Raw genomic sequence first — 144,179 nt, 5'->3', positions numbered from 1 at the left:
AGAAATTTTCACACCTAGAGCTATGCAGATTGGCATCACACTAATCTATTCCAGGTCACAACGAAGCACACAATATTCGTCCTACTTTAAAAATATCAAATTATCTCTTGCACAGTGCACACCTTTCCCGTATGGTGGCGCAGATCAAGTGATCCTATATAGAGCTATACTACTATTCCGCAATACAGAGCGGATCCGGCAACATCGCACGGAAGTCTGAAGACATTTTATTAGAAAAATATCAATGTAAAAGACATCTATAAAAGTTGCATTTCTCATCTACAAGGCCACTGACAATTTTTGGAAGTCGAATTCTGGAGGAAAATGGTTTTTTGTTATATGTTAAAGAAGATGTCTTCGAATCATTCCGATAGTCAATTTAAAAGCTGGAATATGTGTTCGTTATCACTTCTTATTAACTTCCTCGCCAAATGGAAATTGTTTTTTTTCAAGTTTTTGTTATCAAATTTTTACTGCCCACACTGTAAGGGATCTGCCCCAGGTTTTCAGTTGTCCATCTCCTTTGGTTAATAACGGGTCACCTAATCCTTAATTAGTGCGTACAGTATATTTACTTCAGACTTGGGTCACGATCCAGACTACTGGCAAGAAATAACAAACTATAATGAATAAAAGATAACATGAATCTGATCACTTAAATATCTACCCTCATCATTGACGCATTTATTTTTACCCTCATTTGACGCTTTATTACTATAGCATTTCATCATTGGACATTCCATCATTGTACAAAGTGCACGACATGTACAGTTGGTGTAATTAAGTAATAAAAATACTGAGTAATTAGATAAATATAATAAATGACCTATATTGAGTAATACAAGTGCCCTCATGGGGCTAAGTTCAAGGCAGGAACAAGTTCAGTTGGTGACCAACACTAAGGTTAGGTTAAGTAATGTTAGGTAAGTATAGGTTAGGCTGACTAGATTAAGTTAAGTTACACCTACAGTGCATGTACTTATACTTCAATATTCACTTTATGCAGTGATGAAATGTCCCAATGATTAATTGCTATAGTGATGAAATGTCCTTATGATGAAGTGCTATAGTGATGAAATGTCCTTATGATGAAGTGCTATAGTGATTAAATGTCCTTGTGATGAATTCCTATAGTGATGAAATGTCCCAATGATGAATTGCTATAGTGATGAAATGTCCCAATGATGAATTGCTATAGTGATGAAATGTGTCGATGACGAAATTGTGTGTCTGATGAGATGTCAGGGTACCTGCGTTTTTAATGAAGATATTGTGAATTTACTTAAAATTTTAAATAACGGCAAAGATAGGCTCATGCAGCATAGGCATTTCGTCACTCATTGAGATTACGTCGTTGTTGCCGCATATTAAATAATTCTCTCATTATTATTAACAGCCCTCACCGCGTATATACGGACGGCAAGAATTCTTTTTTTGTGATAATCTGAAATTTCTTCTACAAATGTTATCAGTTTTTTTCTAACAATGCAGGAAATTATGGCTTTACCTACGGACAATAAGATTCACATTAGAGCGTAAAAAATCACGGCATTTTCAATGGGACAGCAGGACTAAACTTGAGGTTATCTATAAAGTTAAATGCTGTAAACTAAGACCATCGCTCTGCGACTCAAGTATTTGGACTTCTCCAATAAGCCATGAAAGTTGTTTAAAAATTTAACGAAATGAATGAGGAACTGACAGAAACGGAGGTCTGCCCGGTCAGGAACTTGGACGGCGTTCTCACCCGCCTCGGTACAGGCTTATGGAACTACAAAATTTGGGGCATCTGCGCCACCAGTGAGAAAAGTTTGATATTAGTATTACATATTATAAGTTTTATTAGTATTATTACTATTAGTAATAGTAGTTACACCTACATCAACTCGTAATTATGTGCAAAAAGGATTGTATTTTCTGTTAAGTACTTCAGCATATGTGAGTGAGAGCAGCAGTAAGGAAACGCTCGTGTCAAAAATTGAAAGTACCGAATGTCAATAAATGATGTTTTGCAGATAGATAACTAACTAACTAAATTAAATGCCATAAAATGCTATAAAAATTTAAAATAATTCTTTGCATAATCGCGACTTAGATAATTAGCTATAAACGTTATGTGGTTAACTGAATTTTGTCTGCATTCCCCAGTTTACTGCCTTATGCCAGCAAACATGTTTTATGGAGCGTTCGTCGCGCCGGCGGTAAACCACACCTGCGCGCCCCCACCGGGTTGTGTTGCTGCCGACCAGTGCACGTATTATGCGTCTGGCACTAACGGTTCCACGCTGCCATGCACTCATTGGCTGTACGACAACTCAACATTTAAATTCACTCTTACCGAGCAGGTTATATTCGAAACTAGTTAAAATTTTTAGTTGCTGCAATTCGAAGAGATTTCTGGAATATTAAAAAGAAAAGCGCAATGTAGGGTGCAGAAGTATTTATCTGACGAAATTCCACTGGAAATAAAACAAACGTATCTACAAAAAACAATATTTGGTCTAAAAGTAGCAATCTAATTAAAAAATCATTTGTTAATCAGCATAACAATATCCCTCCTGCCTATAATATATTCAGTTAATGGTCTAAAAGGAATGGTCTAAAAGTAGCAATCTAATTAAATAATCATTTGTTAAACAGCATACCAATATCCCTGCTGCCTGTAATAGATTCAGTTAGCAGCAGGGCCCTGATGATGACCTCCCTCTGCGCAGTTGTTGTTGTTGTTGTAATTGCCCATCCTGGTAGTGGCGACTAGGGAGGGGGGGTGATAGGTCAGTTTTTCCGGGAACTCGGCACCACTGATAATTCTACGACCATCACTGGCTCGCTGACCCGCCAGAACCATTTGATTGCATTACACAACACCCTGGACAAGCCAGGTACTCATTTATCAACCAGAGTTGGATGAATGGCTGAGTTGACCATGAGCTGAGCTTCCCGGTAGAACTTGTCCTCAGTGGGACACGTGCTCAGTGTCCCCTCTGCGCAGTTCGACCTGGTCTGCGGCAGCGCCCACATGCGCGCCCTCGTCTCGTCCGTGTACATGATGGGGTCGGCGGCCGGCGCTCCCGTGGGCGGCCTCTTGTCCGACAAGTTTGTGACTGCAGAGTTGCGATCTTACGCTCATGATCATTTCGATTACATTTTATTTATGGTTCATTTTAATTATTGTGATATTATATATCAAAATAATTAAAATATATTGTGATTATTGAAGTTACACATTTCAAATCTGAAATCATCATTATTCATTTAAAAATGATGTTTCAACCCTTTAATAATTTATCATAATTTTTTGTATTTATAATATAATAATTCTTTTGTATGTACTATAATAACAAATTAGTCTAAACTGGCAAATTAAGATTTACTCCTAACTTTTCAACTAGAATTCAAAGGTAAATATATACCTAATTTCGATCTAAGTTGGCATTATTTATAAATATTAATTCTATTTGAGCAGTATTGATTGTATCCCGTATGACGGGACCCTAGAATGTCAGGGATTACCTATTCGGGGCAAGGCCGGGCTTGTCTGTCAGTCCTTTATACTCATCACCTTTACCTTCAAAATCATAGTTAGTTCCTGTAACAGGCGTGATTTCCTTAAATAACTCAATGCAGGCTGAGTTATGTATTTTCTTCGATAAAATCACGAACAGTCAAAAAATATATGGCAAAACTCTTTGAAAATGTCCTGATTTTGATTGTTTTACCTCGCTCATGACTCACTATATAATAGGATACATAGACATATCTATGCGCATAATAAAATTCAAAATATTAAATAGGTCCGGGAGGAAGAGAGTCGTACTGCTGTTGATGACAATGTTGTTGATGACAATGTTTCAGCAGGTTCGGGAGGAAGAGAGTCGTACTGCTGTTGATGACAATGTTGTTGATGACAATGTTGTTGATGACAATGTTGTTGATGACAATGTATCAACAGGTTCGGGAGGAAGAGAGTCGTACTGCTGTTGATGACAATGTTCTCTGTTGGGGACTTGACCATCAACTGGCTTCAGTCCCTGAACGTGATCATCCTCGTCCGGTTTTTGATGGGCTTCACCGCCCCAATATTACTATGCTCGTCTTACAACCTGTGTAAGCATTCAGTAAATTAGTATTTAAGTAAATTTAGTTCAATAAATTCACAATAAAATTCAATAATTCACTATGCTAGTAAATTTTGATCTCAGTCATTCATAATAATAATATTCGTAATATTACAACATTTATTATGCCCCATTTTAGACTGACAAAATCGTTAGTTCACAATAACAAATCTAAGTAGAGTATTCAGGCAATGATCGATTGTGTACTAACTGCATCTATTTGGGTCCATTGTAAATGCAGTTTTTGAAATGAAAACAAATAAAAAAATTTGCCATCAATATTCAGAATTTCCAGCTGATCGTTCACATGTAGTCGCAAAGTTCCTCTTTGTCAACAAAATTCTCTACCTGCTTTTAAACAAGAATTTTTCGTTGCGGTGAATACTCCCCCATCGAAAAGTATCAGTAGCTTGAGCTCTACATTGAATATATAGTATAATTTGTTACATACTACGGTTAAAAAATCATTGGTTACCGATCCTCAGTAAAAAGGTTCGTCGATAGCAGGGATTACTCTATTTTACTTTAATCAGCCACGCATAAAGAGTTTTTTCAGTGAAACATTTTCCCATGCAACTCCGAAAACATAAAGATTGATTGCTGCATGTTGGTCTGAAATAATTACATAAAATTGACAGTGATCTAATACATTCAAAACTTAACATTTGTTCAATTACTTAGCAATTACATTAGGTTCTTCAAATAATACCACACCTTATATCCGTCGGAACTCAGTCATAGAGTACCTACACAGTGAAAGCAGGTTGCCAGCTATACCTGCTGAGGCTCGCGCCTGAAATTGAAATAAATAGGCCTGGCGTTGGCCTATTCGTACAGGTTTTCACTGTGAACACTTACATTATTATCCTATGTTCATTTTTGTGGCAGGTTGGAGCAGGTTGCCTGCACGGGCAAACCTGCTTTCACTGTGTGGGTACCCTAACTTTGAATCTACAGGCATGGAGATCTGTGAGCTACGATACCGCTCCCTGTACGGCATCCTAAACGGATTGCCTTGGGGCCTGGCGACCGTCCTGTACGGCGCGGTTGCCTACTTCGTCAGGGATTGGCGGTGGCTGCAGTTTACCAACGCCCTGCTGTGTGTCCTGATCCTGCCCCTCATGTGGTAAGTTCTAGTTCGTTATTTATTTATTAATAAAACACAAAATATGATTTTAGCACTTGTTTCGATGAAGTATGTATGATTTTAGGAAGCGTTTTCTGGCTTAATTGTTGCGTGTAAAATTAATTTCAGGTAGTTGTACCAATTTGGTCAATGTATCCGAGATTGATTATATAATTACTAACGGGACATATCTTTCACCGAATCATGTCGCGGATAGAATAGATTCAGCAAATCGATAACAAATTAACAGTTTTTTTCGTTTTGCCGAGGAATAAATGCTGTTGTGGCTCTTCATTTAATAAATTCATGACATTTTTTCATGATTATTTGCTGTTGTTTGTGAAATTCATGTCAAGCAAGAGTTCGTAAAACCTGTCAGTTTTGCTAGTTTGCTAGGCATCTATAATAAATCTCCCGGTAATCTGAAAAATATTCTAAGATATCTGATTTACTTGCACGTCGTCTGCAGGGTTGCCAGATGTTTTTTTTTCGGAGAAATTCCGCGGTTTAGTTTTTTAAATTGCGTAGGCCAGCAAAAATTTTATGATTGAGGTACTTCCTTATTGCATTTCAAAATTTAAAAGTACAAATGAAGAAATTGAATTTTTGCACCGCAACCTACAAATTTACTATAGTAACTATTGAAATGTGGGCTTTTTCGGTATTTTTTTTGTCCGCTGACTTGGCCTTTTTTAGGATTAAGGCAACAGCTTATTATGGTCAGCTTAGAGTCAACAACATCACGAAATATTTAGTTTACGGAAAGCCCCAGACCGCATTTATATTTATTACAAAAATTGTCGCCGGAATAGCCGCTATTTGGTCACTTAACGTCAAATTATTTACGTCTATTTCTGATGAGATCCGCGTTTGCTTTCTGGAAGATTGTTATTAGCACATTTTCTCATTTATGAAAAAAATGTACTATTGTGCTCGCCATGTCCGTCTGTTCGTCCGTCTGTCTGTCCGTCCGTCACTTCATGTTTTCTTCGACGAGAATATGCGCTCTCTGTCACTCACTGCAGTGAGTACTGAGTTATATTTTCTTTTTCTGCAGGTGTCTGGACGAGTCTCCGCGCTGGCTTGCTGTTAACGGGCGCACAAAACAGGCGCTTGCAGTTATTCGATCAGCAGAACGTCTCAATATGAGCGCCTTGCCATCAGATGAGCATTTAATTTCTGTGCTCGTGAGCACACACGAGGTAGAAGTCATGCTTGAGCTCATAGTTTTCTAAATTAGAGTTTCTTGCGTTCAATCAAAAGTCTTACATCATTCATTATATCCATGAATTAATACAAGGAAATGTACTGAAGTGAAAATAATAATTTGATGAGCTTCCTTATTTGGTTCAGGTTTTGATTAGAATAGATATCAGATTCTATGATGTGAACAAAATTAAATAATTACCTAGGAATGTGGCATCTGAAGATCTTGAAGTATACATTTTACTGTCTTATGGCCTGGGAGATCCTTTAATAGGCTTAACCATCAGGTCAAAAACCTTTATCCTCTCAATAATTGGTGGAATTCAATGTTTATAATTAATTATGAGAACACCTTCGGGAGTCTTAATCCTGAACGAACTTATTCTTATTTGATACTTATTATACGAACTCATTAACTTAATCTTCAAACTTATTTGATATAGTATTTCAACAAATAGAGTTAACAGCGAGATAAGTGATCTATTTCACTGATCCAAATAACGAATCATATTCAGAGGTTTTGTCCCCTTGAATCATCAGCATTGTAACAAAAAAATGTCTGAGTACTCAGGTTTAATTGTTATTCCTCATGATAAGCGCTATTTTTCAGTCGTCTGTGGGTTTCGGCAAAACGGACAGAACTAATTTACAAGTACTGATTCTGGAAATTTCCACGTTATTTCAGTAAGTTTAGTAAAATTTCCTGAAATTGTCGGAATCTTGACGATTTTTGGGAATCTTTAAATGGCCTCACTAAACATCACCTGTGCTTTCACAAGGGCATGAATTTTTCGTATGAATGGACATATCCTAATTAATGATTAATTATTTCAACACCTGAACTACGATTAAATTTCGTATTTATTAGATATACACAATAATGCATCATTTATATGGTGACTCATATATAATGTCAGCATATAAATTATGGTAACTCATTATTTGGCATTACTTATATGGTGACTCATATTAATAAATGACTATTTCTCTAATTAATGATTGATTCAACACCTGAACTACGATAAAATCTCGTATTTATTAGCAATACACATTGATGCATTATTTATATGGTGACTCATATTAATGAGTCACTATATAAATTATGGTGACTCGTTAAATGGCATTATTTATATGGTGACGCATATTAATTGATGATTCGTTCTTTAATTAATGATTAATTAAACACCTGAACTACGATAAAATATCGTATTTATAAGTAATACACATCAATGCAATATTGATATGGTGACTCATACATTATATGGTGACTCAGCAAAGCAATTCGGGAGCGCGTGCTGATCATGTGGTTCATGTTCGTCGTGGCGACGATGATCTTCTACGGGCTGTCCATGGCACCCGTGTCCTACAGCGTCAACCCATTCGTCTACATGATGCTCACCGGACTCATGGAGATACCGGGGTGAGTGGGATGGGAGGGATTTTTAGGTAATATGCAACATTACATTTTAGGAAATGCTGTGCCTGCAATTTTACAAGATTTTATAGTTTGCGTTGCGTTGGTGCGCTGCTGAAATTGCCTAAATGTGCCTTTTGACTTCATGATCAATTAATATCTTCAATGGCTGTTCAGTTATACGCAGGATACTTGAATAAAATTTTTTACCGTTGTTTAGAGCTCATATGTTGCCCACTAATTTATGTCGCTTTATTTACTGATTAGAACCTTTCGGACTTATTGGGCAACCTGAAAATTAAGTCATTTCGACCTCCCGGTAATCTCAAAACCTTATATCTATATTGAGGTAATGAAAATTAATTTCCGTACGACAGTAATGTTTTTTTTTCTGACGGTATGGAGAACGGTAATCCGCGATACAGACTCCTTCGAGGTAGTCAGCTTTCTCCGGGTAAAAGATTTTTTCAATATAATGATGCTGCCTAAGATTTTAATCTCCATATAAATTTGTTATAACATTACTGAACCTGACCTAAAGTCAATTTGAAGTAAGGTGGGTGATCTTGACCTTTATTCAATTCATGATTACATCGATGCATGTACCTGTATTAACCCCTCTTAGTACAACGTGGATCTTTTATATGTAAATGAAACTAAATGATGACACCGTACCACAAATACGGTATCTTTAAAAAGTAATTATGGTTCATCAACCTATACCAATTACTCTATACCTTCAATATGACACAGCTGCACAAAAAATTACCTCCAGCCGAATATGTCTTAGGGTACGCACACAGTGAAAGCAGGTTTGCCCGCGCGGGTAACCTGCTCCAACCTGCCACAAGAATGAACATAGGATAATAATGTAAGTGTTCACAGTGAAAACCTGTACGAATAGGCCAGCGACAGGCCTATTCATTTTAATTTCAGGCGCCAGCCTGAGCAGGTAACCAGCACGCTGGCAACCTGCTTTCACTGTGTGCGTACCCATAGGGTACTCACACAGCGAAAGCAGGTTGCCTGCGTGCTGGTTACCTGCTTAGGCTGGCGCCTGAAACCATAGAATACAGAAGCCTATTCGTACAGGTTTTCACTGTGAACACTTACATTATTATCCTATGTTAATTCTTGTGGCAGTTTGGAGCAGGTTGCCCGCGCGGGCAAACCTGCTTTCACTGTATGCGTACCCTATCCCAGGTACACCTTCCCTGCCCCCATCATCGCACGCGCGGGGAGGCGCTGGCCCACGGCACTCAGCTACGCCACAAGCGGCGTCTCGCTCGGTCTTCTCGCGTGGACAGCCCCTGGTGGGATCACGCAGTTTGCCTTACTAACTAGAACGATTTTTTTCTTTTAAATTGCATAACATTTGAACATCCTGGAAATATAAAATAAACATCCTCCTCTACTTCTTCTTTCTATTGAATATAGTATTTGTTACGCCATTGAAAACAAGCAACCGTTCGATTATCTCTACAAGGGATTATACCCAGATTTTTGCATCACATTATCTCCACCACGTGAAGAAACTTATTTCTTCTGCCCAGAGATTGTGTGGCTGGTGATGACACTCGCTATGATAGGGAAGCTCTGCATCAGCATGGCGTTCCAGATCATTTACTTGTACGCCGTGGAGCTGCTGCCAACTGAAATTCGCTCCACCGGCATCGGCTCTATGGTGTTCGTGTCGAGATTTGGAGCTATCGTATCGCCTTTCATTATTGACACGTTGGTACGTTGACATTCAACCAAGTGGGAGGAATTTTGTTGGATACAACAAAACTGGGATTTTATTTTCGTCTTAGTTTGCGCCTCAAGTCAAATTTATTTTTCATTTAGATGCACGAGCATCATTAGGCTTTTGTAGAGACTAGGCACCCCAGACTATCGATAGCTTTCTTTTTCAATTTTATTTCAGGGGAGTTCGGTGCCTTGGGCGCCCTCCTTACTCTTCGGGATGCTCAGTCTCGTTGCGGTGCCGCTGTGTCTCAGGCTCCCTGAGACGCTCGGCCAGCCTGTCGTGGACACCATCACGGAGCTCACTCAAGATAAGGAACTGAAGTGAGAGGGGATAATTTTGCCTTGGGGAGAGAATAGCAGGCGATGGTTTTTGATAGATGACGATTAAATATTAACGGCAAGCAGACTTAAAACAAATTTTTATGAATTAATCGGTAAACTGAGCTCGAAAATTAAGTTAGCTGTACGACTACAGGTTTTCATTAAATGTCGTAAGATTGTTATCGCCATGGCCAATTCTATATTCATGAATGTCATTGACTGTTCATATTCGACTCCTGTTTGTTGTCTTAAAAATAATTTAATTAGACTTAGCATATACATTTACAATTTTTATTTAAAAGTTGTTAAAAAGATACTCTTTGATATGTAGTTGCTATCTTAATACTTCTTACCTCTGTTTTTCAGACGAGAAAAAGACGAAAACCTCCTGCGACGATGATGAACTCTTATTGTTCAACTATAGCTTTCTCCACTTTAATTTCATCATGTCTCGCGACAGTTCAGTTTCCCAAATAATACCTTCTGTTCAAATGAATGAGAAAAATTTTCCAAGAGGTCCGTTTCATTGCGTGGTCATCTTTTTTTACGTCACAGGATTGTAAAATCTTTGTTTCATCGACTGTTTCTGATGATTATTTTTGACCCGTTCCGAGTAAATAAGTAATGTGTACAGTTACATAATGTTCTTCTGAGTTGGCGTCCGAAATTTATTCAGAATGGTTAATAAAAAAGAAAATAGTTCTATGTATTTTTTTGGTGACCGTGAGTTTAAGGTAGGATGATTCATGAGTACTCGATTAGGTAGCTTTATGAGGAACATAATTTTTCATATATCCGAATATTTTGAAACCTGATCTTATTAATGCCACTAGATTGCTTTGTGAGACAACTTTGAGAGTGTACTCCCAGAATAGTGACATATTACAACGATATGAGGGAAGATTGTATAGGATTCACCCATTGAATAACCGAGCCGCGGCCAGAGTAGACTCTTCGAAAGAAATCACAGTCCGTGCCAGGACCAAGGCTCTTTAATGCCTTGCCAAAAGAGCTGAGAGGAGGGGAGTTCACTCTTCCACCTTTCAAGAGACGAATGGACAAGTGGTTGAGAAAGATCCCGGATTGTCCAGTAAGTGGAAACTTCCCTCAGCAAGTGACAAGCAACAGCATCTTGCATCAGCTGGCCCAAAGGAGGGCAAATAGACGGAACACGTCCAACGTTACATCCGGGACACGAGGACGAGGCGACCAGCCTAGCGACGACTCGGAGACGGAGGACGACGAAGGCGGCGCATCAGCTTGACCGGGGACTAGGAAGTCCCGAACTCATCATAAGGTCATGAGGTCTGTATTGCCGCTGTCTATTCGATGAAGAGATATAATGAAAAATCCTTCAATTACCTCAGATTAATCATCTTGCGGCAAACTCATTTCCTTTTCGGAAAAAATTAATGACCCTGTATAAGAGGAAATCCTGATAATGAAAATAAATAAATAAATGCGATAGGCGTTTTCCTGACTTTAATACATTTTTTAATATGCCATGGAGCATATATTCATTCTTATAGTTTTTGCTTCAAAATCTTCTAAATAATATTTTAGGACCAAAGCTTCCCAGCTCTCACGAATAATTCAATTTTTGAATTATTGTGCAATAAAGAATCTAAGAATTAGGATGATGGTTAATAAAACCCCTCGTAATTTATACGAAAAGAATTATTAACACAAGTCTGACCAGACTAATACATTTAACCAATTTTTTCGTGTGCCGAGAAACGAAACGCAATAAACAAACAAACAAACTAGCTAACAAAGAAAGCAGTACGTGCTTGTGCTGGCTCCAAATAATGATGACTTGATACCTATATGAGGAATGATAATTTTTTTCACTATAATTAGCACAGGCTCCTCAGAATTAATGACAACAGAGCTGAATTTCAAACTCCAATGTGGATCGACTGATTCGTGACAATGAGTGTAGGTATAGTGGAGGGAGTATATTTCAATGTCAACATCTTCCCCAAGTTTGTTTGCAATACGAAAATTAGAGCGGAAATAAAACCTCTGGCGGCAGTGTGCGACTATCGTTGAAGTTACGATAAGGGTACGCTTATCGTGAAAGTTGCGGTCAAGTTATGATCATTGTTAACGAAGTTAAAGTTACGCTTATTTACGCTCATTTAAAGTTACAATTTTTCTAGGATCATCGTTAAAATTACGATCTGTTTACGATCACTGTTAAAATTATGTCCTTGACTTTGTTGTTATGCTCAAATTACGATCGACGTTGATGTTACGGTCTGGCCGGTTGCAAATGTTCTTCGATAATTTCTTTATATATTGTCGCATAGGAAGTTTGTTCACAGGTCATTCGGTAAATTAAAACTTGTAGTTTTGATATTGAATGTGTTATAAATGGGGGAAAACAGCTAGACTCACAAATCTGTTAATCTATTATTTTCTTTAATAAAAATCATGGATGATAGCTATGGTTCCAGTCTCATTGAAATGCATTTATTCATCTTCAGTTGCTGTACAGTGTACCACCGAAAAGAAAAAATTCCGCACATCCTACCTGCGAGGAGGAAGAGGTACAGGCTCAGCTCCCTCATCTGCAATGGAAAGTACGATGTTTAAGTACACGTCAAAACAGACGACGTTTTTGTAATTATTCCAGCCAAAGTGTTATAGTATAACATTTCATTGCCTAAATGTATGAATTTCAAATAAAAAATTATTTTAAATTAAAATTTGTAGTAATTCTCTTGATGTACTATCTCGTTGTTATTTATGTTAGTTATCGCTATTTTTAGCGCATTTTCTCATTTATGGAAAAAATGCACTATTGTGCTCGCCATGTCCGTTTGTCCGTCTGTCTTTCTGTTTGTCCGTTCGTCCGTCCGTGACAGCGCTTTCGTCGACGAGAAAATGCGCTCTCTGTCACTCACTGCAGTGAGTACTGAGTTATATTTTTTATGAATAATTCTATGATTTGAACGTATGTCAAATATAATTACAATTTCGTATTTTCCGAGCCATAATTATAATCAATAAACAATTTTCAGCTCATTTTACCTTGTGACTTGCAACTATGTATTTCTCGTAACTTAATTGTTGATCTAAGTGTTGCTCTATCGTAGGAACTCGTTGCTTCCACTAATCTATGTGTGCATTTCTTTTAGAAAGAGTGGATGGCGAGCCGTGACTGAAAAGAAATTGAATCAGCTGTTTGCATTCTGATACTTTTATTGTCGACTTGTTGATAAGTAGCTGTCAAAAATTTTGATAAAAGAAAATACATCGTTGATATGACCCTGACTCTCCAGAAATACGGATATTATCGTTGAAATCTAACTTCAAAATATGAAAATTTCTGAAAAATGCAGCTAAAATAATCAATTGGAAGAAAACGGCAAAAAAATTAGCTTAAACCTTGCACATTTCACAAGGAATTTAAAAGCAAAGAAAACGCCAAGAAAATTCACCATATCGATATTGAAAACGTTTCGGAGTCCAGCTCCATCATCACTTCGACTAAACTAAAAATGAATAAAATCACTTTAAAAGTCAAAATTCAAAGACAGACATAAAACCTAAACAAGACGGTCTTGTTTAGGTTTTATGTCTGTCTTTGAATTTTGACTTTTAAAGTGATTTTATTCATTTTTAGTTTAGTCGAACTGATGATGGAGCTGGACTCCGAAACGTTTTCAATATCAATATGGTGAATTTTCTTGGCGTTTTCTTTGCTTTTAAATTCCTTGTGAACTTGCGATATAAGCAGACTAATGATATAAGTACTTGCACATTTCAATGATAAGGCAGCAAACCATGAGACGTTAGAAAAAAAAGCTCGTCTCTACTGAGACAATTGACCGCTTCAATACGTATAATTACCTCGCTACCAATTGGTCTTCGATGTTCACTCAGCGGTCAGGCAACGCGGTGAACCCCACACACCCTCGCGTGACGGCTGCCGAGCAGCAACTGGTGGAAATAAATACGAGTCGAATTCACCGGTGAGCGGATCACCTATTCATCGGCTTTAGAGAATAGGGCCTATACTTTCAAAAAAAGTTAAGAGATCGTAAGTTCATTAGCCAATCATTGGCGGTTTTTCAAACCAAATCCACCAATCACAGACAAGAAAATAGAGCGTAAGTACTTACGTTCACTTAGCGAGTTTTAAAACGCTAAGTGAACGTAAGTATACTTATGCTCTATGTTCTTGTCTATGATTTGTGGATTTTGCTTGAAATTCCGTCAATGATTGGCCGATGAACTTACGATCTCTTAACTTTTTTTGAAAGTATTGGCCCAGAAAATTCGGTGGTAAACGAGTGGATCCACTCACAACCAAGAAAACGGGTAGCGGACGCGGGGTTGTTGATCTCAGATGATTTGTATAATCACGGTGATGGAACTAGTACTTAAATTTCAAATATTAATTACTCACAAGATTTTGATCCCAAAAACCAGTACTCGAATTCTGTGATCAATTGAACCAGGTTATATTGATCTTATAAAATTCAACGATGACAGTTTCGTCTGACCATTGCCACTGTGCATTCCTCTTCCTATAACATATTACTTGTTACCATAAACCTTCCTTTTCTTCATCTTATTTTGAGCTTGTATAGATAGGTCCCCTTATTTTCATTTTAGTTTTTTACTACCTGCTTTGAAAATGTGTTGGGCCCCGTTGGTTTCCTGGGTATGTTGAGCTTTACTTTGCGCACATGATCCTCGTAATAGACTACTATGATCAGGCTATATCTACAGATAAAACAAATGTGAATGCATTTAATCCATTCGGATATCACGTTTAACGTTCACTTAACTCAACATGCGACGAATCTGATGACGCAACTATTGCGACTGAAACCTCATCTCGGTCTGTTTTTGTCATTTATTTCCTTTACCTAGATGCTATATTTACCCAACGAATTTTACCGATGAGATTTTGGAGGGATATTTGTGCATTATGTTTTTATCAGTGGTTTGTTACTTGGAGTTTCATATATTGAAATACAATGTACTTCAATTTACATTTGACTTACAAGCCACTGGATTCGTCAGAGCATTGAAATAATTTTTTCGAATAATTTCAAGTTTTAATTTTCGATCGGTATCCACTATACCCATTTTTGTATAAATCTCACTTCAAAATGAAAATTCAGAAGTTGCAAAATATTCACTTAGTTGAATGAATATTAAAATATTTGAAACGTCGTGTTCTAATAAAATGTCATTTAATAACCTGCTTTTTGAACTCCCAGCGCTAACAGGAAATTTGGTTTGCCTCATTGAAAAAACAAACATGAATATTTTTAATAAAACGCATTCTCTGGTCTTCAATCGAACTTGCACAAGGGAAGAACTTTTGCCTAACTACGCCAGTATGAATATACTTACATCAATATTTACTCGTGAAAATTCGCTGTTTCGCGACTATTATAAGTTTAAGTTTTCAAACATCTCTTAAATAAAGAAACTGTTATCAGGACCACAACCCTAATCAGTAGGATTCGGGTTATTGGCATAAAAAAGTTTTTTACGTCCCTAAATTATAACCTTACGAGAATGGCGTGAAAAAGCCCGCCATTCTCTTAAGAAAAAAGTTCATATTTCACATGTCGCACTTTTGTAAATAAACCAATTAAAGACAATTTACATGCCGTGGCAGAATTACACAAAAATCGTCGCGCTATTGACAGACTTATGGATACGTGAAACATTAAACGTGAAATATGATTGCAAGATAAATCATTTTAGTGAAAAATTCAAGTTTTCACTGGGATATGCTGCAACGTTCAGTTCTTACAAAGATTTCATTCTGTTGACAATCGTCAGAACTCTCACCATGCAGCTACATTGTTGGCTTGCATTCTCATTTTCATCCACTGATTTATCTGGTGGAATCTTCTGCGTATCTTTATCCCCCAAAAGACGGAACTGTTGCATATTCTTAATCTAAGCCCGGAGAGTTGGCATAGTTCGACATGTTAAAAAAAGTAAGTACCGTACCGATAATGGAGGCAGGTTGAAATACACCGGGGCTGAAAATTCCGTATCCATATTTACAAAGATCGTTCCGATATATTCGTTTGCAAGCCTCTAGCATGGATATAAAGAATGTTAAATAGAAAACAGAAATATATTATGAAATACCCATGGATTTCCTCTAAGTTAATGGGGATGCCTTCACCGAAGTACGTAAAGATCATAATCAATGAGAAACAATTTCATTTGTATTGTACGTTTTCCTTATGGTAAATAGAGTTGAATTTGGAATTTTTAATTTAGATACATATTAGATTTTTAAAGTCATGCAGGAGTAATTGAAGTATTGGTGACTATTACCGTGGACTAACAAGCGAAAAACAGATTTCCAAAATGAGCATGAGCAGGCAGGACGAGTCGCGTGCTGTGATACACTCAATTGCCATTCATGTCATTTTTTTATAAAATATTGATCATTATATAGCCGATATCACATTACGCTTCGGAACGCGAATAAACGAGTGACTGTTTATTTATAAGTCAGTCGTGCGTCAGCCAGTGACAGGTGGCAAGAGGTGAATTTTTAAGTTCGGTTCTGTACGTTCAGTTTTTATAACTAAAATTCTTGGTTAATTCGCGCAAGTTAAGCAAGAAAACGCGCTAAGAAAAAACTTGCAATTGTTAATTCCCCTGGCTATGAGTATATGTTTAGTTAGGGAGCTCAAGTTGTGGCCTTCGGAGAGCGGGTTGCCCGGTAGTGAGTCCAGCACTTAAACAAAGCGTGCACCATTGCAGCGGTCGGTGGTTGAAGCGGAGCGCAAAACAAGGTAGTGAGCATCATTATTTTAATGTCGATGATTAATTTCAATATAATTTTAGCATAGATGTACATATTTCCTAATTTGCTTGATGAAAAAGGAAGCATCTCCGAATTGTTGCTGTGTTATCTCAGTTGCCACCTCAGCGGTCGACTCGATTCAGACTAGGACATTCGATGCTGTGGCCGTATATTCAAAACGTATACGTATCTTTTTCTGACCACACATTCATTCCGGTTCACTTTCATATCCTTTATAACTCAGTTACATAACTTACCTTCAATAAATTGATTATGAAAAGGTTCATTGACAATATTAGCCACAACTATATTGCATTCATTACGGCGTAAAGATTCAGTAAAAAGTTTCAGAAATGATTTTACATTGAAAAAGTAAAAAAAGTTGATTTAAATAAATAAATAAATTTAAATAATAATAAATCTAACAGACACGATTTAATGAATTCATCATGAAGCAAAATATCCAACATGCTCCCTTTATAGTTATGCTAATTTCTGCCAGTGCATCCGCAACTGAACATTATGGATGATTATACATTGGATGAGCCGATGGAGTTTTCGGATCAGAACTGATTGAATTAATTTGTACGTTGTAGTGTCGGTCATATGGTAACTAATAATTTGCGAGTCAGAGTAGGGAACTAGTATTGAATAAGGAAAATTTGAAAAATTATCTATAGGTTTTTGATGATATATAATGGCGCATTTCCAAATGACTGCTTGATGCTTCGGAAATCTTGGTTGTTTTGTTTCCTGCATTCGCAATCTCTTCTGAGTCTTCTTCATTAATATTATAAATTACACATGGCCTCTTTAACCTTCTCTTTTCATTCGAAATTCCACATAGCGATAATTGAAGTTTTGGTGCATACTTCAATACAAGCAGCAGCTTTGAGTACCATAACAAGTGAAGTTCAGTGTACGTATGCTATTTTAAAAAAGAGATACGATTGTACAGAGCAAACACCGTTCAACGGGTCATTATTACGACATTTTGCATAATTAAATTATCCCATGAGTGGCGCACACAAGCATTACACTGTATTTCTCTAGAGATATCGAGACATCACAATTTAAAAGGTCGAAAAATTTTCACCCATTTTATTCATTAATGCAACGAAATTTATAAGAATTCTTATTGTAAATTTTATGACTACTATTCAGTCGAAAATTGTTTTTAGCTTGAACAAATTGTATTAATTTGTGGTCTAGTGTGCAAAAATAAGGCAATTAAAATGTCGGTAAAATTTTGTCAATGATTTCAAAAGGTTTAAGTTCCATTATTTTCTAACTACATTTTTTACAGCCGAATTAGAATTACTTTCATAGCAATAATCCTATGTTTTCACTCGTTTGTAGTGTTATCTGATGCAACCGGTTATCTTCACTTCCATGGAGTCCATCACCTTATAAAGGTGATGGACTTACCTCCTTTACCTTACTACACTCACCTTATAAACCGCAGGGAAAGCTCGACTTGAACATTAAAGTGAATTATTATATTATTTACGAAACAAATTCAGTAAAAGGAAATCAAATTCAGTAAAAGGAATCCAGACTTCGTTTTGCGAAGCCTCATGATTTCTCTGACATAATATTTTTGGTGGAGATGGAAGTGCGATCATATATCTCTTATTTATAAACGTTTCCAGACTTACAATGGATAGGCACAGAAGTAAATACACAAACAAACAAACTTTAGAAATATCTAGTAAATCATTTACCAAATCTCAAGATCGTGTTTGAATGGCCAACGAATGATATCACAATAAAATATTCCTAATTCTCGAGTAAGGCAATGACATCGTTTAACGTCGATTTATTCATTGTTCAAGTATTGATTAGATGAAATTTCTAATTTTAAGTGCAATTAAGTCAAATATTTCTTTAAGTATTTATTAAAGTCATAAATAAAACATTTTGTTTCCTAAATGTTGCCCTTAACAATAATGTTTGATATAATAAATGTCTTTCCGCAGATTATTTCATATGCACGTCCTCGATCACGTACTGGGCTCACCAAAGATTTGAACAATGTTTGCATGTCATCAGATCGTTTTTTAATTGTCTTTCTTTAGTCAACCGAATCCTCCACTGCCTAATAATTTTTTTCTATTTCCGCCCTTTCAATAGATCAAGATCTATTGAAATGGCGAAATCTCTCAAGATCTCATGAAATGGATTTCAAGAGATCAATATCCAAAATGTTATCCCTGATTCAGCTGTTTGGTGATGAATGAATCGAACCTCTTTGTTAAATTATTTAAATTTTTTTTACTGAATGATTGTGATTAGATAGAATAAATGCATTATGTACAACCCTGTTAAAACTTGGGAGGATGAATCGAAATTTAGTTCTAATTAACAACCTGCCAAGAGATGCTTCACGCGGAGAGCTTTTTTGGTCCGATATCTTATGGCCTTCATTCCTTAGCAAGAAGATTCCGTTGCACCAGAAATAATTAAGTTGAACCAAATCTTTATCTTACAACTATGGTGGTCTCTTTTTTGAGCCGATACGTTTATGGTGAATTTTTACTTATGGTTTAGTTAACTTCAAAAATAAAAGTTTTAAATAAGTTGTTCTTTTTATCAAATAATCATGAGGCCCTGACTGGTTATCTGCATTTCTCATCTGGAATTCGATATTAATTTCATCAATTAAATTAGTTGAATTAGCTTGCTTGCTTCATGTAGTAGGCTTATTGAACCCCCGAACCTATGAGAAGTACATTCAATTACGAAGAAAAATAATCTCATGCTGCTAGAAAGGAACTTGTTATTATTACCTCAAATCATACTATGTTGTTTCTCAAACTTGTTGGGTCGTGAAATTCACATAAATTTGTGCGAGATGAATTTTTCTTGTCTCACACGGAACGTTATGTAACGTTGACGACAAATTATTTCATTTGTCATCAATGCAATGTTGAAGAATTTTGCAATTTAGAAAAATTTTAATTCCCACTTTACTACAGCGGAACTGCCTTGTGTTAATTTTATGCATATTAATTTCCATCTCCATTTAGTTTTTATACACGTGAGCATAAGCGCAGTTTATGTATACCGTTCAGTCAATATTCGACGAGCCGATCAGTCAAGTCGTAGGAAGAAAATAAAACTAAGAATTCATTAACAACTGCATTCATTTTTTTTCATGCTTCAAATGTACAAATCTAATATTGAAAATGGAACTTAAGGAGGCCTTGCGCAATGCTTCCAGTTTCAATGCCCAATTTCGCAGCTTTTAACCGGCTTTTAAGTAGAAATGTAATGAAATAAGTTGGAGCAAAACACTAATTTCGACTCAAAAAATCGTATTTAGAGGATGCTTTATAAGATTAGAAATTATCTACCTGTAACCACGTGGTCACAAGAATGCTTTTGAACTTTTTATTGAGCAATATTATTTTTATATAACTATTACAGTAGCTTAACTAACGCGAAAGCCGTGCGATTGCGACTTTGAACATTTTAACACACACCATTATAATATTAACTATGATTTGGTGCATTCTTAGAGCACTCAGCCTGGTTACAGTTAAGGAAAACTTTATATTTGTACTGAACATTATTTGTAACCCGTCTCAGCGAAGCAGTATTTTCCATTTTTTTTGTGATAGAGTACCAAAAAGAGGCCCGTTAAATTAAAACACACAATTGCGTACTACCAATACCACATATAAGCAGCTACTATGAAAAGCATTAGTAGCTAATATGTGGTATTATCTGAATTTCATGTGACTTTATATTTTTACTAGATGAAAATTATGCGTACTGTTTGTATTTATTAGCGGGCAGCTGAATCAAGAAAATGGCAACTACGAAAATCATACCTTGAATGTTTTTTGTTGGGAAGTAAACATTATTGTGAAGTATAAAATTGGATACTGAAAATTATTTACGAAACCAGAAGTGCCGCCAACCACCTGAGTTAGAGGCAATCGCTTACATGTTACCCGTACTACAAATTTGGAACCACTGCATAAGAGAAAGTCAAGACAATAAATGGTTCAAGGCATTCAGAAAAATTAAAGACCCATTTTGTCAAAATATCGACTCACTTTTCTTCTCACAACACGAGCAGAGAGCTAACAGATACACCCTTTCGCCTAGGCAGAGTTGGTCAGTGTGACCGACAAAGGCATAAAACGTGCATCGGCATTGCAATGTATGTACATGCAAGCCACTACTAATCCAATTTAAAGTTCACGATACGATACATTTCCCGTAAATTGCCACCTATCAGATGCTCACTATTCGTCAGACAAAATAATCACATGCGGTAATTTAACTATTTTAGCTCATATCATATGCGGTAATTCAACTATTTTAACTCGTATCACATGCGGTAATTTAACTATTTTAACTCATATCACATGATGTAATTAAATTATTATAACTCATATTGCATGCGGTAAATAAACTATTATACCTCATAATCATTAAGTATGTATATTACAATGGGAAATTCACCCTGGTAGAAGACGAATTTTCCCGCATTGCAGGTACGCAAAAAATTTGGCCATTTCACTAAATTTCTAGCAGCATTTTTCAGCCGCCTGGCAGCGCAGACAGCAGCAAATGATGTGAAGATGGACACAAATATAAAATACGGTCATTCAATTATGGGTAAATGAGTAAGCATATACCAAGCAAAAAAAGGTTTTCATATTAAGTTTGAAGGAATACTAAGGTAGAATACGGTAATCGAATTATGGAGAAGTAAATCTAAAATTCGGGTACTAAATCATGGACGCTTTCACAATAAGGTAGTATACGGTTACTAAATCTTGGACAAGTGATACATAACAAAAATGCGGGATAAAATCTTGGATAAGAGAATACTGAATACAATTTGATCATATAATCAATAAGTGAATGTTGGGCTGAAATATTAAAGGGAGCGTCTGGGTCCAAAGGTCGAAATTTCAGCTTTTCCGGTTTTTAGGCTCATATTAAAGCTTACTTTCTGACGCATCGAACGGTACTAGAACCATCTCTGTACGTTGATTTATGCGTTCGCGACAGATCCCGTAAGGGGAGGACGTGTCCGGGGCCCCTTCAGTAAAGTTAAGGCGGAAATTACCCGGCCGGGCACCATAAAGGGGATCGGCTGATGTAAAGCGGCCAATTATGACATTCTCCGGTTCTTATATTCATCTTAAAGCTTATTTTCTGCTGCAACGAACGGTACTAGAATCATCTCTATACGTTGATTTTTGCGTTCACGACAGACCCCTTAAGGGAGGAAGGGGGTGGGGGGCCTTCAGTAATTCCAAAAGGGGAAAATAACTATAAAATGTTCTCTCCACTCGGCTAGAGCTCAGTAACCTCACAGACAGCACGCGGGACGGTGTTCATTTAGTGGCTCCATGCACCGATGACTGACTTTGAAGTGAGTTGATGCTTACTTTTTGTATCTAGGCTACTTTACGTGCCAACGCGGCGGTTTTTTGCCTCTACTGAAAAGTTGCCAAAGCTGAAAACCTCTCTCATGGCAATCCTATCTCCTCCTACAGTTTTGAAGCTACAGCAATGAGACATATACCATTCGATTTGGAAAGGAAAGATCTACAAACGTCACTTGGTCGTTCTTCCAATTTCGTTATAGTTCGGATTTTATTTTGCAAAAAGTGGGGAAGGGCGAGTGTAAAATCGAAAATTTCGAAATATATCGGAAAAATGAGAAATCCAAAATACCGCCACGTGACGTTTTTAGATATGGTCTTTACGTATCGAACGATATGTGTCTCGATGTTGCACCTTGAAAATCTTAGGAGGAGATAGATTTATACGGTCCACTTTTTTTAGCCGTTATCTAAGAATTTCACGTGTTTAGCGCATTTTCTCATTTATGGAAAAAATGCACTATTGTGCTCGCCATGTCCGTCTGTCTGTCTGTCTGTCCGTCCGTCCGTGACCTCAAGTTTTCGGCGACGAGAAAATGCGCTCTCTGTCACTCACTGCAGTGAGTACCGAGTTATATTTTTTTTATTTTTTTTTCGAAAAATTCACATGAACAAAAAAGTCTTAGATTTCTGTTTTACATATGTGTACCAAGTTTCAGAGTGATCAGGCTGTAAATAGCCGAGATAAATTTTACCCCAGACGCTCCCCCTAAGCTAAAATATAACCAAAAAAATTGACTGACAATTACTAAGTGGAAACATAGTCAAAAGCTATGAGTGGGTGGAGTATGAGCTCCGATACATAAATAAATCATTTGAAGAAGATACTACGTTGAACGAGGCTAAAAATATTATGCGTAGTTTAGTACTAAGCTAATATTTAGTCAACAAATCGCGAGGATGAAAATACTAAATAGAAATATGAGAAAATAAGTATAGGTGAATAATACGGTCGTCAAATCTAGAGTGCGGAAAATAATAAGCTGAAATACGGTCATCAAAAATGATGAGTTTATGAATGCTATGAATGCTACAGAAAAGCATCTATTTGGTGAACAAACCGTGGTTTGAGAAGTCAGTGCTGTCTTCACTCGGTAAATCTAGTCAGTGCAGCAATCTGTCGGTAAATCATCATTACTTTATATCCCATTATCCGCAAACGGGATAAGTCAGCGAATTTCAAGAAATTTCTTCTGCTGACACGAATCGTCAAAAATAACTGAACTGCTTTTAATTGTGAAGCTTCTACAGTAAAATACCATTTATATGAATCAATCCCGCGGTAGTGTTATAAACATTAAATTCCTCATTTTGGTGAGTATTCTTCAACACCAGTATTATTATTGTTAATAATGCATCAATATTTTGTAAGCATAATCCGCAATTGTCAGAGCTGTAGGCATCACTTTCATGGGACCTTATTCTATTAACGATGTAGTAATGATTAAATCTTGTCAATGTTGTTGCTGCTGCGACGTTTCGTAGTCTCCGTTGAAGACGCCATTTACGTAGCGAAGACTATAATTAGCAGCCCAAGAAGTGCAGCGGCAGCCGAGAGTTCTGAAAATGAGATATTACAGAGGAAACTTTTGGAGGGCTAAAAGATCTTTCTATCAATGGATGAGCTCAATATGTTGCCCATTCTATATATCTCGTGTTCAAGAATCATGATCTAACACATATGTTACGGGTTTACACCCTGTCAAAATTTTCGTGCCGATTAAGGTCGTTTTAGAGGAACTATATTCGGCTTAGGGGTGAATCAGGAGCACCCTGTCAAAATTTTCGTGCCGATTAAGGTCGTTTTAGAGGAACTATATTCGGCTTAGGGGTGAATCAGGAGCAAGTCGGCCACGTAGGGTGTTTTGCTTCTATTTACCAGCCTCTTTTGGAAGTCAATTGCCCGGTAGGCCAAATCTGCGTAATATGCNTGGTAGACTGCTCTGATCTTAAAACTGAGCGAGTAGTGCAATATAGACTGCATATATATATAACTTACAGAGATTGAAATGCCCCCTCCCTTCCCCCCATAAGGGGGGGAAGGGAGGGGGCATTTTTTTAAAGCATTTTTCATATTCGGCCGTGTCTGTCCCGAACGTATCAGGTACCAATTACGCACGCCCCACGATCGCCCCAAGCTCGATGAGTAGTTACACAAGATTCCATTTCGGCGCTTATTTTGCAACGGCAACCGGAACCTAAAGCGGACATAGAGCTTCTAATTTACCCTGTCATAAGAATTTGGGGCGTCCGTGTGCCAGCAGCTGACAGGTCTTCGAATTTCGATAGGGCAGTCACCATCAATATGGATCCAGTTGCAACTTATATGCCTGCTTAGTGAAATAATTTTCTTGCTTCATTTGAACAAAATTAAGGTTTTCATTTCACTCAACTTCAGAGTGTGCTGGAAGGTCCAAGCTATGACAATCATAAGATTGAAATTGAAATAACCAGTACCATACATCATAATTGTGGAGGAATAGTTTACTAAACAAGGCATTGAACCATGAAGTGGAGAGGGTACACGAAAATAATACGCCAGTATTCAGAGAAATAAGTGAGACATTTTACGAATTGCAATACGCTTTTTGCTCTTGTGTGGGCCAATATCGACCCAGATTGACCCTGCAAAGAAGCATTCTACAGTGAAATTTTTTTATTCTCTGCTGGTGCTACGGATAAGAAAGTTTCCCACTATATGGCCAATATTATCCATTCATTCTTCTGAGTTTCATGTATGGGTTTTATTCTAAATGTCCTTTCCGAAAACGTCAAATCCGGGGCCACCTGCTCCACTTCAGGTCTGAACTATACCGGCCTCATACTCCTGGCCTCAACTATACAGGCCTCATCCTCCTGGCCTCTCCGGCCTATACTGGCCTCATCTTTCAGGCCTCTACTATACTGGCCTACTCCTCTTGGCCTGTACTATATGGGCATCATCCTCCAGGCCTCTTCAATACTGGCTTAATCCTCTTGGGGGCAGGTTCTGAAGCCTGCAGTCTTGTCAGGGCCTCATTCACTGTTAAACCCACCTCATTTTAATCTCTAAAGTCAGGCAAGTACAACTGATGCATGGCATAGGTCTCACCTCGTCTGCAGGAGGCACCAATCTCATGGCCCCTCATGGCTTCCTCCAGAGCTGCCTTCTGTTCATCCCAAAGTTTCTCCCGGATGGCAGGGCTCATGGCCATCGCTGTCGTGGGAGGAAGACTGCGCAGCTGCGAGGGATCCATCCCCTATAATAACCAACATGAGTTATAGAGTAATTAAATGAGCACAGAACTGAAACCTGCAATTGGCAAACTTTTTACACAAAGAACACATAACTGTACATTACGTGTTTTAACATCCGGATACCCTGCAATAGGCGAGTGTTCCACTCGTAGCCTGCACCCCACAATTCGCGTGCCCCACTTACCTTGATGGCTTCGCTAGACATGGCGCGCATAGCGGCTGGCGTGACACCGGCGAAGGAGCTTGAGTCAAGAATTCTGATCTTCCTTGGTTCAATCCCAGCGAACACCACGCCCATCTCCCGCACCTGAGATGCGACGTCGTAAGTAACATACGACATCGAAACTAACGTAAGATTAAACTTAACTCTTAACTTAGAAACTCTTAATCTCTATCACCTGATATTCGGGGTCGTAAACTGGAACTGACTTTAACAGAACCTGGGTCCGGAGCAAAATTAATTTGAGGTAAATTCAAGCATGTGGTTCCCAAAATATCGATAGTGAAAGATCATTTATTGCTTGTTATGGCAAAAGGAAAATAATTTATCATTAAATGAAGCATACTCGAAAATAAAAAAAATTTGCCACTTATTGAACTGACGCAATTTAGCCCTTAATTTTGACACATATGATCAATTTTTAATTGTTGATTTGGTTTTGGTGTTACCACTATAAAAAAACTAGTTTTTCATTTGTGAACTTATAAAACATAAATAGGTAGATATTTCGAGGTTCTTCGAGCCTTATCCTCACAGACAGTATACGCAGATGCGTGAGAGGCAAACGTCTCATCCCTATAACACGTAACAATTATAATGACACATATTTTGTTTCATATATAAATTCGGATTACAATTTACCTATGTCTATGAAACCTTACACTAGTTTAAGATAAATAAGATATGTATTTGAATGGTCAGTTAAATAGTGCACCTTGCGTTATTAGTTGTTAGTAAATAAGCGGTGTTCGGGCACGAACAAGAAAAGGGCTATTGCAGAAAATAGGGCAATGCAATAAATTATGATATATAAAGCTCATAAATCAAATGTTATAAAAGCTGAATATATGCCTCATTCAAATAACAGTGTAACATATGTTGTCTAATTACAGAGCAATGCAAGTTAATGTTAGATATTTTGTACATGGAGTGAAACGACAACCGCGAAAGAAGTAAATTTACAGAAATCTAATTCAACTTCAATAATTAAAGAAAGATACTTTACACGAATTTCCCTGCAAAAAATATTCCGTCTGCCTTTGGCTGTTTATCAATCTAAAACGAATGATGGCAACAGAGCACGTCAATTATTGTAAGTTCTAGACGACCACTTTTTAGACCCAGACGACCCAAAACAAAATATTTGCCTTCTAGTTCTTCATAAATGTTAGATATTTTAGGAAATAAGTTATTGATGCCTTTCCATATTGATGCCTTTTCCGTAAATGGAAAATGATGTTGATGCCGTTTATTGATGCCTTTTTTCAGTTATTGATGCCTTTTCCATATGCCTTTTCCACATAGGCTACAGATGTCACGATGAGCGTATTTCACGGTTATTTTCTTGAGCGCTTAATTCTTAACAGGGACAAAAACTATTATTAATACGTCACCATATCTAAGTCTATATAACAAGCTGTGTTCTTAAGCAAGCTATACCTCCGCTCTAGACAACGGCCAGGTGTAGGAAGTGATCGCTTTCAAAGCAAGAGGCGCCAACACATCTTCTCTACTGCAGCCTTCCAGGGTGACGCCGAGGTAGGCAAGAGCGTACCTGGCGGAGGGAAGTGAGTAGAATATAGTACATGATCACGGTAGTGCAAGTTGAGATCGTATGGATCGATTTTGGATAGATGTAAACAATAGATGTTGACTGACATCAACTAACTCGTTAGCATTTGATTCAACAGAATAAAAATTAAATTGATTCTTAATTACTTATATTTTCTGAGATGGAAATTAATTACAAGACAAAGATAGACGGGCTTACCCGACACGCTCGTCACTGAGGGTGCTGATGGTGAATGGGTTGGTGGCGCACATCAGGCGGTTGAACATGGCGAGCTGAACGTCTGTCATGTTGGCCAGGGGCAGCCACGTCGTGAGCACCTTATCTGCATATGCTCGTAGCTGGCCAAGATCACGCAAGATTATGTAGGGTTTAAGTGATTAGTAGCAGAGCCGTAATAAAGTATAGTTCATTAGTTTCATATGTTTTGCAGACTCTGCGTAAAACATTCTACTTTCTTCTTTCTATTTAGTCAATTGTACTTTTGGGAAGGCATGCAGAATGATATCTAAACTTTCCTCATTAATATATTCACATTCAAATGAATAAAATTCATATAATAAAATTGCTTATAATATTATAATATAATAGCCCAGATTGATGGATATGGGAAATTATTATGGCACGTAATTTCAAAATCTCCAATAAATCAATAATCTAATCAGAAGGACGATAGGTTGTTAAAACGATGAAAATTAATTATTTAGATGAATTGAGTGCATTTGACTGATTATTTATTAATCTTCTAAGAATTTGCATGGGTCGAATAAAGTTGTATTTTGCCAATTTGCCAAAAAAGGGTAGAGAAGTTGACGGTACTAGGAATGTATTCTCAGCTTCTCACATTTTCATATATACTGACCATTCAATGATCATCGATATGAGTACACGAACTTCGGTAAGTTTTACTTAATGTCGGTGGCCAGATAATACCGTATATATATTAAGAAATGACATAATATACTTCAAGGTTGTTTAAAAATACATCTTAGGTTGTTGTAAACTTTCTCATTCGAAATGCTATATTATATAAATTCATCTCGCCTTCCTGTCGAATGGTTGCAAGCTATGGTTGATTGCAACGATCCAGTGTTGCTTATTAGAAGTTGAGGTTATTTGCCACTCATCATCTTTTATTTAATATTTGTTCGAATCGTTTGCCATATTTATTGGTTGCTTGTCCAATCATACATAGTCAAATACTCACCTGGTCATCGGTGAACTTCATCTTTTCGTTGCCCAAGACCGTGACTGTATCGTAGAAGGAGTTATTAGGTGACAGGGAGGGGAGATCACGAATTTCGTTGGCCGGGATGCCCTTCATGATGAAGTTCATATCACCCATGAGATCGTTCGTGAGGTTCGACCATGACCTCGTGCTCAGAGATTCTCGCACCTTGTTTGCCAGGATCTGTGGAGGTCGATCACAATTCTTGAGAATAAATAATTATAAAAAAAGTAAAAATTGTCGGGCGAGAGTAGATACGAGTTTGGGAGAGATCAGCAATCATTGGATAAGATTTGGGAAATAATAAGGGTGAGGATAAAAAAATGAACGGATAAAAGGCACTTTTTAAATAATATTGATATCTCACTATGTTGGGGGTCATCACAAACTGACGTCTCCCCGACACTTAGCACGTGATCGTTTTTCACTCAGCTTTTCTAGATCAAGGATTTTCAATGGATAAACAGTTGAAAGTAAATATAATTTACAATGAATAAATAGAAACAAACACAACAAACCTAACACCCTAATCCTAACCTAACCTAACAGTGCGTCTCATTCACTTCCAGTTATCTTCTCAGTTTTCAAGACCAAATATTGAGTTCAATTATTGAGGCCTCCACGGCAAGAACACTAGACACAATGATAGATAAAACGCAAAGCTGCTAGAGGTCACGGCTAAGGTGATTGAAAACTGAAAATGAAAAAACCAAAATCCTAAACCTAATACATAGCAACTTAAAAATCAGCAATAAATCTATTTCCTCTAAAACTATTGGATCAATTAATTTGTCCAATGAATTTGCCGGGAGGTTTATTTAAATTTGTCATAATATTGAATTATTTTCATTGTATCGTTCCAAAACCGACTTTACTTATTTTGTACTCTTTTAGGATAACGACGAAAAAACTATAATTTGCTGTGATTTTTTATAAAAACTTTAAAAAAGGTAAATGATGAGAAATAATTTCTGGTGATTCAACAACAAATCAAAGTAAAATTGAATAAATGCCCTAAAAAGAACAATGGAGACCGTTCCATTTTCATTGTTCTGTCGCCCTTGAGAAATTCATCTTTTCTGTAATATATTTAGTATCTTTTCCAGTCTAAAATATATGGCGTTTTGCTGTTTATCTAATTGAGTCAGGGTTTAGTCAGCGACGAGTGGACGAGACGTCCGGGTTTCATCTCCGCGGCATCGACGAAGTGTCCACTTTTTAAGCGCGTTCTATCGCCCTTGAGCAGCAAGCGGCCTCGGAATTTATCTTGGCTACGGCCAGACTAAAAGCGTTGACGCGGACACATGCCGACGCTTCAAGCAGAGCCTCCCATGAGGAAGCTTCTTTATCTCCACTCGAAATTTGTCCCTCCTCACTTTACACTTCTTCCTTGCTGATTCTTCCGAAAATGGGGAGCAAAAAAGAATCAATATATATAAATTTAATTTTGACTTAATTTTTTCATATATCTTGCAATGGGATCTTCGTATCGATCTTTGGTCTTACAATTCAGGATAAGAAAATCAACAGCTTCATCTATTGTTATAGAAACGTGCCAAGTTATTTGGAAGAAACTTCAACTTATATTTATGGGTTGAAGTTTCAGCATCCGACCTAGCCTACTCCGGCCTAGCCACTTCTGGCCTAACCCATTCACGCTGCACTGACTCACGACCTTCCTGCAGCCAATGACTAGCAATGGCAGTTCAGCATTCGACCTAACCTACTCTGACCTAGCCACTTCTGGCCTAACCCTCTCACGCTGCACTGACGTACGACCTTCCTGCAGCCAATGACTGACCCTAAATGCTCACTCGCCCCACCTTTCTAACTTCATGCAGCCACTGTGGTTAGGTTAGGTCCGCTCTGGTTTGTTTTGGGCGGAAAAATGGCAAAACGTGAGCATATTAGGATATAGGAGGTTAGGCCGAAGTAGGTTAGGTCAGGTGCAGTAGGAGCATTCTTAACTCGAGCATGGTTTTCCACCTGAATCTGGAAATATAGCGTTGTATGGCTTCAAGACCTTTTCTCCATAGGCTGCTATGCACTCCTAAGAGCTTACCCACGAAAACGTATATGAACTAAAGTGTGAAGTTGGGCAAAGATGGCCGCCGGCATTCACCCTAAGGAAGACCTGTTCTCTGGTAGATCAAATAAAGTAAATAACAGTGCAGAGTACAAAAAAAACTTGGGTTTTCATATTGGGACTGAATTGTTCTAAAAACTATTGCTACATTAAAGCTCAATCGGTGCCACCTGGGCTTTGGTGTTGTCCATATAGCGATCCCCAAGGGCAGCCAGGCACTGCATGATGTCTGCTGAGGACGCAGAGCTCAGCTCGTTGTTGCTGATGTCATCAGCGCCGCTCACCGCGGCGCGATTGCAGAGAGAGACGTCGCTCACAGCTGCACGAATATTACGACTAAGGCATGAAATAAAATATAACGACCCACTTTCCTTGAGAGGTTGGCGATAAAATATGATATTAATGTTGATATTTAAGAGCAATTGGGCAGAAAATGGAGTTATATTGACTATTGATCCAGTGAAGACATTTAGTTGTATTGTCTTCAACAAATCCGGTCGCTCGGCCGGATTTGTTTGCATGAGTGTGAAATTCTGAAATTCTCAGCATGAGTGTGAGATGCCTTGGCAATTTTCCATTATCACGAACGAATTGCGAAATGGCAGTCTACTCAATTTATCGTTTTTGCAAATGAAAATAGGTTCTTATGCTTCTTCACCTCTCTTCCTCCTTCCAGGAGGTTTGTAGCCGGGGATGGTGTAAGGGTCGAGGATGTCCAGCGCCGCCCAGGCCTGCACGCGCCGCACGTTGTCGCGCTGCCAGATCTCGACTTCGTAGTCCTCGCCGAGGTCGCTGCGGCACTCCACCTGAGGGAAGGACGTAAAATTACGAGTGGAAACGTTGTTGTGCGTCCGAGTAAAAGTAGTCCATTTCTCAAAGAAACGGCTTTCGTGTCCGAAAAAGTTAATAATGAGGCTTGGAAATTCATCAGTGAGATACCTGGCGGGCCTCGTCTTCGGGGGCGTATTGGATGATGTTAGCGATGGGGCACCGACAGGACATGAGGGCCCCGCGGGGGATGCGGCTCAGCGTCCCCGACGGCAGCGTGTACAGCAGGCAACACAGCCCCGACATATTCCGCCATGTCTGCGGGTCATCACTGGCGGAGAGAGGGAAAAAGATCAATTCCAAAGACGCATGTTAATTCGTTTTACTGAACTACGTAACTCCTGACATAAGGATTGAAGAATAATGGTAAGAGGTAATGTTCGTAGGTCATTTACCTGCATGATTAGTTATAATTTAAATATTTAACCAGAAAAGCGTTAGAAGACCATATCCCGAAATGTCTCACCATCGATGGCAATTCCTTACAAAATTCTCACAACTATGAAATAAAAGCATTCTAATCATGGGGGGTTATAGTAGATGAATTTACTTCACATTGACTGAAAAGAATAGTTCAGATATAGCAATTTATCTTTGAATTTCAACGTAAATGAAGCAATTCATCGTACTTAAATTACATAATAAATCAATTTGGTGAAATCCGTTTCTGCTCGCACAGAAATTCCTCCACTATTACGCTGTCACTTCCATCACAAAGGCATTGTGATAATTATAAAAATTAGTTGAGTTCCTTAATCATTTTGTTCATTTCCCAGAGCAGAAAAAAATTCTCGTGCAATTTCTTCCGGGTTTTCAATTTTTGACCCGACTTGCATCAATCGTCCATCAGTGATAGCCACTCACTCACCCTTTGTACTTGGTGATGAGGTTAGCGATGGCCGCTCGTCGTCCCCCGTCAAGACAAGGCATCAGGACGCTTGACGCCAGCGACTGGAAGTTTGCAGTAAAGGACACGATGAAAAAGTGGTCATCGTTTCGTCCATGAAGAAGAAAGTTTGGTACCCATAGTTATTTTCAAGGATTTAATCGTAATCTACCGGAATTAATAAAACTTAATTTTAAGCATCCGATGAAGTATGAAAATGTAAGAGCATCCATTCATTTCTCCGCCCTTATTCAAAACGATCAATTTTCCCCAGAACACGAAATTTCCCCAAATATCACATTTGCTCTCCACTTTCATTTTATTATTTTTCTTCTGTTCAAGCAATATCTTTCTTACCACAAGCTTCTTCATCGTATAATACAATAATTAAGAACTCATGTTAGGGTTTCATTCATAACCATAAATTAACAACTTCTTCTCTACCCAACTTCACATATTTTGCTCTTCCAACCCTGCAACGTCAAAGCAAATCTGATGATACGGGAGGTCAATAATCTTTGACAGGTTATATATGCGACTTCATTTCTTCCTCCTCATGAAAGATAACGAAAATCTATTGATGTCGGCCTCTTCATACAATTATTTTACCATTCACATTATTATTGGATGTCACACTTGTCACACTCTAGTGCCCGAAATAAGTATGTTCAACTTTGCATTACGTCCTTCGTTCTACAACATTTTCCTGAAAAATCCTCACATTGAAGAGACGCAGGGCGACTGGTGCGCCCTCAGTAGTTACGGCGTAGAGTAAGTCAGTTGGGAAGTACAGCAGAATTTCTCCGTACATGTTCACGTCCGCCCCTGTCAATACGCTCGGCCGTCCCTATTGAATCAATAAAAATCAGTGTACTAAATAGCATATAAATAGCATATCACTTTTCGGCATAATCTCATACGCAGATATGCATCGGCCTGTCATCCAGCTACGCTAAACTTCAGTCGCCATGCGAGTGTAATGATTACGTTGACATTATTCAACTAAATAATATTTGCATCTGATCAGATGCATTAATTATGAAATAACAATTTTATCTACAAACCTGATCTAAAATGCCAATGAGTGAAGTCGATATTTTAGATACCTTGTTATTCCTCCACACAAAGCCAGTAATGACTCAGGGCAAGTTTATTCAATAATAATACCCCGACAATCGCAAGCTGTGCTTATTTTGTAAAATAAAAATGTAATGCAAGATCGATCAGAATATAGCGCAAGCTCATGAGTCTGGCAACATCGCTACAAATTCTAATGCGGTAAAGTTGACTCCGTTGAAAAATGAACGTTGACTCCGCGCCGTAAAGATCTCCAAGTGTCCCTACATTAGTGCTGTATGAAGTCGTTACTGGGTATTGTATCTATACACTACTGCTTATATCTATTGAAATAGATATAAGGGGTAGTGCAATGTTGGGTAAGTTGTGTTATTAAAATAGATGTAAGTAGTAGTGGAATGTGCATTGAGTTAAATTCTCAATTGAGTATTGTGCCACTGTGTATTCGCGCTGTTGTGGGAGAGTGTAGACTGCATAAAATTTCAGTCGTCTTTGCACACCGATCCAGCCATAAAGGCTAGTCTAGGACTCACCCAACATGTCACTGTATTCATTGCATTTCTTCAATTTTATAACTTCAAGTTTGCTTATTTAGACAAGAATTGGCCGTTAATGGTTAATAATGTTGACCAGAATTAATCTTATCACTTTTAACTGAATAAATGTTATAATCGCCTATTCTTTTTGGAGGGAGGGGGCTCTGACATATATTAATTACGATCATGATTATTTACCTAAATGGAATTATTTACTCCTATTATTATCTACTCCTACGATTTCCATTTGCTCGTAGATTTCCATTTTCCTAATTTCCGCAGAATCTCTTGAAATATCTAAAAGTGCAGTAGTGAAGTTAGTCTCCGCCATTTATGAGATGCACATGAAGATAGCTCTGAACCCCATTATAATTAGTGTTTCCTGTTTAGTTGGGCCAACCTCAGTTATTTTAATTAGATCGTCATTGCCAAATCCCATTGTATAATCTTTGAGCTAAATATTTCTGCGTTCTTCAAGCAACATCTAATTTTTTGCAGCAATCGTCACCTTACATTTACCTCACCTAACCACAATCGTACCTTTATCATCTTTGACCGCACTATATCAAACCCACTGATCATTCTACTTCATACTAGGCTCATCAAAATGAATTTAATAGTTTCACCTAAATAATTATCATCCCATAATTATTTGGCCACTCATTAGATAGCTACCTGCCAAACGAGATATATTGCATACCTCTGCAACCTCCCGCATTGGTCATTTATTAGTTTAGGACGAAACAAGGCGAAACTTTTGAACCCAATGAATAAAACGACAGTTCTACAGATACAGAAAAGCTCAGTGAATAAAGATAATTATTATGCTCCACATTTTTGCCATCTACTAATGGCCCTAGAACTTTTTGACGATACTTTTAAATACACCTTCTACATCACGACTGCTGACAATCAGCGACAAATCAAATCTATACAGTATCAGAGCGTGTGTTATCTTTCTGCACATAATTGCGGCAGATCATCTAGATAAATGGCTCCTAAATTTTTGCAATCGAGTATCACTTATAGGTCTTGAACGGTCGTCGCATTGACCACGTACCCTCCGTGTTCTCTACCAATCAACACTTGATATAAGCCGCCGATAGAATGTTAAGGCTACTTGTGCATTTCCTATCACACTTTACCTTGGCAGTGAGCCCCTCATCTACGATAGTTTGCAGGGCCGCACGACTGATGGAGGTGTAGGCTAACACTTGTTGCCTGTTCGTGACAAGGCGATCCAGTAGGATTATCTTGCTGACGTCGTCCAGGCGTCGAAGTAGATTCGTGCTGTTAAAAATCCATGTTATTAATCCTTATATTCATTTTATAACTATATTTTAGAGCATGTTGATGGCGCGCATTTCAATTCCAAAATGAACACTTTAAATTTTATACGTTTAGCACGTTGTATCATTTCCAGTCGCTTGATAACGTAACCTATGCATTTATGATAGCAACGTGTTATCTATATTTATTTGTACCAAAGGGAAACCGAAATGATTATACTAACTGGGGATCTGATGTTATATTATCATTTCTGTCCATTACTCTCCGCCTTCCATTTCTCCTAGTCATCACACTCTTCCAACTTTAATGAGCAGCGAGTTTTAAGGATTCGTGTATGTGCATCTTCCACCAATTTGTACACATATTGTTGGGGACAACCATGTTCGAAATAACTGTTAGGCAGATAAAAGTCTTTTGTAGTTGAGAAAATATAAAAGTTACCACAGCGAAGAATTCATATCCACGATTAGTCACTTAAATGATTAGTCCACTTACGTTCCATTTGATAAATCTTAATCTTTTGTACCAGCGTAACAATCGTTCAGTGTAAAAATACAGAGGTCCCGACTTCTCTCATGTCTACTTTCATGAAGCTACTCTTGTCCGCTCGACCGCAAGGTTCTCAACAGTAAATTCTGCCGTATGTTATGTTAGCTCCTATTTCTAACGGCGCATGACGTATTAAAAGCATACTATTGGCTTTTTGGAAACGATTGATTTACTGCTTGATGCAAAATACACTGAAATGGGAATAAAATCTTGCTTAATAATCACCCGAAGGCCGCAATGATGCAAATTGGCATGCGCTCGATGGCGGAGGGCGTGAGGAGCTGGAAGACCTCCTCCTCACTCTGCGTCAGCATCTCCGTCTCCGAGTAGTTCACGTAGAGGTCCTTGAGAACGTAGCACTAAGGGACAAATGAGTATAAAATTCCTCTCGCTCCTTCATAGTTCGCGAAAGACTTTATTGCTTGTGTGTGAGACTAGTACTTGTGTAGCTTGTTTGCATTTGTGGGACTCATTCTTAGGTAGACTTTGCACTACACCAACATTCGAAACTTGTAGGTATCGAATTTTTACTCTCTTGGAAAATAAATTTATTCTAGTAGAAAATTATCTGATTTACCCAAGCCTATTTATTTTTTGCAATACTCGAGAAATATGTACCTTATCATTAGTATTAATATATACAAACTGATACGAATTAAAAAAAAAGTTTTCCGTTAAAGGCGAGCTGTATAATTACGAGATTCACATTCTTATTTCAGAAAGTAACTGTCGTAAATTCATCGAGTACACTTATTGGTATAAAGGTAAAGTTTTAAGCTTTTTCACTGAAAGAATTCCTTTTAGTTTTCAATATATAAAATTCATCTATATTTGTACGTACCCAGTCTAATTTTTCGTTCCATTAGGGGGCATCCCAGAGTACACATAGTCGGCTTAGGGGCGAATCTGGAGTTAATCAGCTGCACAAAATTAGCTACTAGACACCTTCATGTAGTCATGCCTGTTCTCGTTTCAACTACACGGGCAGTCGGCAACGTAAAATTGTCTGCATAAGCACGCCCCATTAAACGCCTGAGCTTGACTCTCTCTCGCCGTAAATCTTTGTGACATCTTTCTGAGTAATGTACACTGGAATTTATTAGCTAATTAACTGAGTAATGTACACTGGAATTTATTAGCTAGTTAACTACTGACCACCCTAATTCTTGATTTACCTCGTTCTGGCATTCATGAAGGTTAGGTTTGGCTAGGTTAGGTTAGGTCATTTAATCAAGTTTTGTTCATGATGAGTAAATATTCTGTTTTTATGTTTTCTATAGTCCAGTTATTTTGATTAACTACTTATACTATTTATTTTCCTACAGTTCTAATTTGTCTGCCCATGCTCCATAATTCCCTGGTTTTATTACGTTGTACATTACCTGAATCTTGCATTCTGATTATTAATATAATCTGCAATCTTCATTTATTATTATTCATGGCATTTACGCTTATAATTTAGTTGCCTGAGAGAAGCAAGTAGGTCTTTTAGGGTTGACCTCACCCGCAATTGTGCCGTCGACAACATGAGCTTAGAAACAATATGGTTTCATTTTAATGATTCAGGCAACCTCATCCTATGTGACCATGTTATTTTGGATTATAGAAATTAGGTTGCGCTTAGTTCTTTTTTTAGGGCATACGGTGAAATGATTGTAATATGATTTTGATGATTATCACTCGTGTTACTTTTGTAGACTGCGTGTGTTAACTCTTACATACTCTAGCCCAGTGGTTCCAAAAGTGGGCGATAGCGCCCCCCTAGGGGCGGTGGAAAAATTTTGGGGGGCGGTAAGGAAGAAGAGGGCGTTTGGGGCGCCCCCTATCGCCCCGCGATAGGGGGGCGGTAGTCCTATGTCGAAGTCAGAAGTTCGAACGTTTGTTTGGCGATTTGTACACAACACGTGCAGCACATCATGACACCCAGCGATGTTTTTTCACCCAGATCTGCTTTTTTAACAACTCTTGGGTTCACGTCTCGGACAAATTAACGGCCGGACTCGCGGCCAGCCGGCCAATTTCCAATTCAATGTTCAAGTAATATCTCTCAAACTAATGAACTCGATGAAACTTGGCACACGTATTCATTAGGACCTAACGGTAATGTTAAGCTCATGAATTTTTTTAAATTTTGCCTTCATTTGTTTTTGCCATAGTTATATGGCAATACGGGCCGAAATTCACATTACCGGGTAATCAAGAAATTTTTTTTCCAAACTATTGAGCAGATTCTAACGAAATTTTGAATTTACAGTCGTAACTACCGAACGTTAATGAAATGAAAAGGCTAATGAAAATTTATACGATTGTGCCTTTGTTCGCGAGTTTTTTTCCATTTCACCTTCATTCATGATTTAAACAGCAATACGTGCTTAAATTCGCAGTAATCAAGAAATTCCTTCCCCAATTACTGAATGGATTTGAACGAAACTTAGTATTTAAATACCTAACCTCAGCAAGGGTGATGTTTAGCTCGCTACAATTTTTTCCTTTTGCCTTCGTTTGCGAGTTATACGGCTATACGTATACGGATATACGTAAACGGCTCTTGGTTAAACTGGCCGGTAGAAAAGCCGGTCGTTCCTCCTATATCTGTATAACTCGCGAACGAAAGCAAAATAGAAAAATTGTCGCGAGCTAAACATCACCGTCGAAAGGTTAGGCATTTATATACAAAGTTTCGTTGAAATCTGTTCTGAATAGTTTAGAAGAAATTTCTTGATGGCCGCGAATTTAAGCGACAAATTATCCGGCGATACGGGTCGAATATAAGGAAGTGTGAAATCAAGAATGACTGTGAAATGAAAAAAAAAACTCGCAAACGAAGGTAAAATCGAAAATTTTGAAAGCCAAAAAAAAAAAAATCAACGCTTGGTAGTTATTAAAGTATATTCAAAATTTCGTTCAAATCTGTTCAGTAGTTTGGAAGAAATTCTTTGATCACTGCGAATTTCGGCCTTTATCGCAATATAACTCACGAATGAAAGTGAAATCTGAAAATTTTTACGAGCTAAAAATTCAACGTTAGCTTCCGATGAATATATGTTCCAAGTTTTCTTGAGCTGCGTTCATTAGTTTGGGAGATATTACTTGATAATTGAATTTGGAGATTGGTCGTGCGACTGGCCACGACACCCGGCCGTGAATTTGCCCGAGACGTCCTAGGTTTCTAGTGCTGAAACAGCTAAAAACAGCTTAAAAACATTTTGCTTCACAAAATGGGGTTCTATTTGTGAAATACACATTTGTGTTTAACATTTATCTATTAAAATTGTAGCGTACTAAATTTCAAGAAAGAGGCGTATGTTTTTATATGTGTCTGTGGGGGGCGCTAGAAGTTCACTAGGGAGCCATAGGGGGCGCCAGCCTGAAAAAGTTTGGGAACCACTGCTCTAGCCCCTCAATGTGCTAAGTCATCGTGTGGCCAGGCTACTGCAAAGCTGAGTCCTTGTTGGATAACTCTAGGGTTTGAAAAAAGAACGATAATGCCACTGAGTGCATAAGGATTGCTGCTGGGTTAAGCGCTCTTGTTTTTAATGAGCCCACGAGGGCTGGATAATTTTAGAATTTATGGTATTTCCGATAGATAATGTCAATGAGTTGAACGGGACATGTACGATCATCCCGCGATTGAGTTTAGTGACTCTAAGATGAGTCACCGTAAGGCTAGGTTTTGGAGGGATTAAGTCACAGTGAGGTAAGTTAGCTGATTTCTTTGCGTTTGGTGCCTGAGCGTTTAGATTTAGGCGGCTATTTTGTGGTGCCTCGTTAGTCCCATAACAGCTGTGTCACTGATAATTCTCATTAGTGTAACCCTCTAATCTCGGATGTGTTACCCCAATTTTGCATCGTTGGTGATTTCTATTATATTCTGAATGTTTATAAAAGGCTGGATCTGTGTCTCAAAAGCATTAAATAAGACGGTATAGAGCAAGATTGACTCATCGAAGCCAAATTACGGCAACAAATTAAGTTCTTGGCCCGACCCTTTTGAGCCCTCTAAAAGAGATATAATGGCCCTAAACCTGAGAGTTTCTTGCTTATTCATGTTTAGTTACCGCACGGCTTACACTCTGCTTAGAATTTTAACCGGGTAGAGAGTAAATCTATGTACATAATGTCAATGGTGAGGCTGGGATCTGTCGCAGTGAGATTAGGTGATCTTGGAACGTTAATAATATCGAACATATTTTTCATCGCAATCTGTTGTCTTTGGTCTTATGGAGCATTGTTTATAGGTCTTTATGAAATGTGTTTTTTTTTCTGGCTTTAGGCAACTCTGGATTTCAAGTCATGCCTTCAGTCTGCGGTGAAGTACTCCACTTACCGCCTGGCGTGTAGGGAAGCCGTTCTTCATGTACTCGAGCTGCTCGACGACGTTGGAGGTCGGGATGTTCCTGGCGTCCTCTGCCTGCAGGAACATCGCCCAGTTGGCGTCTTTTGTCATGTTCACTGCATTTATGAAAAGCCGGCTTGATATTCTCAGGCCCTGGTGGAGAAGTTATCTGTGTCAATCAATAACCTTAAGTAATGCAGCCACTAGTAATGAAAATATAATCCGTAGAAATCAGGCTAACGATTAGATAAATGTAAACTGATAAATTCCAAAAATGATATTATTCAAAAGTTTATTGTAAATTTATGTCAGAAATCTTGCTCACTTAATGAAACGACTCACAGCTGCGCTGATTTAGGCTGCTTAAAATCAAATAACAGATCAGGTAAGAATAATACTGTATTTCTACCAATAACACTGATTGCACAAGTTACCTAACCGCTGTTCTCAGTGTTCCTGGCAATTATGCTAGTATGAGCATATGGACTGCGTACCATCTTTGATGTAGGGGGCATGCCGTAGGCTGTCTCCTTAAAGTATTCGAAGTAATAGTCATAGAGATTCTTTATGGGGACTGCCTCCTTGGCGTTGCCAGAGATGTCCTTCACCCAATATGTCGAAAACTGTATAAAATATAATTTCACATTATTTAGTAAGCCTACTGTCTAATGATGTGAATTTGATTTAGAAGACATCGAATCGAAACTGTGGATCAGAGACTTAGGCCGCGCTCTTCGTTCAGTCGTTACCAAGAATTCCGGTGACAGGCAACCCATATCTGAAAACCGTCAACTGGCTGAAAATCGTCGTTCCATGTTCAGCTGGGTTTTGAGTTGGCGACCGCAAGCAGCGGTCGCAAGCGGATTGGATAAGGCAAGCGGAATTATTAATATTATATTATATATTATTTTATATTATTTATATTATTATATATTATTGGCAAGCGGAATTATTGGATCGAATATTGTTAGCCACTGAAATCACTGTTTATAGATTTATAAGAAGAAAAAAGTTAACGTTGGTTACGTAATATTCGTATCAAGTTTCCAGAATATTTGTGCATGTCAAGGTTTATAATTCCTAGGGATTGGTTCTTATGTACAGTTTTGCTGTGGTTGAGCGGAGCTGTTTCCAAGATAGCGTATGTTGTACTGGCTATAGGGTCTCAAGTAGCAAGTCTATCCCTGAATTTCACCACACTGAGCATTGGAAGACCACGAACCCTGTCTGGTGTTTTCGGCCACCAGTTGGATTAAAAAGCATTACCTTCTTTTATAAAATATGTTCTAGGACTTTTTTTCAGTGTCATTTTCCAAATTATTATTACTTGTTTGAAAAGATAATACATTGTTGTTGTTTCCCGAGAATTTGGAAAAGATAACTTTTGCACTAAGAAACGAACCCAAGGAAGCCAGAGCTTCAACTGATGACTGGATGCTTTTTTATACTTCAAGCTCCGTTTGTGGACTGTTCTCAAAGCTCCTGCTGTGTTTCCTTGTACTCGAATGATGTTCAGACAGATAATGATATCATTCATGTACTGGAATGATGGTTAACACTCTTTGCGATTGTCGCTCATGTATGATTATATCGGACTAATGGTAGAAAACTACTATGTAATGACATTACTTTGCTTTTATGTGTACTTGTGTTTCATGTTTATTATTTTTTCAAATTTGATTGATATTATTGCGTGTTTATTTAATACGAGTCAAACAAATTCATTTCACTAGGTGAACAAGTAAATTAATTTTATCTGTAACCCCACTTCCCAAAATAGTTGAATATTGATTGAGTTCTCACACACATTTTTTTCTCGTTTGGGGCACATGATACATTATGAAATATTGCGGTCAGATAATAAAAGTACCTAGACCAGGGTGCGCGATATGACCCATATGTTAGTTCAGCTATTAAAGTCACTTGTTTGCTTAGATCGCATGTTAACCAGCAATTTAGAAGCAAATGCATTACCCAAAAATTCACCATTTATTTATAAGAGAAAATGTTTTGGAGTCCAGGGCCTATACTTTCAAAAAAAGTTAAGAGATCGTAAGTTCATCAGCCAATCATTGACGGCCTTTCAAGCAAAATCCACCAATCACAGACAAGAAAATAGAGCGTAAGTACTTACGTTCATTGACGGCCTTTCAAGCAAAATCCACCAATCACAGACAAGAAAATAGAGCACAAGTACTTACGTTCACTTAGCGAGTTTTGAAAGTATGGCCCCAGCTCCAGTGCCAGTTCATAACACAAAGTTCAGTTCAGAAGAATTTCAGACCTAGAAACACAAATGCAATCAAGTAGTAAAGAAAATTAACTGTCAGGTATTAAGACGGAAACAAGTAAATGAGACATGAAATGAACGCTAGTAAACGGTCCTATCTATTCATTATACCAAGAGAAAAAAGCTACAAGCGGCATTCAGACTAGGCTTCTGTTTGAATATATACAGGGATTCTAAAATTTGTAGATCAGTAACACTGGATGTGGAAGTTAGAACTTTAAAATTACTATCAGATACATAGGTGCTGCACTTCTCGAAATGAACACGTACAGCAGAATGAGGAGGATGTGCAAGTAGCTTCACAGTTCCATAAATCCTCAGCCAGCCTAGTATAGAAATTGCGTGACGTCATTCCGCATACGCAGATGCGCACTACGCACAACTATATTTGTAAACTATCTGTATAATAAAGAATAACAGGAAGGGTATCCTTATAGCTGGAAAAAGAGCAATTCTAAATTTGTTAACCAACAACACATGAAGATTTACATCCGGAAGGTATTTTGCGAATAAAGCCTCTTATTCCCATGACATACTCTCAGATGCGGGGCCAAAGTAGGAAAAAACAGTAAACAACGTTCTTATTGTCACACTTGAGAACGACATCAGTGTATTGCTTGGACATAAACTTGTTAATTTGGGTAAACACCAGGTGCGATGGAAAGCCATTTTGCGAAAAATAATGTGCAAAAATTCAAATTTCTGAGAACATGGCTAGGAAAGTAGAGCAAATGCGGAAGCTACGGTTTATCAATGTTTGGATCCCATGCAATTTGAAACGAAATAAACACAAGCTAAAAAGGCTAGTGATTAAGCCAGTGAATGTCGATTTTTCTAAAAACTGAAGTTTGGAAACTGCCATCAGATTTGGTAACTTTGCAGTCAAGGAAAGACAAACTATTGTTTGATTCAAGCTCTATTGTAAATTCGATAGACTTATGTTGGAGATTAAGATAGTCAAAGAAGAGGCCAACATGAGAGGGATGCTTATAAATAAAAAAAGTATCATCAACATATCGGTAATAGAATGTTGGTTTAAAATCAAGATGACCTACTCCGAAAAGCTGCAAAGAGTTCTTTGGACATTAACCTTATAGTAAAATGCAAAGTTTTCGGTGCAATTTCTAAGTTTCTGAGGTGTTGACTTTACAAACGCTGCCTTCACACATCCTAATTTACAAGTCATGGTAGAGCAAGCTTCTTTCCAGGGAATTATCTTCTAAGAAGAAGGCCTTTAGAGATTTAACCGACTTGGTCACCGTAGGTGAAGCTTAAATTGGACATGTATTTTCCATTTTCGATGCATTTGCTATCCATCAACATCCCATACGTCTAACTAGAGCATTCAATAAAACTATCCGCCAGGCCCATCAGAAGAAACTTTATACCCTAGGTAGTCATAATGAAATTCATCCGTGTAACCCTAAAAAGTCGTTTTAAGTTATAATTCATACAGCCAGGAACCTCTAATCAAGTACTTGGACTTGATTTTTGTTTGCCTGCTTTTAAATTAGATTTTCATACTGTTAGTTTTTTTTGGCTTTTGAAATACTTGCTCTTAGCATAAAAATGTTTCCATTACAAACCATCATTAGTTTCCTGGCAATTGGTAAAGTTTTGCTTCCCGTCATTTTAACGGCTTAAAATTTTCTCATGTTTTTCAGGTGCTTGACATCCATTTATTGAGAGACTTAGCCAAAAATAAGGATTTTATCATTTGTAAGCCAGATAAGGGCAAATGAGTAGTATTAGTTATCGTAATCGTTATAACAGTAGCCTTACTAATCTTGTCACCGACCCTTCTAAATTTAAAGAAATTACTGAACCAATCGCTAAACTAGTTTTGAAGGTGGAGGGCAAAACTAATAATTTACTACGAAAACGTAAAGATTCCGCTGCACTATCATTTGAAACTTACTTTAAATTTCTTGTCTGTGGCTCAGGCCCCGGTATTTTGTATGGTTTGCTCAGAATTCATAAACCAGATTTCGATGTGAAATTTCGATTCCGCCCAATTTTTGTTGCTTATAATACTCCTAGTCTCAAAATTTCAAAAGTTTGATTCCGCTTATGAACTGTCATACGACCGACCAACATACTGTGGACAAGACTTACATGTTCGTAGATCGCCTGAAGAGTCTTTACAATGTCCAGGAATTGACTATATGGCTTCCTTTGATGTAGAAAATTTATTTACTGAAATACCTTTTGCTGAAACCATTGATATATGCGTCAATTCATTGTTTAAAGATGTCAATGACCTTGTCATGAGTTTTAACCGCAATTTTAACAAATCTATACTTGAATTATCTATGCTAAACTCAATTTTCATATTTGCTGGCAAGTTTTATACGGACAGATTGACGGTTTGGGCATGGGGCTTCCACTCGGCCCTACCTTTGTCAATATTTTCATGTGTTTTCACGAGGGTACTTGGTTGGCCGTTTGTCTTCTTATCCCGTAGATTTTAAACCAATTTTATATAACCGATATGTTGATGATACATTTTTTATTTATAAGCATCCCTCTCATGGGGGCATTTTCTTCGACTATTTTAATCTCAAACATAGTCTATCATATTCACCATGGAGCTTTAATCAAACAATAGTTTGTCTTTCCTTGATTGCAAAGTTATCAAATCTAATGGCCGTTTCCAAACGCTTTTTTAGAAAATCCACATTTACACGCATTAAGCCACAACTTTTTTAGATTTTGTTCTTTTCGTTTCAAAACAAATGGGATCCAAACATTGATAAACATTGGCTTCCGCATTTGACCTACTTTCCAAGCCTTGCGCTGCATTTTTTCACAAAATGGCATTCCATCGCACCTGGTGTTTATCCAAATTAAAAAGTTTATGTACAAGCAATATACTGATGTGGTTCCCATGTGTGACAATAGAAACGTTGTTTAATGTTTTTTCCCTACTGCCCTGTCAAAATTAAAAGCAGTATTAGCCGGACTGGCGCCCAACCAAGAGCATGATAGAAGAATGGGTATAGTAGAAAACTAGCAGGAACGTCTACCTATTAAGGGGTTCAAAATGGTCAGCGTAAGGCCTTATTTGGGCGCTGGCGCTCGGCTGCAACGAATCACTCCTGCCGGGCTCCGGCTCACTTACTGCCTCCACGCATCATACGCTGCCCAAAACCTGCTCTCTTCAGGCTCATTTTATTTTCTTTCAGGGATAACTAAAAAGTTCTGTCCACGCAATTAAACGTTTATTTGAATTTTTTTGGCACAATTACATAAGTTATACAAAAAAATGATTTGGCCGAAACACAGCTTAGAGTGTGATATATGCTACTGGCTTTATGCTCTATGCATCATCCATACTCTCAATAGTAAGCAATAACATATTTATGAACATTATTCTACATTCTAGTACAACTATTTCTCGCAAAAACTCATTAGCATGTTAAGACACTAAATATATATACATCAATAATGCATAGGGCAGAGCAAAGCGTAAAAATAGATGAACAACATGATGCAAAATTCTTAAATGAAAGTTATAATAGAATAGAATAGAATAGAATAGAAGTGTCGGCGTTGAAGACATAGGCCCATGGCCTGTTGCCGATTCTTGAACTTTTCGTGACTTGATTCACAAGGGATCCGGCCTTTGGAACCCGATCTTTCCATAACTGACGATTGATTGAGATAGCTGCTGGACTTATTGCCTGCTCTCTCTCTATCCAGCAGTTCACGAGTGCTCTCGTTGGCGAGATCAGAGATGACCTCTTTGCGGCCTTTACCTTCTGCGTTAGCGCTATTTTCTGTTTTGTGCAGCAGTGCAGGTTGTTGGCAGTCCTGACAGTACCAGTGTACTGACTTGTTTTTACGAATAACCGAGCAGTCAGTCTTGCTTAACTTTGCACAGTTGTTGCAGATGGTATCCCCGCAACGATCGCAGGCCACTGTAGTGTCATTGACGTTAAGCGATTCCAGCTTGCAAAATTTACAAATTTCTCCTCGCTCATTTTGCAATTTGATCTTCGAATTCGGTTTAACAGGACTGGAGGCCTTCTCATTTAATTTTTTCCTCTCTGACCAGCCATCATAAAATGCAAGAGCCAAAGAAAAAACACAATTTAAAACTGAAACAAGTTAAGTAAAAATTGTAAAGTTTCAAAGGGCTGGAAAAACTCAGTTACAGACTTGAGAATAAGCGGCTTGCAAATGCAAGAGCTAGATAAACACAAGTTTAAAACCGAAATCAAGTTGAGTAAAATTTGTACAAATTGTTAGATTGTTCAAAATTGTTAAAGACTTGAGAGCAAGCGGCTTTCAGAGAGCGGCGATCACAGCGGCTAGGAAGAGGTAGGCGCGAGAACAAAGGCTTATTGTCCCGCGTGGGTCAGGGCGTGGGCGTTACCCTCGCGCGGCAACCCTCACTGACTCCACAGGTCCGCGTTGTTTGAAAATGAAAACACTTTCACTTGTTTGGCTTGTTCATTCTATTTGCACTCACTTTTACAGACTTCACTGAACTGAACTGAAATTCGGTTATTCTCTGGCACGGATCATAAAAAAATGCGAAAAGAGTTCCGAAAACGGCACAGCAAAAAGTTAAAAATTTAGAAATTTGGGAACACGAGCACGAGCGTCCGCTCTCGACCACGGCTTAACGGAGACAATCATAATTCATATAAACGAGATTAAACAATGAGCCAGATCCTCCCTTAAGCACAAAATTCTCAAACACCGATTAACTAAAGTAGCCAAACTCATATAATTATATTTCGATGCATGAAAGGAATACTCTTCCATTTAAATCGAAAAGTGTGCGAAAAACTGATATCAACGCAAGTTCAGCATTACCTCAAATTTCCTACCTGTCAAGGTAATACGTCTGAACAGCTTCATATTAATTTCTGAATCTAGATATGAATAGGTTATGGCCGATTTTCATTTGACATTCTTAGCAATACATTAATTGCAAATCGAGAAATCATCATAAAAAATCAATTAATTAGGGCGTTGATTTAGAAAAGACATTTGTTAAAATAAATCCAAAAATGTTATCGTCAAATTCATAATCGATTTTTAATATAGTACCAAAGCATGAGCTATCACGTTTACTAGACACGACATTCAACAAACGAAAAAAACTGATGTAGGCCACTTCATCACGACATTGGAAAATTTTTAAAAGTACGAAATACAGGTACTGACAATAGATGAGCGCTACTTTTCCGATTTAAAATCTTTCATCATCTTGCACCACAAGCCAGCCATTCATAATTGATACCATTTAATTATTTTCGGCTTGGGGACGAGACGACACTTCTGAACAAAATATTTCACCCCATGCCAGCAATTCGTAATTAAATGCCATGCAATTTATGAAGAGATAATATTTCTGCCGTCACCGTATGCCAACTAGGCTCCGTAGTTTGTTACAATAAACCAATATCTTTTTACATGTTCTTCAAGGTACCGTCTATTCAAGGTAGCGATGATGCTGTCAGCGTTGTATGAGGCACCGGTTGTCAGCCCGCGCGCACAGAGGTGCCTCTGGTGGCAGACGTAGAAGACGCCGCAAGGAAGGGGTGGTAGGTGGTTGTTGAGTTGGACGCCAGATAGGTCGCCCCAGCGTGCACGGGGTTATCTCACAGAGAGGAGGAGGGCCGTTGGGGAGGAAAGGCAGGCGAAGATTATCCACGGTAGTCTGTCAAAGAGGAATGGGAGACAGAAATACTGATAAAAATAAGCAACAATATAACAGAGGGCATAAGATGAGTTAAAACCAGCGAATCTCCATAAACAAAAAATCGAAGATGTTGAACTAGTAAGGTAAAAGCAAATGAAACAATCTCTCTGAACACATTCCCTTCCTTTACATTTCACTTACATTGACAGAAAATTGGGATGAGATCTTGTCAGGGTTGGCAATGATTAAATCAAAATGATTAAATCACGTGATTAAATCATTTGATTTTTTTATAAAAAAATCAAGAATTTTTTTTAATTTTTTGATTATTTTATATATTTAAATATATTGAGTGGCAGTCTTTAATTTATTTTGAGGTATTGTTGTTCATGGTTTAGTATAAATGTACTATGACTGAAAAATTGGTATATAAACTTGTTGACTTTATTGTGTATTAGGTTCCAATAAATTGAATGTTTTTGGTACAGAGGTATCAAGTGTTGCTATACATTGTACACAGCTAGCAGCTTAGCTAATTTGTATAGGGCTATAGGTAGTCTTTAACTATTTGACTATTTGTTATATATTGATCACAATATACAATTTAAATGTGTTAACTAGCTCATACAGGGTGGGACAGAACCGATTGAGCAGTTTTGAGGCAAAATAAGAGTAATGGAGGTACATGAAGAAGAAAGTTTATTTGCATCAAGATTAGCATAACATACCATTTAAAATACTTATGTTTTGAAAACAATATCAGGACGATGGTGTCTGTTAGCTGCATTACACTGTTGGAGTCGTTCTCGGAAGTTTCCTACAGCACGTTCACACATAATCCGAGCGATGGCCATAACCTCTGCTGCAATAATCCGTCCCTTAGCTGTGGTAGGGTGTGAGGGCAACTTCTGAACACCCTTTCTTTTAGATGTCCCCAAGGAAAAAATCGCAAATGCTCAAATCAGGTGACCTCACAGGCCACTGTAAATCACCCCTCAGAGACTCCAGACCTCCGGGAAACATGAGTTTCAAAACATTGAGTGACATTCGGGCTGTGTGAGCTGTAGCCCCATCCTGCTGGAACCACATGTCTGCCAATGCTTAATTTTCGACAATGCTTTCCATCCTGGGCTGCAAAAAATATTGCAACATTGCAGCATAGCGATTGGAATTCACTGTCATGGTTACTCCATCCTCTGAGAATGACTCCAACAGTGTGTTGCAGCTAATGGCCCCCATCTTTCAGATATTATTTTCAATACATGAGCATTCTAAATGGTATGCTATGCTAACCTCTAGGAAAATAATCTTTCTACTTTATGTACCTCAATTACTCTTATTTTGCTTCAAAACTGCTCAATTGGTTCTACCCCACCCTGTATATTGAGAAGCTGAGATTGGATTGACCTTTTAGTCAATTAGAAAGATTTTCTACTCTAATACGAGTATTCTAATTAAAATATTCAATTTCAATCTTCAAAAATGTGAATTTATAACTAGAAACAAAACAATTACTATTATAAAACTATATATAAAATAATTAAATGCAGTGAAAGGAAATAAAATGCTTGAATTGTGCACGTGTTTATTTCAAACAGTGTTAGCTTTTCTCATAACATAAGTCTCATTTTAAGTCGTTTGAGGTTTGTTTGGTTATCGTTCAGTTTATGTTTAGTGGTGGTTTATTGGTCTGAATTAAATGGGAACAGTGCAGTCAGTCACTCAGTCACTACTAGTTGGTGTGTTTAGAGGGTAGAGTCTGGTAGATTTATAGGACAAAAAACTATTAGATCTATTGATAGTGTTGTGCACTGTGCTCTCAGCTACCTATCTGTTACTGTTATGTGACTCTTCAATGTTTAGAATATCTGCATTCCTGAAGTGTTTTTGTATATTGAAGCCAGTTAAATGGTCAATATTTAGCTCATTACCTTGCTCCATACAAACTTTACAAAGTTAAGGAATAGACTTATCTATAATTGTTTACCCAAAAATCCCAAAGTGATAAACACCACCTTGGCCATTATTAAAGGCAATAAGTGCCTTTTTTTGCCATCCATTATGATCCATATACTGTTATTGTTAGTAGGCTAATTGCAACATAAAAAATAACCTTTCAAAAAGACAAAAAAGCTAAAAAAAATAAAAAATTAAATAAATAAAAAAATAATGAAAAAATAAAGAAATCATTGATTTTTGATTTTTTTTATTATTTTTTTAAATCAAAAAATCAAAAAGTCCACAACCCTGGATCTTGTAAATTTCAATCTTGTTTTGATGCCATATTCTTCTTTATTGCTAAATAAAAAATATGTCAACTCATTGCATTGGTCACTTAGATGAAGTAAAATCAAACCTGACGACCAAGCAAATAATTATGAATGAATAGAATGGCTTTCAAACTTCATGAAAAACCCATTAATTATTACAACGTACTTACTCGCCTGGAGAACAGGTGACAATTATTCCACGATGGGTCGCTGCAGCCTCAATTCCAGGCTCAACGTTGGGGTGCTCCCAGCAGGTCATAACATCGCCTTCTGCCTTACACAGCTCTGAAATATCACCAAAAATTAAAGAAAAGAATGTGCTCATCACAAAAGCCATCAGTGCTTGGAAGTTCGAAACTATAGAAATATTCCATAGTAATTAATCAAACTCTATCACATAATATGAATTTTAATAAGTTGAAGCCAACAAGTTTCAGCACTTTACAGAGGCCAATTAACAAAATAAGTCAGGTGACAACAATTAAAAAAATGTCCTAAATTCTTACTGTAAGTTTTCTCTTAGTTATGATACCATTGATACTACCAGCGTTTCAAGTTTCATTATGCAAGCCTGTTCAGAATTTGCACTTTATAAAAATAAATATGCTTCAAATAGAATTTAAACCCACTGCAAATACAGAATCCATTCATCAAAGACCTTTCTTTGTAAATAGCTGTTTCAATATTTAATATGCAACAAACTATGAGAGTCTGCAAATAATATTGAATCACACTTCATTAAGATCATCAATCACCAATGTCATATCATGTTAAACTCAAAGCACAGCACATTGTATGATTTGAAACCAAGATATTGGATACTTTACCAATATTTTCAAATCCATTACACAATCATGATATTTTATTATCAAATACTTCTCTTACTATGTTGTATTACTGCAAAATTGTGAGATCAATTGTTACATTATGAGAGAAAATTGGTAAAAAGGCTTTCTAGTATAAAATTCATGCATCACCTTAGTACACAGGAATTCATTTTACAATTTAGCGAGGCCAGTCAGTAATATTGGCAGGAACTTGGCATTGCGCATCCTTGGACGCTTTCCCAACAGGCAGCTAAAAACTAGAAAATAGTTGAAATTTTAATATATTAGGTAAAGTAATACTGCAGATATTCTCATAATAATTAAAAGCATTAAATGTTCTCGGCACAAAAGTAAATCATGGATTCTAGTTGTAATTCCAGCCCAAATTCAATAGTTCTGCCGGCTGAACTTTAGGGAGCTAAGCAAACTATAGGCAGCTTTTACAATGTAAATTTCAGTCACTTCTAGTAGAAGCATTGTGACTGAGGGACTTTTTAGGAAAGTAAATTCAATCTATCTGAACACAAATAAAAATATAAACTGACAGCATTCTAATTTATTTATAAGCATATGCTTTTAAATGGCAGATGATTTTCAATATGAAACTTGTTATGAGTGCATATGATGGATTATTGGACTCTACATTTGTATTTTGGACTGGTGCTGTAGAGGTGAAAATTAACACTAACAGTAGGTAGTAATTCTCAAATGGTCTACAAGACATGAAAATGGTCCTTTCTTTTAAACCTGGCTGATATTGATAGTTTCGGATCAACAAGTGGCCTGTCTAGATTGATCGTAATTTTGAACAAATGAGCCATCACTACATATACATTCACATTTGATATATAAATGATTAAAAAATTGAATGAAATGCAATTTGCATTATTTTTACGTCAACAGAAGATAAACTGACATGCATTTCTAGTAAAACTACTAAGTTGTAGTCTTACCTTCACTAGACGATTGATTCAGAATTCAGATGCCATCGGTCCTACATTACAGCAATCAGCTTCAGATATTCGAACTAAGTTCGGCGGGCCAGCGCTCACAATACTTTCAAATTCAAGTAATAGACGTCATTGTCGATTCTTGCAGATAACATCACTTTTCTAAGCACCTTCCATGTAGCATGGTACGCATTGTGCTTGTTCCCATCGTAAACGATGAGCAACATTATGCACTTGGAATACACAGGCACTGCAACATGCCATGACGAAGAATGCCGTTTGTCATTCGGCTATTTTAAAGCATTTTCCCTTGACAGGGAAAAATGATGTTCCCCAAATTTCTAATGCAGTCTTTTGAAAATCCCTTCTTGAATTAAATAATTCATTAAAACACTGAAAAAAATATTTAACATCTTACCACACTTTGTAAATTTATTTAACTTTGGTCTGAACAAATTTTAATAATATACTCCCGCATTCTGAAATTTTTGGGTGGATTTCAATTTTTTCCCCAATTCTTTCTCAAATTACGACGATTTCAATTTTTTACCCCAATTCTTTCTCAAATTACTACTTGTGCCATAAATCGTTATTCTTTTGTTAATTAATTCGAAAATTTATGACGAATAATAATATTCAGAGCACTGTTTAATATATCAATTTGACTGACTTTATGGCAAAATATTTTTGATAAATATTTCTTATCAAAGTTTATAACCTGTTACGAATTGTTTGATTTATTTCAGGAAATCAAGCAGTTTTTCAGGAGGATGATTGTTCATTGCAAATGCAATATGGATTATATGCTAATCATTCTATTTGAAATACCTCTCATCACGTTACAATTCTTTTAAAAACTTATCTATTGCTTTTTCTATTCTTCGACAAGGAAGTTTTTAAAATAAATTTAGTCATCACCGTATAATATGACATGCAAATCGTAAGCCAAATAATATGCGCTTCGCCATTCTTATGACGTATAGTTGCGAAGCTATTTCAATAAACATAGTATACAAAACGTTTCAGTAAACGTTTTAGATGTCAACATAATAACTCATTCTCTCTCCCACTTCTTCTAAAACCCCTAATTCTTCCCTATTATATCCTGCTCTCAACCTGCCTCGAACCGGACACGGACGAGAAGCCGTTGCCTATACAGGGTCTGCCATATTAACCATGTCTTGTTAGTTAACAATTTTATTATTGGCTCGTTTTTCAGGTATAAGGATATCCTTCCTATTCTTATGTGATCGGCACTAGTTTAGATATAGTTGTGCGCAGTGCGCATCTGCGTACGTCGGTATGTCGTCACGCAATTTCTATACTAGGCTGGCTGACTATAAGGTCAGGAGTTATAGAACGGCCCTGTCAAAATTTTCGTGCCGATTAAGGTCGTTTTAGAGGAACTATATTCGGCTTAGGGGTGAATCAAGAGCAAGTCGGCCACGTAGGGTGTTTGGCTTCTATTTAACAGCCTCTTTTGGAAGTCAATTGCCCGGTAGGCCAAATCTGCGTAATATGATTAAAAAGAGCAGCTGGTCAAGCTTCGTCATGATGCCCCTGGTCAAACGCTGATGACGCTATCGCACGATGGGTGTTGAAAATGTGCCTTTATTCTTAAGATCTAAATATTCAGGTAGTCAGATTGGTCATAACTTAACAGCCTATTTTCCTTAACTTAAAGTTGACACCAAATAGTTTAAAACCAAATTCATTGATTTAATATGCAGTTGGGAATTTGGAGCCAGGTTCATACATTTCAATTAATGTTAGATTTATTAATCGCGACAACCCTGCTACCACTTAAACTATTCATTTCTAAATTGCTGCAAAGAACCATCTACCCGGCCACAACGTCACGAAAATACGTCAGCGTCTAATCAGTCAGTCTCCAGCTACAGATGGTGTGGTCAACAAGTGCCCCCATGCAGTCAACTCCGATTTTCACTTTCGACTCCTTTGCCACTAAACATCTTGGCCAGTCCCTATGAAGCTGTCTCTTATACACATCTAGATGTGTATAAGAGACAGATTTCGTTGTATCATCAGGCTTCATTATGGAGTTACATTCAAGTATAAGGATGAATTTGGTTATTTCTGAAGAACTACAAATTATACGAAGATAGATTCAGAAAATTTCCATCGAGCAATATTGAATTGGTATTAGACGATTGAATTCAGAAATGCTTCTATTCTCCATTTTTCAGCAGTTGCAAGCAGTATTTTCAGACCCGGTAAATTTTTTTGCTAGACGAATGGTTTCTTCAACCAAAGAACTGTTCAGCATTGGGCATATGTCTGCATGCTTGAGCTTATTGCTAAAGCAGAAGATAGCTTATTAACTATTTACTTTACAAGGAGCCTTTCTGTGAGCAACATATATGATTTGAGGATTTCCATAACTATCGTTTATTCCGCTATTTATTTGATTGTCTCTCCAGGAATTTAGAGTGCAGTTGATAACTTAGATCAGTGGTTCCCAAAGTGGGCGATATCGCCCCCCTATGGGCGATGGAAAGATTTTGGGGGGCGGTAAAGAAGAATAGGGTGATAGGGGGCGATAGGGGGGCGATAGAGGGGGCGGCAGTCCGAAGTCGAAGTCAGACGTTCGAACGTTTGTTTGACGATTTGTACACAACACGTGCAGCACATGACTCCAGCGATGGTTTTTTTCACCCAGATCTGTTTTAGCGTATTTTCTCATTTATGGAAAAAATTCACTATTGTGCTCGCGATGTCGGTCCGTCTGTCTGTCCGCCTGTCAGTCCGTCCGTGACTTCACGTTTTCGTCGACGAGAAAATGCGCTCTCTGTCACTCACTGCAGTGAGTACTGAGTTATATTTTTTTAACCTCTCCTGGGTTTACGTCTCCTACCAATTACCGGCCGGTCTCACGGCCAATTTCCAAATTCAATGATCAAGGAATATCTCTCAAACTAATGAACTTAACTCGATGAAACTTGGTACACGTATTCATTAGGACCTTACGGTAATTGAAAGCTCGTGAAATTTTTTTGAATTTTGCCTTCAATTGTTTTTGCCATAGTTATATGGCAATACGGGCCGAAATTCACATTGATCAAGGAATCTCTTCCAAACTACTGAACAGATTCGAACGAAATTTTGAATTTACAGTCCTAACTACCGAACGGCGATGTTTAGCTCGTGAAAATTTTTTCGATTGTGCCTTCGTTCGCGAGTTTCATTCGTGATTTAAACAGCAATTCGTGCTTAAATTCGCGCTAATCAAGAAATTTCTTCCAAACTACTGAACAGATTTGAACGAAATTTAGTATTTTAATACCAAACCTCAGCAACGGTGATGTTTAGCTCGTTACAATTTTTTCGTTTAGCCTTCGTTTGCGAGTTATACGGCTATACGTAAACGGCTCTTGGTTAAACCAGCCGGTAGAAAAGCCGGTCGTTCCTCCTGCCTATATCTGTTTAACTGGCGAACGAAAGCGAATAAGGAAGAGTGAAATCAAGAATAACGGTGAAATGAAATAAATCTCGAAAACGACGGTAAATCAAAAAATTATTTGAATCTAAAAAGCGCCATTTGGTAGTTATGAATGTATATTCAAAATTTCGTTCAAATCTGTTAGGTAATTTGGAAGAAATTCTTCGATCACTGCGAATTTCGGCCTGTATCGCAATATAAGTTTATAACTCACGAATGAAGGTGATATTTAAAAAATTTTCGCAAGCTAAACATCACCGTTAAGTTCTGATGAATACATGTTCCAAGTTTTATTGAGCTGCGTTCATTAGTTTTAGTGATATTACTTGATAATTGAATTTGGAGATTGGTCGTGAGACTGGCCACGAGTCCGGGCCGTAAATTTGCCCGAGACGTCCTAGGTTTCTAGTGCTGAAACAGTTAAAACAGCTGAAAAACATTGGTTCACTAAAATGGGTTCTATTTCTGAAATACACATTCGTGTTTAACCTATATCTTTTAAAATTGCAGCGTCCTAAATTTTATAGAAAGAGGCGCATGATTTTATATGTGTCTGTGGGGGGCGCTAGAAATTCACTAGGGAGCCAAAGGGGGCGCCAGCCTGAAAAAGTTTGGGAACCACTGACTTAGATGCTTGTAAAGAACTACATGTGAAAGTCAATGCCAACTGTCATTGCCGCAGCCGACGATGGATGCAGAAAGATCCTCACTTGCTATGAACTGTGAATAACTGTAAGCTGCAATCAAGTTAGTGCCGTATCTAGATTTTGTTAAGATTAACATGTGCTACTCCGTTCTATTGTGTGATCTTTCGTCAATAAACGCAGAAATTCGAGGCCCTTGCAGAACTGTTTGCTCTATAGAAATTTAATGTGACGAAAGTTACATGAAATGAAACGGCAAATATAATTCAACGATTATTTTAAAAACAACGTTGTTCGTTCAGTAGGATACATGGATTTAGTAGGAGAAATTGGCTTGACTTGCATTACCTCGAATCAGGGATACCTGTTGATGTATCGATTGAATTTTTTTATTTGCGATTATTGCCCTCATTTCTAACCACGCCATGTCATAAAATTTACTAGCTGCAAACGTCTTTGCATGAAATTGAGCCTCTGGTAGACTGCTCTGATCTTAAAACTGAGCGAGTAGTGCAATATAGACTGCATATATATATATATAACGTACAGAGATGGAAATGCCCCCTCCCTTCCCCTCATAAGGGGGGGGGGAAGGGAGGGGGCAGTTTTTTAAAGCATTTTTCATATTCGGCCGTGTCTGTCCCGAACGTATCAGGTACCAAATACGCGCGCCCCACGATCGCCCCAAGCTCGACGAGTAATTTCACAAGATTCCATTTCGGCGCTTATTTCGCTACGGCAACCGGAACCTAAAGCGGACATAGAGCTTCTAATTTACCACGCCATAAAAACTTGGGGCGTCCGTGTGCCAGCGGCTGACAGGTCTTCGAATTTCGATAGGGGGGGAACATACCTGCACATCCTGCTCATTCTGTTGTACGTGTTCATGCCGAGCAGTGCAACACCTCTGCATCTGATAGTGATTTCGAAGTTTTAACCCTTCTATTCAAACAGCCTTGTCTGAATGCCGCTTTTAGCTCCTTTCCTCTTTAAATAGTAAATATATGGGCCCGTTCACTAGCGTTCGTTTCATGTCTTATTTATTTGTTTTCTTTTTACAACCTGACAGTTGATTTTACTATATTAATTGATTGTGTTTGTATTTCTAGGACTAAACTTCTTCTGAACTGAAGTTTGTGTTATGAATAGACGATAGAGCTGGACTACGAAGCGTTTTCTGTTATAAAGAAATGGTGAATTTTTGTGGTATTGTCTTTGCTTTTAAATTCCTGGTCACTTCTGTTACATTTAGTGGTTTGCCGAGGGCACAAGAAGTGCAAAGCTGATGACACAACATATCAAAACTGTGGTTCCAAAAACCTGTTGAAAAGAGTGAGGCGGACACCATATGACTCTTACACCATATATCTCCATTTCAGGATACATAAACTGAATGGTTCATATTATCTTATTAGTTACACATATTCTGCCCGCAACATTGATACGCCCTTTTGTCGGACCAAACTAGGCTTGAATAACCCAGATATGAGTAAAAAGTAAATTGCATTTGTACAAAGCCTAAATTTTTTCTCTGAGTGTAGAATATGAAAGCCCCCTGAGGCGCCTACACGAACCGAATGTTGCTCGCGTGCAAAATTTTTGTGACCCATAAAAAGATTGCAAAATATTTTCCTTTGTTAATATTCATCTAATGAAAAAATCCTGACGGATTATTCTCATATTTTAATTTAGCATATATTGATTTATTGACGCTACTTACTGACAATTAAAGCCAAACTTATGTGTTTTTTCTGCTGGTGGTATTGATCAGTAATCAATTTAAATCCACTTTTGTAGCCAATCCTTATAAAAATGAACAGTTGTAAGAGTCTTGTAATGAAAAAGTAGGTTATGCGTCCTAGTACTACCACGGAGAAGTTGTAGTATAAAATATTTTCTGGCGGAAATAGTTACCGGATTCTAAAATGTATTGAATTTAGTTAAAAGTTTTTTTAATAAATATAGGGAATAACTCCTCTAACTCTCACTTACTTTTAAAGCAAGGGTAGCCAGCTGAGCCGTGTTGTAGGGGATATTTCTGTTAATGAAGGCGGTTGCGTGATCTATTGATGCCTTTTCATGATCCTTCACAGACCTGAGGCCTAGAAGCTCATCGGAGAAGCCCAGGTACTGCGAGTACCAGGAGTACCATGGAAGCGTTGAAACAAACGCTAACGCTTTCTTCTTAATCAGCATCGTCTGTAGGTGGCAATAAAATAATCCGTTCACTTTATGCAAATTATCTGTACAATACCATCATCTTTACACTATCACGTTACTATTGCATTGGAATCACAGTTCCAGTTAAATTTGAATAGAGAGCAATAACAATAAATAAGTAACAATAAATTATCATGCGATTACCAGCTCAAATAAGTATTTTCTCATAATCATACGCCTATTGCGTTATCATTATGTTACCATGATATGGTAATAACACTCCCTTAAATTACCAGTACCTACTGATGATTATCGTAATATTGCCATTATCTTCTCAGCAGTCAATCACGTTGAATCAACATCGAAACAACAAAATACACGATGTTGAAATAACGTTGAATATTGATTTATAATGAAAATTGAATCAACGTCATTTTTTTCAACGTCGTACATTTCGACGTTGTTTCAAAGTTGAAGTCGCGTAAAACTCTGACTTTAAAATTGCATATATATATACATATGTTTGCGATTTTGCTGTCAGATGTCAACGCGAATTCAACGTTGAAACAACTTCGAAATGCACAATGATGAAAAAATGACGTTGATTCAATTTTCATTCTAAACTAATATTCAACGTATATTCAACCTGGCATTGCCTGCTGGGTTAATTCTTTGTAGTCACTGGATCACGATCATATAGGAGCTTGAGGGAATATGAAGGACTGCCCAGAAAACTTTGTTTTATTAACTGACCGATCATTCCGAAATTTCATACACACATGCAAAACAACAATATAAGCAGCTTTTTTCGTATATATTTTTTGGGGAACTGAAAAAAACGAGATATATAAAGAAAATGGGAAAAATGGTATTTTCAAAAATCTCCTCTTTTTATTTACATGGTACAAAATCGACGGACATATCATTCGATTCACAATACAAATATTTAGCTACTCTAGATGCTTTTTTTCATTTTTAGAGTATTTTTCAGTTCTTCCTCCCTCGCCAATTCATGATCGAACACTAAATAAATCGGAAAATAGAGTAGCATAATATTCCATTTACGAATCAAATGATATGTTGCTCGATGTTTTAGCTCCAAAACGAAAGCAGAAGATAACTTTTTAAGACGGTGTGAACTAGAAATTTCAATTTTTCAGGAGAAGAAAATTACTAAAACGGGTTCAGAGTAAACTGAAGGCTAAAAAATTGTTTGATATTTATCTTCGGCTTTCCCATCACCTGCTAGTCATATTGAGGGTACCACATGTACGACTTAGTGTTGTAAATTTAACGCGGATAATAATTATGTGTATGGTATTTTTTCATTCAAAAAATTCGGATCTTGTTTAAAGAATAAGCACTCCATTATGACCTTGTAAAGAAAACTCACCCTAGTATATAATTTTTAATAAAACGCACCGCAGTATAAACTTTGGTGAATAACTTTTTTAATCTTCACTTTCAGGAACGCACCCCAGTATAAATCTTTGGGAATGACTTTTTTAATCCTCACTTTCAGGAACGCACCCCAGTATAAATCTTTGGGAATGACTTTTTTAGTCCTCACTTTCAGGAACGCGCCCCAGTATAAATCTTTGGGGAATGACTTTTTTAATCCTCACTTTCAGGAACGCACCCCAGTATAAATCTTTGTGGAATAACTCTTTTGATGCTTTTTGTGATCATATTGCGGCACATGAGTTTGACTGAGAGTCTGAGATGTTCAGCTTATTATTTGGGATTTAATGTTTTGCAACGTACTTTCTTACATTGAATTGTAATTCTTAAAAATGTTTAAATGGGCCTAATTTGTTTGTATTATTCATTCAATTAATCTGGTTAAGAATACGCACCTAAGTAATGTTTTTGTTAAGAATACGCACCCCAGTAACGTCTGGGGTGCTTATTCATAACAAGATCCGATATTTCTCTAACGATGTTCATTTTTAACCTGTTGAAACGACATAACGCACAAATTAGATCACGCACATACATACGGTCTGCTGTCTTAGGCGGGGTAACTTTAGAAACCTGGCTTAAGATTGACAGTTTCTCCCGCCTTCCCTTCCTCGGCACTTCAAACTCTGATAGCTATCGGCACTGGGATTTATCGCGAGCGTTTTCAAATCAATTATGTATCACATTAAAATCATTTATGAAAACGTCTTAACATTGAATTATCATCAAAATAATACGTTACGCACTTTTGCCCTAGCGGTGATGCCGGCCGTGTATTGGATGGTCCACGTGAAATCTCTGACTTCATTGAGATCATCGAGGTCCATGGAGTAGTTTGACAGTACACTTTTGAGCATCAGACCTGGTCCCAATGCTAGACGCTTCATTCCTGCAAGACAAGATAGGTAGCAATCGAAGGCTATATGTTGCGGGCAGTAAGTTCTCAGGATCCAATATATACTCGTCCTGCCTAATCGGTCAATATCACAACTGAAAAATAGCCGCAGTTGTACTTTTCGGTCCTGATTGTCATAAACACTCATTGCTGCGGTCAAACGCGCAAGTAACTTTGTTGCAGGGCTCTCAGTCTGACTGTACCCTAGCTGCCAATACACTGGTTTCTGCGTGTAGCCACGCTTTTGCGGCACTGGTCACTGAGGAGTATTCGATCACTGCGCATTCATCTTTCGGGTCGTTATCCAGAAGTTGTACTTAAATTTAGAACCAACAAAAGTATCTCATGTATCTCCTCTACTCATAAACTTGCATAATTTTTTTATTATAGCTCAATTCTGCAGAATAATTCGTGGATGAAATTGTTTGTCGGTTCTTAATTAATGGCATAAAAGGGCCGGTTAACCGTGCTTGTTTACAATTCGTCATACTGTATATGATACAATTCCCCGGAGGCTGATTCTTATTTACCTGGTATGTCGTAGATTAGATACTCATTGAATAAGTGGTATAAGTACTCACCAAGGTACTTGATTTGCTCAGTAGTGAAGGGCTGCGTATAGTTAAGAAAACTTTGCATGGCTGCCTCCAGCACCTAGGACGATAACGTATTTTCAGAAAATCGTTCCAAAGATTTAGACTCTTTCATGGAGTTTTATTTTCACGCTATGTTTTTTATTAAAAAATTTATTTTAAAGTTTTAAAAATTTGAATGTAAAATATTTACATTTTTATTCATTTCTAAGCTGTGAGGTTATCGCTTGAAACGATCAAGATTTAGATTGGCCTAAACAGGCGCTGAAATTAAGAGAGATATGCTACAGATCACGCAAAGACATACTGCGAGATAAACCGAAAACATGAAGCAAGAATCCTGCTACAAATGAAAAAAATGTCATGGAAATTGTAATCGTATTGAGATTAGAAACTCATGCTTCAGGACGCAAAAACAATCCTACCAGAGCATCGATAGATACAAATGGTAGTGCAGTTTTGATGAAGCCGTCGGTTTCGTTGCGGATGCGTCTGTTGTCGGCGTCGAGCACCTCATTGGGCAGGTCGGTGGCGTACACGAACTGCATGAGGCCTGCAGTGCGCAGTAGGTTGATCACGCTCTTGATCTGCCAGTTATAGAAGTATAAATCGTTATCACCTTATTAAAACATATCAGAACAAATGTCGGATCATCATCAGCCTATATGCAGGATACAGTTTGCACGACACCGATGAGGTAATTAATGCCTAAATTATTCAAACAAACAAATAAAAATTTCTGTTAATGATAGAAATACTTGAACGAAAGTAAAAATTCTTGCGTTACTCGCTGTTTTTTTAATTATAATGCAGTGCGTATGAAAGCCCATGATCCATACGAGGCAATAATGACATACCTTTTCCATTTCTGACCACGAGACAGGCGATGGTGAGGAGGCGTCGCTGCGCCGAACGTTCTCGGCCTCAAATAACTTCACGACGAAGTAGCGCCCCAACGCCGTCAGTTTGGACGGATTGCCGCTCAGCATCTGCGTTGATGCCATCCAATGTTACCAACTAAAAATATCAGTTCATATTCGTTGTATTTGTCCGATTTTGTTATAAATACCCTATCTCGTGTAACGTTGCTTTAAGCCGTGTTTTTGCATGATGAAAAGTGCAAAAATGTTTACATCACGGCATTATAGTATTTTTTCATGAAGGTGTAAAATTGGTTCTGTTGAAGTATACATAGGCTTGTCTCATGTCACTCATCCCAAACAAACACACAGTAAGGATCTCATCCTCGCGGGTCAAGAGGACGTCAGGACGCAGTCGCAGGAAGACAGCGTCGGGCAGGATGCTGAGGTTGGTCATCTTGGCGAAGGTGTCGCGGTCCCAGTTGCTGGGGTCGCCGTAGGTCTTCTCGATGAGCCACGCCCGCAGCGACAGCATGTACTGGGCGCGCGGTGTTGTCCCCTCGCCCCTAGACTCGGCCTGACTCGGGCACGAGGCTGACTTGTTGCTAGTGTTGTCCTTATTGTTGTTTTCCATGCAAAGAATCACTTCATTGAACCTGTGAGGCAAGATATTAGGGTTCATTTCTGGTGCCAGCTATGACAGCTACGAAACGTTAACGGGACAAGAATTTAAATTCTTTAAATTACAAAGGACTTGATTATCCATAATCCGCTCTAACGCTTCCACATAAGAAATTGATTAGCGACAGTATGAATGATGTTACTGTTCTCTTCCATACTTCGGCCCTGCATCCGAAACTAAGTCAATTAAGGGAGCTAAAACCTTTGTTCTCAAAGTACTTTCCATACCTTAATTAATCTTCTATTTTATTGGTGAACAATTTTAAAATCGGTTCTTTTTAGGTGCAAAAAAATCATCCCCCATTTATATGCGATCATCCCTTGTTTATAAATACAGCTGTGCATTATGTGCATCTGCGTACGTCGGGATGACGCCTCACAAGCTTTATTCCAGGGTCGCAGAACATAGGGGAGAAGTTGTAGAACTGGTCACTTACTATCGCTCCCGTATTCGGCTGTGCGCGCTCACGCCGAGCAGCGCGATTTTACAATTTTTTTATAGGGACTTCAAAGTTTTAGCTTCTACTTCTGGTGTTTTTGATTTGCGCATTTTAGAGTTATTGTATTTTTAAAAAGAGGCCAAGTTTAAATTCAGCTTTAGCTCTTACCCACTAGAAATTTCAAATAGATAAATTTAAATGTTTAGGTTTTTTGTAATCTTGATTGTACTAATTAATGATTTACTTGTGTTCTAGAATTTCCGAACTGACGATGGAGCTGGACTCCGAAACATTTTTTATAAAATAGAATGAATTTTGTGGAGTTTTCTTGGCTTATAAGATTTTAGTGAATATGCGATTCAAGTAAACGAGGGTTAACTTTCATTTTAACCTATTTAAATGAAATAAATCTCTTGCATGCTTTAATGTCACGAATCGACTCAACGATAAATACCACACCAAATGCTGCAGAAATTAGGAAATATTCAAAGCGATTCGGGAAAAACATCATGGAGCTGATATGCGAAACTTCTCTTATTGCTGCGTTAATGTGTTCGATAAAAGACAAATCATGGAAATTTTCAAGAAGGCTGTTTCAACGAATGAAAATAATATGGAATAAATTACTCTATGAATTTACCGGCATTATTTCATTACATTCAAATGACGGTTTTGGATGGAATCAAATCAAGATAAAACCTGTTCACTATTTTCAAACCAAATAAAATGATAAAGGAAACAAACAAGAACGTCGTTTCGCTTGAGCAATAACCTTTGATTTTATCGTCGAGAAATTGCGGGTAAGGCATAGCTCTCGTGTATTCATAAGGCAATGATATTGACTTCAAAAATCAGTATCATTAAAAATTGTATAATCAAATATTTTTGAATAGCAGCTGTAATCATTTATAAAATATAATTAAATTTCACTAAATCTATGCCGTTTAACTCTAAATTTGGTAATTTCCAACATTTCTAGACGATGGTAAATCCGGGGTTCGCACGTAGAGACCAGGGGCCATACTTTCAAAATTCGTTAAGTGAACGTAAGTACTTACGCTCTATTTTCTTGTATATGATTGGTGGATTTTGCTTGAAAGGCCGGCAATGATTGGCTGATGAACTTATAATCTCTTGACTTTTTTTTTGAAATTATGGGCCCTGGATCGAGATTTCAACTGGGATCTGGTAACATCGTATTGAAAGTATAATTGAGGATTTGTTTTCAAAGCACTCACAGCTTGGCAATGGCGCGCTTGTCTCGAAGATTGGTGAAGGTGGTCAGGGGCAGGTAAAAGAGGATGGGTTTTAGGCTTGTGATATTCTCCTCCATCCACTCCGAGGAATACCCCAGCCCATCCAAGAGTAGAACCACTTCCGTCCTCGACGCCTGGTCATGCAACGAATGATAATTTTCAGGCATAGGGAGTAAAACACAATGATTCCAGGAATAAATAAGTGAAACCATGCTTTTCGTTAGCCAGTTCGGCTGGAAGTGTGGAACTTTCCGGTTTATGTTAAACTGTGCAGCTTTTGAGATTCAGCCAATAAAATGAATGAAAAAGTTAAAAAGCTAGCAAAAAACTAATAATTAGGCCTTCGGTAGCAAAATATCGTAATTTTTCCTTAATCAGTTTTAGGTTGCCGCTAGCAGAGAGACGGTTGCACCGCATGAAAAACATGTTTTCATTTATAAACAGAACACGAATGGAAAATTACATGGGAATGATGTGTAAAAAAATATGTGAAACTTATACTTAATGTTGTACTTCTTATATGGAAAAAAAGATCTAGCCTGCATGAAATTCATTTAATTTTGGCAATGAATTCTGGTTACAGGGGTGCATTTTCATTATTTGTAATGTTCCATCCCGAATAAAGTCATAGTTAGCGACGAAATTATTCGTACACCCCTCTCTTTTGAATGTTTTCTTTGAAAACACGAAAATTATTGAATGTTAGAGCAAAGATTTAATTGAACTAAGCAGCATGTAATGGGGAAAATAACACTATATTTTCAGAACAAAATGTCATTTCAAAACGTTACAACATGCACAAATTCCCAAACACATTTAGACAGTTATTGGTACAGTTTTGAAATACTAACATAAATGCAATAAAAATAATCAATGGCATGTCCCTTCATATTGATAAACTCCAACCATCTTTGCTGTAGTTCTTGATAAAATTCGCAGTGGTATTCGGTTTGATATCATCACATTCTTCGATTGTGACTTGTTTCAATTCCTGGTAATTCTTGGGAGTCCAATTATTGCTTCTGAATTTCAAGTCTTGTCATAAATTCACAATCGGGTTCAAGTTGCAACCATTAGTTGGTCATGGAACACCAATCACCTTTGTTTTATTAAGCCAAGGGGTAGTAGCTTTCGCATCATTATCTTGCTGAAAGATCCATCGTCGTCCAAGACCCTAATTCCGAGCGGATGTTTGCGAGTCTTCATTCAAAATCGATACAAAAACATCTGAGTTCATTGTTCTATCAATTAGAACTAAATTCTCTCTGCCACTTGAGGAGTAACCACCCCGATACATCTTTGACCCACCCCCATAAAAAGGAAGCCTCCCTTTTTTGCGCCAGATCTTCTTCGTACTATTATGTCCATATTGCTAATTTTTTATTCGCCGCTCCATAATAATTGGTTCTAAAAGAATTTGTCTTTTCCACGTAAGATCTTGCGAATGCAAAACGAACATCAACATGACGTGTGTGAAGTGGGACTCGTCGAGGTCTGCGTCCATGCATGCCAGTCTTGTTGGGACAATGCTTCATGATACGCTGTACGGCACGCTTCATGGTATAACGCTGCATTGTACACTGTATGGTACGCTGCATTGTGCACTGTATGGTACGCTGACTCGCGCTGGTTCCCTCACTGGCTAATCTATTGGCAATGTCCTTCAACACAACTCTTGGATTCATGTTTACTGCACGATACAGCTTTTGAACTGATCGTTCCAATAGTTTTGGCTTCCGTCCTCGTCCAGGCAACGTTTGTGCAGTGCCAACCTCTACAAACTTCCTTACCACCGACTGAACTGAAGATCAATTGGAATATTCTGGCGTTGCGAGATACACCCAAATAACCACTGCCAGATTTGTGTAGGTCAAAAATTTTACTTCCCCACTGAAAAATACAAAAAAATCTCCACTGAGCTCCTTCGTCCTGCTCAACTTGAATTTTGTAGTCAAATGGCAGGAACCGACACCTCTTGAATGACGTAACCGATAATAATGTCAACTGGGATAGTAACAAACCGGATAAAACTGCGAATCTCATCAAGAACTGTGGAAAAAGACTGCTGAAGGTTATCAAGATGAAATGACAAGAAATTAATTATTGATATTGCAACTATGTTAGTATTTTTCAATTTTACGAATAATTGTGTCTGAAGGTATTGGGGAATTTTTGCATGTTAAAATGTTTCGAAATTAGATTTTGTTTAGCAAATGTATTTTTTCTTATAAATTTAAAAGCAGAAAAAATTCATCAAAAAGTTATCATATTTGAATAGAAAACGTTTCAGAGTCCAGCTCAAACGTCAGATCGAAGATACAAGAATGCATATAAAATCACAAGTCAGTAAAGTTGAAAGTCACGAAACCTAAATTAAAATCTGAATTTACAAATAAAAGACATGTACAAAGAAAACAGCAAAAGCTATCTATTCACAATCTCAAGGGGATATGGCTAAAAGCTGAATTCAACTGGGCCTATGTTTAAAAATATACAAGAATTCTAAAATGCGCAGATCTGAAATACCGGAAGTTGAAGCTAACCCCTTAAAGTCACTGTCAGATACAAGAACATTGCAATGCTTGGCGTGAGTGCACAGAGCTGAATGAGGGGGGTGCGATAGCAACTGTCCGGTCCTTCAACTTCAGCCCACATTATCTGCGACCCTTGAATAAAGATTGCGTGATGTCATTCCAACGTACGCAGATGCACATCGTGCACAACAATATTGATAAACTAGGGACGATTGCAGTTAAAATGGAAGCATGTCTTTGTATCTAAAGAAAGGATCGATTTCAAAATTTTTTACTAACTCAACTTCATAATTGGCATTTGGAAAGTATTTATTGAACAAAACTTTTAATTCTCTTGACATAGCTTCGTACGCAGGACCGAAGTATGGAAAAGAATAATAAACTACGTTCCTCCTATCGCGCTCGGGAGCAACCTCACTTTATCTCTTCGACATGAAAAAAAATATTTGCAAAGATTGGCCGGGTGATAAACCCATGTCTAAACCGTCAATGTGTCTGTAAAAGTTAAATTTTAGGCTCATACATTCATTTATTTTCGAGTTAATCGAGAAAACATGGAAAAGAAAGGAGTGTATGAATAATTTTGACGCTACCTGTAGGCGTCACCGCGAGCGTCACTAAAAATTGGAGCTCAATAACCATTCTCTAGTATTCAATTTATCACATCAAATCCATCATTTTAATCATCCAAATGAATTGCAATACTAATAAGTTAAATTGCTTACGTTAACGTCCACAAGCAAGCTCTTGAGCCTGTCGATGGCCTGGGCCTGGGTGACGTTGACTCTCCTCAGGACGTCCATCTCATCCCTGACGCGCTGCGACAAATATGGCATCACCAAGTCCCGTGTGTCATTCCTCAGCGTGAGTAGGGAAAACGCCTGTTTTGGAATAGTGTAATACTGAAATCATTCAAATAAGATAAATAAATTCAACAATGATTAATACACTAAAAGAAATAATAACGCTTAAGGACAACCCAATAAAATCGATATTTTAAATACATTTCAAGAGAAATTAGTAGAAAAGCAATCAACGTATTTTGTGAGCTATTTTGAAGTTTTTGCATTTACATGGAAGAGAGCGATATTTGTTGTTTCATGAAATGGTCGAGATAATATTGGCGTTACCATATAAATTGTTTTTTTAAGAGACGAGGGTCCCATAATTTATGTACGAGAAGGTTTCAAATAACATATATGACATGATTAAATCCCGATCAGTATGTCTATTGGTTTCTAAGTAGTTACTTCAGTCGTTTGATTTTACGACCGTTGAATTCAATTAATATGAACTTTTCGAATCAAACATTTTTTTGGTGCACTTCACTAATAGTCATATCTGGAAATCTAACAGGAAAATTATCAGCCATCCTCAGGAATTCAAAAGCAAAAACAAGACTACAAAAAAAAGATTTTTTTTTGGAATCCAGCTCCATCGTCAGTTCACAACACAAGTCCTAGAAACACAATTACAATCTATTAGTAAAACAAAATCCACTGTCAGGTATTAAAACGGAAACAAGAAAATGACGACATGAAGTGAAAGAGTAAATGATGGATGCAAAGAAAATGGTGAATTTCTGTGGTGTTATCTTTGCCATTAAATTCCTGGTTAATTTGCGACAGAAGCAAACACGTGATTTTAATAACAGCTATCACAGTATGGACGAGGTTCCATGTAAGCAACTCTTCTTGTTTTTTTCAAGTCAGTAAAGGTTTAGCACCTGTCAAGAAAATAATGAACAAAATTTTAGCTGAATGAATACAATGACTCCAGTCGTGGATCATAATTCGTCATGTCAATTTGGTAAAATTAAGGTGGATATTACGAAATCTGATATCACCGGAAAAATTGTTCACCTGGCTTCAAAAATTTTTCATGGTTCGTCGGAATTAGGAGATCGATGCGTGTTTGAAGAACTATGCTTCGAGTCAAGTGCAAAATGGTATGTCGAGGAGTCTCGTGACTTTTTTTTTCATTCAGGAAGCTCACAGTAAAAATAATATACGTTTAAAAATTAATTTTTAATGACAACACTTCTAAAGAATCCAGTGTCTCCAATGTTACATATGTACAATAAATTTCTAATTTTATTTTCAAATATTGAAAAATTACTGTTTCAATTTTTTTATTTATAATTTTTTTAGAAATTATTTATTCTGTCGATTGATTCATGTATTGCCTCCGACTTCACACAAGTATGCAAAATTTCAGATCAATTGGACAGGTAAAAGTGTGTCAAATATCAATTATAAGATTTGTAGCTGACAAAATTGTTTTTTCAATTTTTTAATATTGAAAAAAAAATTTGACTTATTAAAATTATTCATTTTAATAATTGATTCATGCGTTGTCTCCAACTTTGCGCAAGTGGGCGAAATTTTAGATCGATAGGATAATTAGGAGTGTGTTAAATTTTGATTACAAGATTTGTGGCTGACAAACATGCAACAAGAAGTGAAGTTAAAGAGAAGTGTTGTAAGAAGGAAATTTTGTACAGCATTATGGGTACACAAATTGCCTAAAAATGAATGCGTAGCCTATACTTTTGAATGCGTATGCGAATGCGTCCTGATCCCATCAAACTAAACGATGCGATACTGTTATGCGATGCTGTTCGAAATCGCGTGTAGTGAACGGTTTTGCCGATTAATCGATGGCTGCAGAGCGCCTTAATTTTAGACATTATAGTCAGTCTACACTCTAAGTGAGCATTCAACTTTGTGGTGGCCTATAGGCTATAATAATATAATACAAGATAATATAATATAATGTAATAAAGTATAATATAATATAATATAATATAGTATAATATAATATAATATAAATAATGTAATATAACATAATATATTAGATGTAGTTTTTGCGGGCAATGACTGGCACGGGTTATGACAACAATAAATTCTCTAGTGATTAGCTAACTTAATATATTGATGTTTAATTACTTCCGCCGATTGTAAATTTATTTCAATATCGTTGCATGATCGGGGTGATTTGTAATTCCACGAATTTGTGTGGAGTTAAATGAGAAAGTCTGCTTCAGTAACATGACAATATGTGTTTTAAAATGCGTTTTATCTGCCATTTGGTGGAAAAATGGCCAATAACATGACACATTTTTATTCTAATATGCCTTTGTGATTAGGAATACGACCGAGAGATTATTTTTAATAGCTGCGGATTTTTCTCTCCGTATTGGCGTTTGAGGCTGGCACATGAGCTAAAAAATGAAGATTAGAGAGGGAATTCAATTTAGTTGTAGCATCCGTTTCTGTCGTTAAGTTGCCGCGAATAAGCTTGCAACAATTTGAAATTTTTTTGTTGGCAATGGATCGCAATTCCAGTATCTCCTCGCAATTGAATTAATTATTTTAAGACTAATCACGAATCAGAGAAATGGCTGATTCGGCGATGATAGCCATACTTTGTATTCGACTCCAGTAATTAGTAATAATAAATGAGGTTTCCGTGGGTAAGCATTTGCTGTGTAATGATTGGATATTAAATGTAACATTTTGTGCGACTATCACTTTTGTGTCACGAATTTTCATATTATGGAAAAAGACACACTAATGAAAAATTTTGATTTTGCAGCACATTTCCATAAATTCTTCCCAGATTTATTATTTTTAATCCCACCCTTTTTGAGATTTTCTTAAAAAGCCTATGCAATTTTATTCAATAACTTTTAAATATATATTCGGCAGCGCCCTCGGCACTTTCTTAATATATAATGACCAACTGCCAGAAGTGTCTTGAATGACCGAACTATTATTCGAGACACACGTTCTATCGTTGTCTTCTAATATGAAATGCATTCCATTCAAGTGTCATAGTTGAACTGCCATGCTTTCTCTGCTGCCATGGAAACATAAGCTCGATCAAGTGAAGGCCTTGGATTTACTTAAGCCTTTCTTAAGCTAATGCATAGCTCAGACAGACGCACCTAGCAACCTGCTGTTGAGTTGCCCTATAGACGCCTTCGGTAGCAATCAATGGCAGTCCAGAATTACTGTTCGGCTCATAGCTTTCACGCTACACCTTCGCTACGCCCCAAACTCGTATCTACGCTTCACCCTCGCTACACGATCGCCTCTAGCGCACGCCTCACCCTCACCCAGCGCTCACCTTGAACTTGCGCCACAACATAGCCTCCTCTCACCCAACGTTCACCCAACGTTCACCCCGTACTTTCGTCACAGCATAGCATCTTTCTCACTCAAAACTTACCCCGTACTTGCGCCACAACATAGCCTCTCCCTCACCCAAAACTCACCCAGTATTTGCGCCACAACATAGCCTCTCTCTCACCCAAAACTCACCCCGTATTTGCGCCACAGGTTGGACGGCAGGGCTTTTGCTTCGTCCACGGACAGGGAGCTCAGGTCGCCGCTTGCCAGCAGGTCCTTGAAGGAGGCGTTGAAGGAGGCGTACGCATCCGTGTTAAAAAGGCGAGACATCCTGCACGTGAAGTGTGCGGTAGCTGTGATTGTTGTGATGTAATCGTTGTAAAAGTTGGCTGTTCACAGTGAATTTATATATGCGTTCATTTATTTGTGGTTTAAACATGCATAGGTAAAAAGTTCTTTGTACATATGATTAAAAAGTAAAACTCAAATGCATATTCGCTTGGTTTCGAAATTTACTTGTTGTTTTGGAATCGTAAAGTTTTCATGGCTGAACTATTTGTTATATTCTTTCTTGTGCATTGATTCATGTAGCTATTTGATTTAAAATTACGAATGATTTACTTGAAATTCGTTATTTTATTTCTGGCGCTGTCTCTAGAAATATTGCCTAAAATACGCTTTTTATGCCAAATTGATTACGAAATGTTTATTCTAAGTTATAAATTATTGTTTCAAGCACTTTTTTTGTACTTTATATCTGACCTCCAGTAAAACAAGCTACTTAGTCTTTTCCGATGAAAATCGTAGATTAAGCTTAACTTCAAATCGCCATCACACATCAATGTATTCGCTATGATATATATATAACACGTCTGTAATTCTACATGCCAGCGTTAAGGTCAGCGAGGCCGCGTGCCGCTGGCGCGTCCCAGACAACGGGCGAACTCCACATTCCGGTATCATGGATACGAAGGTCAGAAGCCAGGTCAGACGCTGCCCCGTGACCTGGGCTCTGGTTGTTGCTATGTAGTACAAAGGCTGCGCACTATTGACTTGGGGGCGTGGCTTAACTTTTAGGTCATTTTTTGATGATTTGATGATGTATGTGATACTATTCCTGAAACTAATATAGACTGTGAAATATATTATTTATATTTAAACGGTGATCTAAGTGCGTTCTTCCACTAACATGTGGTTAATACTTCTATTTCAAAATAATTTATTTGCAGATCTGGATTAATTAGTAGGGCTCGAATAAATTTAAATTTCTTCGCGGAATTTGCTTACTAGTATGCATCGCAGTAATAAATTAGGGGTCATATGAAAAATGAAAACGCTGCATGGAGCACAAATAATGCACTGATTATATATTATTTCGGTCGCAAGAAAACACTAGGGGAAACACGTATTTTATTTCTTTACTCAAGCAGCTATTTTCCATCTATTTATTCTCCGTATGAGAAAATTCTCCCCCTCTGTAATTCCACTGCCAAACTTTAGTCTATTCAATAGGGAGATTTGAAAGGTTAGCGCATTTCCTTTCTCATGGGGGTCAGTATTGCCATGTTATTTTTAAAACAAATTCATGGTATATAGAATACCTAATGATGCCTGATTGCGAACACATCAATAAGTTTCGGCGGAGTAACAGATAATAATATGCATTTAAAAATTTCTTTTTAAAGATAACACTTTCAAAGAATCTAGCATCTCCGATGTTACACATGTACAATGAATTTCTAATTTTATTTTTAAATATTAAAAAAATAATGTTTAAAGTTTTTAATATATATGAAAAAATTTATATTTTCAAAATTATTTATTCTGTCAGTTGATTAATGTATTGTCTCCGACTTTACACAAATGTGCCAAATTTCAGATCGTTTTGACAGGTTTTGTTCTTCAACAGTTTTGTTGAAGACAAAATTATTTTATACATTTTCTTAATATTAAAAATGTTGTTTAAAATTTTCGAAATTATTTATTCTGTCAATTGATTCATCCATTATCTTCAACTTTACACATGTGTTCAAAATTTCAGATCGATTGAAGAGGTGGAAGTGTGTTAAATATCGATTATAAGATTTGTAGCGGACAGACAAACAAGCAAACAAACAAGCAAACAATTAAGAAGTGAAGTTAGAGAGAAGTGTTGTTAAAAATACGTTGGTATCCAAGATACCACATTAACACCCGTACACACAGTTTTTTTTGTTCGTATCCATGCAGCGAGCGAATAAGGGCGGCCAATTATCGCGAATACGTGCTTAGAAATGCTGCCATAAAACTGAACAAAGCCTAAAGTTATTGGAACTTTGTGTTCGCCGTTTGATCGGTTTTGGCTGTGTAGGCATTTTGCGGGACCATTTTTGGTACACGAAAAGATATCGCAGATTATAAAACATGGATAATTAAAAGTGAACGATTCGACAATAGACGAATAAGTTCCTGGAAGAATGTGATCGTGCGAAACGTTCTCATCCATTCGGTGTGTCACAATTAGTATTGCATGTTTGCCTATCATTTCGACCAGCCGACGTGTTTTTTTAATGTGACGTTCGTCACTGCAACGTAGGTGGAAATATGTAACTCAAACCTAACATTTCCGAATTATGAGTGAACGGAGTATTTTCAGAACATTGGTACTCATTACCAATAATGAAGCACCTGAAACAACCAAATTATTCGGCTAGAAGAGAATTTTAACCTTGATAGTTGTCATAACAAATGAATCTGATAATTGTTCACAAGCGTCCACAAAACTCTGTTAAAATTAACGTGGCAACGCACCTTGGTGAAACATAGCGTTTTACGCTTAAGGCGAACTTTATTGAGACATGATAGCTCGCGAGGTTTAATGATTATTCAGTGAAATTTTCAAATCAAGTTATAAAAAATGCTGTTTGTTGGATAATAATTCAATTATATTTCCTTGCGAGGTAGAGCTCGGTCACTAACAGTCGTGGTTCTATTTCATTGATAGTCAATACCTATCAGTGGTTTAATTAACATTTAGAATTGTTAAAGAGCTGAGAATGAGATGCACTTTGCCTCTCACAGACAAGATTGATGCCAATGATGCTGTTATGACACGCTTATAACGAGCAACTTTGACGTTTGTGTATAGTAATTCATAACAAGCGATATCTATTGAGCTGCAACAAATCTTCGTGGTCTACACCGCTGCAACAAGAAGTTTTTACTCGGGAAGGGAACTACACTTCCATTTGTCATGTCTCATGTGAATTAGTCGACTAGACGAACTAAACTTTATAGATCAATGATGAATAAAAAATAATTTGTTCCGCGTAGAACCTGTGAACTCCAGAGGTGATATGGTGCAGATATTGGTAAACCTATGATAAAGATATTATAATATGCAGATAATGGTAGACCGATAATATTGGTAGATTCATATCTACAATCGATTAATACGCTCAAGGACCAGTCTTCCTATTTAAATCGGTCGTCGCTTTGAACCATCACTGCTGTGAAATTTGCACACGGGAAATAAATTATTGTAACTGTTTCCTATTAAATGCAAATTTGTCAGAAATCAATAATAATTATTTCATTGATTAAATTTAATTAATAGCCGTAAATTATATTACACTGGTCCCTAATTTTGTAATTACACTATATTTATGTGTGAAATTCAAACTAAAATAGAACTAGGATTAGATTGATAGGAATCTTCTAATCTAAAATGAAATAAAATGAATGTTAACAAAAGTTCCAGTGTCGATGTCTACTCACACCCGCTCCCGCACGCTTGTGGAGCTCTCCAGCTTCTGCAAGATGTCCAACTGGGCGCTGGTAGGGCCTGACACTCCTGAGGGGGAAGTGTGTTTCAATATTAGCATCTTCTCCAGTTTGTTTACTATACGAAAATTAGAGCAGAAATACAACGTCTGGCGACCAGTGTGCGTTTTGTTGAAGTGACGATCAGGCTACTATCGGCCAGGTTAAGATCATCGTTGATGTTAAGATTTTCAAATTTTTTTTACTAATTGTGGATTGCCTAAGAAAGTTTCCGCATAAATTGTTTTATATATTGAAAGCAAACACGGTTATGGAGAAGTTATGAATGAACTGTTATAATTTATGACAGAAAGTTTCAGGTCCAAAGCAATGCTCTTAGTGTTCTAGTTGGGGAAGTTTCCAAGCTGCTAGTGCATTAAGCAGACTTCATGTTTTTATAGAAATAGAGATGTGAGCTGTAAATTAATTGGCAAAATGTATTAAATGTTGAACATTTATATTCAACTGATATCTTAAAATTATAAAAAGTGATTGATTGATATATAAAATATTGACCGAGAAAGATTTATCGATAAATGGTTGTGCAGCTTCCAAGAATTAATGAGATAAGTAAGAGCTAAATGTTGAGAATTGCTTCAGAAATGCCAGGTGATTGCTTGTTTTGATTGGAGGACGTCTTTGCTGGATCAATCCCGTCGTAGAGGGATTATATTATAATTTATTGTGCCGGAAGTGGTGATAAAGTGGAGAATTGGATTGTTCTTCAAGCTATCATATTGGGAAGTAATGATAGAACTAATATAGAAATGACGATAGTTAGACCATAGCATAAAGAATTCGATGTAAGTAATAAAAAATGCATCCAAATTTAATTCATTCATCAATTTTTAAATTGTCCTTTTGTTATTTTTGCTGAAATTTGTTAAAGTGTGCACAGAAAATTATTTGCATGAGTTGAGTAATCTAGTAACTTAGATTTATTCAACTTTAATAGCTTTATGAAGCCAATAAGTGAAATTTTCTCGTAAAATTATATAACTATATCGTTCCTATTGCAATTATTTTGTTCATTACACTCAAAAATGGATGATCTCGCATCTCACCTGCTAGGATGAAGAAGTACAAGCTCAAGGCCCTCATCTGCAACAGAAAAATAAAAAATTTTGAAATCCGTCCGCGAATAAAATATAAATTTAATTCTTTTATATTTATATATCAGAACTAAAATGACAATAATTACTCTAAATGTCATTAACAACATCATGACTATTACATCGTTTCTCAGCTCCAATCTTAGGTAATACATAATTTTCCACTCATTATCATAGTCTCAAATGCATCTTTACGTGCACATTTATACAACTAAATGGTTATTAATATGCCATTGATCGCATGTTCCATCGACATGACACACTGATCCATATATAATATAATATAATATATATAACATAACATAATATAATATAATATAAAATAATAAATAATATAAACAACAAAAAGCGAGAATAGAGAATACAGTCGTGCTCTTAGTAAAATTTGAATTAGATGTTACCTCTGCCATCTGTTGACGGCCTAAGTGGATGCTCAACGTATAATAACTAAAAATTACTTGCTTTATGGCGTGTGTTTTCTAGATATATTCGGCCAAATTCGATATATATCTGAAATGTGATCGTTAACTTAAAAACACATCCACTAAATGCACATTAGAACCAATGAATAGGAAAGAATCACATGAAATTAGGCGTTCAATGATACCAATCTGTATATTGTTCAGTGAAAATGCCGAGAAGTATGTGACCTTGGCCAGAAAGCTCACCGGTACTTAGGTAGGTAGCCTCTTTCAATGTAACTACCTCGATACTAAATACTCTTTGATGTTCACTTAGTGACCAGGCGCTGCGATCGAACGCTCCCCACACAACCTCGCGCGACGACCGCCAGGCAGCAACTTGTGGCAATTTCTGCAGTCTGGCGCCCCGGGAACGAAACACACATTTAATTGAATCCGGCTATTGCAGGGCCTGCGTCAAACGAGTGCTTCCGAGTTAACAAAGCGGTTAACGCATGGAAAAGAGTAACGGCGTTTGAGCTTTTTGTACTTTTTTGTGAGCGACTTTGTTATTATGATAGCAATTTCAATTTATATAAACAAGTATGAACTCTTCGATGTCTTCTGTTATCTAATTTCAGATGCACCATTGTTGTCTTTCCGGCTATCATTCGGCTGAAGTTTGGTTTTCAACGTTTTTTCCTCGAAATATTTGACTCCATTCATTATTTTAAATTAAAAAAAGGTGAATAATAATAGGCTATTTATGACTCGTAATGCAATATATCACTCTAGTTACTCGTCAAAAACTTGCTACACTTATTAGATAACCAATAGTTGGTATAATAGTTTGAAAAAACTATTTTAGAACCAAGGCAAACCAGGGTTGCAGTGCTTCAAAACAAATCGAACTTTTCAAAATTTGGACTTCATCCGCGGTATATTTCGCACAGCGGAAATCATTCTTAAATCAGTAGAACGTATTCATCTCGTGTTAGTCCGTTTTTTTCTAGCGGCATTCTTCTCAAGTAAGCATGTATTATTCAAGAAATGCCTGTGCAACATTAGGCATCATTCATGTTGGATCGTAGCGCGCATGCCGTCGCAGAATCTCTGATAATTGAAAATAATTCATATTATTGTGAAATAATTTCATCCATGTTATGTGCCGGAGTTATTTACACATGAAGTTAAATAATGTAATAACTTATGAATTGATCTTTTTCAAGTTGACAATTTGTAATGGAAATATTGGTTTTGATACCCTCGCACTAATACTACGTTAAAACGTATCGCATGATTTCAATCGAAGCATTCAGTTGAGCCATCTCAACATTAAAAGGGATAATTAGAAAGTTCTTGCCGCCAACAAGTACTAATACAATAGTAGTAAATGATTCATCTTATAGCATGAATAATGGCAGGATTTATTCATGGGGAGTTCCTTCGTTGTTTCGCTGTATTCTGAATAATATTCAGTATATCCAGAAGTGCGTTACCAAACAAGATTGTGTCTGCGTAGAGGTTGAGACATGATATATTTAAAAAAATTCTTGGGAGAATATGATGGATCTCCCTGCAAATAATGAAATTTTCGCATCGCAATTTCATAAATTATTGCATAAAGTGCTTGCAACAAAATGCGCCTTATGAATTACCATTCACAATTTATGGCTGCATCCAATGCTGAAGAAATCGATTAATAATATAAAGGTATTTACAACTTTAGAATCGCAATTTCCCTTGAAACGACAACCCGATGCCGTCTTCATCAGTTTGGACCGTGGCCTGAATGTGCGGCAATAACGTAAGTCCGTGCAAGTCTGTGGAGGGGCTATTTTCGTATCTCTTGCAATGTTCTGAACTAACTGGCACTAAGGCAACTACTTAGTGAGAGTATATTTTTGGTTTTTGGTCCTACTCTGTAATATATTTTGTGGTGGTGGTACGGTGGCATTGAAAAATTATGGAAAAGATCAAGAGATTTCGCCAGAAAGAGCAAGGAGAAATGGAAATGGAAGTTGGAGATGAGTGAATGTACTGTATATGTGGAGGAAAAGTTGTACCGGTGCATTTAAAACTGGAAACATCTTAATCTTTTTCTTTTTAAAATTTAATACTGTATTGTAAACGACTGTAATGTAAATACGTAATCGTAAATACGACTGTAATGTAAATCGTTGATATCAAATTCAAGTGAGATCAACCGTGGTGGCTCAGGCCACCTGGTCTACTGATGACGGTGGTTATAAAACCATTGTGCTTCCGGCTCAAATGTAACTCAGTAAGTGAATGCTTGCATAACAGTCAACTATAATAGGAACTTAAATAAGAAACAAGACATATAATGAAACGTATAAGTATTTGGAAAACAACTACAATGAAAAAAATTTAGCATACCTTGCATATAAAAATAAACCTTGAAGATATATACATTATAGAGATCAATGCACACATTGGATAAAATATAGTGAATTTTTTAGTATTTTTTGTTTTCATGTTAATTAACTGTAATTTTGCTCCTGAAGTCTCTGTTACTCCGGCAGCCGGTTGGATGTTACATGTTAATGAGAGACTCGGCCAACGGGTGGAAATTAAGAGAGTAGACGACGGCGCTCTGGTTGATTGGACCTTTTGGAGACGAATGCACACAAAACTACAATGCTTCTTGAAATTTCTTGGCTTGACATCCCGACTGGAATGGCTTTTAATATAAAACGATACTTGGCCTATAATTTCCAAATGACTCGTAGAACAGATAAGTGAAGCGGAAATATAAACAATATGGTGACTGCGGACTCGATCGCAGAATATAACTAAATTTTCCTCTCCGATTAAAGATAACTTTTTCTCATCGAGAATTTTCTCATGTTTTAATTTTCGTTGAAGGAAGTAATTAAAATTTTTTTCAATCGTACTTTTCCATGCACATTTTAACACATTTGTTCAGGCTATCATTTCGGCCGAGTTTTAAATTTATGAGTTACAGAAATATGCGTTGCGAACAAGACATGAAATATGTTTTACAAAAATATGAGTTTATCTTATGACATTCAAATGAATTTCTCTACTAACCCACCCGACTAATCGGTAGAACTGGTTACAAATGATATCATCATGATTTATTTTTGTTTCTAGAATTAGCTTTACGTATGTATAACTGCTTATTGCGTAAGTGATGCCACTCAAAATTATGTTCACGTGATATTGATGCTGATTTATAGAAAAAAGGAATTCTCATCTTCTACATTTTGAATAGAAGGAGTCACCAAAAATGTGGTTAATGGCTGATAAATTTCACTTTTTGTAGAGAAAAACAAGAATCTGAGTCTTTTATCTTAAAATTATGCCCCAATTATAGGTGGCCTTGAGGCCTCGCTGAAGTAGAAGCCGGTATGAACAAAGGTATTGGAAATAACAAGAGTTCCTTTCTTCACACTATTTATTTCACTTCTACGGTCGAAATACACGAGATTCGGCAAAGAAGAACAAGATAGCGAAAAGATCATAAAAGAATTATCGCAGCTATGCCGAATATTTGTGCTTCAAATATCGACAAAACGTTTCAGCGAACTAAAATGTGAATAAAGACAAAAGGTTTATTTCGTTGAGCGATGATTAATGCAATATTCTGATTGTTGATGTAGAGTAATGGTGGGCATTTATAAGGCGTGAACTATTCTATTTCGATGGGCACGCGTGTTGTGAGTGACGTATTAGCATATTTAAACTTTTTGTTTCAACAATGTTAATTCCGCCGTGCGACTGAGACTAATTACACCGTCTGTATCTTCTGAATTAAACGCGTTAAACTCTAAACACGAGAGATTTTGAATCGATTTTTCTCTGAATGAATTCTGCAATAAATAAATACTTTATATAAATAAAGTTGCAATAAATAAATTGAAACATCACATAATTATTCGTAAGTTCTTAAAATACTCAAATAATATTAGTAATCAATAGAGGTGCAAAGAATACGTAGCAATTTCATTATTTTAATATTTTTATAATGCACGGAGACAAGATGTTTATTTCAAATCAGAGCCTCATGCCCGCCGTCAGACAATGATCCCAACCGCGAACGATTTCGAACTAGAAAGGATGATATGTCTGTTGATATATATTGCACTACACAGGAGCATGTGTTATTACTGTAATTAACTTTAACTGCAAATAATTATCTATACCACTTGAATACCACACTGAAATATTAAGTTCCACAATTAAATATTAGGTAAAAAAATATTAAGTAAATATTAAGTAAAACACTTTTTGAATTTGACCGCTTGTGGAATTCTATAAAATAATGCATTTAAATCAGAGGTTTTACAAAATTATGAATTGCACACAACTGATTAAGAACTGTGCTCCGAATAAGGATTAAATTTAAAATTTTTTTTTCTTAACAACGAAGTTCATTTTATTTTAAGTGTACGAAGGTCCGTCTTATCTACAATGCCTAATTGGAAAATTGTGATTCTTTAATCAACCAGGAAATTTGAATGAAATATGCCTCATTTCCAATTGAGCGAAAAACCTAGAATTAATTTACCTCAAATGTATAAAAATAATGACTCATCGAATGAATAGATTATTGTGAAACAATAGATTATTGTCGTCTATATGAATAGATTATTGTCGTGGTTAATTTCATCACCCTAATGGACTAACGAGACCAACTTCGAATAAATGTGTGATCAGTTGAACCGTAAGTGCAGCAAAAAAGGTACGTACAGAGAAAATACAAGATTTTACTTAGCCGTCACAAAATCTGTCAAAGCCTTTATTTCTCATTCATTCACTATACATCAGAAAGTTCGAACTATATGGCAAGTAATGTTTATTTGTACTGCTAGCGCAAAGTGGTCTCAACGTTTCACCGAAATGATTCAAAGGAAGCGACCCGACGGAAGGCCCAGCACTTGAATATTTGAATATTGAATATTTAAACCATATGAAAGTACTAATGCAAAATTACTATATGTTCTTTAGAGATAGTATTGGCAAACTTATATCACAAACTGAATAACATACCTGCTAAGCCCTGACTTCAGCAGGTTTCATAAATCGACGTTAGAGCAATAAAACGTAATGCGCGAATGATATAACTATATAGTCCCTCTAGACCACGAGGCACTGTCAGATGTAATAGTGAGACAATTTTAAATTTTCTCGGGCCCCAGAAAACTTAGACATCATTCTAGATGTATTACAGTCACACATCAGGAAAATTTCTGATCAACGACACGTTTGTTGCATGTATATAATTAACTACATTCTTTTAAGCAACTTCATGGAACATTAATACTTCCATCAGAGGTAAATTTAGAAAATTCCTGGTCCAGTTATATATACGCTTTGAAATAAGAGGTCCTATTTTAAACACAATCGATGCTACACTATAAGTAGCATTGGAGTCGTATATGACGGAAACGATTGGTACAAAAGAACAATATTTTATTCAGCTAAACAAAATCTCTGTTGCACCTTTACTTTAAAAAATTTCTAATATAAAGTTATGACACTTCAGTGATAATCTTTCACCACAACAACTATTAAAACGAAAATTGGTTGTCCAAGAATTACCTGGATGAATAACATATAACAAGGCAGCTTTATTGAGAGTTAAATAAATTTTACTTTCATACTTTAAAACCGAACTATATTACTACTTAAGTTCCCTGCTACCAACATACAACTTTTTTAAAATCATATTATTGTCATCACGTACAAGTCAGAATCGTGATCGTAGAAGATGCAAACTGAGAACTATGGCAAGTGCTGAATATAGTGGCTTCAAGAAGATTATGTTGTTTGAGTCGGTGAGCTGATGATGCCATTTACAAAGCCATGACAACAAGAAGAAGCGCCAGTAATGCAGCAGCATTTGACAATCCTGTGAACATAGAGTTGAAGTACACAGCGCCGTTTTATATTCTCATTCCTGAAATAACTAAAGGAATGGAAAGCTTGAAGGCAACTTCTAGCCCATAAGCAGCGAATGGTTACATATGTATGCTGTACAACCATCATAACGAAATACAAATATTCTCAATATTTATTCACATTCGGGTGTAATTCTAAATCCACCAGCCCATTTATTGAGTTATCTCACTACCGCTGATAAGCAAATAAAGTGCATTTCGAATTCTGCGAAAAATCTCTTTGTGCTGTAGCGATGACACCTTAATAAATATTATCCTGAAATACCCTTTTCCAACAAACTATCATCGTTCTACTCAAAGTGTAGTGCCATAAAGGGACTCGTGTCGCTTAGAGAGCAGTCAAATTTCGTCCTTTATTTTCGCCTTGCAATGCCATTGCAATGAGGCGCAGTTTCTGGAATTGTCGCACGAAGAGGGCAAAAAGGAACCCGCTCACTACGGGTGCTGGATTCCATGTTTTCATTCGAATACAGATAATTTTAAATCAAAAATTTTCAGTTTTCCCTCGCTGCAAATAATTTAAATTATAGTCCAGCTTAGTACTTATACTTACTTAGCTTAGTACAACTTACTAACGAAGCTGCACTAGCTCCTTTCGGTACTAACATTAGGGAGGTAAAATTGCAACCTCGAGGAGACCTTACCTCGCCTGGAGGCACCTCCAGTGCCTATCATGGCCTCAGCAAGAGCGGCCTTCTGTTCCTCAGACAGGCTGTCCCTGATAGCACCGTTCATAGCCATTGCTGTTGTGGCAGAGAGACTGCGCAGCTGCGAGGCACTCATTGCCTAAATAAATCCAACATAAATTGAGATAAATATTTGAACAATGAAGAGGAAAGATACTTATGGGCCCAGTCAACATAAGCGACTTTATGGGCAAACGACCATTTAATCCCGATCAAAACTGAATAATTTAGCCCCGATTGACCATGCACTCTCAATATTTTTAAACCACCGTCTTTTATAAAGTTTGGCAACAATTCATTACTAAAATATAACTCAGGACCTAACCTAGATCGAGTGTCCCACTCAATTAGGTTAGAAGATACTTCTTTGGAATATATAACTGATTTAAATTTTGGAAATACTTCCCAGAAGCTGGGTGCTTTTCTTTATTGATCAACACAAAACTATATGGTACTTAGTACGTTTCACTACGTACATATTTCACGAAACTCTGCAAAAGGCATATCGCAAGCAATGAAATCGATGTGTGAATGGAATTCATATAAATAATTCGTTTTAATATTCTGCTTTGGTAATATGTGATAGTTTTGAGACTAGTAAATTTAAAAACAGTTATTCGGTCTTCCACGCTTATATTAACTATCAGCAGGATTCTGATTCTTTTCCGTATAAATATCATCAAAAGTGAACAGAGTCTTCTACGCCTTGCTAAATGCTGTTAAACTTTGCAATGTCAAATAATCTTTTCGACTTGGTCTCAATTATTAAATACGACCCAGGTACCGTCATTCGATATAAAATGTAATTCATTTACTTTTGATTACGAAGCCTGTGGGAATGATTTCTGGGGTTGCGATGGGACGGCATGCATTTGCTGTAATTTATCTTAATCAATTTTACTTGATTAAGGAGACTATCGAACCTAATTATAAAAATCTTTATAGTACTCCATGCTCAATTATATCGTATGCATTCAGGTACCTGCGGCTCTTGAAGCTTATTCGGAGGGTTAGGTGGGTGCACCGGCCCTTTGCTCCTACAGTGCATGGGTGACTATACCGAGGCTACTGGATCTCTGAAGGACGATCGGCTGTGGCATTCGTCACACTTGATTTTGACGCGAAGCATGTCGGATACGTTCTAGTTCAATAAACTCTCATTCGACTAATCTGATTTTAACTCCTTGATTTGATTTTTCAAGACTCCAGGTTAAGTCCCGGGTTATTAGTAACCAATAGTTTCCAAGCTTCACCAACAACAGTGGTTTGAAAATATGCGGAGTGCATGGTAAATTGGGGTTGCATGATCAGGTTTCTATGGGGAAAAATGGTCGTTAACCCATTAAGTAGTTTATGCAGACTGCGTTCATATGCTCTCTTTCCTCTCTACTACGAAGAGTTACTCAAAATTATGAAGAATATTTGTCTCACAGAAGCGGTAACTCACGTATATTGCACTGAAATCAGGGTACTATTTTTTGCCACCCGCTCATCCTGTCTTCCACCTTTCATATTCACTCACGTACCCGGATGGCGTCGCCAGTCATAGCACGCATCGCGGTGGACGTGAGGCCGGTGAATGAGCTTGGATCGAGGCCTCCGATTTTGTCTGATTCAATCCCCGCAAACACCACGCCCATCTCCCGCACCTGAGAAACGACGTCGTGACAAACTTGCGAGGTCCTAAGTTGTATGGTTCAAAGTTTCATGTCAAATTTACAACCGTTTGGGCTAAAAGAAACGGTTATACCTGAGGATTTATTTTTGATAATCTGTCTACACCAAAATGCTGGCGAGATGCATTAATGATGATGCTAGGTCGTGAAATGATGGTAATGCAACATAAAATATCATTGACTTCAAGAAGAAAGCTTAAGTAAGCAACACCTGACCATTTGAAACTGAGCATAGACGCATTTATTCACCATAGTATGTCATTCTGGCAACATGTGTTTGCAGCTACGTGACATTACCTGAGCTCTAGACAATACGCTGGGGTAGTAAGTCCTCGCTTTTAGAGCAAGAGGCGCCAACACCTTCTCCCTGCTGCAACCTTCCAGGGTTACTCCGAGATAAGCCAACGCATTTCTACAAATATAAATGTAAATTACTAGTGCCTCAACTTTCTAGCAGTTGCTGACGATTGTCTTTGCATGGGATATCTTTCATTATACAAACTGTAAAATCCGTCGATTCTTTTCAACTACTTGAAGCTTTACCTAACATAAATGGAATTTAGCGTAAGTATTCTTTGGTAAAATCAAAGTTTGCCAGAATGAATGTCAATACAGCCAGAATAACAAGAATGATCAAGCACGTAGCTTACCCGACGCGTTTAACACTGAGGGTGTTAATGAGCGAGGCGTTGGTGGCGCACAGGAGGCGGTTGAACATGGCCAGTTGATTATCCGTCATGTCGGCAAGGGGCCGCCACGTCGTGAGCACCTTTTCCGCGTACGCCCGGAGCTGTCAATTTGAATGAAATTTTGTTAGCTGGGTTGTGATTTTTTCGCAATTACGCGTCTGGACATCAAGATTATTTCGTTGCGTCCTCCGGGATGAGAAATTTTTCTTCTGCCACTCTCCAAACAAAAGTAAATTCCTCGTACCGTAGAAGCGAATATAAATAAATAATGCGCTAATGATACAATTAAAAATTAATTGAAGCCTATTAAAATGAAGCCACGCAAAGAATTTGTAAAATTTATGACCATCCACTGGCTTGTAAGTAAAAAGTAAGTCCGAAATCTGGAAGTTAGAGGATTGGCTGCAATTCATGAGCAATTGCATTATTGTGAATTGTCTCTTCCAAAACCATAGTTACGTATCACAAATTCAATCCGTTTGTCACGCCTGTGGTCGTCGAAAAGGGCTCAGGCCGTTTGGCAAAGATTTCTGTAACTAATCGTAATATATATTTGTCGTTGTGTTAAAATTACGGGTCGAATCATACCTGTTCTTCGGAGAACATCATTTTCTCGTTGCCCAAGACAGCGACCGTGTCAGTGAAATCGCCGTAAGGTGAGAGGGAAGGGAGTTCATTTATTTCGTTGGCAGGAATGCCCTTCATGATGTACCTCATATAACGCATTTGACGGTTGGTGAGGGACGACCACGACCTCGAGGGTAGGGAATCTCGTACTTTGTTTGCTAGTAGCTGTCGAATACGCGACCATGAGAGAAAATTTGAAAACAATTGACGGTCGCGGGTGTGGGTTTAGAATACATGGAGGTAAATTTGAGAGGTTTGGGGAAGATTGAGTTTCCTTAGCACAGATTTTTGAAACAGCGGAGCGTTGGCGTTGATTCGAGTAGTATCGGGACCACTTGAAAAACTTTATAGAAATTAAATTATTATTATTTTGAAAAGTTTGTATACTAGAAATGAGAGCAGACAGCAGTCGATAATGCACTATTGAATGAAGGTTTTGGACTAAATTCTGTTCAGTTTGAATATTCAAATGTCATGGTACGAGCAAATTTTTTAAAAAAGTCTTTAGGAATTCATCTTAATATTTTTTTCACAACAAATATACTCATTAGTGTGTAAATGAAGCCATAAACGTAATTATCATGCGTCGTACTAGAAAAAAACGATTTGTAAAGATCTTCATAAAAACTTTTCACAGCATTGCCCATTCTCAATTAAGTCGCTACTTTTTCAAGTTCAAAAAATGCCTGCTTATTTACGTTCGTAAATTCAACAGTTGACAATAGAAGGCCAAGTTACTCATATATGAGAGAATTGAAGGTCATTTGTGGGCCTCATAACGTGTCAAACATGCTGACCACGATTGCAGGGCCCACATAAGTACTGTACCGAACTTAGGTTACTTAGAAATACGTTCACATAGGTCTAACTCAGGTGGCACGGTGGTATTAAAATATTACACTATATTATACGATATATTTTAGACGAAAATTTATCACCTGAGCTTTGGTGTCATCAAGCTGCCCAAGGCCGAGGCTGCGCAGGCACATTATGACGTCATCAGGGGAGGCGGCGCTAATATCACTGTTGCTGATGTCGTCAGCTCCGCTTACTGAAGCGCGATCACACAATGCGACGTCGCTCACAGCTGAACGGATAACCAATGGTACTTGTCAACAAAGTGGTGGACAAAAATACTGTAACGATAAGTTATGTTAGCGGAGGTGTGAAAGTTAGAAAGACAATATTAGTTATTTGTGATAAACTGCAAGTGGCTTGTTGACATAACACGAACTGCATGCGCCGAAAATTACAGAATGCGTTGTTCGATAATCTTATAGTAATTATGTACTATTCTCCAGCCGAATGCGAATCTCACATTCCTAATTTTTCTATATTTATTGAACTGTTGGGGCTGTTATCTCATTTACGCACATTCTAGAAATTGATTATATTAACACACATGATCATCACGTTTCCGCGATGTTTTTATCTGTGGGTATCGGATTTTCACGAAAGGACAGGAGGGAAATTTCACTGACAACGCGCCTGCAGCGGTTCATATCAGAAGTCCTTCAGAATAAAATCAAGGCGACAAGGTTGACAAAAGCATCAAATGTTCGAGTGTCGTTCACGTGTTAAACCAACTGCACACAATGTGTACAGAATTAGTCTGATTAGTCTCAGCCTGAATATTAATCTTATTTGCTGAAGTGTTTCAAATGTCCAAATGCTGAATTTGCTTTGGCTTTTTTGTATGCTGGCTTCTTTGATTCCTTACATTGTATGCATATTTGGTAATTATCTGCAAACATATTGACGTTATGGGTGATATGCCTGATGATAATGAAGACGCAAGAGAGGGATAGTCGCTCGAGATTCAGATGGTAAGTTTGCATGAGGTGTCGGTTTTGAGATAAAACTTTGAATTTCGCATCGTTTCTGCTGCCAGTCACTCTCGGTAAGCTCTGTCAGTACGCCAGAGTCGCCACCCTAACAAAATTTAGAGGCGGGTGCGACTCTGAAATAGGGAACGCCCAGGACTCGGCGAGCACGAAACTCAGCTCTTCTCAACTGAGAGGAATTTGACTTTTGTATCGAGGCACTCTAGTGTTTCAACGCCTCTACGACCGTGCCGAAAGCGAGACACTTGTGGCCGCCAAAGTAGTTCAGTGAAGTCCAAGTGTTTCCAAAGGTGAGATTTCGAGACATCTTGGTGTTTCGAGCGTACACTGAGAGAAAGAGGCCCCCCGTTTTGAAACACTTGGGTGTTTCAAAACCTCTCGAGCTTCACGCGCTTATATGTGTGCGGCAAGCGTCGCGCGGTCAGTGCGCCGAATGCTGTCTTAGGAGGTGGTTGTGTGGAGCCGCCGCTCATGAATGCCACGAATCTATACTGCTTACGGTTAATTGGCCCAACTCAATTCGGTTAATTGTTTCAACTCACTGCTTTAGTTGCCGTCTCCGTAGCCGAGTGGACTAAGGCGCCTGCTCGCGAGCGTTTGGTTGCAGTCTTGGCAGAGGTTCGAATCTCGGCGGGCGACTCACAGTTTCTTCAACCAGAGTTCGATAGAGGTGAGAGCAAAGAGTGTAGTTTCATGATGATTGAACATACCGATATAAATTGTGTGATAAATATGTGTATAAAAGAATGAATATGTGACTAATTTCGCTGTGAAGGAGAAAAGCGTTGAAATCAGATAGAGACGGAGAAATATAGTTTTCATAATTTTGGTATGGAGGAATCCATGGATTAAACTGGGATCGACCGGAGGAGTAGAATATGTTAAAATAATTTCATCAGGCGCTGGAAGCTGGACAAGGATATTGCATAAATTCTGAAAAGAAGGTTTCATTCTCCGTAGACTTCTTTCGGTGTTCTAACGTTGAAACACCTAGGTGTTTCAAAATCGCAAATTTTGAAACACCTGAACGTTTTTGAAACACACGGGTGTTTCGCTTTGGGCACGATCGCTCGAGGAGGATTTGAAACACCCAAGTGTTTCAAAACAGGGGGCCTTTTTCTCTCAGTGTACCAGCACGAAAAAATCTCTGGAGAATGAGATCTTCTTGTCACAATCTCTGCAGTATCCTTGTCCAGTTTCCAGAGCCTGATGAAATCATTCCAACATATTTTACACCTCTAGTCGATCTCAGCCTAATCCATAGCCGCCTCCATACCAAAATTATGAAAACGATTTTTCTCAGTCTCTTACCTGATTTCAACGCTTCTCTCCTTCATTGGTATTGTATTGGGATTGCTTGATTAAATTTTTGTTGTATCGGTGCATGAGATGCCTAGTACACTTTATGCGGTTTTGTATAATACAGATGTGTTCAGCGTTAACCCTTTATTGCATGCTTCGTATTGACTGAAAATGGCATGCCAGTGTTAGATAGCTCCTTTTCGTTTTAGCTTGACGTGTCGCATTTTGCTACGGTTATGTATGAGGTATGTTTCGGAGTTGGAATCTAGCTTGCGCTTCAGGGACGCAGATCAATTTATTCATTAACCAATCTTCCAGTTTGATTGCAAGAATATGATTTGGTCGCTGAGACTATTCTTGTATTAAATTAACTCGTTAAAAAGTAATAAAGTTTGTCGAAAATTAATGGACGTATGGTTCCTAAGACAGAGAACTATTTTTCTGTCGTACTGTGTTTGAAGTTTCGTCGTAAAAATTAATGTTCACAAATGACCTGACTTGCCGTTTTGATACCATTTGAGAGCTCGTCGATCGGGCACTTCAAAGACGCAGAAACGACGGGCTTATCTATATAACAATGCTACAATATAACCAACATTGAAATATATGTTTCATCAGGGTCGCCATTGCACTTATGATTAACTGGGTGATTTTACTTCGTACCGATACACGCCGTGTAGATGGACTGCTGTATAATTTTCTTGCGGAAATTTCATACGCGTAATTGACGCTGTAAAATCTGATTCACGAATTAAGTTTAAAGGTTTCGATATGTTTTCGGAGTTTCGTGATGGATGATAGAAATTAAAATAAAACTTTGTTTTATACATGCCTAAACCTAATTAAGTTCAAAATGCATTGATTCCATGACTCACTACAATTAAACGGCGACATTATTAGAGCGAAGGCGCGCGCTGTGAACTGCGGCTTTGTGCTGCTTGGACATTGACAGTTAAATGTTGCGCAGACGTACATTATGAGGGCGTATAATTGTATGTGATGCAAATATATGCGGATGTGTATCCCATTCACTTATTTCAGACTGTTTGTAACAGATGCGCCAATGTGATTTGTAAATACTCGTTTACACCCAAACATATTGCAAGTGAACGTTTTACGTGTGGCTAACTTGCGGAAGGCATATTATGATCCGTGAGGAGGCAGGCATTGCTGGCCCAGTCGAAATTCAGATTCCGTTTAGGAGCGCCGGATGCTCGTCATAGCCGACTTTGAGGCAAATCAGACGTGTATCAACCGCCTACTGTATTCGGCTACTAATTTGCAGCCGTTCTCGGAAGTCACTTGCCTTATGGGTCAAATCTGCATAAGACAACCGAAATAAGCGGCTGAACAGACTGCCCAATGCTCGCTCACCTCAGTGGATGGTGCGAGTTCTTAGTGCGAGCGTGACCAGCACCTGATTCAGAATCAAAGACGATTCAAGTGCAGGCGCACAAACTTCTACACTGAGAGAAATAGGCCCCCTATTTTGACACTTGGGTGTTTCAAATCCTCCCCGAGCGATCGTGCCAAAACCGAAACACCCAGGTGTTTCAAAAATGTTCAGGTGTTTCAAAATTTGCAATTTTGAAACACCTAGGTGTTTCAACGTTAGAACACTGAAAGTCTACGGAGAATGAATCCTTCTTTTCAGAATTTATGCAATATCCTTGTCCAGTTTCCAGCGCCTAATGAAATTAATTTAACATATTTTACTCCTCCGGTCGATCCCAGACTAATCCATGGCTGCCTAAATACCAAAATTAGGAAAACTATATTTCTCCGTCTCTATCTGATTTCAACGCTTGTCTTGTTCACAGCGAAATTAGTCTCATATTCATTCTTTTATTCACATTTATTACACAATTTATATCGGTATGTACAGTCATCATGAAACTACACTCTTTGCTCTCACCTCTATCGAACTCTGGTTGAAGAAACTATTAGTCGCCCGCCGAGATTCGAACCTCTGCCAAGACTGCAACCAAATGCTCGCGAGCAGGCACCATAGTGCACTCGGCTACGGAGACGGCAACTACATAGAGCTGCAGTGTTTGTTTTGTCTGCGCGGTACTACCGGTATAAATCTTCGATTTTATGATCAACTTCTAGTGTGATTGAATGGTATAGACGTCGCTCGTTAACATTACTATTGACAAAAGAACAGCAGTGAGTTGAAACAATTAACCGAATTGAGTTAGGCCAATTAACCGTAAGCAGTGTAGATTCGTGGCATTCATGAGCGGCGGTTCCACACAACCACCTTCTATGACAGCATTCGGCGCACTGACCACGTGACCCTAGCCGCACAAATAAAAGCGCGTCAAGCTTGAGAGGTTTTGAAACACCCAAGTGTTTCAAAACCGGGGACCTTTTTCTCTCAGTGTACACGCGTGTGTTTCAACACTAATGCATTGAGTGTACGTCAACGTGTGTGCGATAAGTTATCTACAATACGCTTGATGTGTGTTTTTTTTTCTAGCGCAAATGGCTTAAAAATTTGTAAGACAATTCAGGAGACAACAATTTTCAGGATCACGCCAGTGCGTGCTTCACGTGTGCAAATGAGCGTCCATCAACATGCGACCATTGCGCGTGTTTAGCTAACACACGTGCATTGGGTTATCTACGACACGCATACTTGCATTTATGTCAAGACCCTTGCCAAAAGTTTCCGTGAACGGGCTTGCGTTACTTGTAAGCCAAGATGTATGTATTGCGTGTGTTTAGCAAAACACCAACGTTTCAGAGTCCGGAGTACCAAAAAAATACATTATACTGCCTATTAAGGAGTGTGACGGTTATCAACTACACTGGCTTGAGACTAAGCTGGGCATCGAAAGAGTGTTTGGAGACGTTTATATATGACAGTGATATACCGATTTTTGCCCTGTTCGGACGTAAGTTGATTCACTCTTCTAATTCAAATTGTAATTTTATTGTGTATAATGAAATCTACTAGAAAAATTCTCAGTGTTAAAAATTGAATGTTTTCGTTATTGACATTTTCAGCCAACAAATTACTTAGTTTTTGCAGCCAGTGCTTTCAGTATTGAAGGTCGTTGCACATCATCATCATTATCGTCGTTGCAAGAATACCGCCTTCAGCAGCAGGCGCTGTTCATCATAAATACTCAACTGTTCTTTCAAAATTTTGAAGAGGTAGAAATTTTAAACTCTGTGTACATATTGGTACGAGCGGTACCAATATGGTATTCAAGCTGCTCGTGTTCAACTGCTTAAAGTTCCAATTTCTAAGTCAACACGTCAACTGGATCGATTTGTGTTCGATAAATCAAAAGTTTATCATTGGCAATGCTACAGTCGATTGCATGCCCCGGATTTGTCGGCAGTCTCACCACTGGTCGGCGTTTTATCATAATGTTTCATTAAGGAGTTACATCTAAATATAAGTATGAATTGGATTTTTTACGAAGAACTACAAATTATTTGAGGATATATTAATGAAATTTATATCGAGCGCAGCAGTATTGGAAAGGTCACTAATTCAAAATGAATCAGACGTTAGAAATGCTTCAATAATTCATTTTGCAGCAGTTGAAAGCAATATTTTCAGACCCCGGTAAAACAGTTTCCTAGACTAAGTGTTTCTCCAACAAAAGAACTGTTCAGCTCTGGGCATCTGTCTGCTTGAGCTTCCCAGTTAAAATTTAGGGCAGGGAATAGAGCAGGCCGTCGCCGGCTGCAGAGCCGACGTAGAGACGCGACAGAGCAGCGATTGAGCAGAAATGTCCGCTTTAGAGACGATATCGCCAGCCGCGTGTCAGCGCTAATTAGCCACTGAGTACCTGTCCAGTTGTGCTCTGTCCTGCCGTCACGCAGCCCTTACTGAGCACCGCCTGCTCAAACCTGCCCAACGCCTGCTCTGGGGCGGCTCTGGCAGTGTACGCGGCAGTTCCGTTTGTCAACAACGATTAAAAAAAATTGTTCCTCCTCTCTCCGAGATCACCTAAACTTCTCTCTTGCAATGACAGGTTGTATTGACATTGGTTACTGACATTCCCATCGTATTAACTTTAGCAACGTAATTTAGAATCTAACAAATTCAATTATCGAGGAAATATACACATCAAATTACTCACCGCTATGAACTATCTGCAAACGTCGACTGAAGCTCCGGGATTCGGACGCAGATTCTCCGCGTTGTACTCCACGCCTGTACCAGTTGACTGCGCGGACACCTTACCATGCTAGGCTCTATGAACTACTTAACTATAATACGGAAAAAATGACTCGCCATCATCTAGCAAATCGAGGAATAGCTATATTTGTGGTTGAACTTGATAGATATTATTCATAATGCACTAATTTAAAAGAATGAACAAAGTAGCCATTCGTATGATCCCGTCAGTTAGAAGTAAGTGAGTATTAGAGCTAAATTTGTTTAGTAATTTATCTTATTGCATTAGCTTCATGTCATTCGATAGTTTGATGGGAAAATTAACTACGTACGCAAATCATTAGTCTACTGAAATCGCAAGTTCTCCAAGAGTTTTCATGCAAAGAAAGCGCCAAATAAATTCACCATATCTTCAATGAAAACGTTTCGGAGACCAGAATCAGAGTTCCGTCCCTGCCGAGCTGCTAGACCCAGTCAAAATTAGAAGCAGTGCAGGAGCTGGGCCGGCGCCGGACCAAGAGCATGATAGAAGCATGAGGGAAGCAGGGAACTAGCAAGGATGTCCGCTTATTAAGGGGTTCAAAATGTTCTGCGTAAGGCCTTATTTGGGCGCTGGCGCTCGGCTGCAACTAATCAGTCCTGCCGGGCTCCGGCTCACTTACAGCCGACACGCCCTATACGCTGCCCTCTACCTGCTCTCTTCAGGCTTACTTTATTTTCTTTCGGGATAACTAAAGAATTCTGTCCACGCAATTAGACGTTATTTAAATTTTGTACACATTTACACAAACTATATACAAAAAAAGATGGATTGGCAGATCCGCAGCTTACAGTATGATATACTACTGGCTTTATGCTCTATTCATCATCTATACTCTCAATAGTCTGCAATAACACATTTATGAACATTATTCTATATTCTAGTACAACTATTTATGACAAAAACTCATTTACACGTTAAGACACTAAATATACAACATCAATAATACAAAGGGCAGAGCAAAGCGTAAAAATAGGATTAACATAATTAATGCAGGCGTCTTCAATCATATGTCATATAAACGAGATTAAACGATGGGTTATCTCCTTCCTTAACCACAAAATTCACAAACCCCCATTAACAGTTATATTTCTGTGCAAGAAAGGAAGATTCTTCCATTCAAATCGAAACGTATACGAGGAACTAATATCAACATAAGTTCAGCGTTACCTCAACCGTCCTATCTGCTAAGGTAATACGTTTCAACAGCTTCAAATTAATTTCTGAATCAAGATAAGAATGGGCTATGGCCGATTTTCATTTGGAATTTTTATCAACGCATTAATTGTAAATCGAGAAATCCTCATGAAAATCAATAAAGTAAGGCGTTGATTAAAAAACACATTTGATAAAATAAATAAAAAAATTTGATGGTCAAATTCATACTCGATTATTAATTTAATACCGAAGAATACAGCATGAGCTATCACGTTTACTAGACACCATTCAACAAACGAGAAGAACTGATGTAGATCACTTGATCTCGACATTGGAAATTTTTTTTAATACGAAATACAGGTATTAACAACAGCTGAGTGCTATTTCACCGATTTAAAATTTATCATTATCTTGCACCACATGCCAGCAATTCGTAATTGGATACCATTTAATTATTCCCGGCTTGGTGACGAGACGACACTTATGAACAATATATTTCACCCCATGCCAGCAATTTGTAATTGATTACCATGCAATTTATCAACATAACTACAATTCTGCAACACCGTATGCCTTTCAAAATAAACCAACATTTTTCATACATGTTCTTCAAGGTACCGTCTATTCAAGGTTGCGATAATGCTGTCAGTGTTGTACGAGGTTGTCACGCATGCACGCACAGCGGTGCCTCTGGTGGCAGACGTAGGAGAGTAGCCGCAAAGAAGGGGTGGTAGGTGGTGGATGAGTTGGACGCCAGATAGGTCGCCCCAGCTTCCACGGGGCTATCTCACCAAGAAGAGGAGGGACGTTGGGGAGGAAAGGCAGGCGAAGATTATCCACAGTAGTGCTGTCAAAGAGGCCTGCGAGACAGAAATATTGATAAAAATAAGCAACAACATAGCAAGGAGCATAAGATGAGTTGAAACCAGCGAAACTCCATAAACAAAAAAATGAAGTTGATGAACTACTAAGGTACAAGCAAATGAAACTTTCTGTCTTAACACATTTCCGTCCTTTACAATTCAAGTACACAGAAAAAAATTTAGGATGAAATCTTGTAAATTTCAATCTTGTTTTGATGCCATTTTCTTCTTTATTACTACATGTAAAATAAAAATTTTTTATTCATTGCATTTGTCAAATTATTAGAATTAAACCTGAAAATCATGCAAAAATTATGAATGAACAGAATGAATTTCAAACTTCAAGAAAGACCCATTAATTATTACAATGTACTTACTCGCCTGGATAACAGCTGACTATTCCACCGATGGGTTGCTGCAGCCTCCATTTCAGCTTCAACGTGGGGCTGCTCCCACCAGGTCATAACATGGCCTTCTGCCTCACACAGCTCTGAAATATCACCTAAAATTAACGACAAGAATAGGCTCAACACAAAAGCCATCAGTGCTTAGAAATTAGAAACTATAGAAACATTCAAAAGAAGTTCATTAAACTGAAGCACATAATATGAATTTTAATAAATTGATGCCAGCAAGTTTCAGCACTGCACAGAGGCCATTTAACAAAATAAGAGGAATAAGTCACGTGACAACAAATAAAAAATGTTACAAATTCTTACTGTAAGTTCTTTCTTAGTTATGTCATTGATACTACCAGGGTTTCAAGTGTCATTATGCAAGCCTGCACAGAATTTGCACTTTATTAAAATAAATATTCTTCAAATGGAATTTAGACCCACTGCCAAATACGGAATCCATTTGCCAAAAAACACTCTGTAAACAGCTTTGTCAATATTTAATAGGGTAACAAAACAAGAGAGTCAGCAAATAATATTGTATCACACTTCACAATGATCATGTTATATCACCATCAATCACCAATGTTATATCATGTCAAAGCTAAACACATTGCACAATTTGAAAACAGCATTTCCATATTGGATACCTGTACTTCACTAATATTTTTAAATCCACAACACAATCATGATATTTTCAAAACAAATTCTTCCATTACTGCGTTGTTTTACTGAAAAGTTGTGTGATCAGATTGCTACATTATGATAGGAAATTATTTAGAAGTTATTTTTTGTTTAAAATTCACGCTTTACCTTAGTACACAGCAATTCATTTGACTTTGTAGCGAGGCCTGGCTGGGATATCTACAGGAATTCTGCATTGCTGTGTTGAGATTCCTTGGACGCTTCCCCAACTGGCAGCCAGGAACTAGAAATTTAAAAAAAATTAGGTGAATTAATACTGCAGTAATTCTCATAATAATTTAAAAGCAACTACTGTGCTCAGCACAGAAATAAATCACAAATAATAGTTTAAATTTCAGTCCCAATTAATTAATACCTGCAGACTGCAGGCTGAACTTCAAGGAGCTCAGCAAACTATAGGTAGGTAGCTTTTCCAATGTCAGTCTCAGTCATTTTTAGTGGAAGCAATGTGACTGAGGGACTTTTTATTAAAATAGATTCAATTTACCTGAACACAAATAAAAATATAAACTGGCAGCATCTTATTTTATGTTCAAGCATTTGCTTCTGAATGGCTGAGATTTTCAATATGAAACTAAGTTAGGAGTGCAAATGATATGATTGGACAGGTGGTGTCACGATGGAAATTACCCTTTTACAGTACTAGCAAATTTTATGCGGTCCAGAAGAAAAAAAAGATCCTTTCTTTTAAAACTGGCTGATACTTCTAGTTTTAGATCAACAAGTGACCTTGCTGGATTGATTTTGAACAGAGGCAACCATCACTACATGCATCTTGGATATATGAATGATTAATGAATTTAACGGAATGCAATTTGCATTATTTATTCCATCAACAGAAGATCAACTGACATGCATTATTAGTAAAACTACATGCAGTCTTACCTTCACTAGACGGCTGATTCAGAACCCATCAGTCCCGCACTGCTGCAGCTCAACTTCAGACGTTCGAACTAAGTTCGGCGCATCGGCGGACCATCAACACTTAGGTACACAGTTACACTACAGTCACTACTAGACTATTGACATCATTGTCAATTCTTACTGATGACACATTCAGTTTCTTCTGTAGTATGGTAAGCATTGTGCTTGTTCCCATCGTCAGCGATGAACAACGTTCATGCAGTTTGAATCCAGAGGCAGACTACACGGCAGTACCCGCCAATATGACCATATGACGAACTCAGACAAAGAACGCCGTTCGGCAATAGACTATTTTGAAGCATTTTCGCCTTGACAGGGTAAAATGATAATAGCCAAATTTTTAGAACAGTCGTTCAAACAATGCTTTCTTGAACTGAATAATTCATTAAAACACTGAAAAAATTATTTGACGTCTGCCTACACTGTAAATTTAAGTTATTGTCCGAACAATTGCTCAGAATACACTCCCGCACTCTGAAATTTTAGGGTAAATTTTAAAATTTTCACTGCAATTCCTTCTTACAGTACGATTTGTGCCATAAATTGTTCTACTTTGGTTAATTGGAAAATTGTGGAGAAGAATAATAATATTCTGAGCACGGTTAAAAAAATAATTTTACTGACTGATTCGGAATATTTTTTATATATATTTCTGATCCATATATAAAGTTTATAACCTGTAACTAACTTTTTTATTTATTCCAGCATATCAGAATTTTTCAGGAGGAAGATTCATGTACAATATGGTATTATATGATAAACATCACATGTGAAAAACATCTCTATACGTTACAATTCCTCGTCTATTGCTTATCTATTCTTTGACAAGAAAGTTATTTAATACATTTAGTTGCCACCGTATAATATGACGTACAAATCGTGAGCAAGTTAGTATGTGCTTTGCCATTGTTATGACGTATAGTCAATATATATAGCATACAATATTTCATACTATTTCAATATATATAGCATACAAAACGTTTAAGTAAACCAGTTGTCAACATAGAGACCCATTCTCTCTCCCACTTCTTCCCAAACCCCCAATTCTCCCTTATTGAAGTCCTGCTCTCAACCTGCCTCGAAACGGACACGGACGGCAAGCCGTTGCCTATATATATGACGCCGTGAAATTCCTGCCAATTTGCGGCTGCTCCCTGTCTCGATTTTTAACAAGGGACAGTTTCCTGAGATTCCTGCTGCAATGCTGCAGCTAAACTGATCTTATGCCGTGAACGGCGCAGAATGCGTCTCCGAAATTTAACTGGGGTATTTTGTCTCTATATCAGCCATGGCGCAGCGTAGTTTCAGGGATAGATAGCCGGTTATAGTTTCACGGCTCCATCCTGCTAAAGCGCGACCAGCCCGGCTAAACCCGGCGCCGGTCTCGGCTCAAAATTTTAACTGGGTTATAACTCAAGCAGGAGATTGCTTATATATGAACGTTCTCGCTACCCCTAGCTGTCGTATTACTGTAAACTATCGTGTACAATAATTAAGGAGCCCATTTGTTATCAACGTATTTGATTTCATGATTCCTAATAACTAAAGCCCGTCATTTCTTCGGTTTTCACTCCAGGAATTTACATTGCAGTTGAAAATTTTAATACTCCAGAAGAACATAATTTTAGAACTCACTACTGCCATGCAGCTGCCGACGAAGTATGCAGAAAAATCCTCATTTGATATGAAGTTTGAATAAATGAAAGCTGCAATCAAGTTATTGCTGTGACTCGATTTTGTTGTCTTTTTCATCAATGGACGCAGAATTTTGAGGCCCTTGCAGAACAGTTTCCTCAATAGAAAATTAAGATGATGGAAGTTGCATGCCATCCCAGTTAAAATTTTGAGCCGAGACCGGCGTCGGGTTTAGCCGGGCTGGTCGCGCTTTAGCAGGATGGAGCCGCGAAACTATAACCGGCCATCTATCCCTAAAACTGCGCTGCGCCATGGCTGATAGAGAGAAAATTCTAGCAGCTCGGCAGGGCCGGAACTCTGCGCTGTTTTAGCGCTGGTACTTGGGATTGCCCGGCAGGGAGCTGTACAGAGCAGATACGCAGGCCGTGCATGGGGGGGTTTAGAGAGAGGGATGAAGGGTAGGGGTTGGAAACAGTGATAGGAGAATGAACTTCATCCTCCATCTAGTTCATTCGCATAGCACGATATTTTGTGCCAATTTCCGGTGCCATTTATGATATTTATTTCACGTCAGTATTTTAATACTTCGAATTACGTAAGAATTTTATATGCTCTTCCAGTTTTAACACTCTAAACAGAAACGTTGAAGCGAGATATCAATCAGTTTATCATGAGAAAGTTTTCTAACATGGATATACAGAAAACGCGTTTATAACAGTAAATGTTAGGGCAAAGAAAATACCGAGGAAACTCATCATATTTTCAATGAAAATGTGTAAACCAGCACCATCATCGGTTCATAAAATTGATCGACTTTCCCTACGTTTCGGTTCTGGTCTCCGAAACGTTTTCATTTAAGATTTGGTGAATTTATTTGGCGCTTTCTTTGCATGAAAACTCAGGATAACTTGCGATTTCAGTAGACTAATGATTTGCGTATGTTGTTAATTTTCCTATCAAACTATCGAATGACAAGAAGCCAATGCAATAAGATAAATTACTAAACAAATTTAGCTCTAATACTCACTTACATCTAACTGACGGGATCATACGAATGGCTACTTCGTTCATTTTTTAAAATTAGTGCATTATGAATAATATCTATCAAGTTAAACCACAAATATAGCTATTCCTCGATTTGCTAGATGATGGCGAGTCATTTGTTCTGTATTATAGTTAAGTAGTTCATAGAGCCTAGGCTGGTAAGGTGTCCGGGCGGTCAACTGGTACAGGCGTGGACTACGACGCGGAGAATCTGCGTTCGAATCCCGGAGCTTCAGTCGACGTTTGCAGATATTTCATAGCGGTGAGTAATTTGATGTGTATATTTCCTCGATAATTGAGTTTGTTCGATTCTAAATTACGTTGCTAAAGTCAATACGATGAGAATGTCAGTAACCAATGTCAATACAACCTGTCATTGCAAGAGAGAAGTCTAGATGATCTCAGAGAGAGAGAAGGAACAATTTTTTTTAAATCGTTGTTGACAAACGGTGACGCGTAACTGCCGCGTACGCTGCCAGAGCCGCCCCAGAGCAGGCGTTGGGCAGGTTTGAGCAGGCGGTGCTCAGTAAGGGCTGCGTGACGGCAGGACAGAGCACACCTGGGCTGGTACTCAGAAGCTAATTAGCGCTGATACGCGGCTGGCGATATCGTCTCTAAAGCGGACATTTCTGCTCTATCGCTGCTCTGTCGCGTCTCTACGTCGACTCTGCAGCCGGCGACGGCCTGCTCTATTCCCTGCCCTAAATTTTAACTGGGATGATACGGAAAATAATTCAACAAATTATCTTGAGCGCAACATTGTTCAGTCAGAAGGATAAATGCATTGAATATGTTAAATTAGCGTGAATTAGATTTTTATCGCACTTTTCAGATTCGGCCGTGCCTGTCCCGAAAGTATCAGGTGCCAAATACTGTGCCGCTCACTGCCGCTGTTGTCGAGACGTAGCTCGGCTGAGGCATCGGTTCAGCGCATACGAACTGCCGCAATAAGGAGGCTCAAGTGGTTTTTCTTGCACTGCCGCTGCAGTGCTGTCGCATTTACAAGAATGTAGATGTGCATGCGGCCGTGTGCATTGCTGGTGTTAATTTTTAATTGGCACAGACAATAATTTTTTAAGGATCGCTATATTGGCCGCCGGATATAAAACGAGACTCTTGGAGCTGTCTTTTTTTTTATCAGAGAGTAGACCCTATAGTGGGCATAGAGCGGCTGATTCTGGTGCTTCCCAAGTACCTAGCACCTGTGGTAAAACAGATTCTCCAAATTGTATGTGGTTTCACCTTCTTTGAAAAGAAAATGCATACTTCACGATCATAAAAACAACTATGACTAATATTCGTATATTTTTGTGTATTTACAAAATTTCATGATGATTTCAAATTTAAATGAAGTTTTCTGACTAGTGTTGATTTACGTTAGAATTTTGGATGAAATTTCGCACAAGCATCCATAACTTTCATGAGCTTGGTAAAAAAATTAAGCATTTGTAAGCTCCGAAAACCCTGAAGACTGTCTTCATAGCATGGAGTCGGAAAGTCCATGATTTTTTATCGCATATTTTAAATTGATTGCAGCAACTACTCACCTCTCTTCTTCCTCCCGCTGGGGTTGTAGCCGGGGATGGTGTAAGGGTCGAGTATGTCAAGCGTAGCCCAGATCTGCACGCGCCGCACGTTGTCGCGTTGCCAGAGTTCGTCGTCGTAGTCCTCGCCGAGGTTGTTGCGGCATTCCATCTGTTGAGTGACATATTCTTCCATTGTGTTAGGACTCATCTTACGTTAGGATTTGAAAAAAATAACTGTTCAATATTATTATTAAGTGGTAATATGCGAAACAAAACTGATATTTTAATATTTTGTTCAATAACACGAAGTACGCGACAGACTAGCAACGATTCCGACAATAAAATATATATATGCCTATTGTTCATTATTAAGGGTGATTTATAATGTAATTGCAGGAAGAGAACCTTGCAAAATTAAACTCCTTGGCTTAAGATATAGTCTGGCTAGTGAAACTGGCTAGTGTGGAAGAACTGGATTGACACATCACACAAAAAGTCTCGCACTGTAGTTGGTGACCTGAGTGAAGACAATGCCTGTCGCATAAATTGAATTAATACGCCCTAAATTAAATTAATGATGTATTGCCTTACAGGGACTAGGCACGCAGCAGATTACTGAGATGCGGCCAGGAAAAGGTGCAGTGCATTCGTTTACGCATTATGTTAATAATTTTTTTAGAGTTCCTGGGCTACAATGGAACAAATTTTCAAATCATTACACTCCAACTTTCTCTAGTTTCAACTTATTCATTTCGGAATTGATGACAGCAGCAAACAGGACAAACTTGTTACGCCGGTCAATACAGAATACAGTTAAACAGATTGAGAAAGTGAAATATGTTTTCCTACATAAGTTGTTGGCAGAGACATTTATTAGGCATTCAGTTTCTTGTATATTTTATTCTTTTTCAATTCATACTCAAATAGATACGCATTTATTTAATCGGGTCCATCATTTAGAATAACACTGTACTAAAGACATAAAGCACTCCTTTGATTGACGAGAAAGAATAATTTTTTAGCTCTGACATTCATCAGATTATAAACAACATAAGTTTTTTGAAGGCGATTCGATATTTACCACGATCGAGCATCCAACAGTCGTCAGCCACAATGATCTCATCTCATAATTCCCTGATAGCTCCTCTTCACCATTTGCGATATCATATGAGCTCTTTCCAAGTTTAAATTTTTAATGTTATACAAAAAATTATATTTTGAAATGAATCATTAAACCATTGAAATTCGTTTTAATGCTCGGGCGATAGTTACCATGAAAGTTCTTGCAGAGCTTCACTTGGGAATCCCGGAACTTCTTTTATCAGGATTAAGTAATTGTTCCGAATTTCCGTCTTGAACACTCGCAATATAAAATCGGGAGGAAATTATGGCAGCTATTTTTCAATTAAAATCCGACAGTATAGAACAACAACCAAGTCAGCGTGAAGAGATGTAAAAATTTCTGTAGGGCACCATATAACAAACATTGTCTAAAAAAGACCCAGCAGGCATCTGACGTTGAAACAATGTTGATTATTAGTTGATTTCAGGTTGAAATGTTGAAAAACCCAAGTTGAACGTCATATCAACGTCGAAATCTGACCGACACTAGAAGGGACGTTAAACAATATTATTTCAAAGTTGAAATAACGTCGATTTTGGTACGTTGAATGTTTACTAATATTTAAACGTTGAATCAATGTTAATTTCAGGTTGAAATGCTGAACAGCCAAAATTAAAAAAAACAATCGACGTCGAAATCTGACCAAACTAGAACCGACGTAAAACAATCTTATTTCAACGTTGAAACAACGTCGATATTGGTACGTTGAATATTTATTTATTTTCAAACGTTCTATCAATGTTGATTTCAGGTTGAAATGCTGAACAACCAAAATTAAATGTCCGATCAACGTCGAAGTCTGACCATAACTAGAAAGGACGTAAAACAACCTTATTTCAACTTTGAAAAATGGTCGATATCGGTTTTTGAATGTTTAGCTATTTACTAGTAAAAAACTTATATTAGTACACCAATATTGAATGATAAACATATATATAAGTGTACGACTAGTGACCAGAGAATGCATTTCAATTTTCAAGGAGTTGCACAATTTTCTAGCTTATTTTTTTTGCTCATGCACTCGAGCTACCGTGGTCAAGGTGGCTAAGGTGTCACGCGGTCCCCAACGAACCCGGGTTCGAATCCTGCTACGGACGAAAAAGAGGTTGGTTCATCGGCAGGCGCGGCTCACTTTCTGTGTGCCTACAGCCAGCGAAGCGGACGCTATACTTATACTCTCCACCATTGATATGCTGCTGCTATATAATCACGTACAGGGGGTTTGAGGTCAAAGTTTTCACTCGAGCCATTTTTCCCAGGAGCTTACCCGTTAGAATCTTTTGAAAATTGGCACAGACACGTACGCATATTTTATGTACCAAACCTTTTTGTCGGATTTCCGAAATTTCCACTCCTTCCCCTTCAAAATCTCCATAAATGGAGAAATTTTGGTTGAAAAATTACCTAAAATGAGGTTGCGGAAACGCTCATAGCAAAAAGTTGCAAAGCCAGAGGAATGCGCTTGATTTCAGCCGGAAGTTCAAGGATTAGAGTGTGTTTGGAATACCGAACGATTATTTGTCAGGTCAAAACTTCATCTCCAAATTTGGGGTCAAAGTTCACCCTGAAAAATTTTTTTGGCCATATTTCGGTTGTTTTTCAACTTCCACGGCCAAACCGTAAGGACTTTTGAAATTCTAACGACATATTCTCTGAGCGTCTTGACGAGATACACAAGGTTGTCCATATACAGATTTCCGAAAAAATGAAAACTCACAAAGTTGTGAGCAGAACTGTGATCAACTTTTCACCAACTTTTTCACTTTTTTCTTCACAACTCTACGGAAAAAATTTGTAGATTTTTTCAACAAATCTAATAATAAAGCACCAGTCTTTGCCTTTAATTTGGACCCTGTTTCATGATCCTACCTTTAATAGAACTCGAGATATGATTTTTCAGAGAGGGCAAGAATTGACCAAATTTTCATCGAAAACGCGTAACTTCGAGAGCTTGCCTGAACGTGTTCAACGTCTTTACTCTTGAGATTATTGTGCTAGCTGCGTATTTTTGGAAGCTTTCTTGAAGTTACTATTAACAGAGGATACAATTGCGCTAATTGCTGTATTTTCAAAAAATTACTTCTTTAAGAAACTTGATTAAAATTAGACCTAGAGTTGGATTTTTTTTTCACTTTTTGAGCAATTATTTATTCAACTTGATCTTAACTTAATGACATCATTCTTATGTGGTTACCCGCTTCAGCTCTTTAGAAATAATAATGCGAATGAAAAAATCTCAAAAGTTCTGTAGAAAGGTTTTCGTGAAACATTAATATTGCTCCGTGCCATGTATTTGTCCTGCGTGCCCGAACTGCAATTTTTGGCCTTTTCAAGGTCATTTAACTCGGTAACGACACGGATTGAAGAAAATTTACGCGAATAATAATGAAAAGAAAACAAAAATTACCTTTCAATGGCCCCGAGTGTTGAGCTCAGGGCCCTGACGTTCTATCGCTATCTGCGTCAAACAAGACCTCAACTAGAATTTCGCTCAAGCAGTTATTACGACGTACGATGACCACCGGTGTGCAGGAGCAGGCAGCGCTCGTAAATGCCACTAATAAGTTGAGAAACTGGTACCTTAAGAAGTTTTGAAGCTGTGTTTTTTTGCAACGGTCAACTAAGAATTTTTTGCACTGTTTACTTTGATAGAGGAAAACCGACACCTAGGTTATTGAAGTTAGGAGTAGTTGGCCTCAGTTCGCATATCCAACACATTTGGATATGCGATTTGGATATGCGATGGATATGCAAACCAACACATTTGGTTTGCATTTCCAACATATGTTGGAAATGCAAACCAACTCCGGCCACAATCATGCCACAATCACAATGGAAACTCCGGCCACAATCATGCACGGTATCAAAATAGAACAGGTAGGAAATTAAATACGTCGTAAAATATACGTCATTGGCTGAGGTTAGGTTCAAGTCAGGAACAAATTCCTATGGTGACCTTGACAAAGGGTGGTTAGGTTAGGTTTGAGCAGGTCAGGTAAGGCAAAGTTAGTTTAGGCAAGGTTAGGTTAGGTTAGGATAGGTAAGGTTAAGTTAGGTTTGATTGGGTTGGGTTAGGTAAGGTTAGGAAAGGTAAAATTAGGTTAGGACAGGTTTGCTTAGGATATTTCAGGCTGTGTTTACTTCGGTTAGGTTAGGTTTGGGTTTTTTGTCTAGGTAAAACTAATGTAAGATTGTTTTAAACCCTAATGATACACACAGGAAAAGGCCACAACTGGGGGATTGCTGTGTGTAATAGGAAATGTGTGGCAAGAAGAAGAAGAGAGAAAAAGAAAAAATAAATAAAAAATATAGCGGCTGATCTGGTTCAACGTTGATTCAACCAGAGAATTTGATGTTGCAGCAACGTCGTAGTAGTAACATTGGTTCAATGTTGCATTGTAACGTCGTTATAGGACGTTTCATGAAAGACGTTGCTTCAATTTTCATTCTAAACCTGTTTTCACCCCGATCTCAACGTCGTAATAAGTAGTGGTTTCAACGTCAATTCAACCAGAGAATTCAACGTTGCAGCAAAGTCGTACTAGCAACATTGATTCAACGTTGCATTGTAACGTCAGTACATCGTTTCATGAAAGATGCTGCTTCAATTTTGATTTTAAACCTCTTTTAACCCCGATCTCAGAGCCGTAATAGGTATTTGTTTCAACGTTTATTCAACCACCGAATGCCTGCTGAGGAACACCAGTGATGACATAAAATTCCATTTGAAATTCATCACGACAAACAATGTAACGTAACTTCGACTCCAGTCTCGATATCCTTGGTGATACTGTTGATAATGCGGGTGAAGGACAAGACGCAGAAGCTTAAAACTAGTGATTAACGAGAGCTCTATTAATTATCTTACTGGTGATAGCTGTTGTGCATAGTAAACGGCCTGACTTGTAGTGAAATGCGTGCATGCACAGTAACAGATTGACACAAGAAAACACATCTATGCGACTTTTAAGACTAACCTAAACCTTCGTAACTATTGACAGCAGTAAACCCACATCAATTGACCCAATAATAGACAAAGAAAAGAAAATATTAGAAATTAACGTTTGTGTCTGTACACATCGAAATTGAATTGTGAAGTGAATATCTTGGAACGATAGGTAAAAAACGCATCAGTATATTCAGAACCATACCGGAATAAGAACACACATTGCTTTAAGGTTCTTTCGAGCTAATATTTTCATCAAACCTACAAATATAACAAGTGAACATGCGGACCGGAATATTTAGGCACAATTAATAGGCCAACTAAATTAAGATAATAACAATGGGAAAAAGACGTCACTCAGAGACCTGATTATTCCCCGAAAACATCAGGAATCATGAAGGAAATTATTTAGCGACCTGTCGGGCCTCTTCCTCTGGGGCGTACTGGGCGCGGTCGGCGATGTGGCACCGACAGGACATGAGGGCCCCGCGGGGGATGCGGCTCAGCTTCCCCGACGGCAACGTGTACAGCAGGCAACACAGCCCAGACATATTCCGCCATGTCTGCGGGTCATCCCTGTCAAAATGATGGGAAAACTATATCATAAGAAGAATTTTTTCCATATATTACATTTTAAGGTTTTGAATTCTATTGATTTTTTTTCTATTCAAAATCATCAGGAAAATCATCAGGGAAAGTATCAATATTAAATTATAATTCCATGTATTTGTCTTTCAAAAGTCAGTAATTTTTCCACCTATTGAGGTATTTTGTTGTGCATAATCATTCTTCCTATGCGGAAGCAACTCGTTAATTTCAGTTCGATAAGCCATTTTTATTGTCTCCTAGGAAGTTAGTGTATTTTTTCATATGCCGTTAAATGATGTAGTGTTATAAGCTTTCAACATCCTTTCCCGAGAACGGCAGTGTTTCATGTTTTTATTTATTTGGAGATACGTGAAAATGAAATGTTTATAACTTTAGTTCACTAAGGTGGGAGCACTTTGCCCGTTATTGTGAATTGCTGAGCTTTGGAGGATTACCTCGTCCACACACGCGTAGACATAAAAGTAATGAAAGCATGTTTATAGAAAAGCAATATTCACGTTAAACTACGTTTTTAAGATGACGCAGTCCCCACATGCTCAGCTAAAGACGCTTGTTGGCGGACATTAGTCGCAAGCCTATCGACACATGAGTAGGACTAGCGTGTTGAAGAAAGCGCAATGCTCGCGTGTTTTGCTATGCACCCGCAAAGCCCACGCATTAACTGACACGCACTGCAGATGTGTTGAATCTCATGCAACTCTCGCATGAGCAACACTTGCTAAATGCAAGCGAATTGAAAATAATGCAACGCAAGCATGTTAACGTAAACGCTATTTAGAAGTGTTGAAACGCTAGCGTATTGATAAGTTCGTGCCCATGCAAAATGCGCATGCAGAGTCATGGCCAATTAAGAGGGCTGTTCACGGACGCTCCAACTCTAAACTCGGCACACTGGGTGAACTCAGGGTAAATTTTAGAGGCAGCGTCTGGCAGCGAGTCGAGACAACAGCGAGTCTTGGGGAAGTGAAGACGACGATGGAGAGGATGAGTGGGGTATGGCAGGGTTGAGAACTAATTTATTGGTGTGAGCCGATGGCAGTGTCAGGTTGCGGTGTGTCCCCTCGTCCCCTCACCTACCTACTATAACTATACATAACTGTATAGTTATTAGGTGCACTGTATAGTTACAGGCTCCTTTGTATTCATGTATAAATTTGTTCAATGACTGAATGACGGGTATCATTCATTAATAGATATTGCAACATAGTAATGTTAACTAATTTATAATTTGCAACATTGAGTTCTCTGAAGTCCGAGTTCCCTGAGGCCAGCAGATCTTTGTAAAATCTGCACTCGCGTGTAAGTTCGGCCGTCACCAGCCCATGCTCTCGTTATCACTTCAGCCACGTATATGTGGCTAACACACCCCCGGCCTCAAGGATATTGTTTTTGAGGCAAGGGGCGGCTTTAGGTGGCCGGTGAATTGCCAGCGGGCGGCCGGAGCTAACATGCTCTGGCCGACCAATGGCCACTCACGATCCGGGAAGGATAGAAGGCCCTTAAGGGGCAATTGACAGCGCCGAGAGAGATTTATGAGCTTGCGGTTCCCTCATAAACCACTGGGCATGTTTTGACTTCAACAATTTAGGATACAAATTTTATTTGAACCTGTAGTCTCATGTAATAATAATGTAGCAGTTGCGCAAATATAGCTGCAAATTTTTTTACAATGGTAATCCGTACCATGGTACTTCGCATCATTATGGTTTTCGCTCCCGTTATTTGCTTTAAAATTAAGTATTTATTTTTGCCTTTTTATTATCATATAAATCATAATTTTTTTCCAATCACAGTAATAATAATTTAAATAAGTAATTCAGTATGATAATAATTCAGTGGGCTGATATTAATATTCAGTTTGATATTAATATTACAGGTTATTAAGCAATGTACAATGTGTCGTTACACGCTAATTTTTAGACTTTAAAAAATGTCTACAGAAATAGAATATCAATTTAAATGCATGTATTTGATGTACTGTAGTTCACCGTATTTGATGAACTTCTGATAAAAATTTACACATTTACATGAATGTTCTAATTACTGCACAGATCATGTACCTACGTATAGAATTTAAACTGCTATATTCCAGCTCATTTAATTCAATGAATAATTTATTAATCAGATCAGTGGGGAGGGAAAGATGAGTGCATGTTTACCTTGAAGAGAAGATTTATTGCCTGCAGGAGAGCATGACAACCAGAGGTCTGGTCGTGTTTTAATCTACGGAAGTGTCACCTACCTTTCGGCTTCAAGTGCGCATATCTAATACTAGAATAATAATTCGGAAATGTTTGGGGTAGCGATAAATGAAGGAAAAATAGTTAAACTGACGTATATCGAGAAAATGCTGGAAAAGTCACACACTTCACGAACACCGGGGTGCAAAATTTCATCTTCCCTGATAACAATTGAAATAAAAAGTTTACATAATTTATCTTAATGTCTCCGTATTTAAAATAATTTGCCAATATAGCATTCCAAATTTCAGACTTGGATCTTACTTATGAGGGGGAGTTATTGAACCTAGTAATAGTTAAGAAACTCCGTGAGCGACCAACGCAGATGAGCGCGTTGATGCAGAGTCTTAAGGCACCCAGTTAAAATTTTAGGCCGTGGCGCGCGTGTTTATCGGCGTGGAGGGCGATTATAAGCGCAGAGCGGCAGATTGGCCGTTTTTCCGATATCTCGGCGATATGGCGCTCGTGGGCCGCGAGGTGATGGACGGGCCGCACTGCGACCATCGGCGACAGTTCGCGTGGTACTTCAAGGTTATTTACAAACGAGGGGTCGCCTGCTACTCACAACCATATTTCGGCTGCTCTATATATATATAATCGATTCCTCAATCGATCACGTGCGTACGTAAGTTGGTGTTCGAACCTAAACCTAAAATTCTAAAATTTGACATACACTCCTATTGAACATAAGACCGTTGCTGATATCGTATACCGATATTTACACAGAGATATTGCATTTTTACGCATCTCAGAACACTGACATTTACTNTAGCCGAAACGTTAGAATATATGGATTTTTATTTCAGAACTGCGATCGTGTCTTTTTTATCCAGAATCATTATTCGACGCCTAAGTGTAATTGAAAAGGAAGTTTTTAGAAAACTTGAAAAACTGTTGAAACTCTATATAAAAATAAAGTCCGATTTATTATTTCTGAATCACTGTAGAAAGAATTTTATAGACTCTTACAAATCAGTTCGATAGACCAATTGGTACGGCTGAATGTGTTAGACTGTTAGAATGTTTCGCACATGCATAATTAACTGCTCGCTACCACTCCTGTTTGAATGTTCCTCTTTGGCATTCAGGTCCACCTCTTGTCGCAATGTGCAGTCATCTTCAACGCCGCTCCTGTCACAATTTGACACGTTCACAGTTTCACACTCCCGACTACTTGTTACTAGATGGTCAATTCTCGCCAAGTGTTGATTAGTCTCTCATTAAACTGAGACCTGAGAGTCTAGTTCAAATAAAACGTTGGCATGGCGGTTATCACTTCGATGCTGTGACCATTAAATGTTTTTTAATACATTTTTTCAGCTGCCAATCGTTTCATTGTATTCAAAACCTTACTTTTGTTTATGTTTTATGGGAATTAGTATTTGATCATTTTAATATGTCCTCGGCTGTATATCCCGAGATTCTTTGCTTGTACTATCATGCTGGAAATGCATGCACGTTCACATGAATGTGTATGCATATCCAGTATGGTAGTGCAGAGGCAATAATCTCGGCGATATACCGCAGAGGTTTTTTTTAAATAAATAGTTGGAGGCGGCCATGTAAGTTGCGCCGGAGTTTCATGCACGTTGCGCTTATGATAGAGGCGCTGCCGCGCTCGGTCAGTCTATGAAACGCGCCGCGGCCGCGTGCCGTTTAAGAGCGAACCGTCGCGCATAAAAAGTGGACATTTCGCCGATGATGCGGAGATGTTACTCGGGCGCCCCAACCGAGCGTCTCTACCTTAATCTACCCAAACACGCCGGCGATACGCCTTGGATTTTTAACTGGGCAGGGGCTTTTCACGCTCACGCTAAGAAATAATGCTAGCTGCTGAGCCGGGTAAGCATATGGGGTGGGCTTATCAGCCACCGATTTCATGTGCATTTTTACCCTTATGTTTTTCACCATGGAACTACCCAGAGCAGCTCCTATCTAGCGGCTGATTACAAGGGGCGCCTGTTTCACTTCTGATTGAAGTGGTGGCCGAAAGGCGCTCGGGAGCGGACTCTAAATTTTGACTGAGTATTTTCTCTATAAAATTTCCGGCATTAAAATTATATGGATTTAATGAATCTTGGACAGATTTTATTTTTGACCTAACTTGGTTGTGGGTGATGTTTATTAATTTTTGACACGTTTGTTGAAATTATCTTGTAGGAAGCTTAACAGCACGTTTTTCAGTTTTCTTTACGCATACTTTTTTCCGCTTACTCGAAGAAGCCAAAGATTTTCGATATTAAACACCAGGACTTGATGAACACGTCACAACAATGAATTTTAACACAATTATTCGCTAAATAAAAATACGCTGTAATCTCTCTCGTCACAAATCTAGCCCACCTGGTTCTATTCGTGAGTCATTTTTTCATACCACATTTATCCAGCAAACAGCAATTATTTTATCGTGAGACCCGTTTCGTCCTGCTCTTTTCCATCAGTTCTTAGTACATCAGACCCACCTTCGGCAATCCCATCGACACTCACCCTTTGTACTTGGTGATGAGGTTAGCGATTGCCGCTCGTCGTCCTCCATCAAGACACGGCATCAGAGCGCTTGCTGCCAATGACTGGAGGGGTCCATGGTTTGAAAATTGAGAAGAAGAAAGTTGCAATCGAGTGTAATTATATCGTAGATAGAAAACTAATTAACTCATTGAATTAAACAGGCAAAATAAAATTACAACTTTAAATCAAATGCGGCCTCCACTCATCAATGACCTTGGTTTTCTCTCATATGTAAAAGTAATTCATTCATTCTGCTCGGTTACCCTTTGCATTCGCATACAAATAACTCAGGTCCACCCAACATTTTTCTATACTTTCATAATGGAGAACCATATTCCACAAAGTTGCATATCCTCTTCTGGCAATTTTAACCCTTTGGGCATTAAAACTTTAATATCTCCCAGTAATAGATACCTAGAATTTGTTAAGGGACACTAACCCAAGGCTGTGCTCGTAGCACTACCCCCGACGGCCATCAAGCGCTGACAACAAGCGACACCAAGAACGTTGCTTACCAAGGCTCGAACCCATGGCTGGCGCCTCATCTCGGTGTCGCTACCGTTGCTCCATAAAGGACTCCTGTACACTTGAAAATCTACCCCAGAACAACATACACCATCTTACATTCATGACGTCCAGTGACTCAGGACTCGATCCGCTCTACTCGATCCCTTCCCTCTGAAGCGAACCTAACGAACAAACCGATTTTTTTCATATTTCACAATAACAAAATCAACCCTCCCGTGTTCTTACGTTGAAGACGTCCAATGCGAAAGGGGCGGCCTCCGCCGTTACAGCGTTCAGCAGGTCCGTGGGAAAAAATAACAGAATTCCCCTGTACGTGTTTACCTCCGCCCCCGTCACCAAGCTTGGCCGGCCCTGCATTGAATATTGACTTCAGTGGATAGGAAAAGATCACGAGACCACAGGCAGCCCAGGAATTTACCTATTATGATAGATCCAACTGCTACTATACTTACTCTTTCTAGGCCGAGAAGTGTCTCGACAATGTTGCTCTACTGTGGACAAGCGTGTGCTTTGATCTTTCTGACATTGCGTTGGGCGAACGTTGGGGAAGGCATTTCACCCGCGTCCAGCTCCCAGACTGCAGCAATTTCTGACTAAGTGATGGTTGGGTAACTGCTATTCCGGGAAACGTAGCGAATACAAGGCACTGAGAAATGAATAACATTCCGACTTTTTGATCTCATAAGTGTGTAGTAAAAAGAATTTTTCGTCATACACTCTCAATATTATCTATGTCAATTGATTTCTTTGGCTATGAGAAGATTTCTTGACATCTATACGGGATCTGTCAAAAATTTTGTGCACTTTTCATATCAAAACCTAATAAAACGACAAATGACGCGAACCAGAGAACTTCAATTGGAGTTCTGGATGGAGTATAGACGCTAGGATTTATATTTTTTTCGTCTATTAGTTCGGCAAGTCTTATTATCGTAGTGGGATGTAAAGAACCTTTAAGACGGTGTTTTTATTCACCCGACGACCACCCTGCTTCACCTTAGCATTGAGCCCCTCGTCCACGATGGTTAGCAGGGCAGCACGGCTGATGGACGAGTAGGTAAGCGCCATCCACTTGTTAGCGACGAGGCGGTCCAGCAGGATTGTTTTGCTGACACCATCCAGGCGCCGAAGTCGATCAGGGCTGAGAAGAATAGTTCAGTGTTAAGTTTTGATTCAAAGTTATCATTATGTTAACCTTTTTATGACTTCTACTGTTGCTGAAACCAGTTTTCATTATCACCGGAGAAGTTTCAAATATCGTACGATAAGTTGGCCAGTAATGCGATTAAAAATTTTCTTGCAATTTTTGTGCTATTGCGATCGGATCCTTTCGTCCCTTTGTAAATAGATTACCTCCAAAAAAATTAAGGGTGGCGCATCGATGATTATTGGTGACAATTAATTATTGATTATTAACAATAATCATCGTCACCAATAATCGATGATTATTGGTGACGATGGTGATGGTAGATTACAGGTGTCAAATCGGTGAGTGGCCACATCTGTTAAAAATCGACAGTATAACACCATTAAATCACGAGGGTGGCGAGTATAGGTGGCGGTTACCGATGAAATATCGATGATTTATAGGGTCTGAATAATCTATGACGCATTGCAGGCAAATCTCTTTTAAGCTACCGATAACTATTTGCCCTAAATGCGCAGTGCACGTAGGAATTTGGCACTTTAATTTATCCAATAGGAAGGAGTAATTGGGTTGCGGTTCATTTGAGATTAGGACTAAAACGTGACTTTGTTCTGTGTACTTGGCTTGTAAAATTTTGATTTTATCTAAATTTAGCAAAAATTTAGCGTAAATTTGGTAGGTACGAGTAAATCTGACGGACAGGAGGGTACGGAATAATCTGACGGACGAGTAAATCTGACGGACCCAGGGAAATTATGTTGCGAAAATTTTTCATATTCACCCGATATATTACGCAAATTTGTTACGAATTTTACGTAGGCGCCAACTTACTGTGTTTGAAATATTGCGATAAACTTATTTATTTTATTAATTATAAATTATATGGATCGATTAGGTATGCCTCATAATTTCTATAATATTCTCAAGTTGCCGCATTTATCTAAAGACACGTTGATGTAGTCGAAACGGCTCGGCATCTCTGAAGCGCAGCGAGCGAGTCGATGAAGTACACGTCCATGCCTGTTGGGTTGGCGTGCGTGGGCGTTGAGCTTCATTCCTATTAATCTTGGGCTTTCCGTGTAATTTTATTGTCAAAAAAGTATCCTCTATACGCAGAGGGATACTAGTAAAATTTTGATTTTCCATATCTGACTTAAACAGTGAAATTTAATTATTATTGGAAATTTACTTGTACCGTAAGATAATTGTTCTGAATTTAAGTTTAAATTTTAATAATGCGGCCTTCGTATATTTCCTGCACAAAAGATTAAGATTATATATTATATTAGAGAATAATAGTGGTACGAAAGAGTGAAGGTATTTCCCGCATTACATTTCAAAATCATTGAGTTATATCAAATCCTTCTTTCACGCAAGAATATTCTTGGCGAAAATATTTCGAATCAAAAATCTTTCAAAAGGTGCGTAATATTCACATTATGAAACTTCGATACTTATCAAGCGTTTTCCCGTAGCCTTAAACTCTGAGCTAAACCATCATTCGTTATGGATAAACGAAGTTTCTTTCAGCGGCTTTTTACTCAAATATAGCAGCATGTTCAAATAAAATTATTGATGAAACCATCTAATCATCACGGTTGTAGCATTAACTTCTGTCATTTGATGAAATTAATACATAAAATATTTCAATTACGATTCTTTAAATGACTCAAGTGCCAATTCCTCTGCGATGGCTAAACGGTACTGGCATGGCTTCACACAAGGGCGATCGGAGTCCGAATCCTGCCGGCAGACTTTCCTTCAAGTCAATTTTTCACGAGGTATGTGTCTGGTACTCTGATAATTTGTTCTGCTACATCTCTGACATTGTTACTTGTACTGCCATGGTGAAGGTGAATAAGTAGTCCTCAGAATGTGTGATCGTATGAAGCGATATCAGTAAATGCAAAACATCGGAAATTAAACTTAAGGAAAACTTTTTATCGATTTCTTTTTTTAAAGCTGGCCATCGGTGGCTCATCGATGCGACACCGGAGCCAATGGATAGTTATTGGTGGAATATGAGTTTTTTAGGGTGGCCCTTGGCTGATTATAAATGGAACATCGGTGGATCATGCCATCGGCTTCACACATATAATTTCCACCGTTATCCACTAAACATCGATGCTCTGTCAATTATTTTTATTTGGATTACAGAAGAATGGATTTACCTTCTTTGGATTTACCTTCTTTGCAATTAAAATAATAAGAAGAAAGTTATCAACGTCGATCATACTTTCATGGTTCGAACGAGGAAGTGGTAGCCTTCCTCTAAATTGGTTAAATTTTGGAGATCAACTTAACACATTCATTTATAGATTATAGATAAGATCAATGTTAGTAAGAATATTGTAATTAGATTCAATAATATTGTGCGGATGGGTTGAAATTTTGAATTAACGATCCTATGAATGTTATCATTAATTTGAATAATTACTAGAGAACAACATATAGGAAAGGTTAATGATAAAAAAATCACCCGAAGGCGGCGACGACGCAGATGGGCATGCGCTCGATGGCGGAGGGCGTGAGGAGCTGGAAGACCTCCTCCTCACTCTGCGTCAGCATCTCCGTCGCCGAGTAGTTCACGAAGAGGTCCTTGAGAACGTAGCACTGAGGGGCGAGAATTTAGTAACTAGCACTTCCTAGGTTTTTACCAGTGCTTGGGCATCTAATTTTTTTTCCTTTTTTTGTCCAATAAAATAATGCTGATTGCTAAGTCTCAACGTTTGCTTTACATGGATTTTCGATGTCATCTTGAGTTGCCACGTAAACGTCACATAAGCCCAACACCACTTATTTCGCAACTGGTTGCCTAATATAGTATGTATCACGTAGCAACCGCCTAGCAATGTCATGCTAACATTCAATGTGTTGATATGGCTAAGGCGCTCGTATGTCGAAGTCAACTCGTCACCTTGCTACCCCGTTGTAGCAAAAGGCTATTTCACTAAAGTTATCTATTATTTTTATATGCATCTTAATGTAATTTACCAATATAACATTTCTTACACGTCCGGCCCTATTCTGCAAGAAAACAATGTTCTAGCGTCTTTTCCATTTGAAAATGAATGAAATTTTTTATCTAAAAGGAGCGGGTTGGTCGAAGAGAGAATTAATTGACTCTTTCGTTAAAAGCGTACATTTTGAAGACGTCAGAATGGCGCCTGTAATCCAGAAAACGGTATAAATGTACCCGCCTGGCATGATTATAATATAACATAACGAGTTTGGTTGACACCATATACGAAAAAGTCCCTTCCCCCTATAAAGAGTAAAAGCTAAACTTGAAATTTGGCGCAATATAGTTGATTGATGAATGTGTTATGCGTTATGCGTATAATGTTATTTTTTAAATTTTCTACTTCCAAACTGTGTGATTTTAGGATTTTTCATAAGTCCCAATTTTTATCGTTCTATCTAAAGTTTTACGTTTTTCATCATTTTTAAACAGAATTCATGAAAGCAAATATGCTTGGATCAATGTTTGACCCTGGTCGTGAATGAAATTCCAGATAAAATGTGATAAAATTGAGAAATAATATGAACTATCCTCATATTTATTTTTCATACGAAATTCATTGCTTACGAGTCGTAGACGCAGTTAGCTGTGAAGCAACTTCCTACTCTCAAAAAAGAAGAAATTTTACGAAAGAGAATTCTCCAGGAATTCTTGGAAAGAAATGAAAATTTGATAAGTCAGCAGTTGAAACGTTTGTTTGACGATTTGTACCCAACATGAGCAGCACACGACTCCCAGCGGTGGGGTTTTCCACCCAGTTTTTATTTCAACCTCTCTCGGGTTTAGGTCTCGGACATATTTACGTCCGTACTCGCGGCTGGTCTCGAGGCCAATCTCCAAATTCAATGATCAAGGAATATCTCCCAAACTAATGAACGCAGCTCAATGAAACTTGGTACACGTATTCAAAAGGACCTAACGATAATGTTTAGGTTGTGAATTTTTTTAATTATGCCTTCATTCGTGAGTTATATGACGATGCGGGCCGAAATTCGCAGTGATCCAGGAATTTCTTCCAAACTACTAAACAGATTTGAACGAAATTTTGACCAAACGTTCCTAACTACCGAACGGTGATGTTTAGCTCGAGAAAATTTTTTCGATTTTGCCTTCGTTCGCGAGTTTTTTAAATTTCACCTTCATTCGTGATTTAAACAGCAATACGTGCTAAAATTCGCAGTGATCAAGAAATTGGACTGAACAGATTAGAACGAAACTTAGTATGTAATACCTAACCTCAGCAACGGTGATGTTTAGATCGTGCCAATTTTTTCGATTTTGCCTTCGTTTGCGAGTTATACGGCTATACGTATAACGCTATCTTGGTTAAACCGGCCGGTAGGAATGCCGGTCGTTTCTCTGTATATCTGTATAACTCAGAACGAAGGCAAAGTAGAATAAAATTGTCATGAGCTAAACATCACCGTTGGGAGGTCAGGCATTTGTATGCAAAATTTCGTTCAAATCTGTTCAGAAGTTAAGAAGAAATATTTTTGATCACCGCAAATACAAGCGACAAATTACCCGGCGATACGGGATGAATAACGAAGTACCAAATCACGTATGACGGTGAAATGAAAAAAACTAGCAAATTGTGGCACAATCGAAATAAATTTAAGGAGCTAAAAATCACCGCATGGTAGTTAGGAATGTATATTCAAAATTTCGTTCGAATCATCTGCCCAGTCAAGCAGCAATGTGGGCAACGAAGTCGATTATGGTGGGTTATGTCATATCGCGAAAGATCGGCCCACTCGATGGTTTGGCAGTCGAGTTTCCCTAGACAATCTTTACAGATACACGGCGAATTTTCGACTGTGGGTTTATCGCTGATGATCGAAGTAAACTAACGTCGCACCGACAACAAATATTTTGGTTCATATAACTTATTTTAGTTCATAACTCGAAAACTGTTAATGATCTCGTGTCAAAATACGATCATTTGTGTAATTGTGTAAAGATCTATAAATAATTCAATATAATTACATGAGTTTTAATTTAGATAATTTATTTCTTTAGAATTGCCTTAAATTTTAGGTTATGAGATACGTCACGACTTATCTATAGTCCATTTGCACTCGAATTTAGAGTTTGGAAGTTTTATTATGTAGTTTAGTAGTGTTAGTAGTAAGTAAGAAGAATTCTTTTGAAGGCAGTTTAAAGTTTTATGGCGCAACCGTCGCGCGAGCACTCAAACAGACGACGTTAGGCTTGTCGAACAGTCGAAGAACGAACCAGTAGTGTCGATGCATCATTCGCGTTCAGTTGTGTCGTCTAAGTGCTCTAAGTCTAAGTCCTTCTAAGTGCTCTAGTCTAAGTTGTCCTTTTAAGTGATCGTTTTCTGTAATATTCCTGTGTATTTAATTACCATCTACTGTGTCATCAGGAGAGTGATTGGAAGAGAGCTCACGTTTTTTGAAGGCAGTATAAAGTTTGGAGGTGCTACAGTCACGCGGGAACTCAGGCAAACGACATCCGTTTGAACGAAGTCGAACGAGTGGTGCTCATCCATGACTAATTTCCAGTAGTGTGGCGTCAATCGTGCAGCTACAAGTATACTCGCGATAAAATGTCCTTCTAATACGTGCTGGTGTTTCGTTTTCTGTATAATGTTCCTGTGTATTTGAATTACCATGTACTGTGTCACTAGGAGAGTGATTTGAGCAGAGCTCAGGTTTTTTGAAGGCAGTATACAGTTTGGAGGTGCTACCGCCAAGCGAGCACTCATGCGTAGTCGACATCCGTTTGAACGAAGCTCGAACGGCTAGTCGTGCTCATCTATCGATCGATGCAGATTATTCGATTCAACAAATTATCAGGTGCAGAAACTTCGACGATCTTCGCTGAATCGGCATAGAAAGTTCCTCGATAATCGTCGTCGCGCCCCGCGACATTGCCCTCTCCGTTGCCCACTCCAAATGGGGATTTGCCCTCGTCGATCGAGCAAGAATCTGCATCAATTTCTTCATCGATCCGTTCTAATCTTCATCGATCGATCAAGGCCTGCTTGACTGGGTGTTCAGTAGTTTGGAAGAAATTCTTTGATCCCTGCGAATTTCGGCCCGTATCGCCATATAATTCACGAATGAAGGCCAAATTAAAATAAAAAATTCACGAGCTAAACATCACAGTTAGGACCTAGTGAATACGTGTTCCAAGTTTCATCGAGCAGCGTTCATTAGTTTGGGAGATATTACCGGCCACGGGTCCGGCCAAAAATTTGCCGAGACGTCCTGGGTTTCTATTGCTGAAGCAGTTAAAGCTGCTCAAAAATATAATGGTTTACTAAATGAGGTTCTGTTTGTGAACTACACATAAGTGTTTAACCTTTCAATTTTCAAATTGCAGCGTACTAAATATCCAGAAAGAGGAGTTGGTTTTTATACGTGCCAGTGGGGGGAGGCGCTAGAAATTTACTGGAGAGCCAAAGGGGGCGCCAGTCTGAAAAAGTTGGGAAACCACTGGTATAGTCGAGCGGTTTTCTTTAATTCATACTAACCCATTTACCTTAACGGTCCTGACACGCTTAGAGTTTTAGTACTTTTAGGCTCTGGAGGGAATAATTCCACGAGTCATATTAACGGGCATGAAAGAGTCCAGTTGGGTAATTGTGCAAACATGAGTGTGTTAATGTGAGGTGAGAAAACATACTGCTTGGCGTGTAGGGAAGCCATCCTTCATGTACTCGAGCTGCTGGACGATGTTGGAGGTCGGTATGTTCCTGGCGTCCACCGCCTGCAGGAACATCGCCGCGTTGGCGTCGGTGTTCATATTTACCCCGTTCTTGAAAGCTTTTTCTGACATCGCTAAGCCCTGCGGAAAAAGGAGTGTGAAGTGATGGATCGCCAAGTCCAATTTGAACTAATTATTGAGAACCACTTTGTCGTGCAATTCTGTGAAATGGATATACTTCGGTGCGATGATACATGTAAACTAATCATGAAATGTTAAAAAATTAGGTTTTTATGTTCACGAAAGATGTGATGAAAACATACATCTTCATTGTTCAACTAAATCACTTGTATGCTACTGAGATTTACATTCTGGCTGATTTTAAATGTTAATGATGAACTCATTTTTTATAAGAGCTATTGAATTTCGAATTGCAGCTGTATGGAAATTTTTTTCTTATAATGACCCCATTTAGTAGGCTATGTGTTAGATGAAGTTAAATAAGATAAGATTGTTATAAGTATGGCATAAAGAGCAATAAAAATTATTCAGTATGTCACAGAATTATGGCATTTTAAGTTCCCTACATCTTACCAACTTGGATGAGGGAAGCATACCGAGGGCCCACTCCTTCAAGGCGTCCTTACTGCGGTCGTTGTAATTATTGGTTGGAATTCTCTCCTTAGTGTTGCCGGAAAGTAGTTTCAGTAGATCTGACGCAACCACCTTGAAATGTTTTGAAATTCCATTGCTGTGCCGAATTACTTGCCAGAGGAAACCTTGATGGAATCTATTTTGTTTGTTTGGTATGAATTTGCTCGAAGAGCCTAAAATTCTAATAATGTTTAATGAAAACATTATTAGCTTGTAGAAGCTGATAATTTTTAGTATTTCGTCTAAAAAAAGACATACGTCTTCGTTGCAGCAAATTTAAAAACTTTCAATTTTCGGATATCATGCATAGAATCGACAGGTTTCGTTTAAAGTGATAATTTTAAAATTTATACTATTTAGCTAATGAAAGTGCATGAGAATATTGTTCCCCATGTAAAGCTGCAAGTCATACTCCGGCTGCGAGTGACTCGATGATAAAATGGTCGCCCTTAAAGTTAAAAAATGTAGAAATAATTGTTGTTGGTAGCCCATTGCTTGCCCACCCATTAAGGATGACCATTAATAATTGCTGAGTATGGATGTTGCTGTCAAAGTCCCTGATTCCCAAACTCACGTTTAAGATAAGGATAGCTGTCTGGGCCGTGTCATAGCTGCTACGTTTCAGCATTTCAATGCTATCAGATGTAAAGCTGTCTTCGAAGGATTCCATGCTAATGGCGCTCAGTAGCTCATCAGGAATGTACTCTAGTGCCAGCCGTCCTCCACCCACGGCCCAAACTTCGGTCCTGATCATCATCAGCTGGTGGTTGGTTTCACATAACCATTACGACACGATTTTACGACTGTTAAAAAATACTTCAATACCATTTCCTTAGTGATACATTTTAACCATCCCATTACCTCATGCAACTATCAGAGCTGGGCAGCGCTACTTGGAAATGTAGCGGCGCTACCGCTACCGCTACATGCTCTAAATGTAGCGGGTGCTACCGCTACCGCTACACCCACTAGATTGTAACGGGCGCTACCGCTACAGTAAAATGTAGCGCGCTACATTAGCCGCTACAATGGCCAAAATTATTGGAAATCTCTAAATATTTATTGTTCTGCTATTGGGATTTAATCATTAACATTTAATGATAATAAAACATTTTTAAAACATATCAATGCAACTTTACTGCAATTAACCTAACCGAACTAGTATGGGTTACCCCAGGGTTAGATACAGTAAATAGAAGTTACAGTTATTTTTATGTTTTACCTTCCGTACATGGATGTGAACTTTAATCTACCAATCTAAGAAATTATCCACATATACATATAAAAATCAGTCTTTTTTTGCATATATATGTGGATTATTTTTGAGATTGGTAGATTGAAGTAGACATCCATGTAGGGAAGGTGAAACATAAAAATAACTGTGTAAAAATAACTGTAAGCAAACTGAAAGATGAAAAAAACCTGTAAGTGGTAACTAGTAACAACTTAACAAGTAACAACTAACATGTTGACACTAGTAACAGGCTGAGGTTGACAACATTACACCTAAATCTTTCGTACAGTTTTATTCTGTAATATCTATTATGTATGTATTATGCTGGTTTTTAAATAATATTTAATACTATTAAGTAAAATCTAAAGGCTTTATCTATAAATGTAGCGGTAGCGCTGTAGCGGCAAAACCTCGTATCGCTACTTAAATATGTAGCGGGCGCTACCGCTACCGCTACATTGCCTTAAATGTAGAGCCGCTACCGCTACTGAAAATGTAGCGGCCGCTACATGTAGCGCGCTACTGCCCACCTCTGGCAACTATCAAGAACACCACACCCTTACGTGAACGCGACACGAGCACCGACCTTGGCCTGTGATGTGGAGCCAGCAGTGTTCTGAATGGCGGTAATGAGCCATTTAAGCTCTGAGTAGTCCATGGTGTAGTTCATGAGAGAACGTTTGAGCACCCGACCTGGTGTCAGCGCCAGGCGGCTCATACCTGCATAATGATTGATTGTGCCCTTATGGTAATTGTAGAACAAAATCTAATATGCTGGGCATCTCAGATAATTAGCAGTAATTTATGAGAAGGAGCTCATACATCCGTGTCATTGTATCGAAGTACAACTAGCACCACATGTAATCACACGATAAATACATTTTAACAGAAATAGAGGATCACGTCACCCACACGACAACAATCACGTCACCCACACGATGGACCACTCTACACCAGGACGTCATTTGTAAATCAAAGCCAGGATCCATCACACCATCAGACCACATTAAAATAATAACCGCAATTTTTGCTAACTTCATTCAATTTCTCATACGTGTACTTCAATATTTACATAAAACTTTCTATACCCAAGCCAAACAAACTTTATTACGTCACGCCCCCTAACAAAATTTGGGGTATGCTTCAGCCTCCGCGGCAGTCTCGCCATAGCTGTGTTAGAGTTATTCTAGGTCTGCTTGGCCACCCGACCGAAATCAGCGACTAGCTAGAATCGCATTGCCGACTTTATATTCTCCTGTGTGTATGGCAAGAGTTGCGTTGGCCTAGCCTATCGCACTTGCAAGTTTCCCAGAGACTGCACTTCGAACCTCGAGCGGAAGACAGTGGGCAGAAGCCTCCCGGAACATTCATGTGCGAGTTTTTCAGTACCTGCATAACTATATATATACAATGGGGCTCAAAAAGTGGAAAAACAAAAGTTTGAAAAAACGATGGAAGTCATTAAGTTCATTTTCATACATATGCATTATCCAGTTCGATAAAGTTCTGTGCATGGTGAAACCAGCCATCAAGTCCACCTGTGTAAAAGTTGCAATGAATCGTCGAAACTGAGTTGCATGTCCTCACTTACGTTTACGTCTCAATAAATCTTATTAACGTGGACTCCTCTATATTTTAACTCAACTCTCATCCACAATCATCCATACTATACCAGAATATGTGACCAGACAATTATTTTTGTTTCGCAATTACTCACCAAGTGTTCGGATTTGCTCACTGGTGAGGGGCTGCGGGTAGCTGAACAAGCTCTGTATGGTGGTTTCCAGCACCTATAGGATGAACGCATCTCAAAGACTTATTTCAAAATGTATAGTACTATTGGAGAATTTTAATATCTTTAACGTTTACTGACAAAATTTGCGATAGTTGTAATTGCGATACTCGTAGTTCGCGTCGAGCTTTACAAAATTATTGGTTGAAATAACAAGATTTTGTGTCATCAGAACATAAGACATATAGGATCCCAAGCTTGAGACATAGGAGAGCATAAAGTTGAGTTTGCAGGGATGAATACAGTGGAGGGTCTCTGAGGAAACCTAAGATCAAGGCAATTCGATATAAATTAACAGCAAAAATCCCTAAACTTGCGACCTTATTCAGGATTTACGATACGAGGACATACCAATGCGTCGATGGAACCGCCTTGCAGCGCATCGGTGGTGAATGAGCGTAGTTCGTTGCGGATGAGTCTGTCGTCGGCGTCTAGCACCTCATTGGGAAGGTCGGTGGCGTACACGAACTGCATGAGGCCTGCGGTGCGCAGCGGGCTGATCACGGCCTTGATCTGTTTGTTGTACGGAGGTTATCAATATTACCATCAACGAAAAATTTACAATTAATAATTCGGTAAACGAATAATCAGAAAAAATCGTTCAATGCAATATTGTTAAATCATCACCGCTGGTGTCAGTATCAACTAATGATTAATGGTAATTTGCTAAGCATCTCTACGTCTGCTCATCGTTCCCTGGAATAAGTGAAGAGAGCTAATTTAAAGATTGAGCTTCTATTTGCGATGTAACTAGTAACGTAGAGGATTAAAGATACTCATGGGTATAATATCGGACCTAGTTCCGCAATGCAAGAAATAACGATATTATTTCTATATATACTTATATATTAAAGATTTATTCATTAAAGATATTATAAATATTACCAAGTGAGTTGTTATTTATTAAGGATAATAAATGTAGGCGCAACGAATGCTGTCATTAATTGCGGTGAATCTTTCCGACAAACCCTGTCGACTTCCTGCTGCGAGATGAGCGGCTGCAGGTCATTATTCTCACGCCTCACTTTCTCGGCCTCGAAGATCCTTTCGACGAGGTAGCGGCCTAACGCTCGCAGTTTCAGTACTTTTGTTTGCAGCATCTGCGTTAATATAGTCAATTGTAAACATGAAAATAATCGGATAATTCTACTTATTGTTTCCTACAATCTTTAAACCTTATTCAACAAATAGCTCTGGATATTGAATCTCGTTCTTTTCTATGTCACCAATTACATAAAATTTCACTTGTGTAAGAGATGTGAACAAAATTGCATCGAGTCACAATTGTGTCATCGCGTGGTCATATATCTAATACGTGATGTCATTTACATGCTTCTATTGCGAACTTGACTCACGGTTAGTATCTCATCCTTGCGCGTCAGTAGGACTTCAGGACGCAGTCGTAGGAAGAAAGCGTCGGGCAGGATGCTGAGGTTGGTCATCTTGGCGAAGGTGTCGCGGTCCCAGTTGCTGGGGTCGCCGTAGGTCTTCTCGATGAGCCACGCCCGCAGCGACAGCATGTACTGGGCGCGCGGTGTTGTCCCCTCGCCCCTAGACTCGGCCTGACTCGGGCACGAGGCTGACTTGTTGACCGAGTTGTTCATGCATAGGTTCAATTCTTCATACCTGTGCAACAAAATGATCTTCAACGTTAAGATAATCTTTGAAATTTTGAATTGGTAATTAAATAGCCAGTAATTGTGAGAAAGATGTCCAGGACAGCTAAACTTTTTCGTTGCAGAACCCTTGTTGTTAGTAGAGTAAAAAGAGATTCATTGAACGTTCATTCATTCAAAATCTATAAATGTAAAAACATTGATGCATTTTGCTGCGGGGTAGATTTATAAGGTTGTTTTTTACTTGTGACCTGTGTTTGTGTACTAACAGTATGGCAATGGTGCGCGCGTCGCGTAGGTTGGTGAGCATGGCGATGGGCAGTTGGAAGAGGATGGGCTTCAGGTTGATGATGTTCTCCTGCGTCCAGTCCCCGGAGTCCCCTAGCATCTCCAGCAGTAGAGCCACTTCCATACGTGGTGCCTGGTTACAGAAAATTATAAAATACTTTGGCATGAACGGTTAGTCAACATTGTTCTAAATTCTTTATTCTCTCGCAAATTTCGCGCTAGTAGCGGAAAAGTTGACAACAATCGCGATCGTGGCTCTCAAGCCCTGTTCGGTGTAAGTTTCCGTTTACACTAAACGGAATCAGTTAGGAAATATTTTAGAATTCGCCTTTTAAAATAACGCTCGGCTGGTGTAAATGGACGTTTAGGCTGTAGAGGCGTATATTGTTACCCATAGCATGTCTAAACTGCACAAAATTTTTTCAAGTCTGCCCGTGGGATGAGGCCTAAGACGGTGAACAATTTCTATTATTCCGACCTGGTATTTATTTCCGTGATCATTTTTTCAAAACACAATGCGAATCAGTTATTGTATTGCGTTGGGAATAATAAACAACGGACTTAATTAAAAACAATTTGGCTCATCGACAAATTTGTTCACGTACAAAGAAGTAACTGTTTTAGAAAACTTAAGGAACGATTAAGCACATTTTGAAATCGAACAGCAATGCTGGCATATTTCTTTACCTCTAAGTTGACTTGATCTCTAACATATGGAAATGAGGCGGCAAGAAAGTATATTGCATGGTTCATCATATTATTATATGAATCAAGTCCTTGGATCATGTTATGTAATTTATTATATATTATGTATTATATGGACTGTAAAGAATATGGCTCTTTGTTCAGGGGATTGTTCAGAATGAAAACTCGTTGTGGATTGTAACGGTTTCTGAAAACAAAGAATGAACAATTTGAACACAAATCGAGGTTATTCGAGATTATAAACAATATAGAGAAAATAGCCAAGGTTAACAAGTAATAAAAAGGATCATAACATAAGTAAATGATAACGTACCAAATTGCTGAACAATCTCGGTCAAGTTTGGTTCAAAATGAATTTTGTCTGAGCTCATTAACTCTGGTCCTGCCTAAAAGGTCCCAACCTTATGTACACGAGAGAAGTATGCCTAGTAAAATTCTTTACATGGACCAATTCCTTAGATCAATCAATTGTTGGAAAGCTTTCGTTCAGCCGTCAATACATTTTTTCTTAATTAATTTAAGTACGTTCAATTAGAAACAAAATTAGGAGGTCGTAGCAGTGAAATCGTCCATAAATGAAGTCATTTATTTACATTATTTTATGTAAATTAATCATTGCCCTACAATTTTTTGCCCTGCATTGCCCTCAAAATGAGAAACTTAGAGAGCACTACTAATACAAATGTTTATATCCGAATAATAGTGCAACTGGTCCTTACTCTTTTTCTTCACACTGTGTGAAAACTGATGCACATTATTCATTTATTAATTAGTCGCGAATAAATACCGCCTCCTGCTGGCATTCACAGAATGAGTCCATTAACACTGGAAGCACGGCAGTCGTATATCACCTTGAAACAATGTGTGAGGACATTGTAATGGTATAGACTCCAGTTCTAAAGAATATTTGTTAATCGAAATTGTTATATTGAAAAGAAAGAAATGATAAATATCCTTTGGTTTCAGCGTATTTTGTTCATGATTATGACTTCATAACTTGCACCATGATCACCTTCAGCCAGGCTGGTGTTCGATTATCTCGCCAACGCAATGTATAGTAGACTAACGATCATGGTCAGTACATGCTAGTGGTTCCCCGCTACAACATTTTGACCTTATGCGTTAAAATTAGTTAAATAAATCTTTCTTTCACCTCTGGAACCCCATTGGACAAAAGAAATAAAATTTTAAATGCTAATTTTACTAATTTTATGCTAAACAGTTTCAAATTTGAGGGTCGGTCAGTGAATTCCGCGACATGTTATCACCCAGAGTGCTGCTCAAAGTAGTGATCAAAGATAGTGTCTCTCAACAGTTTGTCGTTTCAGCCATAAAATTTTTTTATTAACTAAAGACTGCCTTACTTTTATGAGCGACCATTTTATTCTCAAACACTTGCACCATCAAATTTGTGCGGCTCAGCTGCGAAAAATCTTCAAATCAAGATCACTCACGTTAACGTCCACAAGCAAGCTCTTGAGCCTGTCGATGGCCTGGGGCAGGGTGACGTTGACTCTCCTCAGGACGTCCATCTCATCCCTGACGCGCTGCGACAAATACGGCGTCACCAAGTCCCGCGTGTCATTCCTCAGCGTGAGTAGGGAAAACGCCTGTGAAAGTGTCGTGCGTAAATGAGTTAAAAATTTACCCAAAGTCTAAGAGAGCACGCGCAAAGGAACAAATTTTGCCATGTACAAACTACTCGACAAAAATTTTATCAAATGATGGGATCGATACCAGTTTCGGGTGTTGTTCCTCTGGGAATTCGTAATGAAATAATGTGCTGAACATCATCGAAAAGATAGATAATTTCTTCAACTAAGAGTTTGAAGAAGGCTGTTCATTAGACAAGCTAAATCGTGTTCATTAGGGGCTCAAAATATACACAACTTGACAACTAGTAAACTTCAGGGACTGAACACAATATCATAGTACCCATGCTGAGTGTCATGCCTGGTTCCCACAAGGGAGATGCTGAGGAATAAGTCAAGTTAGATATTGATACAAGTGAAAAATTTGTTGGATGTAGACGCAAAACGATAATGCAAGTTTCATTAACACTCTAAAGGAGACGAACTGTATGATGATTAATTTCTTTGCTAAATGTTTCAATGCTGCTATTTAATTCAAGCCTGCAAACCTAAAAATGTCCAGCATAGCAGACTTCGCCACAGAGTAGATTTAAACTTAAAATGTGTAATATTGTATAAATCGTAATAACTACTCCATCTAGGTCTCAAAATAAGTTTGATGCTAGTACAGCTTGTGGTTGCTGAAGTTAAATGAACATAATGACCAAGCAAATAACTTTCAATGGAAAGTATGTTCGGAGTTACCTTTTTAGCCACCTTCAAAGCGTTGCAAGCTGAGCGTTTTCGTTTTGATGAGCTGAGAATGGATTCAACTTGTTTTTCTTGGTTACCGCTAGTTTATATGGTAGGGCAAATTAATAAGTTGCTTAGTCGGGAACATAATTTAATCTCATATTCTGTTTTTTTTATTTATCGGATCCTTTCTTAGTTAAAAAAATGTACCTAAATCAAATTACACAATGAAAATGTCATTTAATATAAAAAAAACAATATGCACATTCGTTAAGATGCACCCATAGCGTAAAGAGTATTACACCTAATGATAATTTTGCATAGAATATTAGAATGTTGAGGATTATTCAACATTTAATCATATAACAAATGCACATGAAGTGGCTTATATATCATGCTAATATAAGATTCACTGATTTTTCACAAATTTTCACTATTTTCCTTATATTTCGCCATATACACTTGTGCCCAAAATTATTCATACCCCTTCAGAAATATAATAAAATTCCAATTTTAATGAACAATAGAGATCATTTACAACTTATTCTTCTAGGAAGGATTGTCATTATTATGTACAACAAATTTAATGCTAGAAAATACGTATATAATAACTTTCGATAGTAATTACTTTGAATTTTGTGAGTAACTAACCGTTCAGAATTATTCGTACCCTCTTATTCCAGATCATTTATTATAATATTAAAGAAGAACTAATAATGAAAATAGTAGTAGATACACAATAATTATATTACAAAATTTGGTGTTACTAAGCACTGTAATATTTTTTTCTGCAAAGTTTGAAAAATATAATTTTTTTCACAATTTTGGGAAAAGCTAAAATTGTGCTGAAAGTTTGAAGATTGCAAAGAAAAAAGAGCTTAGTGATGATCTCGGAAGCAAAATGATAAATTCCCGCAAAGAAGAGATGAGATACAAAGCAATATCTGAGAAGTTTGATGTTCCTACGTCTACAATACAGAGCATTATAAAAAAATTCAAACCATTTATCACGGTGGATAACATTGCTGGTCGAGAAAGGAAAGGACAAATCTCCCCTAGATGTGCTAGAAACATAATACGCTCAATTTGCAACAATTATAGGATCACTAGTATGGAAATTCTATCAAATTTGGATGCTTTTGATATGAATGTATCAAGACAAACATTGCAAAGAACAATGCGTCGTAACGGACTGAAGGGTTGTCGACTCAGGAAAACCCCTTTGCTAACAGAAAAGCATGTCAAAGCACGCCAGAAGTTTCCTAAAACTCCTGTCGATTACCAAACCCCATTTTTATCCAAGATTTTGTGGAGAGATGAGACTAAAATTGAATTATTCGGGCATATGAATGTTGCTTACGCTTGGCGAAAAAAAGGTGAGGCTCATAATCCAAAGAAAACAATCCCCACAGTTAAACATGGCGGTGGGAATCTTATCTTTTGGGGTTCATTTTCTGACAGGGGACCTGGAAGTCTACGTATACTACAAAGTAATCGGAATCATGTAAAAAGTACAATATTTTGATATTATCAAAAATAACATCAAGCAGGATGCAGAAAGTTTTTTCTTTGTCCTGATTGGATTCTTCAGCAGGATAATAATTCGAAGTACACATCGAAAATAGTCAATAAATATTTCGATGATTCTCACATCAATGTCATGGAATGGCCTAGTCGAATTCCCCATCTCAATCCAATTGAGAATTTGTGGCGCGTACTGACAATAGAAATGAAAAAGAGACAACCTAAAAATTTGAAAGAATTGGAACAATATGCCTTGGAAAAATGGACAAAACTTTGCGTCGATACATGCAGGAACCTTGTTGACCATTACACTGAGCGTTTACAACAAGTTATCACGAGTAAAAAGGCCATGATATTAACTAATGATTCAGGGTACGAATAAATTTGGTCATGTGTCAGTTTTATGTTTCCTTTGTATCTCTTTACAAAACTGAAAAATAATGTTTTTATGGGGGTTTTCAAATACATGTTATATGGTTCATAAATGGTTTAAATTTGTTTTAAGGTTTTAGATAATTATTTTTTGGCCTATTTCTCGTAATTTGTGGAAATGACGTTAGGGTATGAATAATTTCGGGCACAAGTGTATACCTAGGGACGCCCTGCTGATTGAATGGAATAATATAGGCCATACTTGGCGCAACAACAACAGGAATAATCGTAATTTAAATCCCATTTATCAACATAGAATGTTCGTAGATAAGTAATCATTTAATCAATTTAAGGTACATCGCATTCAGTATTGCATGTAGCTGTCGGTTCAATGGAATTATTTAAAAGAAATCTTTCAATTACCCAACCATCTTACGGCAAACCCATTTCCGTTTTGGAGATAAATAAATGGCGCCGTACAAAAAGACATACTGATAATTGAAAAAATACGAAATAATAAATACAGTGGGCTTTGATGAATTTAATTATTAAAATAAATTATTTAAAATACGGCCTAGTTTATTCTCTTTACTATAGTCTCGGTTGCCGAATCTTTTAAATCATTAGTTCCGGAGCTTTTCTGAGATTTTGCAAATACTACAATATTATGACTTTTGTGCAATGTTGAATGTAAGAATTCGGAATATTTCCCTGTTTGTTAATAAAATATCTCTTAATTTACATGAAAAAAATTATTAACAAGAATTTGGCCAGACTAATACATTGATATAATTTTTTCTTGACTGGATTCACGCAGCGCAATAAACAAAAAAATATGAAATAAATGCTTGCGGCAGTTCCAAGCAGAGGTAGTTTGATACCTCACTGAGGAATGACAAATATGCTTCACTATGCCTAGCATCAGCTCCCCTGAATTTCAGACAACAAGGCTGGATTGCATGTCCAGCTCCAAGGTGGATCGACTAATTTGCGCAATGAGTGCATAGAAAATGCGTCCAACGCATTAGGTACACACTAGCCATGGTGGCGTATAAAGTATCTAAGTTCACTGTCTTCGGTGCCTACGTTTTATATTGTTTAATTGTGAGTGTCTAGTATTGACTGGAAATACTATACCCCGGAATTATGCACGTGAAGAAGTGTAATGAAATGCATTGGAAAGAAAAACTTATGTGAAGATCACTGAAAATGTAATAACTTCTGATATTCTTGGTGAATGAAAGCAGTGGAATCAAGAGATTGTTATAATTCACTCAGCCAGCCTAGAAATTAAATTTTACATCCCATTAGAAATTGAGCGTCACCCCCCATTGAATTTTTTACAATCTGAACGAACGGTTTTCACTTTGTCATTCAGAATCACTCACGCTTCCCTCACCCCGTACTCGCCACATTTAAGGACTCACCCAAAACTCACCCCGTACCGGTGCCACATTAATTAATGACTCACCCAAAACTCTCCCCGTACCGGCGCCACATTAAGGACTCACCAACACTCACCCCGTACATGCGCCACATTAAGGACTCACCAACACTCACCCCGTGCATGCGCCACATTAAGGACTCACCCAAAACTCGCCCCGTACATGCGCCACATTAAGGACTCACCCAACACTCACCCCGTACATGCGCCACAAGTTTGATGGCAGGGCTCTTGCCTCTTCCACCGACAGGAAGCTCAGGTGGCCGCTTGCCAGCAGGTCCTTGAAGGAGGCGTTGAAGGAGGCGTACGCATCCGTGTTGAAAAGGCGCGACATCCTGCGAGAAGAGTGTACGGTAGCTATCATTGTTGTTATTATTATTCTACGAAGCCTTTATCGTGGCGTCTGGTTCAAAAGAACTTCGAGGGCACGTTACACATAAATTTGATAGCAACCGAGAAATGAATAAACAGGAAAAAGGATGAGCACAGATAAAAATGACAAAACACTTGACTCAGAGGCTTTACGAAATAGTTCCGTCTTTAGGCGTCGACGAAACACCTGCAACGAAGGAGCCAATGTTACGGAAGCCAGCAGCCTGTTCCAGGTTCTGGCGGAGGCGACTAGGATCTCTATTACGCCGCCGGTAGATAGACGTGTAGATGGAACAACGAGATCCGCTGTTGATGACGATCGCAGTCGTCTTCTACACGACAGTTCCGACACGCGCTGCAGACTTTCCGTGAGATAAGGAGGCGCCAGACCGTGAAGGCATCGGAACGTCAGAACAGCGACCTTGAACTTCGTGCGCTGCTGCATGCCCAGCCAGTGAAGATCGCGCAATATCGGCAACACAATGTCGGATTTTCGCTTACTGCAAACGAGTCGAGCAGCAGCGCTCATAACGGATTGCAATTTATTTAGTGCCGTGTTCGGAAGTCCATAAAGTGTGGCATTACCGTAGGCCAATCGGGTCAGAAAGTTCTTTTACTATATAATTGAAAGGTAATACTCCTAAAATATTGATTGATTGCAAACTTTTTTTATGTTTTGAAATTGGAGTTAAATTATCACATCTGCATATTTTGTTATATTCTTTATTGTGCATTGATTTATGCATTTGTTTGATATAAAATTACAAATTCTTGGACTTGAAATTCCTGAATTTATTGCTAGCGCTGTGTCTCGAAATGATGGTTATAATTTTTTTTGTCAAGTTGATTGGGAAATATTTATTTTAATTTATCAATTATTGATTCGTGCATTTTTTACTATATATCTGACCTCTAGCAAAACATGCTGCTAATTCTTTTCCGATGAAAATTGTAGATTAAGCTTAACTTCAAATCCCGATCACACATCAATGTATTCGTTATGATATATATAACGCGCCTGTAATACATGCTAGCGTTAAGGTCAGCGAGGCCGCGTGCCGCTGGCGCGTCCCAGACAACGGGCAACTCCACATTCCGGTATCATGGATACGAAGGTCAGACGCCAGGTCAGACGCTGCCCCGTGACCTGGGCTCTGGTTGTTGCTATGTAGTACAAAGGCTGCGCAGCGCACTATTGACTTGGAGGCGTGGCTTAACTTCTGAATGATTGCTTGACGACTTGACGATGTATGTGATACTAATCATTTAGCAACCAGTAACAGTGCAATGTAACATTAACATTTCCACGGCAATTTGAGTGCTTTCCACCACTTCCATGTGGCTAATACTTTTATCTCAAATAAATTAATTTTCATAGCTGGATTTACCAGGAGTGCCGAAATGAAAATAAATTTTTTCACGGAATTTACTTACTACTGTGCTCAGCAATAAGTTTATATGGTCGTATGAAAACGTGTCAGCATTCGAACGTGGTCGTAAACGTATGTGCTGATATTATAGCATTATTTCAGTTATCTTGCCGAACCGCACATTTCATACTGAAGGAAACTGATTATATTCACGGCAAAATTCTACCCTCAGTGTAATTCCGCTCTACAAGTTCTTTCTATTCGACATACCAAGTCAGGACATCTGATTTTCAATAGGTTTGCATTGCCAAGTCTTTTTTAAAAAAGAAGAAATATTGCATGGCATAGAAAATGCCGAATTATACCTAATATACGAAGATTCCAAAAAAATTCAGTGGGCTAGCAGCTACAATGCGATGGTATCCAAGAAACCACACTGGCACACAAACTTCTGTGCGTATCTATGCAGCGAGCGAATAAGGGCGGCCACTTATCGCGAATACGTGCTTAGAAATGCTGCCATAAAACTGAAAAAAGCCTAAAGTTAATGAAACTTTGCATTCACCGTTCGATGGGTTCGCGCAGTGTAGAGGAATTGCGGGAATATTTTCGGTAACACGAAACGTTTTCCTGGAATATAATACTCGCGTATTAAGAAGAAAACGACGATGACCTTGAATAAGAATGTGATTATTCGGAAAACTCAGCGCACCGCAACGAGTATTGCACGTAGGCCCTTTACATTGGCCAGCTGCAGTTTTTACAACATTACAACACTTCTCTTTAACTTCACTTCTTGTCTGTTTGTCTGTCTGTCTGCTACAAATCTTGTAATCGAAATTTAATACACTTCTACTTAACCTATCGATCTGAAATATTGCCCACTTGTGTAAAGTTGGAGACAATGCATCAATCAAATCTCAAAATAAATGATTTTAGAATTTTTTTTTAATATTAAAAAAATTGAAAAAATAATTTTGTCAGCTACAAATCTTATAACTGATATTTGACACACTTTTACCTGTCTAATTGATCTGAAATTTTGCACACCTGTGTGAAGTCAGAGGCAGTGCACGTATCAATTAACAGAATAAATAATTTTGAAAAAAGTTATATATAAAAAAATTATATATATTTAAAAAATTGAAAATTTAATTTTTTTAATTTTCAAAAATTAGATGAGAAATTCATTATACATCTGTAAGATTGGAGATACTGTTGTCTTTAAAAAGTAGTTTTTAAACGTATATTATTTCTCTTCAACTTCACTTCTTGTTGTTTGTTTGTCTGCTACAAATCTTATAATCGATATTTAACACTTTTCTACCTGTCCAATCGATCTGAAATTTTGAACATTTGCGTAAAGTCAGAGACAATGCATGAATCAATTAACAAGATAAATAATTTTGATTTTTTATATATTAAAAAATTTAAAAATTATTTTTCAATATCCGAAAATAAAATTAGAAATTCATCGTACATGTGTAACATTGGAGACACTGGATTCTTTAGAAGAGTTGTTTTTAAAAAAGTAATTTTTAAACGTACATTATTTAACCGTGAAGTCCCTCAGAGCGACGTGTATGTGAAAAAGGAGCTCGAGAAGTGGATTTACGAACTATGATTGAACGGATTATATTCTGAAGTATTGTGCTAATGCAAATTAAGAGAAATTTGAATCAGTCAAATACTTGTTTTAGAAGCGAATTTTCACCTGAGTGGTTTATCTTAGAAAGCCGATTCAAAATCCACTAAATGTTTACGAGCGTCTTCCTATCACCGCTGAAATAAGCATGGCCTTGTAGAATCTTAGCGTCATACTTTTGAGGCGAACTTTGCTGAGACGCAGTTTCTGGCGATGTACAATTTTGGTTTAATACACATGAGTGGCTAGATTACCATTTAGAACATTTAAAGAGTGTAAAATGAGAAGCACTCTCACTTCTGCAACTATGGCACGCACATACAAGGTAACATATGTATAAGTCCATGACATAGATATAACAACTTTATAACGAGCAACTATGATGCCTATGATGCAGTAATTGTATATATTAATTGTAATAGTAATTCATAACCAGCGATGTCTAAGATGTTGTAACAAATCATCTCTAGTCCGTGGCAACAACAAACTCCCACTCGGAAGGTAAAAGTTGCCTTCATTTGTACTTAAATTAAGAAATTGAATTAGAATTCATAAACCAATTATCAATACCAGCTCATTTGAACGGACCAGAACCTGTGAACTGTACAGGTGATACGGTCATATTGGTGATCATTTATGAACCATAGATCAATGCGGTCAAGGACCAATCTTCTTAGTCAAATCGTTTGTCGCTCTGAAGCATTGCTGCTATGAAAGTAGCACAAGGCAGATAAAGATTTGTCAATTCTTCCTATTTAATTTAAAATTTTCATATAATCAAGTTCAATAATCATTTGTTTGTTTTGATTACATACCATGATTAAAATTGCAACGAAATTGGAGATAGAATTATATCTATAGAAAATTTTTGATCTCAAATGAAATGAATCAAGTTTAATTAAAATTATCTGTTGCTATAAGGCCGCCGTTTACTCACACCCGCTCTCGCACGCCCGTGGAGCTCTGCAGCTCCTGCAGGAAGTCCAGCTGCGCACCGGTGTGACCCGCCACTCCTAAAGGGGGAGTGTATTGCAATGTTAAAATCTTGACCGAGTATGTTTGAAATGCGAAAATCAGAGCAAATATGAAATTTTGTGTGGTCGGTGTGCAATTATCGTTGAAGTTAGCATCAGGCTGCTATTATCGCGATTATCGAGGAAAATGCAGTAAAGTTTCGATCGACGTTGCAGGTTACGGTTAGGTTACAATCAGCGTTGAATTTACAGTCCGGTTGGTTAATCGTTAAAAGTCCGGTCAAGTAGCGATCATCGCTGAAGTTTTATGCAGATTTTGATCGATGGTAAAGTTACGCTCAGGTTGCGACGAATGTCGAAGTTCCGGTGTGGTTAAGAGGTTTTATGTTGGTTCGTGTGGTCAAGAAATCACATTGTTGAGAGTTGCGTGATGCTACTGCATGGATGTAACAATAGAGTAGGTTTTGGTTTCAGTTGCTAATCATGAATTTCTCTGAACATTTTCGCATAGAAAGTTTGTGTCAGTACTGGATTTTCGGTAAAACGAAATTCCAATGGCTAATATTCGTGCATGACGTCACCCTTCACTCTCACTTCTGAAAAAGTGATACCTAAGGATCTTTGCTGATGCACGGGCCCAGTTATATGATACCAACATAACTAAATTAGCGTTGGCCCTGAAAAATTATCGACGATAAGTTGTGATCGCCGGCCGCTGTAAATAACTAATAGGCACTAGTTTTAGTACCATGATACCAGTAATTTAATATCACCTATTTAAAAATCGATATCGTATTAACATTGCCTATGCCTAGTTTTGAATACAGATAAAATTATATTCGTCACTTCTTCTATCGTCCATGTATTATTATTAAAATTTTTATTTTGCAAGGGGAAACTTATTCTAAGTAATTTGTAAATATAATCCATCAGCCTATCCGAATATTAAACTTTCCGCCTAGATTTACTCGAGGTCTTCTAGGTCCGCAAGTAATATAAATATTAAAAAGAAACTAAATACAAAATATACTGTACTATTTTTCCTCCATAAAAATCTGGTTCGCTAGCTATTTTTCCAGTCTCAATTAAATGAATTAACATTTTTAGTCGCTATTTTACAAGAAAAAGAGAATTCTTCTCACCCTACCTGCGAGGAGGAAGAGGTACAGGCTCAACTCCCTCATCTGCAACAGAAAGTATAAGAATTTAGCACAGGTTTCAGCAAGTTTCTGTCATTGTTCATCCACGATTAATATTATAACGTTTAATTGCTTTCGGGTTTTCAACGACAGTAATTTTCCTGTTTAATTGTTCTCTTTTATCATTTTTGCTGATTTTTGCGATTGCATGCGCAAAATTGAATCATTCGCACGTCCAGTTAAATATAAATGTTTCGTATTTCCCAGCACTAATGATAATCAATGAATAATTTCAAGTTCGTTTTATCTCATGATTTGCAACTACGACTTCTTCTTAAATTTATTTGTTATATCAAGTAATGCATTTTCGGGTAAATTAGTTGATTTTAACAATCTATGTGTACATTTTATTGAGACAGAGCAGACTTCCGGCCGCGATCGAAACAAAACTTGAATCAAATGTTCGTCTGGAACGATTTTATTGTTGACTTCTCATGTCGCCAGACTTCGATGAAAAGAAATACATCGCTGATAAGACAGGAATTAATTAAAATATTGTATAACCTCAAAAACTGAATGCTTCAAAAAGTGCATGGTATTAAGAGTCAATTTAAAAACACGTAAAAGTTTGGCTAGAACCGCGAATATTTCAGTGGAAAGGCAGCGAACCATGCGACGTTAGACAAAAAGCTCGTCTCTAGTGAGGCAATTTACCGCTTCCAATGTAATTACCTCGCCACCAATTGGTCTTTGATGTTCACTCAGCGGTCAGGCAACGCGGTGATCACCACACACCCTCGCGTGACGGCCGCCGAGCAGCAACTGGTGAAAATAAATGCCCGTCTCAGTCAAACGCCAATATGGGCAACGATGTCGATTATTTTAGGTTATTGCAGAACGTAGAAGATACGACAGCTCGAAGATTTGGAAATTGAATTTTCCTAAACAATCAATACAGATGCACGGCGAACTATCGACTGTGGTGTTATCATAGCAGATCGAAGGAAATGAGAGTAGGCAACTCTTCAGAGCCAACCAAGAAATTCATACGCAAACGATCGGATTGTTTTTAATTTTTCTTAAAATAATAAATCGGAAATCGATATATACTTTAATTCATGATGAACGGTATTCATGATTCTGTAATGAGCAATTGACGCTAATTCAATTAGATATTAATCGTTATTGACCCAGTTTGAAAACAATTAATGGTCCTTCTAGCATTCTCATCAACTTCAACTTTAGTTTTATAATGTCCCCAAATGCAATGTTATCGTTTGCTATTGGCCGCTTTCAGATTTCTAAATCACGCTATAATTTGATTTTTGATTAAATTATTCAGAAAGAATTATTAACCGGATGACATTGTCACATCAACTCAAAAGACATGATAGTTCTCTTCCATAAAATGACTTCATGTACACGAGACATTTATAAAGCATATCTTTTCAGCTTGAGCTTTTGATTGATAACAACAATCAGTCTTACGTGTGGCAACATCTCACCGTTATTAGTATCTTGCACTTTGTGCAATTTGTCCAAGCCGCTAGCCGTTCGTTAATTTTCGATAAATAATTCAGCCTGCTGTGAAAGCGTTTACTCCTAAAATAAATACAACAGAAAATTCGATCACACGATTAGTTGAATAAACTATCCTTATTCGTTGGATAAACTGAGACAAAAAGTTAACTTGGCCAGCGTCCCAGCATTTAACTTGTCACTCAACTTAAGATATGGCAGGCGGCAGTCTGTCGGTTGGCAGCCATTCGATTTCAATAACGGTGGAATTAAGGGACTCGTTCATTGCTGTGAAGGAGTCGGTTCTATTGTGGCATACGGACATGTTCCTTACTTTGAATTTAGTGATGTTTCATGTAATTTATATGTTTAAATTACTAAATTTAGTAAAAAAATGTGTTAGCATGTTGCGTATACTGTCATTCAAATAGAATCGCTGCATTTGACATGCCCAGACTGGCGAGGCAGCCAAGTTAAGAAAAATAGTTCTACGTTTTAGAAAGTTAAGAAATGTTCTGGGAAAACTTACAAAACAATAATTGTATATCTGACCAGTTTTGGATGGTTATGTCTATTTTTTAAGAGAACAGTGTTTTACGTGCAGGTGCAGCGGCATTACTGGCTTATTCACTTATTGTGTGTGTGTACAGGTTGGTGGCCTAAGGTGGAATTCTAATATTTGGCATTACTGTGTATGGTAACTTTTGCGTCACTGTTGAAAGTTTAATGATACCATAATTTTTGCAATAGATTATTAATGTACCTTTTAGTCAACAACACATCTTCCAGTTACTATAAACTATTTTATTTTCTTATCTGAACGTTGCAGTTCACTTCAGCAGCTACAACTTGGAAAGTATAGCAAACTAGGCATAATAGTGTCGGCGTTGAAGAATATGCCAAGTTACGCCTGTCGCTGAGTCTTGTAATTTTAGAGACTTTTTCACAGGAGAATTCGTAACTGGCATTTTTGACCAGCTATCTTCAAACTTGACATTTAATTGAACCTAATGGACTTTTGTCAGGTCTGTGGGGAGTGGGGTGAAAGGCACTTAAAGTATAGTGGCAAACCAGAGATTTTTAAAATCAGTTCTTGAATCAGAAATTGTTGCTTGAGAGAGAATCTAAAAACTTTGTGCTTTGCCACTAAGAATCAAAAATATAAACATATTTTTATTTTCTGACTTTTAACTTGAACTTAGTTATCATGTCACCCGTTTAGTTTAAAAATCTAAATATGCTCTGCAATTGGTATATGGATGTAAAATTGTGGTCACAATAAACATAATGCAATATCATTCAATTTCAATTTTTTTTAATAATTCTTTTCGGAGGCAGCAGGCAATCCTCAGAATTGGGGTCTTTGGTTTATCGTGTTGATTGAATGAGCAGAGAGATTTCAAGTAATTGTTACTTCTAAATACAGCACAGAAAAAATGATGCAGCATACATTGACTCTATTGACTGCTGACATATCACAACTTGATATCAATTTGAAATAAATTTAAATGTAATACTGACACTCGCGGAAGCAGGTGTGTAAATATTTGCATACATATCAAGAACTGTGGATTGAAGGATTTGAAGCTCTGTGTTTATTGCGATTTTTCGCAGACTAGAATTTAGAGGTTACTATATGAACACCAACATATTTCATAATGTAAATTGTAAACTATTGATTGAAAAGGAAATTTTTCTTCATAAACTAGCTGATAATTTTTGATAGATTAAGTGATCAAGCAGGATTGATGTTGAAACCATCATAACAATAATTCAAGACACTGAGGAAGAAATTTGAGCTGTGAATCATCTTCAGAGATTTGTAACAAAATTTCTTATCACTTATCAGCTACCGTACTCAGTTGCTGCCTTGTAGATATTGTGACAAACTTGATAATGTTACTGTTGCATGGACTTTTTTATTACCAGGTAAATTATTGGTTGACATAATCTTTTTTTCTTGATAACAGAGGCACATAATTGTTTGATTGCTGAAATGACTGAAATAATCAAGTCATTGATCAAATTGATATGTCATTACTTGCGTAAAAATTTTAGCAGATACAAGCTATAGGATTTCAGATTTAACAAAAATACTTACGTTAAGAATTAACTGCTAGATTGCTAATTGACTAAAAATATGACTATACGCAGGGTAACAAAATTTCAGTAACAAAGAGCTGTTTCCAATTCTGCTTAGAAAAAATTAACCCAAATTTTATATGGCCTCATTTAAAAATATGTTATTGTATATATTTCAAACTAAATATTTTAAGGTAGCATAATGATGAAATGGTACCGTGCCCCGAGCTTTACACGTGCCGCCGTGTGAATTATTAGTAGCCACTCGAAACAAATTATCAACACGACATTCAAATAAGAAAAAAGATTTCCTGCCATAAAACGAAACTACTAATAAACAATATTCAATAATTTTCGTTCTGCAACCTGGGAGGAAGAAATAGTGTTCTAGCTCAGATTTTATATTAACACAGCCATCAATCTCACGTAATACGTTTGATTCATGATAAAAAAGTATTCTGCTTCTTACTGATTTAACAGTGAGAGTATAAATCTTGTGTACAAATTATCAAGTAATTCAAATTTCGGAAACAAACTCCAAGCATTTTATTATAGCATAAGAAAGGTGTTTAATTTCAGAGTGAAATTATTAGATTAAATTGATGCGATGCAAGGTAGAACTCAGTAGGGGTATTACATTAATATGACATTCTTGTTAACATTCTAACTCTTTTACCCCCATAATAAGTTTTTATAAAACTCAAATGCCTATTAATTTACAGGGTGGCATTTTAGAGGGTAAGTAAATATTTAAACAAACAGTAAACTTATATCAAATATTTAATAAAAATAGCATGAACTAGACATTCCATCTGTAGTTCAGATACTCGTATTTTTGGATTGAGCAAAGAACACAGATAGACTGATATTGAATCGGGAACTGAAGAATGAGGGTTGGGAGATTTTATTTAAAAGTTACAAACGGCCGTCTCTCTCATATTTAATTAGGGTAAATATGTATAATGTAGGTTGGTGTAATGAATATCAGAATATGAAGATTCAGTATGTTTATAAATGGATTGAAGAATGATGGCGCCGACCAGCATCTGCTTGTTCATGGTGGACACGAAATGAACAAAATGGAATAACCACAATATCAAAAGGATATTGGAAATGCAAATGGTAATTCAGTTATCATAAGGTGGCACAATTTAATCTCAATCATCTGAATTTAATTCTAAAGGTCAACTTGCCAGCTTACCACTAGCAGCTCACACGAAGCTGTCTAGATAAAATTAAGGCATGTCTGGCTAACGTTGTCGGCAGGCGCTTTCTAAACAGAATTCACAAATAATGACCCTATTAGAACGTGAATGTATTTTTGTCGTTAAATGAATATATACTATTCAGATATTAGACGAATATTGTTCATGCTTGAAAATTGATAATATTTTGATTTACTATTTTAATATTGAATAATAACAATAATTGAAGTAAATAGTTGAATTAACAAGGTTATTTGAATCTACATAAATTGTGTTCATCGAGCTTGGGGATTTAATAAAATAATTATGACGTTCAAAGAAAATAATAGTGCGAGTAGGAATTAGAGTCACTATTACCAAAGTGGACTTCTTGAGGGATAATTTATTAACAGGTACACCCACCATAACGGAAACAGCCTAAAAACCACGTAAAATTTTCATTTGTCAATACCTCTTGTACCTTAAATTTTAATGAATAATAGCTCTCCAAGCTCCCAAGTCCGCGAAAATAAGTTTACGAGTGACTAAATCTCCAGACAGCAATTTGACGCAGTTCTTGTAACGGTTCTTTACAAAGAGGCGCCAGAGGACGACAGTAGCGCAAGTTAAGTTGCCAATTAGCAAATATTAAATCGTCAAACTATCTTTATTCACAGACGAAAATAAATACTATATGTATTTTACGTTACAAAATAATGATGATACTGAATAAATTAAGTTTTTCTAACAAAAGTATAGCGAACATATACGCATTAACGGCAATACATTTTTTTGTGATCTTGGAACGTGGCACAACCTGTCAGACTAGCGGGTATGTTCCGAAGTTCGTAATGAAGGGGCGGGTACTCGCACAGCCTGCAACTATTCACCCACATTTATTGACAACGGTCAATATCTTACTTCCTACCTATGGCCAATGCTCTAATTCTCGGCTTACTCACGAATTAAGTTAACTCCACCTCGAAATAGGAGGCATTCTTCAAGTCCTGCCTCGATGAAACATACAGGGTGCGCCACAGAAACTTACTTATTTGAAAAAATTCCTGTGCGGTTAGTTGGTCGGGTAGAGGGGCGAGAGGGGGTGCATCTGAAGGGGAAAGTTCCCAAGTTTGTTTCTCAAAGTTTCTCAAATAAATTTGCTGTAGTGCAAGAATTAACCGAACGCGATTTTGTTGCCCGTCAAAATGCATGTAAAATGCTGGTTGACAACCTGCCTGAAGACGCGGTCGTTTTTTTCAATGGCGAGGCAAACTTCCACATTTCCGGCTGCGTCAACAGGCTAAACATGCGTTATTGGTGTGGTGTAAATCCACGTGAGTTTCACCAGAAGCCACTTAACTGTGAGCGAGTTACTGTCTAGTGTGCGACGTCGGTAATGGGAATAATTGGTTCTTATGTTTTTAAGAAAACGAACGCGCAGTTACCGTTAATGGAGCTCGTTACAGGAACATGATCGAGGAACTTTTTCTTCCAAGACTCGAAGAAATGAACTTTAGGAACGTGTGGTTTCAG

General features: G+C 37.8%; 4 protein-coding genes across 4 annotated transcripts; 2 read left to right on the top strand and 2 right to left on the bottom strand.

Moving 5' to 3' along the window:
• Window positions 1-1,496: 1,496 nt before the first annotated feature.
• Window positions 1,497-3,984, top strand: LOC125179425. Its single transcript, XM_047885260.1, has 4 exons — window positions 1,497-1,800; window positions 2,149-2,345; window positions 2,993-3,100; window positions 3,856-3,984. The coding sequence occupies exons 1-4, from the start codon at window positions 1,686-1,688 to the stop codon at window positions 3,982-3,984; spliced, it is 549 nt and encodes a 182-aa protein (XP_047741216.1). The 5' UTR covers window positions 1,497-1,685.
• LOC108677512 (organic cation transporter protein) lies at window positions 3,801-11,000 on the top strand. Its single transcript, XM_018165737.2, has 9 exons — window positions 3,801-4,107; window positions 5,076-5,244; window positions 6,302-6,446; window positions 7,061-7,134; window positions 7,724-7,870; window positions 9,068-9,177; window positions 9,418-9,602; window positions 9,789-9,931; window positions 10,298-11,000. The coding sequence occupies exons 1-9, from the start codon at window positions 3,984-3,986 to the stop codon at window positions 10,329-10,331; spliced, it is 1,131 nt and encodes a 376-aa protein (XP_018021226.2). The 5' UTR covers window positions 3,801-3,983; the 3' UTR covers window positions 10,332-11,000.
• An 11,844-nt stretch (window positions 11,001-22,844) lies between these two features.
• On the bottom strand, window positions 22,845-60,592 carry LOC108677510. Its single transcript, XM_018165735.2, has 17 exons — window positions 60,452-60,592; window positions 58,077-58,283; window positions 40,482-40,610; window positions 39,979-40,140; window positions 35,877-36,010; window positions 34,958-35,102; window positions 32,921-33,046; window positions 32,182-32,264; window positions 31,425-31,584; window positions 31,144-31,291; window positions 30,656-30,804; window positions 28,379-28,582; window positions 27,373-27,512; window positions 27,042-27,156; window positions 25,566-25,688; window positions 25,236-25,383; window positions 22,845-23,704 (listed from the first exon to the last, which is right to left on the bottom strand). Exons 1-17 carry the CDS (start codon window positions 60,590-60,592, stop codon window positions 23,649-23,651), a joined length of 2,370 nt encoding a protein of 789 aa, XP_018021224.2. The 3' UTR covers window positions 22,845-23,648.
• A 19,278-nt stretch (window positions 60,593-79,870) lies between these two features.
• On the bottom strand, window positions 79,871-138,610 carry LOC108677509. The gene is made up of 27 exons (XM_018165734.2): window positions 138,595-138,610; window positions 137,871-137,907; window positions 136,687-136,762; window positions 132,559-132,697; window positions 128,153-128,308; window positions 125,975-126,126; window positions 125,445-125,715; window positions 125,058-125,189; window positions 124,441-124,602; window positions 124,015-124,087; window positions 122,884-123,017; window positions 121,638-121,823; window positions 121,004-121,135; window positions 120,389-120,550; window positions 116,195-116,328; window positions 113,565-113,709; window positions 112,794-112,919; window positions 112,020-112,102; window positions 107,100-107,259; window positions 101,636-101,783; window positions 86,976-87,124; window positions 85,999-86,202; window positions 85,372-85,511; window positions 85,019-85,133; window positions 84,572-84,694; window positions 83,004-83,145; window positions 79,871-82,310 (listed from the first exon to the last, which is right to left on the bottom strand). Exons 2-27 carry the CDS (start codon window positions 137,905-137,907, stop codon window positions 82,255-82,257), a joined length of 3,537 nt encoding a protein of 1,178 aa, XP_018021223.2. The 5' UTR covers window positions 138,595-138,610; the 3' UTR covers window positions 79,871-82,254.
• Window positions 138,611-144,179: the final 5,569 nt, after the last annotated feature.

The sequence above is a fragment of the Hyalella azteca genome, unplaced genomic scaffold (assembly GCF_000764305.2).
Source record: "Hyalella azteca isolate HAZT.00-mixed unplaced genomic scaffold, Hazt_2.0.2 contig17407, whole genome shotgun sequence".
Lineage (NCBI taxonomy): Eukaryota > Metazoa > Arthropoda > Malacostraca > Amphipoda > Hyalellidae > Hyalella > Hyalella azteca.
Note: the sequence above shows the minus strand (reverse complement) of the source record. Positions and strands in the feature narration are given on the sequence as shown.

What these genes read in the sequence shown, in the direction of transcription:
- LOC125179425 (XM_047885260.1), top strand. Translation starts at nt 1,686, where the DNA reads ATGAATGAGGAACTGACAGAAACGGAGGTCTGCCCGGTCAGGAACTTG. An exon ending in TTGGGGCATCTGCGCCACCA is followed by an intron (nt 1,801 to 2,148) that starts GTGAGAAAAGTT and finishes TGCATTCCCCAG; the next exon opens with TTTACTGCCTTATGCCAGCA. An exon ending in GCCTCTTGTCCGACAAGTTT is followed by an intron (nt 3,101 to 3,855) that starts GTGACTGCAGAG and finishes ACAATGTTTCAG; the next exon opens with CAGGTTCGGGAGGAAGAGAG.
- LOC108677512 (XM_018165737.2), top strand. Translation starts at nt 3,984, where the DNA reads ATGACAATGTTCTCTGTTGGGGACTTGACCATCAACTGGCTTCAGTCC. An exon ending in CTTTCATTATTGACACGTTG is followed by an intron (nt 9,603 to 9,788) that starts GTACGTTGACAT and finishes ATTTTATTTCAG; the next exon opens with GGGAGTTCGGTGCCTTGGGC. An exon ending in ACTCAAGATAAGGAACTGAA is followed by an intron (nt 9,932 to 10,297) that starts GTGAGAGGGGAT and finishes TCTGTTTTTCAG; the next exon opens with ACGAGAAAAAGACGAAAACC.
- LOC108677510 (XM_018165735.2), bottom strand. Translation starts at nt 60,592, where the DNA reads ATGAAGCGTCTAGCATTGGGACCAGGTCTGATGCTCAAAAGTGTACTG. An exon ending in TGCCCCCTACATCAAAGATG is followed by an intron (nt 40,141 to 40,481) that starts GTACGCAGTCCA and finishes CTTCTCCACCAG; the next exon opens with GGCCTGAGAATATCAAGCCG. An exon ending in TGGTGCCTCCTGCAGACGAG is followed by an intron (nt 23,705 to 25,235) that starts GTGAGACCTATG and finishes TCTCATTTTCAG; the next exon opens with AACTCTCGGCTGCCGCTGCA.
- LOC108677509 (XM_018165734.2), bottom strand. Translation starts at nt 137,907, where the DNA reads ATGAGGGAGTTGAGCCTGTACCTCTTCCTCCTCGCAG. An exon ending in GCGCGCACCATTGCCATACT is followed by an intron (nt 125,716 to 125,974) that starts GTTAGTACACAA and finishes TTTGTTGCACAG; the next exon opens with GTATGAAGAATTGAACCTAT. An exon ending in TGCGTCGTCGCCGCCTTCGG is followed by an intron (nt 113,710 to 116,194) that starts GTGATTTTTTTA and finishes TATTCTTCTCAG; the next exon opens with CCCTGATCGACTTCGGCGCC.